The sequence below is a fragment of the Dromiciops gliroides genome, chromosome 2 (assembly GCF_019393635.1).
Source record: "Dromiciops gliroides isolate mDroGli1 chromosome 2, mDroGli1.pri, whole genome shotgun sequence".
Taxonomy (NCBI): domain Eukaryota; kingdom Metazoa; phylum Chordata; class Mammalia; order Microbiotheria; family Microbiotheriidae; genus Dromiciops; species Dromiciops gliroides.
Genome location: NC_057862.1, coordinates 357,226,034 through 357,356,275, shown reverse-complemented (window position 1 = coordinate 357,356,275; position 130,242 = coordinate 357,226,034). Strand labels below are relative to the sequence as shown.

The window sequence follows — 130,242 nt, the reverse complement described above, 5'->3', positions numbered from 1 at the left end:
AAATTGAGGGTTTTGAATTCACTGTCCCTAAGCACTCTTCCAATTCTGATAGTTGTGTGAGTTTCTCTTTCCTTTTCACTGAAAGGGGTCTCTTTGCCAGGTTGGGAGCTCTGTCCCTCCATCTTCCCTTAACATCGACTTCAACCTAGAAGGAAGTTTGGCCAAGTTGAGGTACTAGAGAAACAGGCATGGTCTGAGGTTTCCTTGGGCCCTGGCAAAGAGAGCACCCTACTTCTGTCAGGGTTAGGAAAGGGATATATTGAGGTTACTTCAAAATATGGCCAAGCCACAAAGTGTTGGCCAAAATGGAGAAAATGGCTTTTCTATAGTCTGGGAGGTTTTGCATGACTTCAGTATCTGCGAGCTGATCATTACCCCTCAAAGCTCTGCCCCTGCAGTCTATCAAATGTAACATAACACAAAGTAGGGTTTTCCAGGCCTGAAGTCACTGAGACAGATCCTCACTCTGAAGTCCTGTGTTGGAGGTTTGAGGTGGGGATACCTCAACGAAGTAAATTGCAAACCAAAGGTCTTTATAGAACATAAATGCCTACACTGGACTCATAGGAACTTTGTTTTAGCCTAGGACAGCTCTGGTGAAATGACAAAGTTAAGGATCTCCAAGGAGAAGAGTTTAGGCATTGTAACCTTTGTGGCACACTTCCCCTTCCTTTCCTCATCAGGTACTATCTGATGTCTCTCACCAGGATCATGTCTCCCAATACAGAAACTGCAGGTCCTTGTCTCTGGGTGCATTAATTTCTTGCTAGGAGGCAACTGTGTGGTTTAGTGCAGAATGCTGGGCCTGAAGTCAGGAAGACCTGAATTCAAATCTGGCCTCAGATTTTATCTGTGTGATCTTGGACAAGTAACTTTATCTCTGTTTGCCTCAGTTTCCTCAACTATAAAATGGGGATAATATCAACCCCTACCTTGCAGGGTTGTTGTGAGGATTAAATAAGCCCTTGTCCCCACTGAGTCTTAGGATCTTGTCAATCCTACTAAACGTTTAAGTACGGTGGTTTGGTTTTAGTTGAGAACCAAAAGTTATCAAGAGGGGAGATTCCCATTAAAACACTACACTACCCTGAGAGTTTGAAGCCTTGGTGGTCATGCCCATCCATCTTAGCACTGGGCCTTGTTCATATCATACATCAAGTTTGACCTGGCTTTTCAGAGTCTGTATTCCTTAGTACTATCTGGGCAGGGTTATAAGTTTGCATCAGCTCAGTTCATATAGTATTAGGTTTCATGATGCTTATACCTAAGATCTGCAAGATTCAGAAGTGGAACTATGGGGAAATTTACAAATCAGCATGCAATTAAGAAAGCAAATTCTACCTACATTCATTTAGCTGTATTAAAGTCATATTTTAAATTTAGTAGCAAAGCCTTTAAGCCTAACAACTCAAATGGGGGTTTGGAGTGTGGCCATCGAAAGAACTTAAAAGTACCCTGCTAGGCCATACTGGCTTTAGAATGCTTTTCATTTTAAGAACTGAGGGGGAGGTTGGGCCCAGGCATTTTGCCCTCCGCCCATTCTTTGACTTACTCCCTTGCCCTATCTGGTAAAAACTCCAAAATATGGTTGCTGGGGAAATGAGATCACTCCCTGTTAATTACTTGTCTTCTGTATGATAATTAAAGTCTTGGTCCAAGAAAGACTAAGCATAATGGCTTCTAGGTATGATCAAAACCTGGGAATTAAAACTGATCTTGCCAACGTTATCAGGCATATTGGAAGCCTGCTAGATTTAGAGCTTGGACAGGTAGCATAGAGGAGTGATTTCAGTCAGGAATAGCTAGCTGGGTTCACATATTGTCTCTGGGATACTCCCTTGGCATAATGAATGTGTCACCCTGGACAAAATCATTTGAATTCTTGTAAATAGTAAGAAAAAAAATGTAAAAATCTGCAACCTGGAGTCTTCCCTAATAGGCCAGGGACACTTTTGTTCCACTTAGCCTTGGTGCTGTGTTTGACAGTTTTTTTCAATAGCTCTTTTAAGCAGTTTCTTAATCTAAAGTCAGACCAATTACATACTATTGTAGTATTACAGACACTAATGATCATGTGGGAGCTAAAAACAAAGTAAATTTACTGTGGTCTTTTTTTGGGTAAGTGTTATGGGGTTGGGACATATCGAGGAATTTGAGACTATTAAAATTTAAACTTGCAGTCTAAACTGAAGGACAGACACACCTTGAGAAGTAAGGGAGATAAGCTCATTAGGCATGGCTGCTGCCTATTGCCAGGGGACAGAGATAACTCCAGAAGTCCAGACCACCATCTCTCATTCAAGCCTTTCCCCACCCCCAAAGAGAACTTTCCAGTTAGGTGGTCACCCCATCAGTCCACCCCATCTACCATCTATAAAAGTGTTTACCTTTCTTCTATTTGAGGAGATAGGTATCTCAGAGAATCATGTCTCTGAATAATCTCCCCTCTAAGGAAGTCCTTGATTTCTCTCTTGGTTCCTTTCTCTAGTGCCCAAATAAAAGATTATTTTGTTCTAATTGGATTTGTGTGTAAGAGGATGTAATTCTTTAAAGAGGAATACCTAAGGACCCCCACCACCAATTTCCCTGTGACAGCTTCAGAGGTATTTCAAGTTTTCATGCTCCTAGCATTCAAATATTATGATCCATATGTATATTAATTTGATATCTTTTTTATTGATATGTGCTGGAGTTAGTTTTGCTTCATAATAAGATATCCAACTGAAATTTGTTTTATTACTTTCTGGTGTTTTTTAAAAGCGTGTTTATTCTGTTTAACCTTTTTCCTTCCATTAATATTATTTTGTTTCATTGCCAGGTTTATGAACTTCCATTGCAGTTATCTATTTTTTAAATGTTGTCCTAACTATGTTACTTTTATGGTATTTCTAGAAAAACAGTATTTTCATACCAACTGTGACTTATATCAGAGTCAACCAAAATGAGGTATATCCTTTCTTTATTTTTTCTTTCCCCTCTGAAAGGTATGATTACTGTTATGATTAATTTCTAATGAAAATGTAAAAAGATGCTATTAAAATCTAGATGGCTAATGAGATTAATTTTCATCACTGCTTTATCCACCAATGACAAATGATCTTAAAGGCCATCCCCTCATTGTTCTAAGGCACATTACCACAAAGGAATTGAGATGTTACCTGTTCAAATAATTTCATATTTAGCAAAGACTCCTTAAACAACATTCAGAATTTTTCTATACTTTCTTGTTGAGGATAAATGGATAGTGAGCTTTTATCAAAACTTATTTAAATGAACACTTCACAATGGCTGGGCTATTAAATTGTGCATCCAAAGTTCCTGAATTATTTCTTCGCTGTACCATTTGATAGGGTTGGTGTCTACTGCTATTAACATAATGTAATATTAAAACATTTTAATTGAAATCAAAACTTTAGTTATGCCAGCGATTATGCCTGCACATTGTAGCTAACAGCAAAGGTCTGTTAGTTCTTCATTGAATGCCTTGTGATAATTGAAAATAAAGCACATGTGAGGTACTGTGTTAGACTGTGGGGTTCAAATTTAAATCAGCCTTCTTTTCCTATATTTGAACAACTTAGTTACCACCAAGGTTTCCCTTCTGTCCTACTGCTGGGATTCATTCTAACTGTCTTGTTGCTCAGTCATTTTCTAAGGACTCAATCCTGAATCAGTCTACCTTGCAGTTGGAACCCAGAGACCCAGGTAGAAAGGGCCCTACCAGGTACTCCTTACCAATTCCTCCACTGTGAAGTTGAAGGGAATTGACAGATGGATACATCTATCTCATCTGAAGAGGACTCCAACCCCCAAAGAGATCTCCTAATAATCCCAAAAAAGAAGCAGATGACAGCAGGGGTAGACCACTTTCCCAAGACACTGGACATGGGCTGAATATCCTATGTTCCTTGCCCCAGCCTATTAGCCTACTTATCCTCTGGCTTCTGGAATAAAGTGCCCAACCCAACATGTTCCAGCAAAACATTGACCCCCCTTGGCATTTCTTTTGATCATCTTTTGGTCATCTATAAAACTGCAGAATTCTTTAAGAAGAGGAAGAAATGACAAACACCACTGATTGAGACACTGATTGACCTGGTTTCAGTTCCCAAGCTGATGAATTGCCTGGGGTCCTCCAGACCATGTCATTCTGGCCTCTGATTATTAAAATTTCCTAAACTCTCTCCTTCCCAGATTCCCAAGCTTTCTGTATGGACTTTTGCATGGTATGCAAAACAAATTATCTGGTGAAACTGTGAGATACCTAACCCCTCCCAATGGCAACCTAATCATTATCCTTGGTACTCTATATAAACCGTGTTCCCAGCCCCACTCTTTGGGTACTCCTGCACTTGCTGTGTGGTACCATGAATGGCAACTCCTTTGCCTTGATCAAAGACTTCCATTTTAAGATGTGGAAAATTGAAATACTAATGCATTGTTGGTGGAGTTGTGAACTGATCCAACCATTCTGTAAAGCAATTTGAAACTATGCCCAAAGGGCACATAACTGTGCATACCCTTTGACTCAGTGACCACTATAGGTCTGTCTGTATCCCAAAGATATCATAAAAAAGGGAAAAGGACCCACATGTACAAAAATATTCATAGCAGCTCTTTTTGTGGTGGCAAAGAATTGGAAATCAAGGGGATGCCCATTAGTTGGGGAATGGTTGAACCAGTTGTGGTATATGAATGTAATGGAAGACTATTTATTGTGCTGTAAGAAACAATGAGCAGGTGGATTTCAGAACAACCTGGGAAGACTTACATGAACTGGTGCTGAGTGAAGTGAGCAAAACCAGGAGAACATTGTATACAGTAACAGCAACATTGTGTGATAGATACAGCTCTTCTCACCAATACTTTGTATTGGTGAGATGACCTATAATAATTCCGTCATGATGGAAAATGTTCTCCACATCCAGGAAAAGAACTGTGGAATCTGAATGCAGATTGAAGCATACTAGTCTCACTTGGTTTTTGTTTTTTCTTTCTTGAGGTTTTTCCCTTTGTTCTGATTCTCCTTGCACAACATGACTAATGTGGAAATATGTTTAACATGAATACACATATATAAACTATATCAGATTGGTTGCTGTATTGGGGAGGGGTGAGGAAAGGGAAGAAAGGAGAAAAATTGTAACTCAAAATCTTATGAAAAATATCGAAAACTATCTTTACATGTAACTGGGAAAAAGAAAATACTATTAAGATTGGAAATTTTTTTTAAAAGACCTCCATTTTATTGTACTGTTTTCATTAAAATTTCAGGTTGACACCAAGCACTTGATAAATGTTTATTTGGAAATCAGGGCTTTTGAAAGGTGAAAGCCAACGGGACAAAGAGAGAACACTGGAACTTTTCAAAAGTTTTAAATTTAGGCAGCCAGAGGGATTCAAACAAAGACATCTTTATGTGCACATATTGGACTATAAAAAAAAAAAGATGCTGACACAGCAAAGAAATGTGAAGAAGTGTAAGGTGTTTGAAGTCTAATCACTTGGGCAAAGAGAGAAAAGGAAGGAGTGGCAGGAAGTTGGATTTCTACTTAAGACCCTCTCAGAGACAACAGCTGTGCTTAGTTTCTGTTTGCATTTCAGCTTTGGCAGGAACCTGCTAATTATGGATCAAAGCAGCAAGTCACCTCCTGGAGTAAGAGAAGAGCCCAACACAGATAGGAACTACTGGCAATTAAGCCCCTCAAAAAGCAAATCCCCCCCCCAAATAGCACCAAAAGCAAGAGAAAACTTTGGCTGACAAGAACCCCTTAAATTTTAAAGGGCTTAATGCATATTATCTTATTTGAGCCTCCCAACAACTCTATAAGGGAGATACCAGAGTTATTATCTCCATTTTACAGATGAGGAAATTGAGACTCAGAGAAGTTGTAATTTGTTCATGATCTGGAGTCAAGATTCAAGAACTACCTTGAATCCAAGTCCTGTCTCTAAAATATCAGTTATGGCAAGTATGGAGAGCATGGATACTTTTATAGTAACTTACAGAGAGACTTGCACAAAATGTATAATGATCTCCCAGCTCAAGAAGATTAATTGCTTTCAAGGTTATTAGGAAGAATGAAATGTTCATTGAAAGAATGGAAACCAAAGGAGGAGATGATATCAAGAGGATGTCAGTGAAACCACCCAATGCCAAGAGCTGAAGAGATGTCAAGGGAGATGAGGACTAAGAAAAGGTATTCATGTTTGGTAGTGGATAATGTTCAGTAATTCGTTGATAATCTTGGTGAGAGTAGTTTCAACAGGCTGGTGGGGCTGGAAAACAAATTGCAAAGATCTGAGAAGTGAATAGGAGATGAGGAAGTAGAGGCAACTGTGGAAGAGAATCCAGTAGTTTGAGGGGATGAAAAAATTATGAAATTATAAGTTTAAAAACTGTAGAAGCTTCAGAAGAGAACTACAGATGTATGAAGTGGACAATTTGTTAAGAAAGTTATGTCTGAGAATGAGCTTTGGTTAAGATATAGGAATGATTCAGGGATAGAATATATCTATTGAGGGCTGGGGAAAATAAGTATATTTAACTGGACTTATATGAATCTAATCATGCAGGCTTAAAACTGAAGATGGAAGAGGAAGGTGATAGCTGCTCATATATATCTGCCAAGTCAAATACCACAGAGGTGGGCATATGGAAAGAAAAATATCAGTGGAGGAGATAAATAATTCACAGACAATATACAAGAAACAAGACATCAAAAAAAAAAACAACCCATGACTTCAAGTGTCTATACACAAATACCGAAGTTTAGATGAAAAACTACACTAGATATCTTAATGTAAGGAGGTAGATTCAACCTCTTGCATGTCATTGAGATTTGGTAGGATGTGGGACAGCTAGGTGGTGCAGTGGATAGAGCACTGGCCCTGGAGTCAGGAGTACCTGAATTCAAATCTGGCCTCAGACACTTAACACTTACTAGCTGTGTGACCCTGGGCAAGTCACTTAACCCCCATTCCCTCACTAAAAAACAAAAACAAAAACAAAAACAAAAACAAAAAACAAAAAAAGAGATTTGGTAGGATGTGACTCATGATTGGAACATGGCCATGGAAGGACATAACTGATATAAAATGAACAGATTAGGTAAAATGGGCAGTAGAATTATAATGCATATTAAGAACATACATGTGGGAAAATCAACAACTCATTTCTAGATTGTTTTTAACATTTGCAAAGAACTTTCCTTGCAACAGAAATCACACCACAAAAAATGTGAGGGACTTAAAAATGGGGAAATGACTAGTTTAGACTCATAAACTCAATAGATCAGAATCTGAACTTGGGGCTCTACCAAAAACAAAGCAGATAATATTTTTTTCTTAATGCTAATTTAATTCTTCAAAAGAGAAAGGAAGTGGCAAGGGAAACTGCTATTCTGGACCAGATTCAGACCAAATGAAAACCTTAGGAGAAAGTAACCACTCTGCCTTAAAGTTTATGACAGATAATGATGAGAAGGCTGGATCAACATGTATCCTAGATTTTGGAAGAACAGATTTCAAAGACTTTACAGAGGGCAATAGACAGGATCCCTTGTGCTAAAATTCTGCAGGGAAAGATGTCCCTAGAGGGGTGCAGTGGTCCCAAGAGGAAAATTCTAAAAAACCTGATTTTGATGAGGAAGAAAAGGCAAAGGTGTCTAAAGAGACCAATGTAGATATATGTGAAACTCACTGAACAAAGTAAAATTTAAAAACATTTACAGAGCAAAAGGTAAAAGGACTTTATTCCTCCTGCTCTTCCTTGCACAAGACACCCCATCTTTGATCTCTGGTATTTTCATTGGTGGTCTCCCATGCTTGGAACCCTCTCTCTCCTTGCCTTGGTCTCCTGGCTTCTCTGGCTTCTTTTAAGTCTAGTTAAAATCCTACTTTCTTCAGGAAGCATTTCCTAATCCCCCTTAATGCTGGTGCCTTCCATCTATTGATTATCTACATTTTATCCTGTTTATTTTCACAGTCATTTACATGTTGTCTCTCTAATTAGACCACGAGCTCTTTGAGAGCAGGGACTGTCTTTTATCTCTCTTTATCTCTCCAGCCCTTAGCACAATGCCTGGCACACAGTAGGCACTTAAATGCTTGTTGATGACTTGACCTTTGTAAAAATATATTCCTCTAAAATGAAAAGAAAAAATATTGGGAGAATATTTGCAATAGACACAAGAGACAAAAGTCTGAAATCTGGAGTCTATAATGGTCTGGAGTATTACAATAGCCTAATTGGTCTCCAAGGGCAGCTGGTTGACACAGTGAACAGAGTTGCCAGGCCTTGAGTTAGGAAGACTTATCTTCCCAAGTTCAAATCTGGTCTCTGACACTTAATATATGTGTGACCCTGGGCAAGTCACTTAGCTTTGTTTGCCTTAGTTCCCTTATCTGTAAAATGAGCTGGAGAAGGAAATAGTCAATCATTCCAGTATCTTTGCCAAGAAAACCCCAGTTGGAGTCAGAGTCAGTCAACTGAACAGCAACTGAATAAACTGGGCTCCATGATTCAAGTTTCTCTCCTCTCTAATACATTCCCCACACAGATGCCAAAATGCTATTACTAAAGCATAGTTCTATCTTATTTTCCTACTCAGTAAACTCCAACAGATCCCTCTTGTCATCTAAAATCACATAGTAGCTCCTATGTTCAGCTTTTAAAGACCTTTACAACCTAGTCCCAGTTGATCTTTGCAGGTGCCTTCATGTCCTCTATGGTTTAGCCAAGCTGGCTTTCTAACTGTTCCTAAAATGTGACATTCCTTCTCCGTCTCAGTGGCACAGGCAGTCCCTATGCCTTGGATGTTCTTCCTCCTTATGTCTGCCACTTAAAATTCCTAGTTTCCTTCAAAGTTCAACTCAAATGGATCCCACTTCCTATGCAGTCTTTCCCAGTTCCACTAGGTACTAGTGCCTCCTCCTAAAATAGTATCATATGTATTTTGCATATAGCAAATATATGCACATATTTGCATATACTTTTATGTATTGTTTTCCCAATCTTTGAGGGCAGGCACTGTATCTTTTTTGTTCCTCTATCTCCAGGACTTAACATACTGTCTATCATATAGAAAGGGTTTAATAAAGAGTTAGGTAGGGGGCCAACTGGGTGGCACAGTGGATAAAGCACCGGCCCTGGATTCAGGAGGACCTGAGTTCAAATCCAGCCTTAGATATTTACTAGCTGTGTGACCCTGGGCAAATCACTTAACCCTCATTGCCCTGCAAAAAAACAAACACAGAAGATGGAAACAAGTGCAGGTAACTTCAGATGAATACAAAAGAATGACACAATCTTGTAATGTCAGGATATTGGGACTGTCATGGCTAAAAGCTGCTGATGACTGCCAAAGATTGCAAAACAGTTTTTAAAAGGTCCTTTTGATATCAAAAAGAAGATAAAAGGAGAGATAGGATGGATGCCCCCCAGTGATGATGGTAATATATGATGAGTCAATGGAGAGAAAGTAGAACTACTAAGCTATCTTTTCAAGAAAGGTTTATAATTTGTTGTTGTTGTTGTTCATGTCCCAGATAGTTTCCATAGCCATATCGTCTTCTCTTGCTTTAAACAGTTAAGCAAAACTAATTGATACAGTGTATTTATCAAGAGGAAGGAAGATCTAGCTCTTTCTTTGGATTGAGAAGCTATACCTCTTTTAAAGCAGCCCAAGATTGAATCAACTTTTTTGGTTACCACAACACACTGCTGATACATATTGAGTGCCATCCTATTTCTTTTTCAGAACAACTGCTCTCAATCATGCCTGCCTCATCTTGTGCTTGTGTGGCCATTAAAATTATATGGGATCGCCCTCTTCCCAAGTTTTAGGGAAAATTAGATGGGGTTCTAATATGTATTGCTACTTAGAAATTAGAGGCTACTGCACCAGTTTGGGGGCATTAAGCACTTATTAAAGCATATTAAATAATAGTAAAGAGAGCACAAGACTCAGAAAGTTAAGAAGGAAAGATAGTGAGGAGCCATAGTGGGCTGTGTCTGCCCCCTCCAAGTTTCTAGGCCAAGAGCACATGACTGTGTAAGTTTCCCGCTGCCGGAGGAGAGCCAGCCCTTACACTTTGCTCAAAGCTAATTGGCTAGCATGATTCAAATCTATTGGTTTACTGGATTTGAGGGTGGTTTGGTGCCCTCCAAGGAAAAAAGCCTTCAGGTAGGGGTGGTTTTAATCCATATTCACAGTCCAAGGTCCAACCACATTTCCTTTGAAATTGTCCTGACTCTGGGCTGGCCTTAAGAAAGATCTGACCAGGCTCTCTGAGTCTTATAGAACCCCATTATTTTCTCATGCTTGTAAAGTTAGGTTTTTTTGTATTCAATTATAAGACTTTACATTTATCCCTATTGAATTTCATCTTATTAGGTCCAATTTAATGCTTTAACCTTTCAAGTTTCTTTTGAATTTCAACTCTTGTCATCCACTGTGTTACGATCCCTACCAGCTTTGTGTTATTGGCAAATTTGATGAGTTTGCCATCTATGCCTTTATCCAAGTCATTGGTAAAAATGTTTAACAGCCAAATACAAATCCCTAGGGCATTCCACTGGAGACATCCTTCCATATTACCACCAAACCATTAACATCTACTCTTCCAGTCTAGCCTTCCAATTAGTTCTGAATCCATTTGATTGCATTATTATCTAATCCATGTTTTCATCATCTCCACAAGAATAGTATGAGATAATCTATAAAACTTAACTAAAGTCTAGATAAACAATTTCTGCAGCATTCCCCACAATCTAATAGGTCAGTATAGTATAGTATAGTATAGTATAGTATAGTATAGTATAGTATAGTATAGTATAGTATAGTATAGTATAGTATAGTACAGTATAATATAATATAATATACATAATCTATGTGTCAGGCACTAAGTGCTAAGAATAAAAAGAAAAGACAATCCTGCCCCCAAGCTAAACCAAACTGACCAAACAAACAAACAACCCAACCTTGACTTTCAAGGAGTTCAGTCTAATGAGGGAGATAACATGGAAACAACTAAGTATGAGCAAGATATCTACAGGATAAATTGGGAATAGTCTCAGAGGGAAGGCACTAAGATTAAACAGGACTGGGAAAGACTTCTTGCAGAAGGGAGGACTAGCTGAAACATGAAGTATGCCAGGGAAACTAGGTGGAGATGTCAAGGAGGAGTATTCCAGGCATGGGAGACAGCCAATGAAAATATTTAGACTTGGGAAATAGAGGATAGTGTACTAGAAAGAACATGGAAGCTGTTTCACAGAGTATGTGGAGGGTAGTGAGATGTAAGAAGACTGCGAAGGTAGGAAGGGGCCAGGTTATATAAGTCTTTGAGAGCCAAACAGAATTTTTTATTTCATCCTGGAGGTAATAGGGAACCACTGGAGTTTAATTAATGGAGGTGTGTGAGATAAGGTCAGGCTCAAATTTTAGGAAGATCATTTTGACAGCTGAGTGGATTATGGATTTGGAGAATGGATAGAGATGGAGAGAGTTGAAGCAAGGAAACTATCCAATCAGAAGGCTACTGCAATAGTCCAGGTATGAGGTGATGAGGTCCTGTGCTAATGTGGTGGCAGTGTGAAAGGAGCAAAGAGGACATGTACAAGAGATGTCACAAAGGTAGAAATGACAGAGCAATTGATTGTGTATAAAGAGATATGGGAATGTGTTTGTGAAAGAGAGTTCTTCTGTTACTTAGCTTTGTTTCAATCTTCTGTACATTTCTTTTAAAAAAATCTATTGGTTAGTGAGTTCACTGTGCATCCACATCAGTTTCTTCACACAGATACCATCTTTCCTTCGTATTGAAATTGTTCCTCTTTGTGTCTTCAGGATTTTATTCTTGAACATTTGCCATTTCTCCTAGGCTGCCTTCCCCTGAAGCATTTTACTCTGTATAAGAGCCTATTTCCCCCCTGAACTCTTTGAAATCTGCTTTCCCAAAATCTATAGTACATGTCAGACTGACTAAATTTCCTTTTCTTCTCTATCACAAACTCTAGAATAGAATGGTTACTTCCCCTCAGGTTTTCCACCATTTCTAACCCACAAGCCTCCCTATTATTAAGAATCAGTTTGAGAACAGAATTTCCCCTTTTTAGTTCCTTCACCTTTTGAAAGTAAAATTATGGCAGTGAAATTATCACTAAGGCAAATCTAGACATTTCAGCAGCAATACCACTCTGTCCCCACTTTAGCAGTTCTGTTTCTTTTGAATAAGGTGTACCCATCTATAGCCATTTTCTTGAATGAGTTTTATCCAGTGGTGTGTTGGTAAATATTTAATAATTGAGTGTCTGAAAGAAAAGTATATACAATACAGTTTAAAGTTCAATCTGCATTATTAACACTTCCTTCAGCACTTTCTTAAGTCTGTACAATCAATAAACAATAAATAAAACCCTGATTTGTAGCATTTGTTGAGACCAACACATAAACACTCACATTGGAAATTTAACAATCGATAAGTTGATTTAGACTAGTTCCAGCACATTCCGTTTCATCCCACCAAGTCTCAGTGATACATATGAGGACAAATATTATGTTTCCTTCCTGTATGACCTCTAGCTCCTATTATTGTTTCTAAATTTTGATATTTGTGAATAGATATTTGAAGTCATAGGTTTTTACTACTGGTTTCTTTCTTGGCTCCTGTCTCCTGTAAACTGGGTATCTCAACTATTTTTTTTCTTTCATTGTAACCACCCTCTATAGTATCTAACTTGAGGGGCATACAAAAGAAATTTCTCCCTCCCTTATTCTTTTTAAAGTTCTTTTGATTATATTTGCAAGATATCTGGCAAATATAGTCTAACTAGCCTTTGTTAGGTCTACTCCATCTGTGGCCAGCTATCTATCAACCTCTTATTATAAGCTGTGATTCAAAAATCTAAACTATTTTCAGACATCACCCTCTTAGCCAGATATTGGTGGAATACTAGACAGAAGGGATAACTACTTGGATATGTCCCTAGGGAAAGGGAAGGGAATGGGATCAAGGGCACAGATAGGACTAGCCTTAGTGGATTGTGTAGGCTACCTAGGAATATGGATTTGAAGTTGGAGAATGGTAGAGGGTCCTGGGGGCAAAGGACTCTAGCTTAGAAGGCAGTGAAACATGAAATTGCTAGACCATGTTTTTAAGACTGGTTTATGGGGGCAGCTAGGTGGCACAGTGTATAGAACACTGGCCCTGGAGTCAGGAGTACCTGACTTCAAATCTGGCCTCAGACACTTAACACTTACTTGCTGTGTGACCTTTGGCAAATCACTTAACCCCAATTGCCTCACTAAAAAAAACCAAAAAAACTGGTTTATGGAAGTAAGGGAAGCCAAAGTGAAGGAGATAGACTGAGAGAATAAGATTTGCTCAATTAATGATGCTTATTCTCCCTTACAATTAGTGTTAAATGTAGGCTAAATATAAGAGATTAGAGTAGGGAGAGGTTAGGTAGTTGTGATCAGAAAGTGAAATTTCAAGTTCTGGATCAATCCAGCATTGATTAAGTACTTATTGTGTGTGGGCACTATGCATGTATGTGCTGGGGATAAAAATTCAAAAAGTTTATAACCTGTACTCAGGAGTTTTGCTGCTGCTTTTTGACTGTTGTGAGCTTGACATCTCTGCTTCAAGAATATCATTTTGGCATCTGTGTGGAGAGTGATTTGTAGAGGGGAGAGCATGGATGTCGGGGGATCAATCTGTTGTAGAAGTTCACATGAGAAATGGTAAGGGCCTGGACTAGGGTGGTGGTAGTCTTCAGATGTAATTTTTGTTTGTCCTTTATTCTTGTGTGTGTGTGTGTGTGTTTGGTGGGGGCAATGAGGGTTAAGTGACTTGCCCAGGGTCACACAGCTAGTGTCAAGTGTCTGAGGCTGGATTTGAACTCAGGTCCTCCTGAATCCAAGGTGGGTGTTTTATCCGCTGCGCCACCTAGCTGCCCCCTGTCATTTATTCTTGAAGAGGAGGAAGAGGACCATAACATTGAGAGGTGTTATCATGACTTACAATGAGTTGGATTTAAGTGAGGAAGGACTGTGCGAAGTCACCAGCCTCACTTTCTCCTTCAGAGTCATCTGGGTCCAGTGGCAAGATATACATCAGGATGACTGGAGATGACCCAGGATGTTTGAGGCAATCAGGGTTGAGTGACTTGCCCAGGGTCACACAGATAGTGTCAAGTATCAGAGGCTGGATTTGAACTCACTAGTGCTCTATCCATTGCAACAACTAGCTGCCCCTGGTAATGTAAGTAAAGATCTAAGGTAATCTTAGAAATTGATAATACTTGGCAACTGATTGGAAGAGAGAGAGAGAGAGAGAGAGAGAGAGAGAGAGAGAGAGAGAGAGAGAGAGAGAGAGAGAGAATATGAAGCATTGGGCAGCTAGGTGGCACAGTGGATAGAGCATCAGCCCTTGATTCAAAAGGACCTGAGTTCAAATCTGACCTCAGACACTTGACACTTACTAGTTGTGTGACCCTGGGCAAGTCACTTAACCCCAATTGCCTCACAAAAAAAAAAAGAAAGAAAGAAAAAGAGAATGAAGCATTAAAGATAACTCTGAGGTTGAATCTGAGGAGGTAGTGGAATTTTGTGATATGGCAAAGTCCACAATGTCACCATGTAGGTGTGTAGTTGAAATAGAGTGTAGATCACTGGACATGAAGTTAAAAAGGTAGTGATATTGTCAACAACATGTTTACTGACATCCCTGAGGATGATAGCAGAGTTAAGGTGGGATGGAAGACTAGAACCTCTTCATACTACAGTTATTGAGGAAGTTGGGAGAATGAAGTGGATATTCACAGATGAAAACAATGAATATGGATAGAGAATGCTATAAATGAACTACAAAAGGAGGTCTTTTTGAGAGATAATAATAGAGAATAAGAAAAGGGGAGGAGAGGAGTAGATCTACCTCCTACTTGGCCCTGCAAGTCAGGGATAGTGGAAGTACTCCTCGATTTCACAAAGTAGCTTTCATTGGAGAGGGCTGCATCTCAGGGAATGATCAAGTTTCATTTAAAGTGAAGAAGTGAAATTAATGTTGTTTGGGAAGTTTAGCGGTTATTTTAGGGAGAGTTTTTGTTTTTGTGAATAGAAAAAGGGTTCCAAAGGGCACAGTGGAATGGGTTTAATGAAGAATGAACTGTTTAGAATTGGGAATGGGGAACAGTAGGATTGTTTACAACAGCGATGAGAGTGCAGGAAAAGGTAATATGAGTGTGTCCCACTTACACCTGAGGCAGTAATGACCAGGACTGGAGAACCAGTGAAATCAGAGGTGGATTGATGTTTGCTCTGCCAATAGGGAACTTGAATTCACATAGAATTCCAAGAATTTAGGGCATTGGAATTTTGGCATGTTTTTATGAAGTTATCTTCCCAGGCTTCCTTTGGCTCCTTGACTTGAGTTGGGCTTCTGAAGTATGGAGTAACAAAATGCTTATTTTTCTTTTGAATGTACTAAGCAGATTGAGTAAATAAATGTATTTCAGTGTGTTGGTGATCTCATTAACATAGATGTTCCCTCTAGTAGTGCAGATTGATAGATACCACATACTTGTCTATGTTTTCCCATAGATCTTCCACTGAAGAGCCTACCAAAATATGAGGCTTTCTTCTGAGCCTTTTTTTATATCTTGTGGTTACCAATTGAGCACTTGGCCTGCCCATTATCCCTTTCTCTTGTCATAACCAGCCCACCTACTTCCTCTTCCAGTCATATATTTATTTGTTGATGTCTATTACACTACTTCTTGTGCTGTAGCTAATTTGTACCCATCATGCATTTCTTCATTGCCTTTTGGGTCACCTGCAACTTTGATTCTTCTGGTATTGAAATGTTCAAAGATTCACAAGAACACAGCATCATCAGATGAACATATATTTGTTAAAAAGTTTTTTTTTTTTGAGCCAGGGAACAGATTGGGAACATTTGAAGCATTGTATCATTTTCTAAATTACATCATCTTGCTCTCTTCCTTATTCCACTTTTCTGCTTGGTTTCAATTCCAGGGAACAAGATGCTCTTCCCAGGATAAGCTGATCACTCCAAATCTTCTCACCATGCTGCTAACTCTACTCCTTCCCACCTCCCTCAGCTTCCTCTCTCTTCTGATTGGAAGGCTGGAGAGGGGGAACACTCAACTCCTTCCTAAGTTTTCCTTTATAAAGGGCAGCATTTGGGCTTTCTTGTTCACTTTACATCTATAGTTTTGCTTGGTTCTAACTCCATAGAGCAAGATGTCCCCATGCTGAGTTTCCCTTGATGTCTGTCCCCCGAACCCTTTTTCAGCTTCCTTTGGTGTCATCTTCCTCTATAAAATTGCAAGCTCCTCTAGGACAGAGACTATCTTTTTTTTTTTTTCTTATGTGTCTCACCAGTGCCTAGCACAGTGCCTGACACATAGTAGGTGTTTAATGTCTATTGAATTATTCAACTGAGGGCTCAGTTTACTGTCCATCTTCAGTGCTGGCCCCAGATATGTGTACTACCAATGTGCTAATTCAATGAACTGGCCATCCAACTGCATGTCATGATTTAGATAACATATTTTTTACACATTTAGTTTTCCCCCCGTATGTTAGTATTCTCTCTTTTGAATGATCATGGATCTTAAGAAGGAGACCCTATAATGTTCTGGGACTTAATGCAGTCAGCATAACATCCACAGACAGGAATACTTGGAAGATCTACAGGGAATCTCTCTCTGTGTTGTATATACCTTTTCTTTATATGGTTCTTAAGAGCAAAAATTATTCTAGAATTCTGTTCAACTTAGCTATTATTCCTTTTTGACAGTCACATTAGATAACAGTTAACACTCTCTTGCTCATTAACTGGGCCTGTGCTCCATAACTGGAAGAAGGAAAAGAAATGGATCTTATAAGATGAAACTGTATACAAAAGACTATCTTACTAAATGGGAAATAATAAATAAATGCCACAAAATGGAGACCAAGTGTGATCAATTTTGAGGCGGGACAGATCCTTTCTGACTGGGGAAATCAGAAGTGTCTTCATAGAGGACTTGTTGGATCTGGGCCTTGAAGGACACATGGTTATGAGACCTTACTTCTTTCCAGTTTTCATTGAATGCTGTGGCCATTTAGTAAACATGTATAATAATATCTATCATTCAATCATTATCCAGTGCCATAGTTATGAAGGAAAGTGACTGGTAAGACTTACAATGTAAATAATAGTGATATTTTCTGGGGGCAGCCAGGTGGCACAGTGGATAAAGCACTGGCCCTGGATTCAGGAGGACCTGAGTTCCAATCCAGCCTCAGACACTTGACAATTACTAGTTGCGTAACTCTGGGCAAGTACCTTAACACTCATTCCCCACCAAAAAAAAAAAAGATTGCTTTAAAAATAATAGTCATATTTCAATGTGTATAATATTTTGTAGTTTACAAAGTGCTTTCATATGCATGATCTCATTTCAGTCTCATAATGTGACCTGAACAGGGTTAGAACTGTAAAGCATTAATTGTTATTTGAGGTTTTTATGACCCTATCTTTTGGCTAGAATTAAAAAAAAAACACCTCTGTGCATACAGGCCTGGGGCTCCACAAACCACACGGTGCTCCACCTACTGGTTGTAGCCATTGCCATGGTGCCGGCACCTCGTCATCACCATTATCCAACGCCTACATGGGCCTGGCAAAATCATGATTGGAAGCCTAGTGAGGGCAGTCATGTGACTGTCAGAGTGGCCAGTCAATTGGCTGGGGGCTATGTGAGGTTTGCTGGGAATGGGGAGGAGAATTCACCATTCTAGCTGGAAGCTGGAAGGCCACAGGAGTGCTGCTATATATTCTCAGCTGATTCCTGGGCAGTGGTATTTTTTCAGGTTGTATAATTTCCCTTTTCCCATTTTATTTCCTTTCCCTTGATCCTACTGATCCTGTTTGTGTTTAAGTTCATTCTTGTTAAAATAAATCCTGTTCTGTTTTGAGGGAGGCTGCTGGTCTCCTTCCTTTCCCCAATATTGCGGTGAGCTGCTTAGCTAACACTCCCCAATTAAAAATTGGTCCCCACAGAACTCTTCATCTGTTCAGAGGATCAGAGAGACATGAGATGACTTATTCAACATCCCATCAATGGCATCAAAGCTGGATTAGGACCCAGGATCAGTTTTCTTTCTATTGCACCATAGGAGCTTTTGCTTATACTACTGTTTACTTAGAATTATTCTCAATGTATCAGATTAGAGATAACCTCAATTGTCATTCCTATTAGCAAAACAATTTAATTAAAGTTGGGGTATTTTGAAAAATCATACAAATATGGTAATACTCCAGGGGGATAAATAATTGATGAACTAATGTATAGAGAGGTAGAGAAATGGTTGTATTCCACCCCCCTCCCCCACCCGTGACAAGACTGCAGGCCTATAGCTTATGAATGATACAAGTGTGATCTCCCAGACTATTCCACCATACTCAGGTGAGGCCTTACAGCTCTGGAATCAGTTTTGTGTAAATTATAAAACTGAAGGAACTTCTCATTTTTTATTAGGAGTATCCACAATCCAGGAGTCACACTTTATTAGGAAGGTCAAAGGGGAAGGGGGCTTGTACAGCTCCCAGAGATGCTGGATGTACTTATTTTAAGGGCATAAAAGGAATTTGGTAAAAGACAACACAAGAAAAAAATTGCAATATCTTTATTTTGATTGCATAGTAATTTAATTGTACACTCTTATAAATAGAGATCAAGGTAGTCCACTTGAAATTATCCTCCCAAATGAGTTAATTTCAAGTAGTTTTAATGAACCAAAACATTGCTTTGGCTTTAGGAGAACTAGTGTTAGATAAGACTGAAGTTTGAGAGCTTGAGAAAATTCAGCCATAGGTGAGAGGGAAATTGCCAAAGAATTACCAAAGATATGGGGGTTCTGTAAAGGGGAGAGAAGCCTTATAGATCTAGGTCAAGAAAATAAGAAGGGAAGCAAAGTGACACTTTTCCATTCAAAGTTATGTTGCAAATTACACCTGTAGTGGGATTGGGATCACAAACAGACAAAGCCCCGGTGCACATTCGGGATTTACAGGCTGGGCATTACCACGGCTATAGACAAGCAACATACTAAAAAAATAACTTAGACGCTATACATTTGTAGTTATAAATACTTTGTCTTTTAAAACTAAAGTGTTGGCTAAAAAATTGTTCACAGTTACTCTGAAGAGAGCTGTATACATACATACATACATACATACATATATATATATTGCACAGTAGTAGAAAAATTCATCCTGTATACCATATGTAAACAATGATTTTCCTTCTCCTTTGGCAATTCCAGGACATCTAGAAACAGTATTTGCTATAAGCAAAAAGCACTTGGGTACAAGGCACATTGAGAGCTTTTAAAGCTGCAATTAAACATTGTACTTTAGAACACATTCCTTTTTCCAGTTTATCTTCTCATTCTATTGATAGGCATGTAACCTAAAAACCCTTGACTTTGTAGAACATTGCAATACTCGGGTGACAAAAATCTCGTGTTCTTATTCCACAGTTACAGATTTAGCCAGATTTCTAGGAAAGTCCACCTAGAATGAGAAATCAGAAGATCTCAGTATACAACATATTACAGCAGTCTACATATTAGCATGATGAAGAGTGATGGAAAATATATTGCTAATCTTATCCTACAACCTATAATTCAAAAGCAAATGAAATTCTGGCTAATACCACAGATATTGCTTATATAGAAGACTGTCAGCTGCATGCTCTTTCTATTTGCAGAACATGGTTCATGCTCTAAAGTATAGATACTTAAAATCCATTACTATATAGATTTCTATGCCAAAAGTGTCTTTAAAAAACCAGAGAAGAGCTTTTCCATTCAAGTCGAATATAGTAACTTTAATAAAACCACTGCATCACTTCTCTAAGTAGCCCATTTCCTCTCTGTCTGAAGAGAAAGGCATTAATAAGTGCCCTCATCCTTGCTGCCCTAATTGGGAAATCTAAGAATAGATTAGACTTACATCATATCCTCTGAGAACAGCTAGGTGGAATGAAAGAAGCTGTAAAGGAATAACACTCAAGACTCCTTGGAGACAATCCACTGTATGTGGCAGTTCGATAGTTTTATATGCATACTTTGAACTCTCAGTATCATCCTTTGAACACAATATAATCGGTCGACCCTAGAACAAATATAAATGATACCATGAAAACCTTTTTCTATTAGCAACAGGCCCCCTAAACAGAATGTAGTTCCCTTTTGTGTGTTGTTCTTCCCATTAGAATGTAAGTAAGCTTCTTAAGGGCAGGGACTGTCTTGCTTTCATCTATGTATTCCCAGAGCTTATCAGAGTAGTTAGTACATAGTAAACACTTAATATTCTTTCTTTCACCCTGCCTCCCTCATTCCTCCTTTCCTTCCTTCCTTCCTTCCTTCCTTCCTTCCTTCCTTCCTTCCTTCCTTCCTTCCTTCCTTCCTTCCTCCCTTCTCCCATCTTCCCTTATAACTGCTCTTCTTTCCTTTAGTCCAATCCCCTCATTTTACAAAAAAGGATTCTGTGGCTCAGAGAAAAGATTTATTCAGAAATGACTTGTCACACAGGTAGCAAGCAGGAGAGCTGAGATTTGAACCAGATCCTGACACAAATTCCAGTTCTCTCACTGAAAGTCCATGTATCTTTCCACTAGAGTCACATTTTACTTGCAAAACTCTAACCTTTCTAATGCTTTTAAGTCTATGGAAATTTTGTGGCTTGGCCTCTTTTCTCTGTCCAATCTAATCTCTTTTCTGGTTTCACCCAAATTTCCAAAACCAAGACATGCCCAGGGGGAAATTCCCTTCCCCAGCCATGATTTGTCCTGTATATGCTAAACTGGTGAAATTTGAAATCAGTTACTTTGTTCATGAGTCATCAGCTGACTGTATAACTATTTAGTAGGAAAACCACATCACAGGGCCATATTTTCAGCAAACTAATTCTATTCTATGCCCTGGAAAGATTGTATGCTCACCCCTAGTCAGTCATTCCCCAAATGTATGCTGTCATTTCAAGAGTGTGTAAATGGCTCACTGCAGCCCATTTCGAAACAAATGACCAGAGAGAGCATCAGCAAGGACCATGTTCCCATGCACAGGACAGAACAAAGATAGAGCTTGTTTTTAGTAGAATGTGCAGTTACCTGGCGGGCAGTGACCTGCTGCAGGGCATTCTGACATTTAATGAAGCAAGGATCCTTCATGATGACCATGATAACTGGCATGTGCTTATCGATTAGCGCCAAGGGTCCATGTTTCAGCTCTCCTGCTAAGATGCCTTCTGAGTGCATATATGTGATCTCCTTGATTTTCTAGTATGTGAATATACAAGAGAAATGAAGGTGTTTCAATTAGCCATTTGTTAAATACTTCCTTTGTTGAAGATACTAATAATTTAAAACCACGTATTATTATCTCAGATTAGTCTAATACATGGCTAACTTTAGACAACCCCACCTCATTTCCATAAAGCAAATTTCCTTTTGTAGGATGTGATTGTTTTCATTCCACTTCCAACCTCCTGGTTTTTTAGAATTCACTTCAAAGTATATATAATCTTATTTTTAATTACCAATAAAGTTGGATCACTTGATTAGAATATATTAGAAAAAATTCCTCAAATTCTCCTTTTAAAAATATTTACTAAGGGGCAGCTAGATGGCACAGTGGATAGAGCACCGGCCCTGGAGTCAGGAGTACCTGAGTTCAAATCTGGCCTCAGACACTTAACACTTACTAGCTGTGTGACCCTGGGCAAGTCACTTAACCCCAATTGCCTCACTTTAAAAAAAATTACTAAATCTGGCCTATTGGTTAGATTAAATCATTAAATAGGAAACACATGTAATTAATATAGTAACTTTCTAGAATATACAGATAATTGAAACATTGGTACATAAGGAGCACTTCAGAAAGTTCATTGCTATGGCTATAGTTGAAGAGTTCATAGAAAGAATAAAAGAAAATCAAATGGACAATTTTGATTATATAACATTTAAATTTTTTTTGCAGAAACAAAAGCAATTCAGCAAAGATTAAAAGGGAAACAGATGATGGGAAAAATATTTGCAGCAAAGTCCTCAAATAAAGGCCACATTTCAAATTTACTCAATTTTATTAACATTGATTCAAATTTATAAGCATAAGATTATAATAATATGATTATAATTTATAAGAACTGAATCAAATTTACAAGTATAAGAGGCATTCTTTAATTGATAAATGGTCAAAGGATATCAAAAGGCAGTTTATTTATTTTTTCTATTTTTCTTTTTTTTCTTAGTGAGGCAATTGGGGTTAAGTGACTTGCCCAGGGTCACACAGCCAGTAAGTATTAAGTGTCTGAGGCCGGATTTGAACTCAGGTCCTCCTGACTCCAGGGCCAGTGCTCTATCCACTGTGCCATCTATCTGCCCCAAAAGGCAGTTTTATAAGGAAGAAATCCAAGCTACCAATAGCTGTATGAAGAAATGCTCCAAATCACTAACTAGAGAAATGCAAATTAAAGCAGATCTGTGGTACCATCTCATACTCATCCAGATTGGCAAAGTAAAAAAAAAAAAAAAGGAAAACTACAAATGTTGGAGGAATGGAAAAAAATGGGCACTTTGATGCATTGCCATGGGACTGTGAATTGGCATAACCATTAGGGAAAGCAATATGGAACTGTGCCTCCAGGTCCTAAACTGTATAAACCCTTTGACCCAGTGATACTATTAGTGGTCTATAACACAAAGACATCAACAAAAGAGGAAGAGTATCCATTTACATAAAAATATAATACCTTATATTTTATAGCTTTTTGTGATGGCAAAGAACTGTAAATGAAGAGGGAAAGCTCATCAAGTAGGGAATGGCTGAACAAATTATAGTATGGGAATGTAATAGAATAGCATCATGCTATAAGAAATGATACATGGGGAACAACTAGGTGGTGCAGTGGCTAGATCACCAGCCCTGGAATCAGGAGTACCTGAGTTCAAATCCAGCCTCAGACGCTTGACACTTACTAGCTGTGTGACCCTTGGCAAGTCACTTAACCCCAATTGCCTTACTTAAAAAAAAAAAGAAAGAAATGATACATGGGATGGTTTTTAGAGAAACCTAGTGTAAAGAATTAATTAATTATATGGATTAATGTAGGGAGAAGTGAGCAGAACCCAGTTGGTCAGTCTACTTAATTCTCATAACCTATTCATCCACTCTATCTTAGCTACACACAGAAATGGTCATACCCTTGATCTTGCCATCAGACACAAATATTCTACTTCCATAGGCAAGGAAATGGGAACAAAAATTGTATAATGCCTACTATGGGAAAGGCACTTTACTAAGTGTTTTTTATGGCTACTATCTCATTTCATCCTCACATCAACCCTTTGAGATAGGCACTCCCCATTTTACAGTTGAGGAAACTGAGGCAAACAAATTAAGTGACTTGCATAGGGTACCTAACTAATAAGTGATGTTGGATTTGAAGTCAAATCTTCCTGATTCCAGGTCCAGCACTTTATTCATGTTCATTAACTCAAAAATCCCTTTATTTTATAATCTTTTATCATTATGACCCTTAATCATCATCATAATCTCCAATTTTTCTACCCCTTAGTACTTCACTAAGCTATCACTCCTACACTGTCTACACTGTCCTCACTTTCTAATCTTAATGAATCAATTTGACTTTACACTATCCCCTAGTGTCAAATTCCTTTCCTTCTTGTCTACTTGCCGATTATGCTTTCTTGTTGTTCAGTTGTGTCTGACTCTTTATGATCCCATTTGGGGTTTTCTTGACAAATACTAGAAGTAGTGGGGGCAGTTAGGTGGCACAATGGATAGAGCACCAGCCCTGGAGTCAGGAGGATCTGAGTTCAAATCCAGCCTCAGACACTTGACACTTATTAGCTGTGTGACCCTGGGCAAGTCATTTAACCCCAATTGCCTCACCAAAAAAAGAAAAAAAAAAGTAGTGTACCATTTCCTTCCCCAGCTCATTTTATAGATGAGGAAACTAAGGCAAACAGGGTTAAGTGTCTTGCCCAGAGTCACATAGCTAATAAGTGTCTGAGGCTTTGGGCAGCTAGGTGGCACAGTGGATAGAGCACTGGCCCTGGATTCAGGAGTACCTGAGTTGACACTTGACACTTACCAGCTGTGTGACTCTGGGCAAGTCACTTAACCTCAATTACCTCACCAAAAAAAAAAAAAAAGAAAAAAGAAAAAAGTGTCGGAGGTCAGATTTGAATTTATATATCTCAAGCAGTTAATTACACTGAATAAAAAAGCAAAAATTCTATTCAAATTTAAGTTCTATTCAATTTAATCAACAAACATTTATTAACTCCCAACTATCAAAAAGCATGGTACTATGTTCTGGGTAAAGAAATAAAAAAATTAATATAGTGGAGATTACACTCCACTGGATGGGATATGACACATATATTGAGGAAACTCTAGGCATGAGGAAATGTTCCAAATTGGAAGCTATAACGAAGGTATGTAGAAAAAGGTTTTAAAGGCAATCCTAGGGAAAACTGAGCTATAAATCAAAAAACTTAACCATATGAAATTAGTCAAACAACTGGGTGGAGGTGAATCAGGACTCTAAATGACTTTTTAGAGAAAAAAAGGGGAAATTTTTACAAATTATTGGTATAAGAGCAAGAAACCTCAAGTGATTGGAGGAAGTGTATTGCTAGAAACAAATGAAGAATGTTTTCTTCCTGGCTTCAGAATACATTCAAAAAGATAACTAGGCAAGTATAAGTAAGGAAGTTAGATGAGATGTCTTAGCTGGAAAAGACAGAGCAGCAGGCTAATTATTTGCCTATGCCTATGACCTAAAGAAGACAATCTGAGGCCAAGTTCATTTTAGGTGAATTTGAAGAGGCATCACTTGATTTCATAATGTACCCAGAGGCAATAAAAAATACAATTTATGGGACAGTTGTTGCCTTGTGTGCAAGGCAAATGTGCAAACATAACAAGGAAGATAATGGCTATGTATGTGTCAACATCGGTTGCAAAAGATTTAGAGAAATTCCATAAAGAATTTAATAAGATCTTCTAAACTCAGCCAATAGATCTAGTTTTCTAAGTTCAGTATGAAAGTGAGTACTGGGAAATGTGGTAAAAATTAAGCTGAAAAAATATGGTTTGAGATCCAGAAATGGAGGATGTCAAAAACAGGTTACTCAGAAGGCTCAAATCTGAATGTCATGGATATTTTTTCAAATTCAGAAGGCAATGAAAATTGTGTGTACTATATAATACAGAATTTAATATCTTTATAAAGACATATCTTTATATTTTGTATATCATATTACATAAAATAAATAACTTTATAAGGATAGAAAACAAGTTATTATGGCTATAATTATCTCAGAATCAGCTATAAAATCATTGATGACTTAGAGGTAGGTCACAGTAAATAACAAATTAGAAAGATCAGAAGAAGATAACACTGGATGCTCCAAAATAGCAGTTCCAACAAGACATATTTAAAAATGCAGTTGGCGGGGCAGCTAGGTGGCTCAGTGGATGGAGCGCCGGCTCTGGAGTCAGGAGTACCTGAATTCAAATCCGGCCTCAGACACTTAACACTTACTAGCTGTGTGACCCTGGGCAAGTCACTTAACCCCAATTGCCTCGCTAAAAAAAAATGCAGTTGGCATTGAAAACTGGAAAATGAATAAAAGTAAAAATATGAACAAAAGATAATAATAATAATAATAAATAATAGATAGAATTGTCTATTAGAGGCAGCTGGTGATGTAGTCGATATAGTGCTGAGCCTAGAGTCAGGAATCCCTGAGTTCAAATTTGGCCTCAAATACTTAAGAGCTGTGTGAACCTGGGTAAGTCACTTAACTTCCATCTGCCTGTTTCTTCAATTATAAAATGGGGATCATATTAGCACCTACCTCACAAGGTTGTTGTTAAGATCTAATGAGTTAATATTTGTAAAAAGTATTGTATTAACTGCACTGAACTCTGGAACAGTACTCTCCCCTAAGTGAAATACATAGTAATGCACAAGAAATTAGTTGAAACATTCACACTGAAAAAAACTAAGTGTAAGAATAATGCATATTGTACAATGAAATGCAGATGGATAGACAGTCCATCATTACTGATTTAGCACAGGCATTTGTAGAGAGACAATAAACTGTTCTCAGAACTGAAGAGGAGGTGAAAATCAGGCTGCATCATTTGAATTAGGGCATTTGAGAAACTGTGTCATGCTTTCAATGATCCCAAAACTGCTCAATGATACAAAAAACAATCTCTTTAATAATAATATTCTCCCAGTGATGCTAAGTGGCAAAACATCATGGAATAAACAATCTCAGATGGATTAAAATTACAAACAACCTAAGGGGTGATGGAAAGACACATAATAGGGGTTCCTATACTTTGGCATTTTGCCTAGAGATCTTGAGTGCCTGGTAAGTGGCATAAAATTGAGAACATGCCCAATAGGAAAAAGAAGTGGGTCAGTTATGTATTAGGAATGAGAAATGACAATCTGATCTCCCCAGTGCTGCATCAATTCCCTTGAGATAGATGATATATAATCCAAGGAAGGCTGCCTCCAGGTTGGGCCATTCCTTTACAGAGGATTTTTGGAAAAGTAAGATGAACAATCATATTACTTACTTCCTCTATAACCTTGAGTAAATCATTTAACCTTTTTGCCTCAGTTTCCTCACCTATCAAATGAAGAGGTTGGACTAGAGGACCTCTAGGGTCTCTTCTAGTTCCAAATAAATGATCCTAAAGTAAGAAGGGTTTGCATTCAGCTTTGGAGTATTAACATTAAGAATGCCATCAATAGGGGCAGCTAGGTGGCACAGTGGATAGAGCACTGGCCTGGAGTCAGGAGTACCTGAGTTCAAATCCAGGCTCAGACACTTAACACTTACTAGCTGTGAGACCCTGGGCAAATCACTTAACCCCAATTGCCTCACTAAAAAAAAAAAAAGAATGCCATCCATACATACTCCATACATACTCACCCCCACACCCCCACATGTGTCTATCTGTCTCTCTCTAGATATAGATATAGATATAAGTTTGTATATATTCTACATAGCACAGTGTCTGGTATATATATATATAAGATAGTTGCTTAATAAATGCTTAGTGATTGGTATCTCCAATTTAAATGTTCTTGACTATATGTATATGTCCCATGCTTGCCTGTATCAGGACAATATTACAATCTAGATCTTACAGCCCTGTATCTATTTATCTATAGCCACCTTTATTCATCATTTAATGCTGTGACATATACATTTAGCGGTTGTGTGCATCTAAGGTTATCCTTTGTCTTTCAGCCAAGGCCAATTTAATCAATTTAATCAGGAGTCACGATACCCTGGCTTATGACTTCTAGTTTTGGTTAATTCCTACAGAATGGTGACTTTGGGTTAATAGCAGCAGAATGATCCATCTTATTTCAGTAAATTTCCCTCCACTCTGTGGATAAGAAATTCCCTGATTTTTTCCACACAGTCCCACAACATGTACTGAGAAGTAGTACACAAAATAATCCCAAGTACTCTTTGAACTTGCATTTATCATTTACTAAGCCAGCTAAGTATTTGGAGAATTTTTAACTAATGATATCAGAGATCTCTGGGGTCTCTTCCAGTTCTAATACAATGATCCTAGGGTAAGAAAGATGGCAGGGGGTGGTTTGCTACCTTATACTTTAAATACCAGAAAACCCCAAAGGAGTCATTAGGACAGCCACTCAATAAATATAAAATGGCACAGTGCATCATGCTTAAAGTGTTATATGCATAAAGGAAGAAAAAGACCCAGAAGCAAAAAGACCTACCAAAGCTCCTTCTAGGCAAGTAGCATAGTTATACCCACGACCCATCACCAAAAGGGATCTTTGCTTATAAAGTTCAAGGGCCAAGTCATGTATCTTCTCATCCAAAGACAAAACTTCTTTAATCATCTCTAGAGTAGGAAGACAAAAGGAAACACTATTATTCATATTTCTCTAAACGTTGCTAATGAAAAATTGTGACACATTTGAAATTATAAAGAAATCAATGGTGACCTCAGTCTTTTTAAAAAAAATTTCAACCATAATTTAAGTTCACATCAGAAAAATTTTGTCTATTTAAACTTTGTCATGACAAATCTGAGGTTTATATTAAAGCGATTTCCTTATTGTATTTAGAGGTTTCATGGTCTATAATATAAAAACATAACTTCAAATGAAGTTTCAAGTGTAGTTTTCACCTAGAATAAGCCCATTTCCTCCTGCCTTATAATGGACAGAAAAGAAAACCCTCATCCTCTGTCCATGTCTTACTTCATCCCTATTCTATATTTGGGCACAAATCTACTGGAGTGGTCTGAATGTGAGCCATGTTCTAGCTGTACATGGCCAAAGATAGGGCTGAGAGGTAAATCAGAGAGCATGCTCATTTCTGATCTGATGGGGGGCACACAAGAAAACCTTCCCACAAGTTGCCTACTTTTAAAAATCTGATTTTCAAAGTTGTTCCCCAAACATGACTAGAAATGTTTTCATGTTTTAAATACAACTAACTCACCAGGTAAACATCTTAGTCCATTGATGATTTCTTGTCTCCTGCTTTGCAATGAAATTCGATCTTCAGACATCATCAGGCCAAACATTACTAAGGAGATGAACTGACTGGTATAAGCCTGTAGATAATAGTAATACCACCTCACATTTTTATAATGATCTATAGTTAAATGCCTTCACACATAATATCCTAATTTTGTCCTCAAATTGTACATATATAACCTATATCAGATTGCTTTCCATCTTGGGGAGGGAGGAGGGAAGGAGAAAAATTTGGAACAAAAAATCTTATGAAAACATGTTGAAAACTATCTTTACATGTAACTGGAAAATAATAAAATAATTTTATGATTTAAGAAAAAGATAAAAAAAAGAAAATTCTAAATGGGGTCATGAAGAATCAGACATAACTGAAACAATTGAAAAAATTTTAAAAAACAAATAAACCGGGGCAGCTAGGTGGCGCAGTGGATAGAGTACTGGCCTTGGAGTCGGGAGTACCTGAGTTCAAATCCAGCCTCAGACACTTAACACTTACTAGCTGTGTGACCCTGGGCAAGTCACTTAACCCCAATTGCCTCACTAAAAAAAAACAAACAAACAAACAAACAAAAAAACCAAATAAACCTCCCCTATAAGGTAAACAGATAAGATATGATATCCACTTTACAGATGAGGAAAAATTTTCCTAGACAGGAGAACCAACTTCCTTGAAGTCAAATGGCAGAACTAGAATTAGAATCTAGACTTTCCAATCTCCTAGTTCTGTTCTTTTTACTCCTATACCATGGTCTCCAAAAAAAGTAATATTCAAGTAATATCCAATTCTCAAGGTATAAAATTTAAGTATGGTCAATGGTGACATTTGTTAACACAAATCAGATAGCTCATCCATTGAATATTTAGGATGCCTTCCTGTCCCAGGATTTTATTAATCAGAAAATAATACCAAAGAAAGCCACATGAGCTGGAATGAACAGAAATTACCTTTGTGCTTGCCACACCAATTTCAGGCCCTGCATTGATATGTACGCCACAGTCAGTTTCCCTGGATATGGAACTCCCCACTGTGTTTGTAACACCAACTGTTAGAGCTCGCCGATCCTTACAATAACGCAGGGCCATGATTGTATCGGCAGTTTCGCCTACAAAATAAGGACATTTCACATTTACATTTCACATGCATTAAACTTAAAAATTGTTATTCTATGTGGCTCATGCATGAAGCTTACTTTGAACCAATGCCATGTATATGTAGTCAGATTATTTCCAAGTTAGATCCAAAGTGTAAAAAGCAAGAATTCCTTAGAATAAAGTTCTAGGACAAACTACAGTTAGTCCCATATATTAAAGGAGTGCCTTTCTGTGGGTTTTCTTGATATCAGAGCTAAAATGGACCTTGGCAATGTACAATCTCTTCATTTTATGACAAGGAAAATTAGGCATATTCTAGGAACTAGGAAAAATTTAGTATCTTGTATAAAGTTACATAGAGGCAGACCCTAGATTGTAACCCAGTGCTGACTCCCAGTCCATTGCTCTTTCCACCATGCCACACTGTTTCTTCCACTTCTCCTCAGGAGAGGTGACTATTATGTGCTATGAGAAGAATGTCTCATGTCCACTTACCCGATCTCTAAACTGTGGAGACTCTGCAGGTCTCTGGGTTAACTATGCATTACTAGGTATTTGCTTAGTCATAAAGCAGTGATCCCATGGTCCTGATGCTTAAAAAGCTGCACATGCCCTTTTGAAGCATATGTTCTATATTGTGCAATATAGACTCAGATAGTGGTTGAAAGAAGAAAAAGAAAGTTTTCCATTCTAAAGCTCTTCATGTGTTATGTATGTGTGTGCACACATATACACAGGTATGTGTTTTCATGTGATTCAGAGCCCCAAATGGAAAACTAAAGGGACTAAAGCCAACATTTGGGACCTGTTTGCTTATTAAATTTTCATGTTTAAATCAGAAAACCTATTATGAACAAATGAAGACATTGACAACACTCACCTGACTGGCTTATAAAAAAGCAAACGTCATCCCTGAATACAGGTGTATTTCTGTCCAGAAAGTCACTAGCAAGTTCAACCATCACAGGTAACTCTGTCAGTTCTTCCAGCACTTGCCGTGTCTAAAAGTAGGAATAAAGTGTTGAACTCAAGAGTTGAAACCAAGTGAGGGAAGAGCAGTTCTACTTTTAATGCAAAATCTGATTTAAAAAATGGCATTGCTATGTCTATGCTGCTCTGATTTCACTTATATTTCCTTAATGTGACAGCCAAGAAAGGGACTGATTTAATTTTGCAATTATGAGCCAAGGGAATATATGGAAGGAAATGTACTTCGCATTGTGTAGCAAGGATGCCATGTCAAATTCTGAAGGAAACTCAGAGAATAATTATTCTTTTTTTGTTTTGTTTTGTTTTGGTTTGGTTTTTTTGCAGGGCAATGAGGGTTAAGTGACTTGCCCAGGGTCACACAGCTAGTAAGTGTCAAGTGTCTGAGGCCGGATTTGAACTCAGGTACTCCTGAATCCAGGGCCAGTGCTTTACCACTGCGCCATCTAGCTGCCCCCGAGAATAATTATTCTTGAATAATTTCTTATTCTACTTCTTGTCAGGATTACTTACAGCAACTGCAGCATGATAACTAGTTCCGCAGCCAATGATGATCAGTCGTCGGCATCTTCTTATTTCTTTTAAGTGATCTTTCAAGCCACCTAACAAAACTACAGAACACAAAAATCAGTGCCAATTCTCTTACATAAATGAGTATTCCAGTATTGAAGGTTGAGGTTACAACTTTCATTAGGAATTATCTGGATTACCTGTGTTTGTCTCAAAGTTCACTCGGCCCCTCATGGTATTGAAAACAGATTCTGGCTGCTCAAAGATTTCCTTCTGCATAAAGGCACTGAAGTTACCTAGGTAAACAAAGAAGGTTTGTGTTAAACTAGTTAATTTTTCCTTTTTTATTCTATCAGAAAAGATATTTTTACTCTGGTATTAATGACAAAGTACCCTAGTTGGGACAAAACGAACCAAGAAAAAAAATTCTAAGAAATCCACACTATTTAAGTACATAGTGAACATGCCCAAGAAAATGAAACAATTTCCTTATTAATAAGTGCTGAACCTAGAGCAGGTCTTCTGGTTTAAAACCCCAGGGAGATCCAGGCCTTTGCCTCTCCATTATTTGGGACCTGGAAACCTTTAGGAGTCCAGAGCTCCATTGTTCTGTTCATTGAATCACACAAAAACACTAGCATGTCTTGGACTCTGCAGTGTATCAACTATAGTTCAATCATATGCCACATCAATCTGACTCCTGTTGTGCTGGGTCCTCTATCTGGTCATCCAGTTTTGCCACCTTAGCTGCAAGTTGTATGCTAAATGTTTCAGTGGATAGATGTCTGGGCCTGAAGTCAGGAACTCATGAATTAAAAACTGGCCTCAGATGCTTACAAGGTGTGTTTCCTTGAGCAAGTCACTTTAACTTCTGTTGGCCTCAGTTTCCTAAACTGAAAAATGAGGATGGTCATAGTACCCACCTCCCATAATTGATGTGAGGATCAACTGAAATAATATTTGTAAAATGCTTAGCTGGCACATAGTAGGTGCTTTATAAATGTGAACTATTATTATGTTGATACTACTGCATCTTTCTCTAACCCTTCCTTCTTCTCAGTTTCATTCTTAAGTAGTTTATCCACTGCCTAGACTGTACCACTGGGCCCTTTGGAACTCTCACTCTGTTCACAAAACTCTCTTAGATCCTCAAATTCTTCAACCAAAATTCCCTTGACTCCTTATTTTAACAGAAAACTGGTTCTTCTCTGAAGATACTACTTCCCTTAAATTTCTCTCTACTAGTTAGTTATTCTCCCAGCACTCCAACCTCATGAAAATATCACACGATTAAGATGATAAATATGTATCCAGAAGTCTTGAGGCAGAGAAAGTACATTACAGTTACTATCTCAAAAAGAGGGATGAAGATCTTAACCAGGTTTAGGCTTGCAAAGATAATGTAAAATCAAGGGGAATGGCTAGGATTTAGAGCTGGAAAGTACCTTAGAGATGAAATAGTTCATTTTAGATGAGGAAACTAAGGTCCAGAAAGAGGTTTAGTGACTTTCCCAAGGCCATTTATGTAGTAAGTAGCTGCACTTTGAGCCTCGGTCTTCGATTTTAGATTCAGTGAATTTTTTTTCACTGAACCTTGTTACTTACATGGACGGAGTTTGCCTGAGAAACTTATGCTACCACCAAGTTCCAAAAGGGCTGTTCTAGGGCATATTTTTAACTTGAGCATTGGGAGTCACTTAGAGGGGAAGACCTAATACCATCCCTTCTGGCCCCTCTTCTCTAATAATCCTAATATAGCCCTTATTTAAGAAGGGCTAAGCTAAAAACACACTAAGTCATGAATCAGGCTACATATGTGGGACTTAAAATGATATACATGCCTTTCATAATTTGCTGTAATTCCATCTGTAAAGTTTGGATAGCTCGAGATGGATCATCACTAGCCGAACGTTTCACTCGATGAATAGAAAGCTTGCCATCAGCAACTGCTGCAATGTCATCATCTTCAAGGAAAATTACTCTGTTGGTGTGTTCAATAATAGCACTGAAGGAAGAAAAACAGGCTTCAGAATTTAGAACTATCTCTAATACTTCCCAAGTGCTGTTTCATTCAAGAACTCACTGGGAAAAAAGTGCTCCATCAGCATGGTTTTTCTCTTTTTCTCTTTTTATTTTATTTATTTATTTTTTTGGTGAGGCAGTTGGGGTTAAGTGACTTGTCCAGGGTCACACAGCTGGTAAGTGTCAAGTGTCTGAGGCCAGATTTGAACTCAGGTCCTCCTGACTCCAGGGCCAGTGCTCTATCCACTGTGCCACCTAGCTGCCCCATTGGCATGGTTTTTAAGGAAAATATAGAAATGGCAAAGAAATCTCTAATATAGGGAGTAGGAGACAGGCTATAAGATAAACTACAGGCTTTCATACAGAGTGTTCTGGGTACATCCAAGCACAGCCTAATGTGCCAGAAACCCTTTTATTCAGTGGGGCTGCTTGGGGCCTGGAATTTGTCAGGGACTGGGATTGTTTTTCCAGTCTCTGAGGTTCCCTGATCGTTATAGTCACAATTACTCCTGCTTCCTTGCTTCATTTCCTACTTGCTTCCTCTCTGTCACTTCTATGAGGTTCTGAAGCAGGAGGAAGCAGGAGGTGAGTCTAGAGACTTGGTCACCCCACAGTCAGGGGCCTCTCCATGAACTTCTTCTAGGCTCTTGCTATGGTGTTGTTGATAGTACTTCTGCATGGCAGAGCCCATTTTCTATTAGGATCAAGTGAGCTTTTTTTTTTTTCAGAGTTCTGGAGAAAGGACCATGTAAATCCAAACAATGAGCACATATAATAAAATGATGGGATCTTCCTTAGTAGGTGTCTGAGAGTACAGCTAGAATTAGAAGATGTATAATACAGCAAGGAACATTTATTAGGCATTGTGGGAGATGTAATGCTTAGACAAGACATGATCCTCGACCGCATAGACCTTATCACAGGGGGTTAAAACACAAAACACAGGGGGCAGCTAGGTGGTGCAGTGGATAAAGCACTGACCCTGGAGTCAGGAGTACCTGAGTTCAAATCCGGGCTCAGACACTTAACACTTACTAGCTGTGTGACCCTGGGCAAGTCACTTAACCCCAATTGCCTCACTAAAAAAAAAAAAAAGCGCAAAAACCCCACAAAACACAGGACATGGGGATATGGCAGGTTTTAGTTTTTTGTGTGAATTAATCACAGTGTCAGGAAAACTTGAAATTAAGGGAAAAAAAAGTTTCCCGCTACCTTGCATCAGAGGCAAAGAAAAACTCTACAGCTTTATCCCCCACAGCATGAAGACAAGTTGAGCTGTCAAGTCTCTTCATCCTTGTTTTACATAGATTCTTCACATTCTCAATATTGCCTGTAGAGAAAAGAATTTCATTGATCTAAAGATTCAGTAAATTAAAATGTCAACATTAAATAATAGGCACTAAGTGTGGGGTCAATTTAATCTTTCAAATTCAACTATTTCAAGCGGTTGACAGAGAGAAACATGGATTTCATAGGTTATCAGCTGCATCTGTCAAATTCTGAATTTACTCACAAATCTCAAAATTTACAACAGAAATATTTAAACTGCTACAGAATAAGATTCAGAAAATCTGCCAAGTCACCTGATGATAGTAGGAAGTTTTAGACACCTACACACAATCCATTCTTCTCTCCCTCCCTCTCCCTTTACATCCTCACCACATATTAATGCTCCCATATTTTCCAAAGAGCTGGCATGCATTGAGTATATCTGCTGAGTTTTGAGCTTTAACAACAGTTTTAACTTTCACATGCTTTATAAATAACTTACATGTCCTATATAATATTGGGATCTGTTCAGTAGAAAGTTTATATTTACTACGAACTCCAATGAGCAGTGGGCTCCCTCTCCTGTTAATGTAAGAATGAATAACATTACACTTAAAATATTTTGCATATAGGTATATTAAGACAACTACCTTTCATTAAAAACAAGTTTTGAATTGGGGGGGTGGCAAACTAGAGTTTTAAGAGCAGGATATGCCCAAATTAACAGTGCTTGAAACAACACCCTCTTCTCTTCATTACCCAATTCAGATTCTATGAAAATGCCAAGTTTCGTATATGGGGACATGGAGTCCAATGTCCTAAAGCCAATGGATTTTTCCTTGACCTTATTTAGATTTTTTAGGCCCAATGAGGTAACTCAAAGAGCTTTAAAAATTTGTGATTTCAATAATAGTACATAATTTTAATGAAGACAGATGGCAATTGTTACTAATTCATTTCATGAGGAAAATAGTCAGATTCACTTTTAGATTTCTCTACAAGTTCAAGAAATGATAGTATGTTTTTTTTTTAAACAAGCTTATCCACCTCCCCCAACCTGGGCCCTCCACTTATGCCAATATATAAGAAGTATTCTCCCTCTTCTTTCAGAACTTGTAAGGAAAGGATTCTTCAACTTAATATGTTTATTGTTGGCAATGCTTAGCGGCAACATTTAATTAGAGAAGTGTTTGTTCCCAAGCAATACCTTTTTAATTTTTGGTGTCCTTCTACAAAAATCTAACTCACACTCATATTTATTAGTTTGGGCTTTTAAACCAATTCTATGTTTCAGAATATATACCAACAAAGAATATTTCATTTTGCAACTCAGTGAATTCAGGATTCAAAAGAGCCACATAACGTTTAGCCAGAATCTTTCTATCAGAGTAAAATCTCAGTCGTCACAAGCAAATGTATAAGGTTTTTTAAAAAATTGCCTTTATAGAAGAGAGAAAATTTTGGAAAGCCTATCAAGAAGCCTGTCTCTAGTAATATGAACTCCAAGGCAACATTTGTGTAAGATATTTGTTTAGAAGGTTTCTAAGCAACTTGGATGAATAAACTATTCACTGCTTTGATGCCACATGAATCTAGCCCACATACATTCCTTTTGATCTGTTAAAAAGAACCAACAAAGCTCTAACAAGACTTTGGTAATAGTAAATCCAACTGCCTTTCACATATCTCAAGCTGGATGTCTAGCAGACATCTTAAAAATAAACATTCCGGGGCAACTAGATGGCGCAGTGGTTAAAGCACCAGCCCTAGATTCAGGAGTACCTGAGTTCAAATCTGGCCTCAGACACTTGACACTTACTAGCTGTGTGACCCTGGGCAAGTCACTTAACCCCTATTGCCTGCAAAAAAACCCAAAACAAACAAACACCAAAAAATAAACATTCCAAAACAGAACTCATTCTCTTTCCCCATAAATTCTTTTCTACCTTCCCTATTACTGTAGTGGGCAACACCATCCTTCCAGCACCTTAGTTATTCTCAGTTCCTCACCATCTCTTTCTCCCTATATCTAATCTGTGGCTAGGGCTTCTCAGTTTCACCTCTGAACCATCTTTTATACAACCCCTTCTCTCCTCTGACACTACCACCACTCTAGTAGAGGCCCTCATCACCTCACCTCTGGACTATTGCAATAGACAGCTGGTGGGACCACCTTCTTCAGGTTTCTCTAAACTCCAAACCATCCTTGATTTCAACCGCCAAAGTGATCTTTCCTAAAGTGCGCGTCTCACCATGTCACTCTCCTATTCAATTAACTCCACTGACTCCCTATATCGTCTCTAGGATCAAATACAAAATTCTCCATTTGGCATTCAAAGTACTTCATCACCCAGTCTTACTTTACCAGTCTTCTTATACCTTACTCCCCACCACCTACTCTTCGATCCAGTAACACTGGCCACTTGGCGGCTACACAAACTAGACACTTCATTTCTTGGCTCTGGGCATTTTGTCTGTCTGTTCCCCATGCTTAGAATGCTCTTCCTCCTCAATGCCACCTACTGACTTCCCTGGCTTCCTTTATGTATCTCATTTTTTACAGGAAGCCTTTCCCAATCTCTCATAATTCTAGTGCCTTCCCTGCTAATTATTTCTTATTTATCCATTATATATCTTGCTTTGTATACATTTGTTTGCATGTTGTCTCCCCCATTAGATTGTAAATTCCTTGAGGGCAAGAACTGTTTTTTCCTTTTTTTTATATTTTCATAGCATAGTGTAGTACCTGGCTATACTATGGGGAGGGGGGTCACTCCATAAATAGATTATATAATGGGAGTCCATGACATGTAGGGGTTACACAAAAATAAAACATAACACAATAAATTCCTGAAGGAATTTTTAATCCAATAGGTGGGATGTAACTAATAGAGTACAAACAATCAGATTTTTTTTGGTGGAGGTCCACAAAAAAGACACACTTTTAAATTGAATCTGCATTATTTTTGTTTATTTTTTTTTTTTGGCGGGGCAATGAGGGTTAAGTGACTTGCCCAGGGTCACACAGCTAGTAAGTGTCAAGTGTCTGAGGTCCTGATTTGAACTCAGGTCCTCCTGAATCCAGGGCCAGTGCTTTATCCACTGCACCACCTAGCTGGCCCCCTCGAATCTGCATTATTAACATTTCCTTCACCACTTTCAGAAAACCTGGATTCTGGTTCTGCGGCTCCACCACTTCTAGCCAGGCAACACAAAGAAGCTTCTTTATGCTTATTTGCTCATCCATAGATTGGGATAGAAGGATCATACCTGTAAACATGCTTTGAAAACTTCAACATGTTATAAAACTTGAAGTAATGGTGTTACTAAAGAGACACTATGGTGCAGTGGAGAGAGCCAATCTCAGACACATATTGTATATATGACTCTGGGAAGGTCACACCTAGCCTCTCAGTGCTCCCTCTCCCGGCCCCCCCCCCTCCCCCAAAGAGAAAGTTGCAGAACAGCTTCAAATCTGCATTGCTAGTGGAGTTTTTCTCACTGGAATTTCTTTACATCAACGAACTCACAGGTCCAGACCAAAAAAAAAATATTATGAGTCAGGGAGGAAGTAACATTGTCCCTGGGCCAAGAAGGTTGCAACGCCAGCCTGAACAATACCTACTCTCTAGGTGATTAGCACATAGAGATGGATAAGTACCTTTCTTCCTTCATTAACATAGGCTTAACCCTCAAAAGTCACAGAGGAAAAGAGAAAGGATTCTCACACCAATTTTCCCTAACCACAACGTTCAAGTCACAATAAAGATTAAGAGAAGAGTGATTCCCTCTATTCATCTATTCTGCCTGAAGATCAAAGAAATGTGACTCTTTAAGATGTACAACAGCTGAGTACTTTTTAAACATTAAAACAATGAAACCCAAACAAATCTCAACCATCACATCAACCCTATTATTATCATTTGATTTTCCCTTCCCAATTCCCTGTTGCTGGAGAAAGAAGAAAGCCAAATTTTTAATTTATTTTCAAGTTGATCATTTAAAATTTAAACATACATTTTCAAGTAATTAATAAAAACACTTTTACACAAGATTGTTTATGTTTTATTGTTGTTCTTATTTAGGCATTTTGGTACTGTCCAACTCTTTGTGACCTCATTTGGGGTTTTCTTGGCAATGATACTGGAGTGGTTTGCCATTTCCTTCTCTAGCTCTTTTTACAGATGAGGAAACAGAGGCAAAGAGGGTTTTAAGTGACTTGGCCAGGGTCACACAGCTAGTAAGTGTCTGAGCTTGTTTATGTGTTAGTTCTCAAACATCTTTTTCCTCTCAAAAAATAAAATGGCTACACTGGATCTGCTGTTTAAAACTTAACATACAATTTTGAAATGGTCCAAATTTTTATTGCTGTTTTTAAGAATATAAAATAGAAACTTTTTTTGTTGTTGTTTTTTTGCGGGGCAATGAGGATTAAGTGCTTTATCCACTGTACCACCTAGCAGCCCCACCAGGTTAGTTTTTAAAATGTATTTCTAGGGGGGCAGCTAGGTGGAACAGTGGATAAAGCACCAGCCCTGGATTCAGGAGGACCTCAGTTCAAATCCGGCCTCAGACACTTGACACTTACTAGCTGTGTGACCCTGGGCAAGTCACTTAATCCTCATTGCCTCACCAAAAACAAAACAAAACAAAACAAAAAACTAACCTGGTAGTGACAGCTTCTCCTGGGTAATGGATGCTCTTGAAAACCAATGCAAATGCTCCTTCCTGGAATCATACATAACAGAACTTTAGGAAAATGCATATATAGCTAAAAAATATCACATGGCATCATTGGCATCTGCCTGAAATAGAATTTGTAACTAGTCCCTTGTTCACTTATGTGCATACATCAATACTTTGTAGAAATCATTCAATCTTTTCAATAGAGATGGATAAAAATCTGACAAAATACACTGATAAAGAATACCATGATAATCAATGGGTAATTCTGAACCACTTAATGAAAGACATATTAACAGTACCTACCAGTCTTATTGATATGGGTAGTTAATAGATATTTGCTGACAACAATATCTTGAGTATATTAAAGGAGAGTAAAACACTTCAATTCTTACCTCTAAGTTTCACATATACACATATATGTCAGAGATTTCTATATATGATTTAAAAGTTGCCTACTTAGGTTTCCTAGCTTTTATAATTCTATCCTATACCTCTTTTCTATGACCATACAGCAAGCTAGGAATTGAAGTCCTCCCATAGGTCCTTAAGTCTAAACTATCGCTTCCAGAAGTATAGGAAAATGAGAGTTCTGGGATAGCCTGTTTCTAATTAAAGCTTCCCTTACTGTGTTGGCTTTATCAAACAGCTAGAAATTGGTAAAAGGCTAAGATCAAAAATTATTACCACTTTGGATGTGACAAGTTGGGGGGGGGCGGGGAAACAAAACCAAGCCAAAACCCTTTCTGGAAACAGTAGACAACATCACTACTATAGAAATTACTTCATCCCACAGACCATGAAAATAGTTAAGCCCTCTTTGTTTAGAGATCTTTACAGAAGGAACTAGGCCAGAAGACTCTGGAAGATACCAGGGTCAGCCTTATCTTTGACTAAAAGTCAATTCTAGTCATTGAGATTCATGTGTCTTTTTTAATGGGTATGTGCTGGCATCTGCCAATAATGAATCACAATCTGTCTAGGGTTTTCAAAAATTTTCCTTTCCCTCTCGGCTTTACCATTATATTACCTTAGATGAGGATTTTCTCTCTGGGTTTCAGTTTGCTTATCAATAAAATAAAGAATGGCTTTTGCCTTTTCGTTTTGCATCTGAAGAAGGGAGAGATGAGAAAAACAAGGCCTCTGCTTTCTAGATACCTTGGCCTTGACTACTACAGGTTCTATAATCAATTATGTGTCTTGTGCATAAAAAGTGTCCCAAATAGAATAAGTGCTCAATAATGATTAGTGATTATGCTGGCATTCTTATTCTCTGTTTCACTCCTTATCTTCATTTTAAGGGATTGCTTTTTTGTTGTTCACTATACAAAAAAAAAAAAAACAACCTTCATGTATGTTATTTTTTAAAGATTTTGTTGAAATTTAAAATTTATAAGACACAAATGATATATCATCAACTGTATTACTTCAGTACTCCAAAAGGTAGGTATACCTCTTCTTCTGAAACAAGAAGAAAAGGAAATATTTAAGCAACATTAGTTATTAGCAGAGATGTGGATTTCGATGGAACACTCATTAAAATCTTACTGTGTGGTCATTATATTTTGAGCTTTTTATTTGTATTTCTAAGAAGGAAGATTACTTCCAATTTAGAGATTAAGTGATTGTGTAAATGAAGAAGCAATATCAAACTGGAGAAGAATTTCTTTCCAGGTAGCAGTATTCCAAAAAAATGACCTCTTGCATCAGATAAAAGATTGGACACTAAAGTTTGATGTCAGGATTAAGATAAGATTTTCCATAACTGTTATTTCTAATAGAACAAAAGAAGTTAAGACTGATCGATATTTGATGCATTATCATGTCTGTAATTCTTTTATTGATCACATTTTTATTGATAATGGATTTAATCATTTTATCAGTGTGGAGTCAGCTCCTACATATAACCAAAGGTGTATTTAACAAAGGAGTAAAAAGTCTCTAGAGGTTCATTTTTTCCAAAGTAATTTCTTTTGTCAGAATATTAATTTGAAAATATCAAAGTCTGTTAAACTTCATCCAGGAGAAGCAATGCCATCAATCCCAGTGAAGGTCTCTGTATCTTCTCAGTACTTGCTCACCTTGTTCTCTCAGGAATTCCCTTGCTACTCACCTACACAAGCAATCATCTATAATAAAGAAGCTATTTTGAGACAGTTCCTGTAGGTAGATGAGCCCATATCTGCACGACGGATTTAGGGTACAAAAGTACACCCTGACTTACCAACTGCTGGATGACTCTTTCTACCAAGGTTGAGAATCTGATATCTTCACTTTCTCTGTTGTCATATACATATTTAATCAGTTTTGCAATGGTTTCTGTATCAGTTTCAGACTCAAACTCATAGCCTTTGGTTTCCTGAAATATTGAATTGTATATTCAATATAATATCAACAAACTATTATGATACATTCTATAATCCAATTACTCTAAAAGATTTGCCAGGACTTCCTCCTCCCCACATCTCTATTTTAGTTAGGGGCCTATTATAGCAGTCTAAGAAGAGGTAAGAGCTCAAAACTATGGTTTTTGAAACAGTAGTAGAGTGGAAAATGGGTATAAGACATACTGTAGGAGTAAAATACAGGCCATGGAAACCAATTGGCTGTGAGAGATGAGGGAAAGGGAAAAATCAAAAGTTATGTTCAGATCACAGGCCTAGATAACTGGGATGGTTGTTATACCATCAAAAGAAATAGAGAAGTTAAGTCAAAGGACAGGTTTCTTGGGGGCACATGATAACTACAGTTTTAGAAATGTGACATTCAGGCAGAATCAAGGATATATGGTTGGAATACTGGAGAGGTTGGGAATGGAGGTAAGAGTATGGGTCATTTGCAGAGGGGTGATTCTTACAAACAATTCCTATTTTATGGTGTTATCTGTGGTTCAACTCCATATTTTGTTTACTTGTATTTGTTGAGAATGTAATCAAGTTCAGAATGAAATAAACAAACAAAAAAAGACCCTCCAGATTTGGACAACATTACTCTAAGCTGGTGGCTGATACTGAGCTTAGAATAGTAGGGTAACTGCTTTGTTTTACTAAATGGGCCTCTACTGACTAGTCCTTCATCTTTCCAAAGTTCCTAACTTTCTTCAAAAGAAACATTTTATAAACTGAGAGAATCTAACTTATTAAATCCCTTTCTATCTCTAAATCTATGATGTCAAAGAACATTTGGTACACTAAGGTTTAATTTCCAAGTCAGTGATTAGCCATGACATACCAGGAATTTCCTTAAATCCTTATAATTTGTGATGATTCCATTATGTATGACCACAAATTCTGAAAGAAAAAGACATAAAAATGCAATTATGAACATACTACAGTAACATAATAATTATAATAATTCTCAGAACATTTCCCCCCTCAGATAGAAGTTGTCAATCAACTCATTTAAAATAAATGAAGAAGGGGTAGCTAGGTGGCACAGTGGATAGAGCACTGGCCCTGGATTCAGGAGGACCTGAGTTCAGATCTGGCCTCAGACACTTGACACTTACTAGCTGTGTGACCCTGGGCAAGTCACTTAACCCCAGTTGCCTTCCCCCCCCCCAATAAAATGAAATAAATGAAGAAGAAACATTACATTCTAAAAGGAAATTTCATGTGTTCTAATAAAACTAAAATCTAATTAATGAAAGTATAAATTAAGCTTTCAATTACATTTGTTAAAAATATATTATCTTTCAAATTTTAAAAACTACCTGGTACTGGAGAAATAATAGAAAAATAGTCACTGGAACAGTACAGAGAATTTAGAACATAATATGTATGAGGATGTGAGTATTTGAGAATGCAGGACTGAAAAAACATTAAATAAAGCAATTTTTATTTAATAAAAACTTGGGGGGGAATTGGATCATAGCATGACACAAATGAATTTAGAATCACATCTTAAATTGGAAGAAAAATAATAATCAAGGAGGGAAGGAAATTTATTTTCTATTAAACAAAAAGAAAAATTGGAAACAAAATTGATTTTTATTTAATTATGCCCCAAAAGGGATTTTTTCATGTCTAAAAATGGTATTTCCAAAAGAAAAAGAAAGATTGAAGAAAACTTTGCTTGGTAAATATAACTTATAAAAATTTAACATCTAGAATCTATATAAAACTGGCATTCTCAGTGTAGCAAGCACCATAAATTTTTATAAATGTTTTTATATAGAAACACTGAATCAGTTGAGTTTGCATAGATGGTACACATTCTTAACAACTACGGTGACACAGGTTCATAGGGTTGGAAGGGGCTTTTCTTTTTTTTTTTGGCAAGGCCATGTGGGTTAAATCACTTGCCCAGGGGTCACACAGCTAGTAAATGTCAAGTGTCTGAGGCTGAATTTGAAGTCAGATCCTCCTGAATCCAGGGCCAGTACTTTATCCACTGCGCCACCTAGCTGCTCCTGGAAGGGACTTTAAAGGCTCAACCCTTATGCTATAGTTGAGGAAACTGAGGCCCAGGGAATTTAAGTGACTTGCTCAAGCTCAGAAAGTTAGTACTCATTAGAGGAAAGATTTGAACATAGATCTTCTCCAGTCAGCACTCTTTCCACTGTTCCATTACAAATGAGCAGCTACTATCCGGGCAATTTCTGCGATGACATATATAGTATAAGCCAATTATTACCTTTGCATTCACTTTAACGCAAAGGCCCAGCCATGTAATCCTATTCAGAGAGATTTCGCTAGGTTCTAAATCTTCCAGAAAATGGGCTCCTGACCAAATTCTCAATGCTTCACTGCCCCCTGGTGTTACATTTTTTCTCTAATGAGATGCATTATCTTGGATAGAAGGCAATGACAATTCATACACACACACACACACACACACACACACACACACACACACACACACACACACACACACACAGAGCCATGTTATTACCAGTAATCCTTTTTCCAAAGTGTGAGAAATTCAGTAGCATATTGTTTGAATTTATGTTGTGATACTCTCCACTAAAGAGGGGGATCAGACAGTTTTATAAATCTGTATGTCCATTAAATTATGTGATGTGGCCACATGCCCTGGATGGGGCTATATTTCTTTGCTATAGGTCATTCTCTCCAGGAGCAAATGATATAAACCAGTTCTTTTGTGATCCATGAAAGCCTATATAAACTTAATTGGGTTCTTTGTTGTGTAGAAATGCATATTTTGCAATGTACAAACATAAATGCTTTTATATGTAGGAGTATGTGTGTGTGTGTTTGTATTTAAGAGAGAGACAAAGACAGGGGGATGGGGAGAGAGATGCTAGAGTAGGAAAAATGCCATAAAAACCAAAGCTAACCCAAAGTGGAATGAATGGGTTGCCTCCTCAAGTAGTGGGGTCTTCCTCACTGCAAAGCTCCAAGCAAAGATTAGATGATCCCTGGTTGGGTGTGTTGTAGAGGCAATCCATGTCTAGCTATGTCTAGCTAGATGGGCTCTGAGGTCTCTTCCAACTCAGAGAGTCTATAAACTGATACTAGGTATGAACTTATAAGTTTTATCTTAGTGGTTCAGGGGCACACTGACCCCTAACAGGTTCCTCCTTCTATTAACTAATTTCGAAAATGGTAAGATCCCCCAATACTCCTGTATCTGTTTATAATAAATCATTCAGATTTGTTGACATCACTAATTTCCAACCTATTACTTCACTAAACTAAGCCTTAAGTTTGATAATATGGAAAAAACCCCCCCACAATTCTTGGTTTCAAAGTTTTCAATTTAACCAGGGGAAAAGATTTTTTTCATATAATGCTTCCCATACTTTAATACATAAAATTTAACACATATTTATTCACTAGTTTTTGACACGGTTAAGTATCTTCATGACATTGTTTTCCAGTTGGAATTTTACATAACTCCTCATCAAAAATCAACATCATAATGAGTGAAAAGTGTCCAGAATAATATACAGAGAAAGAAAGTTTATGAAACCACTTAATTTTCTAATTTTATCAACATTTCTAGATCATAAAACAGTTTAGAAAAAACTTTTCCACTTTTTTACTACAATTACATACCATTGGTTTTGTCTGATCTCTGAGGGTGACTATTCACAGCATTGGGGACGCCATGAGTTGCCCAGCGAGTGTGAGCAATGCCAAAGTGTGTTTCAAATTCTACCTTCAAGTCCATTCCATCTTGTTCTATAGTAAAGAATAATAATTATATTATGAATCTCTTATATTACATATCAGTGAACATGGTACAAAATATGGTCATGTGCATGATCTCATTTGTTGCTCCCAATAACCTTGTCAAAGAGGCAGGCCAAGTATGATCCCTCTTTTACATATGGGGGAATAGAGCCTCAGGAAGGTTATATGACTTGTGTAGTTCATAGGATCATAGAGCTATAGTGAGAAAGAACCCCAGAGTCCAACTAGTCCAGCCATTTCATTTTACAGATGAGGAAAATGAGTTCCAAAGAGGATGAATGCTTTACTTGAGGTCTCATGGGTAGTAAGGTCCCGTGGCTAATAAGCAGTTAGAACTAACACTAAAACTCAGATCTTTTGACTTTTTTTTGCCCAGAATTTTTTCCATTCATATTTTTTGTTTGTTTGTTTGCTTTTTGCAGGACAATGAGGGTTAAGTGACTTGCCCAGGGTCACACAGCTAGTAAGTGTCAAGTGTCTGAGGCTGGCTTTGAACTCAGGTCCTCCTGAATCCAGGGCCAGTGCTTTATCCACTGCGCCACCTAGCTGCTCCCATATATATATATATTTTTTTGCAGGGCAATGGGGGTTAAGTGACTTGCCCAGGGTCACACAGCTAGTAAGTGTCAAGTGTCTGAGGTCGGATTTGAACTCAGGTACTCCTGAATCCAGAGCTGGTGCTTTATCCACTGCACCACCTAGCCGCCCCTCCCATATTTTTTTTAAGTTTTCAAATTACAATAAGATTAGAAGATGCTATTTAATTTTATTTAGTCCTAGAAAATGCCTTTCAGAGAGATTTTTTAAGCATCTATTTTTGTGGATAATAGAACTATTCTTTATTTCTTTAGCTATGCCATTTTCAGATAAGAGTAAATGTCTCTTGGGCTAAGAATAAACCGAACAAGATATTTCAAATATCATTTACCACAGTAATTCAGATTTTTTCACTTACTATAAAGTTCCTCATCCAGGGCCTTGACTTTTCCTCTTTTCTTAACTAGCTTGATATGCCTTTCTTTGTCTTCATTATTATTTCCATCAATTGCCACACCTGTAATTTAAGATAGATTTTTTTTCATATTAGTTGGATTTTTGTTTAGGTTTCATTACCACAAAGTTTTGTAGAACACATGTATATACACAGACACATACATATTTGTCCTTTTGGTGTTTATGTTCTATGAAGACAGCCTGACATGGAAAGAACTTACATTAAAAAGACTATTTACTGTTTTACATAATTGTACATGTATAACTTCTATCTGCTTACTGCTTCAGGGAAGGGGTAATCAGAGGGAGAGAGGGAGGGAGAGAATTTGGAAATCAAAACTTTAAATAAAAATGTTTATTTTTTTGAAAAAGGGTATTTACCTGCAACAATCAACATCAGAATAAGTGAAAAGTGTACAGAATAAAGACATTTGTGAATTCAATTTTCTTAGAAACAAAATTATTAACTCACAAGATAATGTAAAATGAAGAATATACAATGGCTAAATAATGTTTTCTAGCACTGGATCTAAATTTATTATATTCAAATAGTAGTACTTAGCAAAGGCATTAAAATTCTTTAACAGTAATACCAATATATTGATTTTTAATTGTAAAAAATTACTTTTAATCTTATATGCTATTTGCTTATCTCCCAGATTTTAGCTAAATAGAAGGACCTTGATTTCTAGTTCAATTCTATTTATTAACTTTGGGTAAAAAAAAAAAGTACACACACACACATATAGCTATATAATATATATAGCCATACATACACATATATGCATGCACGCATGCATGTGTGTATGTGTATGTGTATATATTGCACAGGGGGTACTCTTCAATCTTCCTTTCACCTCTCCTCAAGGTTTGACACTTTCCTGTGCCCCAGGCCTCTAAGAATTATACTTTCTACCTCAGTGCTTTCCATTCCCCAAGCTTCCCAGAACCCAATCCTATTTGATTTCTCACAAGGCTTGGATGAAATTGGAGTCACCAACTCTATTCCTTCTGATGAGATGGAGGACCATGGACCTTACCATTTGCCCTTTCACTATCCTCTACAGACCTCTAACACTGTCATCAGACCAACTAATATAGTCTAAGTACTTCTGGGATTAGGCATCTATCACACAGTATACTTAGGACTTCTGAATTTTTCCATTCACCCTGTAGCTGAACTTTCTTCTATGTGTTGTCTGAGTGTGAACTCTTTGAGAGGAATGATTACCTTGTTTTGTCTATGTTTGTCTTCAGGGCTCAGCACAGTACTTGGCACACAGTGCTTAATAATGTCTTGATTCATTCATATACATTACACAGGTACTTTGTTTAACAGACAGTTTTACAAAATGTTATACAAATGTTATAGGAGAACGTTTGGTACCTATTATTCTTGCTATGCTATTTGAGAAAATGCCCTTGCTAAGAGCTAATTGAGTCTATTGGCTGATTATTAATAGAAAGCACTCCAATGGGGACATGTCAGCTTTAGTAGTAGGTCTAGCCAGTCATCCATAGGGTTACAGCTAGGAGTGGAAATAGTAGCCACCACCTGGACATCCAATTTTTGAGTTTGACTACAAGGTGAGGGAATTGTTGTATCCAAACATAAGGGGCTTTATCCAAATATTTTAGTCCCCTATGACCAGTTGATATCAACTGGAAAGATTCTCCATCTGGGATGCTCTTTCATGGATGATCTAATTTTAAAAAGATCCAGTAGAGAAAATTATAAATTTTTTTCTTCTTTTGTTTTAGACTAGATAGTCTGTTTTTTGGTATGTTTCCTTTGTAAATCAGAACACTTTGAGATAATTTCTACATAATTGGATATTTATATACTAAAATCTGTTATATTACTATACCCATTATGAGAATGGAAACCAATATAAACAGTATGAATTTTTGTGTCCCTAAAATACTGGTGTCCAGCAATTTGCCTGGAGCCCAATGTGAGAGCTCACATATGGTTTTTTTCTTCCTTTTTGTGACATAAATCAGGGAGTTTGTTTGGGATTCTTATGGGCTATGGAGCCATAAAATAAAGTTTGCCTGAAGGCCTAGTAAACTCAAAGATGTGTGGAGTTCTCCAAAAGGGATTAATCTCAAGTACTTAATCCGTTTTGAAAAGCCCCACAAATCTTTGGGGCTTTTCTGAAAGTTTTTTCATTTTCTATTTATCTTTTATACCCTGGTGAAGACTGAGTTTGGGCTTCTGGTTGGATACTTGGACAAATTTCAGGTGTTCTATGTGTAAGCGACCAAGAATTCTCATGCCCCCTGGGATTAAACCCAGTTTGTACATGTCTATTCAGAGCAGAGGGGTCCTTTAGTGGGAATAGGGAAAGGGCAAGTGCCTCCTAAATCCAGTGCCAGCTTATTGTAGTATTTAATACTTGATTGAGTCCAGAGCAGAGAGGTTCCTCAGCTGGAAAAGGAGAGGTCAAATGTCCCAGACCTCACTTGGTTCTATGTTGTTACAAAAGTACCGTGACATTAAGGTTTGGTGACCAGGCAACTGACATCTCACAGAAAACTTTTGGTGATCAGCTAAGTGAATCTGTCATGCCCCCTTGTTACTAGCCATAAGAAAGGAAACAATACAGCTAGAGGCATTTGTAAAAGGGGACCTTGCAAATGTACCCGGGGCCAGCAAGGCAGGGAGGGGCTTTTCTCTCTCCCCATCCTCACCCTTATTAGATACTGGACCAATAGAAGATAAGTGGGGAGGAAAAACACGTATTCCAGATAGACATGGATAGAGAGAGATGGTCATCTGAGAGAGGAAGCTGCTTCAATGACTGTGATCCTGATGTTAAGAGTCTGACTCGGGAGAAAAGCAGACCCTGGAAACTCAGCATGAGGATTCTGTACAAAGATGGAAAGGACTTCCAAGATTTGAAGTAACAGGAGTTGTTAGTTGCCTTGCTACACATGTATCCTACATGTATGATTCACTCCCAGTATACTCCAAGTTTGAGCCCATTCTTCCCACATATGTATTTGTGGGAGAGGTGCCCAGATTTGTGAGGGCAGGGGATTGTTTTAGAATTAAGATTATTTCTATGCCATCTTAAAATAAATGTCTTTACTAAGAGCTAATTGAGATTACTGGCTGATTATTAATGGGAAGCATATTGTTGGGGGTTTGTGAGCTACAGTGTACAGCCTCACAGAATTACCAATTGACCCCAATTACCTCTCTCTGAGGCCTTAATCCAGAGCAAGTTGGGGGAGCATGACAGAAGTGTTATTTGATATACATATATACATATGTATGTGTTTATCTATAACTATGTCATCTATATCTATATACCCATAAATATGGGCTACTTCCCCTCCCTCTCAAAATTCTTTAAAAACTCATATCTCCCACTAAAAGTTTTTATCACCCCATCCATATTTATCTGTCACTCCATTTGTCCTAATACTTACATATAATTATTTTTTTTTAATTTTATTTATTTAATTTTTATTTATGGCATAAAACAAGCACTTCCATAACATACTATAACAAAAGAGAATGATTACATATGAAACTGCAAATCTATTATATACAGTATTACTTAAGGATAACTCTTATGAGGATGCTTCAAGGTTTGCAAAGTACTTTCCTCACAACAACCCTGTAAGAGTGGATATGCCAGTATCATCCCTCTTTTATAGATAAGAAAACTAAGGTTCATATAGTTTAAGTGACTTGACCAAGTTTACACAGCTAATAAGTGCCAAAAGTTAGAACTCCTACCATTTGCTATATGGAGTTAAGTTTATCTGTATGTTCTTTGATTTGTTCATTTTATACCATACAACAAAGCTTTCTTGAATGTCTAGAATGCACTGTTAAAAGAAGATCCTATTTCTTTCTTTTTGTTGTTGTTGTTGGTTTTTTTGGTGAGGCAATTGGGGTTAAGTAACTTGCCCAGGGTCACACAGCTAGTAAGTGTCAAGTGTCTGAGGCTGGCTTTGAACTCAAGTCCTCCTGACTCCAGGGCCGGTGCTCTAATCCACCGCGCCACCTAGCTACCCCAAGAAGATCCTATTTCAAGAACTAACTGGATTATGAATAGTTAGACAAAGTCCCTACCCTCAAAGAACTTTTAATTTAGTTGTAATGGAAACAGAAGATAAGATAAATATGTTTCTCTTCTTTTCTCCTTTGGACTAATAAGTAATTACTTGAGGGAGAAGACCATGCCTACAGTTATTCACAGCACTAGGTAAGGAACTCTGTACCTAGGAGATATTGATAAATGTTTTTTACTGACTGGATTTTCAAGTTAAAACAAAACTTCTTTAGGATCTTTAAGGAAAAAAAAAGAAATTGCTTATTCTTTTGGGAAAATATTTGGTTTTAGATGTAGGTCATTAAGCAATTAAAGTTGAGCTACATACCACACAAAAACACATCCTTTCTTAAGACATTTATGCTTCACTGAAGCAAGGACATGACAACAGGCTGTTAATGGCTAGACCAGGGCAGCAGGGTGTAGGGGAAAGAGCCCAGATAAATGGAGTTCCAATTCTGCCTTCTCCTGTTTATTATGATGTGTCTATCACTTTATCTCTGTAGTCCTTATTTTATGTATAAAATTGGGGAGTTGCACTTGATGAGTTCTAAGCTCTCTTACAGCTTAAGATCCTATTAAATCAATGGCCAGGTGCTGGGAGGGCTTTCTAAGCTGGACAGGTTTCCAGTAGGAGCTTGGTGTCCTACATAGACCAGACTAACTTAGTGGGAAAGGGTCTCATCGCCACTAGGGGGCGAATTTTTTGGCCTTATAACTTCCCGGAGAGAGGCTACATTGTGGACAGAGAGTAGCCTGAGTCAAGAAGGCCTACACTCAAACATGGAAAAACTATTTAACCTCTTAGTGGTCCAGACAATTCCCTAAGACTATATTTATTGCAGAGAAGCTGCTTAAAACACAGAACTGATCATATCACTTCCCTCTAGAATACCTTCCCAGCTGCCTCAAACCAATGAAATCATAGGTCTAATAAGAAAACAAACACACTTTATTGAAACAATTCTGTCTCAATTACTTTGCACAGGGTGACTGCCTTCACACCTTGCCCATCCTCCCCACCTGGAATGCATCCCTTTCTCACTTTCATGTCTGAGCAGCAGTTTCTTTCAAAGCTTCACACAAGTACTGTGTTCTACATGAGTCTTTTGTTGAACCCCCTAGCTGCTAGTGCTTCTTCCTATCATCCAAGAAAACAAACAAACCAAAAAACCAAATAAACAAAAAAAACCCTCAACAGCTTTTATTTATGTGTTTTGTATATACTTATATATGGATGTATCTACTTGTTAGAATGTAAGGTACTTGAGGGAAAGATTTCACTTTTGTCTCTGGATATCCATCACCTAGCTCAGTCACTGGCAGGCACATAGTAGGCACTTATTAAAAACTTATTAAGGGGGCACAGCTAGGTGGTGCAGTGGATAAAGCACTGGCCTTGGATTCAGGAGGACCTGAGTTCGAATTTGACCTCAGGCACTTTACACTTACTAGCTGTATGACCTTAGGCAAGTCACTTAACCCTCATTGCCCTGCCAAAAACAAAACAAAACAAAACAAACAAAACTTATTAAGGCAACTAGGTGGCACAGGGGATAGAGTGCCAGACCTATAGTCAAGAAGACCCGAATTCAAATCTGGCCTCAGACACTTACTAGCTGTGTGATTCTGGGCCAGTCATTTAACTCTGTTTGCCTCTGTTTCCTCATATGTAAAATGAGCTGGAGAAGAAAATAACAAACTACTCCAATACCTTTGTCAAGAAGATTCCAAATGGGGTCACAAAGAATCAGACATAACTGAACAACAAAGACATATTGATTGAAGGGTTTTTGGGGGGTTTTTTGTTCTTTTAAAAACAGTATCAGTGGAAGGAATGCCTTTATCATATCTGCTCAAAAGTATTGAAGGTGAAGGAGTTTCCAGAGAGGCAGCACAGGGTGGTAAAATATAAACAGTACTGAATCTGAGTCTCAAGAGATTTGGGTTCAAATCCCAGCTTTGACACTGTGACCATAGACAAATCTCTCACCTTCCCTGAGTCTCAATTCCCTCATCTATAAACTGGGGATAATAATATTTGTAGTACTTATCTCACTGGAATGGATAATCCATGTAAAGTATTTTGCAAACCTTAAAGTTCTATAAAGATGTGAGGTATTATTATTCTATGCTTCAACTGTAATTTAGCACTTGATTAGATTAACTTTAAGGTTAAAATCAGTATCACAATATTCCAACAGAAGACTTCAGTTAAAAAACATATTGAAAAATGCCTAGACTCTGAGGAGCGGTAACAAGAAAATGGATGTTTAGAAAAAGGAATCAACATATGAAAATATATTAAAGCTAAGTTTAGCAGAAAAATAGTCATACCTGCAGAATCATATCCTCTGTATTCTAGTCTCTGAAGACCCTTTATTAAAGTTTCAAAAATCTCCTTTCTTGTTCGGGGTACTCTGTAGTTCATATAGGCAAAGATTCCTATTAAAAGGCAAAAAGAGAAATAGGAAAAAGACAAAGGTAAATAAATATTTATAGGCTACTTGAAATGCATTAGATAATAATGTAGTAAATCTGAAGTCAAGATGCAAGACTTCAGAATATCTGAATGCTGTACTCCATAAAAGGCATAGCTGTGAGACTGAAATGGATGAAAAGAATCATTTCACTAGAAGCAACTTTTTCTCTTTTGTAAAACTAGAGGACTGGAAAAGCTGATCTCTAAGATCCTTCCAACTCTAAGGCCTAGCCTCCTATCAACTCTTTTTTTTTCTTTTCTTTTCTTTTCTTCCTATGAACTCTCAATTAAAATGTATCTGACTTAACAGAGAAAAGCACTTGGTATAATTTGTTCCAAAATTATCTGAATCTGGAATGTATAACATTATTTTGAAAAAGCTCCTTCCTAATTACATTTTGCTTCATTAATCCTCAAATAATTTTTTTCTTTCCTAAATACACAGAGGAGCAACTCTGTGGGCTATTGATAAAATTTTGAAAAAACATAGGTAAAGGATCCATGATTTATTCAGACATTTTGGTGTGGGAACTCCTTCCAACAACTAAGGCAAAGGCCCCTGTGGCAAGCTATTTATGATTTAATAGATAAAGCCAAGGGAGCTTCCTGAGTTAAGTGACTTTATTAGGGTCACATACATAGTAATTAAAGGTAGCATTTGAACCCAGATCTTCCTGACTTCAAAGCTAGCACCCTATCAGCTATACTACATTGTGTCTTGGAATTAAAAATGGCTATATTTGGGATTAAACATGTTTTGCACATAATCTACACTTAGATAATAATTGAATGTCGACTATATTTTTTTTTGAATTTTTTTTTTTTAGTGAGGCAATTGGGGTTAAGTGACTTGCCCAGGGTCACACAGCTAGTAAGTGTTAAGTATCTGAGGCTGGATTTGAACTCAGGTACTCCTGACTCCAAGGCCAGTGCTCTATCCACTGCACCACCTAGCTGCCCCGACTATATTTTATATAATCCATTTTATACATAATCCCATTCATTAAAAATGTATCTGAATTTGATTACACTTGAAAGAATTAAGACTCTTATGCCACCCTCAATTCACTTTTAAATAAATATATGAATTGCTGAATCTCCCAAATTCTCAACTAATTGAAATTGATTCTCCTGTATGTTGAAGGATAGGTAAATTCAGGTACTAGACTATAAGCCACTTGAGGGCAAGAGGCTGTTTTATTGACCTTTATATTCCTCCCAGTGCCTAGCACAAAGCCTTGCACAGGATTCAATCAGTCTATTGACAGCAAATGAATGAGGCCATAATCAAATTCCAGTAGATCTAGAATAATTAGCATCCAATCTTTTTATAGCTATGGGGAGAGAGAAGCTATGTTGTTGACTATGACACTTAGGAATGCTTTTTATAGTATCACAAATGGCTTACATTCTTATCCAGTTTCTTGGCAATAAGATCTAATATTGCATGCAATTCAATAAATAGAACTTATATTAATTAACAGCTATCCTACATGACTAGAGGCAAACAACCATAAATGAGCAGCAGCCATACAACCATTTAAAAATAGAAATGCTGTACCCTCCACCCCAAGGCAGCCACACTCCTCTTTGCAGTTTATGTTCTTTCACTCATTTCTATGCCAAATGTTACAATATATTTAAAGAGATGTCAGGCACGTATGTTTAGTGTGGCGTCTTTGTGACTACAGAGTTGCAGAAAACAGCCTTTTGGAGGCTTGCCTTGACAATGTTACCAGTCTGCTATAATTGTTAAAGAAGCCTTGTTTCTAAGGAGCTCAAGCTTTGCTTCTGCACATGAAATGCAGAGGCTCGACTGAAATACATGAAAATGAGAGCTTCAGCCTGAGCAGCAAAGAAGCTCACCCCCTCCCCCCAGGAATAAATATAACTTAATTTTTAATAGTACTTTACTTTTTCCAATTACATATAAAGTCAATTTTGAACATTCATTTTAAATAAAATTGAGTTCCACATTTCTTCCCTTCCTCCCTACCTTCCTGACTCCCTGAGACAGTAAGCAATTTGATATGTCATATATGTGCAATCATGTAAAACCTAATAAATATAACTTTCAACATTAAACACGTATGGTACTTTCTTCTATTAAATAATGTAGTCTTTTTTTTTTTTTGGTGAGGCAATTGGGGTTAAGTGACTTGCCCAGGGTCACACAGCTAGCAAGTGTCAAGTGTCTGAGGCTGGATTTGAACTCAGGTCCTCCTGAATCCAGGGCTGGTGCTCTATCCACTTTGCCACCTAGCTGCCCCTAAATAATGTATTCTTTACCAATGTAATACTACCTCACATTTATGCTATATTATTTTATATAACACTTCCTTCACAATAATCTTGCATTAGGAAGTACATGTTATTATCCTCATTTTATAAGTGAAAAAACTGACATTCATAGAGGTTATGTGACAGATCCAAGGTCACATGAAGAGTAAATATCAAAACTAGTAATTCAACTCAACTCCTTCTGATTTTAAGATCTCCAATGTTCTTCTTTCTTTAAACATGTTTTATTGGTGCTTTAAGAAATATCACTATCATTACTCAATAACAACCTCTTGCTTTCTGCAAGAAACACTTTGACACTTGCTGGCTGTGTGACCCTGGGCAAGTCACTTAACTCTCATTGCCCCACCCCACCCCCCAATGTAATATTATCTATGTTTTGTTTTATTTTTTACTAATTTTGTTAAATATTTCCCAATTACATTATCTGGTTCAGGTTATATGTGGGAGAGTTTGACACCTCTGATTACCTCTCTGGGTCCAAGTTTCCTCAACTGTAAAGTGAAAGGGTTGGACTAGATGACCTCTAAGGTGCTTTCCAGCTCTAGCTCTATGAGCTGATGATCCTACGAAAATGAAGACAGCGGGAGGAAACTGTCTGTGTTAAGATGCTAAGCTTGGGGGCAGCTAGGTGGTGCAGTAGATAGAGCACTAGCCCTGGACTCAGGAGGACCTGAGTTCAAATCCAGCCTCAGACCTTTGACACTTACTAGCTATGTGACCCTGGGCAAGTCACTTAACCCCAATTGCCTCACTTAAAAAAAATGCCAAGCTTGTCACCAGAGTTTGGGGGAAAGCATGCAGTTGAGACACCCAGCAATATGCAGGAGACATACCCCAAGAAGGGAAGCAGATGAATGATAAAATCCAACAAAGGCTCCAGTATGTGGGGAATATGTAGGGAGAGTACTGGAATCAGAGTCAGAAAGACCTTGGTTTGGATACTGCCTCAGACATAGCCTACCTCTGAAGCTTTGTGAGCAAAGGACCCTTCTGAACCCTTCGGAAATCCATTTTCTTTATCTGTAAAATGAAGGACTTGAACCTGACACTCTCTAAGGCTCCTTCTAGCTCTGCAACTATAATCCCATGATCCACTGCCCCAGATGTCTATTTACAAATGGCACAAGGTATGGCCAACAAGCAAAATAACAGATGTTTTAATTCATGAGAAATTGACCTCATAGCTATCACTGAGTTGAGATACATGACTGGAATGTAACCCCCCATAATTCTGTCCTGGGCCCTCTTCTCTTTCCTCTCTATACTACTTCACCTGGTGATCTCACCAGCTTACTATCTCCATGCTGATGATTCTTAAATCTAGCTCTAACCTCTCTGCTGATTGCAACCCCCATGTGACTTTCAGGCATCTTAAACTGAACATATCCCAAACTCAACTCATTATCTCTCCCTCTAAAATTTCTTTCCTCCCCCTTCTTATTTCCCTATTACTATCTAGGGCAACACCATTCTCCTAGTCCCTCAGAATTACACAATGTAGGTGTCATCCTTGACTCCTCACTATCTCTTACCCTCATTTCCAATCTATTGCCACCATCTGTCAATTTCATCTTTGCACCGTCTCTTAGATACACCTTTTTTCTCCTCTGACACCGACCACCACTCTGGTCCAAGTCCTCATCACCTTATGCCTAGACTAGTAGAACAGCCTGTTTCTGGGTCTGTCTGCCTTAAGTCTCTCCCCACTCCAATGCATCTTCCATTCAGCCACCAAAGTGATTTTCCTAAAGTGCAGGTCTGACCACATCACTCTTCTATTCAATAAATTCCAATGACTCCAGGATAAAATACAAAATCCACACTTTGGCATTCAAAGCACTTCACACCCTATCTCCTGCCTATGTCTCCAGTCTTCTTATGCCTTATTCCTCATTGTATATTCTTTGATTCAGTGACACTGGCCTCCTGACTATTCCACAAACAAGACATTCCATCTCTTGGCTCTGGGCATTTTCTCTGGCTGTCATATATGTATATATATATATATATATATATATATATATATACATATATATATATACACATATATACATATATATATATGTTTGCATGTTGTCTCCCCTATTAAATTGCAAACTCCCTGATAGCAGGGACTGTCTTTTGGCCTTTTTTTGTATTCCCAGTGCCCAGTACAGTGCCTGGCACATAGTAGGTGCTTAATAAATGTTTAATGACTAACTTATAAGAAGCAGAACAGGTAAAAGGGGGAATTGGATATCATCATATACTAAGAAAATATACTCATGAAGAAATCCAGGAATCAGAGGAGGGAAGCATGGTAGTAAACATTTAGGACTAATGGATGCAGATTCAGGACAGAGATTGTCATCAGCATATGCTACAGACCACCTAGACAGAAAGAGGAATGGGGGAAGCTAGGTGGCACAATGGCTAAAGCACCCACCCTTGATTCAGGAGGACCTGAGTTCAAATCCGACCTCAGATACTTGACAATTACTATCTGTGTGACCCTGGGCAAGTCACTTAACCCTCATTGCCCTGCAAAAAAAAACAACAACAAAAAACAAAACAAAACAAAAAACCCAGATGCTTGTTGAATAAAAAGAACTGCAGAGTTCAGAAGGCAGACATATAGGATATATATCATTATATTCCATATATTAAATGATTATATTTGTGTGAACACATACATACATACATATACATACATATATACATAAAATCCTATTAACTGAAATTTCTACAGGGGATGTCAGCCCAAGAAGAATAGGAAACTCTCAAAAATGAAATTCTGAAGACATAAGGAAGAACAATTTCACTGAGAAGGGAAAAGGGTGGTTGTCTAAAAAAGATATACAGAAGATGGTAGCAAGGATATGGTGAACAGAGGATGAATAAAAAAGCATGGCATGATCCTATTTTTTTTCAGAAGTCAGGAATGTTAAGTCTCAAAATGAGCTAAGATTCATTTCATAAAGAGAAAGCTAAGGATAACAAAAGGGTGGAGTTTGTTTTTAGCTATGCTGGGGAATAGAAGAGAATCAAAGAAGAGAAAGGACTAATGCTTAGAAAAGATGGTATGGGGGGCAGCTAGGTGGCTCAGTGGATAAAGCACTGGCCTTGGATTCAGGAGGACCTGAGTTCAAATCCAGCTTCAGACACTTGACACTTACTGGCTGTGTGACCCTGGGCAAGTCACTTAACCCTCATTGCCCCACCAAAAAAAAAAAAAAGAAAAGAAAAGATGGTATGATAAAACAATAACAGAGATAAAGCTTAATTCTTATTTTCCTTTTGGTTTATCTGCTAAGGATTTTAATCTTTGAACTGGAAAGGCTTAGCTCACTGCTAATACACTAGTCAAAATTACATCTAGAGTTTAAATAAAAATCAACCCCCCAAAAAACACATTTAAAATTATAGCTAGCAATGACTGAGGAATAAGAAATTATGAATATTGAGAATTCAGGGAAACATAGGAGATTCCTTTGAAATGATGCAGGGTGAAGAAAAAAAACAATGCACGCAATAACTCCAACAATGAAACAAAATCAGCTTAGAGAGGCAACAAAACTGTAGATAAATACAATGGTCAATGTTGAACCACTTTGTCAAGTTAAAGGACAAATCCCTTTTTTTTGTTAGCAATTGATAGATTTTTTTTTCAGGGAATGTACTTTGAAAGAATATATATTTGTAGGGAAGTATCTTGTATCAAAATGAAATTTATTAATAAATTTTTATAAAAATAAAAAAATTATGGCAAAAATACTTCCCTGATATCTTAAAGATATAATTTAGATTGCTTGAATTGCAGTGTTTAGAGTTAAGCCAAAATATTCATCTTAGAATGAGCACAGGACCTGAAACAAAGAAAGTCCTATTCACTATGATTAATAGAAATGTTTCTGAAATCTCACCTGCAAGCCTATACTTGCTCCTTTTGAGGTGGCTCCAATTCCAGTTAGGGTACTCATGGTCAACCAGACCACACCTACTATGGACTCAAGTCCTCTAACCTTCATGGTTACCTCAGGGTGCTGTGGGTCCAGACTTCATGGGACTATTTAATTCAGAGCAGTCTACAAGGGTGTAAGAACTGGTAGGTTACCTCCATCCTTCATAGAGCCTGCTCAACCTATTATGCTAGATTCTGAAGATACAGAGACAAAAAATATCTTATATAACATGTACACATAAAACTGTGTACAGGGCATAGCTTTAAGCTATTATAGCTTAAATAGCAAAAGCTTAAAGCTATACTAAGACTTTTGAGATACCCTGTATACATACAAAGTAAATAAAAGTTAATTGAGGTAGGAAGAAGGGAGATCAGGAGAAAACTTGTGTAAGTAGTGATACTTGAGCTGAACCTTCAAGGAATGTAGAGATTCTCACTAAGGAGTACAGAGGAATGCATTCCAGACATAGGGGACAGCCCATGCAAAGGCATAGAGACAGGAGATGGGAGATGGAATTCTGGGTGTGAGAAATAGCAAGTTGAGTTTGGCTACACAGTCTAGTGCGAGAAGAGGAATAAGCCATAAAAAGCCTGGAAAGGCAGGCTGGAGCCTGGTGGGGAAGGGTTTTAAAAGACAGATTGAGGAGTTTGCACTTGATCATAGAGGCACTGGGGAGTTACTGGAAATAAATAAGTAGGGAAATGACATAGTTCAGATCTGTGCTTCAGGAATATCACTTTGGCAACTGCATGGAGGATGAATTGGAGAAGAGGGTGACTTGAGGCAGGATACCAATTAGGAGGCTATTCCCATATTCTAGGAGAATTAATGAGAATCTGAACTATGAGATTTGTCAGATGTATAAAGAAAGAGAAGGATGTATGAGAAATCATGGAGAAAGAATGAGCAAATCTGACAATTTATTGGATAGGCAGAATGAGGAAGAGTAAGAAGTTAAAGGATGACTCTGAGGATGTGGACCTTAGTTATTGGAAAGATGGTTGTGCCCTCACCAGAAACAGGGAAATTCAGACACAGATGGGTTTGGGGAGAAAAGATAATGAGCTCTGTTTCAGACATTTGATGTTCAGGATGTTCCGGATGTTCAGTTCTAAATGGTTATTAATTAGGCAGTTGGTGATGGGGGGACTTAAGCTTAGAAAAGAAGCCAGGACCAAATATATAGATCTTGGGGTCATCTGCATACAAATGATCATCTAACCCTTGGGATAAAGGCACTGAGAGAGAATAGACAGAAGGGCCTAGGATAGAACCTTGGGGATATACCCACAGGTAAGGGATGGGATATAGAGGATGACCTGGCAAAAGGGAATGAGATGGAGTGGTCAGATAGGTAGGAAGATGACTAACAGAGCACTGTCACAACAACCTAGAAAGGAGAGAGTGTTTTGGTGGTCTTCAATGAGTTCAAGAAGGATGAGGAATGGGGCAGCTAGGTGGCACAGTGGATAGAGCACCAGCCCCGTATTCAGGAGGACCTGAGTTCAAATTCGACCTTAGACACTTGACACTCACTACCTGTGTGACCCTGGGCACGTCACTTAACCCCCGTTGCCCTGCAAAAAAAGAAAAAAGGTAAAAAAAAGTACTATAAAAAAGGAGTATTAGACATCTGGAAATGAACTAGCAGGTAGGGACTGTTTGAAGATTAGAGAGGTAGGGGGGATGATTGTGAAGGCAATCTGTTGGAGCTAGAGATGAGATAATAGTTGTAAGTAGAGGGGTTGACCTTTGCGAGAAGGGGTATCTCTTTATCAGAGACTGAATAAAGGACAAGAGGATGAGACTTGGTGTCAAGGAGTTTTAATATTACTTCAAAACAACAATATGCACTACGTAAAGAAAAAGAATAACAAAAAAGAGGAAAGGAAAGAAATCCATATGGGAATATTACCTTATACAATAGGGAAGAGAATAACTAAAAATGTATAACAAAAAAAGATCCATTACATATAATAATATACATACAATAAATGTTATGGGACCAAAAAAAAGCAAAGAGAAGACCAGAGAAGGAAATATGACAACACAAGCCCTCCAGAAACAAAACTGAATATATTACAAAAATCTCCAGTGATTAATAATTTGAATAAGAGATATAAAGGAAGATCTGGTATCTATAAAGATGGAATTAAAATCAACAAGAAAAAAAAAGAAACATGGGACTCAAACAATTTGGAATGTTTGGCAGAAAATCTTAATAAAATCCTCTGAGGAATAGAATGATCCAGATGGATGACAAAATTGCCTAGGCAGTAGAACAAATTAAACAACGGCACAATTGGAAAAAATTTTGAGAGCTCAACAAAGGCAATGAAGCTAAAAGACACAGCTCAGTAAAACAATCTAAAAATTATTGTTCTTCCAGAAAAATATTAAGTAACAAAGTACATCAATATCATAATTCAATATCATACAAGAACCTTCCTTGGAAATATTGAAAACAAAGGGTTAAGTACAAATTAAGAAATATATATATAGGATGCCAAGAAGTAGAAAGAACCCTAAATTTTACTCATTCAAAAATGTAAGGAATAAACTCGAGTTTCAAAAACAAAGAGAAGCTCTTAGAAAAGTCAGGAAGAAATTAATCCAATATCACACACACACACACACACACACACACACACACAGACAGAGAAATCATGGACCATTCCTCAACTACAATTAGAATCAAAAGTAGTATATAGAATGAAATATATTGAAAGGCAACATTTATGGGTAAAAGCTACAGATTAGTAAAAAAAAAAAAGAAGAAGAAAAAAGAGTGTCATTGTAGAATTTTTTAAAAAACACACAGAGAAAGCAAGGAAAGAAGCTTCAAAAGCTACATGTTGAATTTGTTATATATTTATAGAGAAAAGAAGGCTATACACAATCTAGAACCATGGTTTCCTGTACAATCCTCTTTTTATTCTGTTCAACTATGTATATGGAAATGTTCATTTTATTTTATATTTGATAAATTCTGAATTTAAAAAAAAAGCTTTTCAAAAAAAGAAAGAAAAGTAAGGGAAGTTGGCCGTTAGTCCAATATTACCTTGTATAGCAAAACAGGGTATTGTCAAGATACACACACACACATATTTTTGTAATACCACTGAGGGATTTTGAACTTTCCTGTAAAAGAAGGCAGCACTGGATCAAAACTTTTGCCAAGCAAACCAGCCATCAATCATGGTAAATCAATGTTTACATTCTCTAAGAAGTAAAAAAGATTATTGTCTTTTTGATGTTCCATCATTCAAATGGCATACTCAAGAAAAAATATCTAGGTATTTTGTGAAAAACTTCAGAGATTAAGAATAGTAGAAAATAGATAATTCTGAGAAAAGGAGATCACTATTGTACTTTGAATGTGGTAGCTATATATGAAATACAAACTAATGAAGAGGTTAGGCTATGGAGTAGAGAAAGAGTAATTCCTAAATTATATCTCTCTCTAGAAATGTGGGAAAGACAGAGAAGGTAAACACGTGTACATTTTATTTGGACACCTCAGTCACTTCCAAATAAATTATACTCCCTCTCACAGTGTCTTCCATTAAAAAAAAAAAATGTGTGTATGCACATATACCCGTGTATATCTTCATCTCTATATATAATTGCCTAAAATAGTGCCTGAAAATGAATAACTTTCCATTTTGGTAATTTGCCACTTGTTAAAAGAAAGGATGTAAGTTTTAACTTGAGCAATTTGGGACTGAAATTGTCCAGTGTCTGATTTGCATTTTTGTTGTCTTCATTTGCATATTCTAATCATTGTATGTTTTGTTCTTTTGATCTTTCTTTAAGAGAGGGAAGATCTGAAAGCATATCAGTAAAAGTAGAATTCAGAAATCTATTTTGTGTAGCTGGGAGGGGGTTCAAAGGTGGGTATGTATTTACTGGTGTATAGGATCTAGGACTGGATTAAGAATAGTAAACTATTTAAAAAATAATTAACATAACACAATATGGTAGGAGGAAAATCTAACTTAACAAATATAAACCTGAATGTAAACAAAGTGAATTAATTAAAACCTGTGGGAAAATCTTTTCCCTAAACTTTATCATCTTCATCAAACTTTATCATCTCTAATAAGAGTCTGAGACATATAATCTATTGAATTTATGGAAAAGGTATAAATTGGAGAGCCACTTGTCCATGTTGTGAAGATATTTCCTTAAAACTAGATGATATAATACATAGATCCAGTTAACTAGACATGTGACACAATACAATGAAAGTGAATTAGTCAGAGCACCACTCTTCCTATTTATATTATAAAACTTCCACTCTTCCCCCTTCATCCCAAATACTTTATTTACATGACACACGACCATCTGAAATACAGACCAAGAGAAAGCACCAGTGGCGATCTGTGTATTAAGTATTAGTAAACCTTATTTTCTTTCTTTTTTTTAGATTAAAAAATTTAAATAGGAGTTCTAATACTTTCTTCCTACATAGTAGTAAAAAGTCTTGTGCACTACCTAGGGTGTGTAAACCCCACATTAAAGACCAATGCTTTAGGAGCTTATGAGTTTGAGGTTATATATATTGAATATCTGATTGTGAGAAATGAAAAAACAAACAAACCTATGAGCTTCTTTGAGACCTATGAAGCTTATTAACACAAGATCATCTTTGTTCAGGACACTGGGCATATTCCATTTTCCTGCCTAACATCCATATCCTGCCATTTTATATCATGGTTGTAGGAGCTATTTATTCCAGTTAGGGTCTCTACCATTATTCATTATCCAGCATTTTCCTACCTGTAGCACTGGAGTCAGGAAGCCAACCATACTTCCCAAAGTGAGATCTTATCCTTTCCTTTAAAATGCAGAACTTTCAGTTACCTCAGCAAGCGTTGCTGGTAAGAAGGCAACTGTGACCAAGGCATGATGCACCAAGTAGGTGTGACAGAGAACTTGGTAATAATAGATGTGCCGACACCAAGGGCTAACTCTAAAGGAATGTCATTGACTTCCTTTTGTTTTCCTGTTCCAGTCTGAAGATCATCACCACGCTTATTGCCCCTGTGAAAAACTGGATATACCCTTTCTTTAGTGCCTCTTCTTTCTCCTTGCTCCATGAGGTTTTACTTTACTTTGGAGAGACCGACAAAGGAACAGGATACCTGTATTAAATAAGGTGCTATACTCCACCAGCCAAGCAGAATTGCAGTAGCTCAATAGAAATGTGAGACGAGCAAATTTAGAGACATCTCTACTCCAAAGGTTCATGTGGACTATTTGTGCCTGACCTGTGGTAAAACCTTCCAAGCTCATACTGGTCTGATCATGCACAGCTGGACACACTGTACTTTGATTCCAACATAACAATGTTATTTTGGTCCTCTTCAAGAATGAAGGACAACAACCAGAACTGGACTAGTTAGTCGGATTCTTGGGTGAACCCCCCGTGTTACCTAAAAGCTGACACAGGTTCATAATTCAGCCTGTTTTCTATATTTGCTGAGAGGAATCAATTCTATACTCTTCCTACTACATATTTTTTTTCTAATATTGCTCCCCAAAAAAGGCTTATAAAAATGTTAAGATTTGGGGCTGGGAAATCATACAATCCTATCAACTTCTGTATGTAATCAGTCATTTGGTCTCTTATTTTAGCCTGTTACCTTGCCTTTTCTATGAGCTATAAGATTAGTAAGTTAATTTTAATGCAGAACATTCTTCCTTATCCAAGACATACAAAAACAAAGTCACAAGGGTGATTCCAGATGTTTAAAGTTTTCTTAAACAAATTCATAGTTTATTTAATTATTTAGCAAATATTTAGTGAATGCATATCATTTACATAAGAGTTCCTCTAGATGGTTGTTTTCAAATTTATTAAGAAAAACTGAAAAAACCAAACCACAGCTAATGTGTATGAGTATGTGTGTATACACACACACACACACACACACACACACACATACACACATATGCATACATGTACTATATGTGTATTAGGACCATATTGAAACATATGTTTAGAGATGGAAGGGGCCTTAGAAGACATCTGGTGCAATCCTTTTATTCTAAAAATGAAGAAATTCAGAAAGGTTAAGTACAGGACAGAGATGGTAGAACCGAGATTTGAACCCAGTTCCTCTGGTTCCAAAGCAAACACTATTTACCCCATAGATAACAGATCATCTTCAGAATCTTCCAGATGGTCCCAACCTCCATGTAAAGTCCATAAAGACAAAATGTGAATTGGTAGAAAAAGTTTAATATTTGCATCGGAGAAGTATCCTTATACTGCTTATAAGAGTCACAAAAGTTCAAATAAATATATTCATTAACTGTATGTAGTACCAACAAATTCTTTCTATTTTCAGCTCAACCACCAACAGAATTCTGCAAACTATTTGATTATAAAGGTTTCCTTCTGGCTCTAAAATTTGGTGAGGGACCAGGTCTAAATGAGAGTATCTAAGACTTCTCTATTATCAGTTGAAAAATACTGTTTTCAAGAAAGGTGTCTTGAAGACTAGGAAGCCATAAGCAGCAAAAGTTTTTATAAATATAAGCAGAGAGGGGCAGCTAGGTGGTGCATTGGATAGAGCACTGGCCCTGGAGTCAGGAGTACCTGAGTTCAAATCCAGCCTCAGACACTTAACACTTAATAGCTGTGTGACCCTGGGCAAGTCACTTAACCCCAATTGCCTCACTAAAAAAAAAAATAAGCAGAGAAACAGAATAATCTCTTTTGGATGAAAAGAGAATCTCCAAATTCCCAGGGGCACTGGGAAATCTATGAGCTCGATTTTCTCAGTAGCCAAAGATGGATAAATGTTTAGTTAAATCAAGAAGCCAAGAAGCAATATGGAAAAGGTTGTATCTAATTCAAATGATCTCCATTATTCTTTAAGGGCAGTCAGATGGCGCAGTAGATAAATTACAGGGCCTGGAGTCAGGATGACTCATCTTCCTGAGTTCAAATCTGTCCTCATACACTTACTAGTTCTGTGACCCTGCACAAGTCACTTACCCTGCTTGCCTCAGTTTCCTCATCTGTAAAATGAGCTGGAGAAATGGCAAATCATTCCAGTATCTTTCCCAAGAAAACCCTAAAATGGTGTCAGAGAATCAGAAATGACTGAACAACCAACCATCTTTAAGATCTCTTTCCAGCTTTAATATGATACTGAGGGTTTCAGGAGGTTACTTCAAGCTAATTGTACCAAGTGGGACAAAGAACATTGTCTCTCAAGTTAGAGGGACCTGGGTTCAAACCCTATAGTAAAAAAAAAAAACAACATATGATATCCATTCTGTTAAACTTTCTAAGACTAAGAATTTACTGAAGATCAAGTTACTCAATTCCTTATGGATTCATGTCTTTGATAGGCTTGGAAAAGACAAGGGACATTAAACAAGAAGCAGATATATAGTTCCGAGTCATGAATAGTAATTCTGACAATCCAGGTAAGTGATACAAAATACCCTTCAAATCAAATTTTATGACAAATTGATTTGGTGGGGCAGATAGCATGACAGAAAGCCCCCATAAGGGAAGGTACTGAAACACCTTGGTTCATGCTGGGGAGTGCCAGGGAAGGGATATTAGGCACAAGGGCACAAGGGTGGGTGAGGAAGGGGCTCAGTTGGGATGTGGTATCATCAAGTAGCTTTCTATTTCAACTAGTTTTTCTTTTCTTTTTAAAAATCTTTTGGGGCAGCTAGGTGACACAGTGGATAAAGTACTGGCCCTGGAGTCAGGAGGACCTGAGTTCAAATCCAGCCTCGGACACTTAACACTTCCTAGCTGTGGGACCCTGGGCAAGTCACTTAACCCCAATTACCTCACCAAAAAAAAATCTTTTAAAATTAATTTTATATTTATTTTTACATTTTTAAAAACATTCATTTAAATTTTTTTTGAGTTCAAATTCTCTGTCTCTACAGTCCCTCCCACACCTATCAAGAAGGTAAGTTATATGATATCTATTATTCATGTGAAATCATGCAAAACATATTTCCATATTAGCCATGTTGCAAAAATAAAAAAGCAAGAAAAATAAAGTGAAAAAATGATGCTTCAATCTGTGCTCAGACTTCATCCATTCTCTCTCTGGAGGTGGATAGCATTTTTCATCATGTATCCTTTAGAATTGCCTTGAATCATTGTATTGATCAGAGTGGCTAGATCTTTCACAGTTAATCATTGGTAAGTATTATTGCTTCTGGGTACAGTGTTCTGGTTCTCCTCACTTCATTTTGCATCATTAACTAGTTATTCTTACTAACTAGGTACTAAGCTTACTTATTTCTATACTACTGAAAAAGTGCCACTGCCCTCCAAACTTCTGTGTCCTGGGACAAAACCCTGATCTCCTAGGATCATCCTAGGGAGTACTAAATTGTTAGAAAAAACCTCATATTTGCGGCTACTGACATGAACAGTTTGGTTTTGTGAAACAAAACTACAGATTTGAAGGCTGCTTAGTAAATATATTTATATCAGAGTTATTGCTGTTGATGTTCAGTCCTGTCCAACTCTTCATTACCCCATTTGGAGTTTTCTGGACAGAGAAGCTGGAGGGGTTTGCCATTTCCTTCTCCAGATCATTTTACAGATGAGGAAACTGAGGCAAACAGGGTTGAGTGACTTGCACAGGGTCACACAGCTATTAAGTATCTGAGGTCAAATTTGAACTCAGGTCTTCCTGACTCTAGGCCTGTGGATAGTGCACTATCCACTGTGTCATCTATACCTGAGAAAAGAAGATGTATATAGCTACTACCATCTGGTCTGTCCACCCTTTTCCCTAGTTGATTCATAAAGAAGCATAATATGTAAGTTTTTCTCTAAGCTCCATTTTTTTCAACATTTCTACTGACTGTCTCATTTCTTCTAGAGGTTTGTAGTAGCAGATCAGAGATCTATCATTCCCATTTGTTTAATGTTATCAGAAAAATCAAGGCATATCTATCAGATCTGCAGGTAGCATAAAGCTGGGAATGAAAACCAATATGCTAAGCAATAGAATCAATATTTTAAAAGATCCAAACAAGTCACAGTGATGAACTGAATGTACTAAGATGAAATTCGGCAGGGATAAATGTAAAATCCCTCCCTCAGGTTCAACAAACTAGCTGTACAAGTACAGAGACAAGGGAGACCTGACTTAGGAGATTTGGCTGACCATAAATTTGGTACTCAATGAGTCACTCTGATGTGACTGCCAAAAAAAGCTAAAATGATGTTAGTTTGTGTTAACAGAAATATGGTATTCAGAACAAGGATATAATAGTCCTGCTGTAGTCTATACTGGTCAGATCAGACCTGGAAGATTTGTTTAGGTCTAGGTGCTACATTTTAAAGGGGACACTGGAAAAGCAAAAGTTTATTCAGAAGAGTCTTAAAATAATTTTACATAAGGAATTGTTGAAGAAACTAGGAATGCCTAACCCAGAGAAAAGAAACTTAAATATTTAAAGTAACTTAATAATAAATAAAGAGAAACTTAATAACTATCTTGAAATATTGAAGGAATAGGATTTGGAAGAAGGATTAGACATTTTATTTTTATTTTATTTTATTTGTTGTGGGGCAATGAGGGTTAAGTGACTTGCCCAGGGTCACACAGCTAGTAAGTGTCAAGTGTCTGAAGGTGGATTGGAACTCAGTTCCTCCTGAATCCAAGACCAGTGCTTTATCCACTGTTCCACCTAGCTGCCCCAGGATTAGACATTTTACATAGCTCTAGAGGGCAAAACAGAGACAAATGGGTGAAAGCTATAGGAAAACACATCTAGCACAATATAAGGAAAAATATTTTAACAACCAGAGCGGTCCAAAATTGCTATGGGCTGCTTTGTAAGGTAATGAGTTGTTTGTAACTAGAAGTGTTGGAATAGGCCTGAAATCTCTACCAGTCAAGACTGAATAACCTAGTCCATCATTCAGTTAATATGGGTCTGTTGCAGAAGGAATACTTACATAAGTGGAAAGTTATTCTGGAATATTGCACAGATTTGGTGATACTGTTCCTTATTAGGTAAAATTCTAATACCTTTGTTTAGTATTCAAGGCTCTCTACACAAACTAGGACCAACCTAGCCTTCCAGTCTTAGCTCATATTACTCTCCTTCACACGGGGGCAACTAGGTGGGGGTGGGGCAGCTAGGTGGCACAGTGGATAAAGCACCGGCCCTAGATTCGGGAGGACCTGAGTTCAAATCTGGCCTCAGACACTTGACACTTACTAGCCGTGTGACCCTGGGCAAGTCACATAACCCTCATTGCCCAGCAAAAACAAAAAAACCAACCCCCCCCCCACACACACACACAAAATACTCTCCTTCACACACTAACTAAATTAGAATATTCTCTTTCCCTAATATATCCTTCACTTTTCTGCCTCCAAGTCTTCACTCAAGCTATGTTCTAACTCTGACATGCCTTCTATCCCTCTCTTTACCTTCTGAAATCCTAACAATACTTTAAATATGACTCAAGTACTAGCTTATTACATACACAAAGTCTCCTTTGATTCTTCTCCATCCCACTGTTGCTAACAATATTCCCTTTTTGACCTCATACAGTACTTTGCTATGTAGCTCTCAAAAGCATGACACTGTGTTATATGTTAGCAGTGTATGTATCTTTTCTCCCTATTAGATTTCAGACTCCATGAGAGCAGGAATCACATCTTATTAAACTTAGTATTTCTTGCAGCACCTTAGCATAGTGTTCTGCATACAATAAATGCTTGAAAATTGTATGTTGAATTCAGGGGTATGCTAGATCCAATTCTAATTGGCTTGCTGAGAGCCAGTTGTTAAATTTTCAGTATGAGCATTCATATCTCAGAAATCAGCAATCACTACAAATCAAATGCTTTGCTGATTATTTAGGTTTAAAAAATTGTTAATGATACACATTAAACTTTAAAATTTGTGTAGGGGGCAGCTAGGTAGTGCAGTGGATAAAGCACTGGCCCTGGATTCAGGAGGACCTGAATTCAAATCTGACCTCAGACACTTGACACTAGTTGTATGATCCTGGGCAAGTCACTTAACCCTCATTGCCCCACCAAACAAACAAACAAAAAGTGTGCGTATGCTTCTCCACCCCCAACCTGGTTGCTCCACATTTATCAAGACACCATTGTTGAACTGAATTCTAAAAACCACAAAATGTCAGACCTACAAGGGACCATTATGTCAGATTCTTGTATGATGAAGAAACTGAATCCCTGAAGATTAAAATAACTTGTCCTAGGAAAAATAGCAAGATAGAGACTATAGAATCCAAATTTTCTAACTCCTAATCTCATGTTCTTTCTACTGGGTTACAATCCTCTAAAAAAATCTGAGACTCTACAATCCTGATTATACAAAGATCTGGGTTTATACTAAACAAAAGCATACACTCTATCCTCTTTAGTTTTTTTGTGATGCTACATTCTCTTGGTCCTCTCCCTACTTGTCTGACTATTCTTCCTCAGACTCTTGCTGAATCTCCATGTATGTGTAGATTGGTGTGCCCCAAGCTCTATCCCTTCTCTTTTCTCGCTATATCTTCTCCCTTGGCTACTTTATCTGCTCCCAAGGGTTTGGTGATTACATATATGCAGATGATATATATGCAGCCCTCATTTTTCTTCTGAGATCCTTCTGGATCACTAACTGCCTATTAGATAACTGAACCTGGATGACCCAGACTTCTCAAATAGGTTAAAAAACCCCTGACAAACTTTTCTTTGCTTTTCATTTTTTTTTTGGCGGGGCAATGAGAGTTAAGTGACTTGCCCAGGGTCACACAGCTAGTAAGTGTCTGAGGCCAGATTTGAACTGAGGTCCTCCTGAATTCAGGGCTGGTGCTCTATCCACTGTGCCACCTAGCTGCCCCCTGCTTTTCATTTTGAAAGATTGTAATTATTCAACCTCTATTCTGGAAGAAAATTTAAACTTCTTTGCTTGACATCCTAGGACCTCATTTGGCTTTCTAACCTATTCATTTTAAACCCAACTCAAATGCCATATATATCCTCCATGCAGCCTTCCCTGAACTCCCACTCAGACATCACAATGCTTTTAAGGCTTTTTTCTAATATCTTAAAGGCACTTGTCACATAGTATTACATAGTATAGTTCTCTATTTCTGTGTGGCCCTGGGGTCAGAAAGACTTAAGTTCAAATCCTGCCCCAGATGCTTCCTAGCTGGGTGATCTTGGGCAAGTCACTTAATGTGTCTACTTCAATTTCCTCATCTGTAAAGGGAGGATAATAATGGTATCTCCTTCCCAGATGTAAATGGTCACTTTGTCTCCCACTGCCTTGCAGGGCACTTACATGCATTGGGTATTTTTAAAAAATGGTAAATGAATCAATGAACTACCATGGACAAGGCTCTATGGAGGCTACCAACAGGATGAGACCTTTATTTTCTCTCCTCTTACCAAAGCTAATAATGTTCTTTCTTTCTCTGCATCTCTTCTACCCATATCATGTATTATACTTATTTGTATAAATGATATATACTACCTTCTTAGTCCTCCCTAGACTATAAGTCTATAAGTATAGATTATAAGCCAATGATAACAGGCATGGTATATTATCTAATTTTTGAATCTCCTTGGTCCTTAGTATATAGTAAGTCAATCAACAAACATTTATTAAGTGTCTACTGTGTGCAAGACACTGTAGTGCATGCAAAAACATTTACTGAAATATCATGGTTTCTGCCATCAAGAAACTTGCAATCTCCTTAAGGAGATAGGAAATATTCACATTAAAAGATGATTAGTATAGTAAGGAAATATATCAGTGGCATAGACAGAAAGAGCTCTCTCTGTTCATTCATGAAAAGGACTAGGATGAGGTAAAGTAAACAAGTTTTTCCCAAAAGTAACAGCCCTTTAGCTTGTCCTTAGAAACGGAGTGTGATTTAGACATACAGAGAATAGGGATGGTGTTCTCGATGAGGAAAATTGCATTGATGGGGCAGCTAGGTGGCGCAGTGGATAGAGCACTGGCCCTGGAGTCAGGAGGACCTGAGTTCAAATCCGAATTCAGACACTTACTAGCTGTGTGACCCTGGGCAAGTCACTTAACCCTCATTGTCCCACCAAAAAAAGAAAAAAGAAAGGTGTTCAATGTATCACAAGGGTAGGGAGACACCTCCTAAATCCTTCCTTTCTTCCTCTCCACAAGTGTAAATACTCACCAAGTAGCTTTTTTACTTCTAGGAAAACACAACAAAAGAAAAGGCTTTTCTCTCCAGGAGATCTGTTTATTTTGTAAATGACAAAAAGAGGTACTTCCAGAAACTTTTGTGGAGAAGGCCTAGGATTTTAAAGTCCTTGCTTGGCTTAGAAAGAAATGCTGCTTCTCAAAGGCCCTTAAAGTAAAACATAAAGAGTGTTGGTCCCAAGATCTGGATTTTAATGCCCTTAAACTAGCTGTATTACCTTATGAAAGTCTCCAAAACTCTCTGGGTCTCATTTTTTTCCCTTTGTACATTCTGCCCTCAGGAGCTGGACAAACATGATTTTTAAGGGCTCTACTAGTCCCAACAGTCTATTAGTCTGAAAGCCAAAGCCATCAGTAATTTTATTCATCCCAAACCAGTTTAACATGAATAGTAGGGAATGTGTAGCCATTCTACATAAAGTCTCTTTTTCTCCTTCACTATGTCCAATTCCTGTAAATACAGCAATGCCTACACAAGTTACAAAGGCTCAGTGAGAGACCTTTCATAATTCAAAAAGTTTGACCTGGTATTCAGACACATTTCATTGGTTTTGAGTAACTTTATACCACTTTAGGGGGAAAAAAAAGACACACAGTGACCTTTTGTCCCAGCAGGAGTTATCCTGTTCCTATTCTCCAGAGGGTCTTACTGGCTGCAGATACACCAGGAGGAAGTCTAAAGGGATTACAGATGTTTGCATGTTCAAAGCTTGGCCAGTAGGACTTCTTTCCCTGTCCTTTAGTCTTCATGATACCACACTATTAATTCTGAGGTGCCTTAACTTCTGTACCTTCACCTGAAGGGAATCACTGTCCTCCTTGACTCACACAAGATCTCTATTAAGGAAACAGTTTCCCCCCCTCCCCCATCACATTTCCTGTTTGGCAATATGTTAATAACGCGCTCTCTTTAGCAATAAGTTAATAACAAGAAAAGCTACTAAACCAAAAGGTTATTTCGAGCCTGGATTACAAGAACTGAGCTTCTAAACATTCATCCCAACCCAGCTTCTCCCCTTAAATAAAATGCAATCAGGGACTCCCATTACTTGCTTGAAGGCAAGGGAAGTAAAGGGAGAAGAAAGAGGACGAGGAAAGTGACAGCACAAGGGGGCTGCTCAGTAACACCTCTGGGGTTGGGGGTAGGGAAGAGGTGAGACAAGAGTGAATTCAGAATTCTTTGGTTTCCCAGGCTAGGGGGATGGGCAGGTCAATTCACTGTTCCCACTCTAAAGGATAAGAGGTGAGCCTTAACAGGCTCTGGAATATGTGCAGCGGGAGAAAGGAAAACCATTGCTGGATCCCAACAGCTTTGGGTTTTGGGCTGTGGAAGGTAGGAAGGCTTCTCCCCATTTGTGAGAGACTTGGTGAGAATTTCTGTTGGAAAACCTCCGAGACAGGCCTGGGTTGGGGGCGGGACACGATTCTAGGGGTATCTCCTTTATTAGTGACAGGACTTGAGAGGTGAAGGAAGTATTATTGAAGTATTAATGGGGGGCAGAGCTGAGCAGGGCAAGACTAGACAGATTTATACGTTCGTCAGGAGTGGACATATAGGGGTTCAAACATGGAAAGTGCCAAATCCCTTTGCAGGGAGAGTTGAACAGTCTCCTTTGTTGGTGGGTTTGGCATAGTCCTTTACTGGGTGGGTAGGTGGGGGGGGGGGGCCGGATGGCTTTTGCTGGGTAGGTAGACATACACCTCAAACGGGAGTTCATACATTGCTGAGAGGGGTGAATTTCCTCCTCTGCTGGGGGCTCTCAGAGCCGTATTTTGGGGCTCTCTATTACCCCTCTCTACTGAGGGGAGGTCTTCTCTGTTGGGTGGGGTGGACATACTCCTCTGCGGAGGACATGGGCAGACTTCAGTGTTTGGAGGAGGACAGATCCCTCTGTCTCGGGCTAAGATACACCTCAATTGTGGGGCTCGGGGCTCCCTTCCTTCCCAAGGCCAGAAGAGGTCAGAGCACCGCCCGCCGGCAGATCCCCGTGCTCGGGGACTTAGCAGGAGGACCCCAAGGCTCTGAAGCCAGCGGCTTGATCCTGCCCGGGGCCGGGGCTAGGGCGGGGGCCGGCTGGGTCCGGGCCGAGCTGGGCTACTGGACAGTAGGGGCGGAGGCAGCGGCAGCAGTAGCGGTAGCGGCGGCAGCAGCCGCGGCTTTATCCGCTTCGGCTTCACTCACCGCACATCTTGTCGGCTCCGGCTTTGGCTCGGCTCGGCTCGCGTCGTGTCTCTTGCGGGCGGCTGTGCGGGCGGCGCGTCCACTGTCAGCTCTGCTCAGCTCGGCTCTGCTCAGTTTGGCTCCGCTCTCCTCCGCTGTGTTCAGCTCCGCTCTCCTCCGCTCTCCTCTGCTCAGCTCAGCTTAGCTCAGCTCCGGCGCCTCTCCCTCCTTGCGCTCGTTCGACTCCCTCACAACGTCCCGCGCCCGCCCCGGAGCACGCCTCTTAAGTGCAGCGGGGCCAGCCAGTGGAGTTGGGGAGGGGGGGGGGTGGGGGGGGGTGGACTGGGGAGTGAAGGCTCTGAGCAGCGGCTGCACCTCCTTTTCCGGCTCCTCATTGGCTGCAGGTTGTCTTGGGAACGGTGGAAGGGTGGGAGGGAAGATCCCCAGGGGAAGAAGGGGGGTTTGGCGGGGGGGGGGGGGCGACGAAGGATAGAAGAATAAGAAGGGTAAGAGTCAGCGACTGAAAATCAGGGTGAGAAAATAGGAAGAAAAGAGAGAGGAAATAGAGGGAGATGGACATGAGAGGAGGAGAGAGGAGAAAAGGGAAGGAGAGAGAAGAGGAGGGGAGATGGAGGAAAATTAAAGAGAGGGGGGAAAAGAAAAGGAGGAGAAGGGAGAGGGAGCGGGAACTCTGAGCCCGGTGGGTGGCGTCTGCACTGGCGGCGCTGCACCGTATAGTGGACAGCAGATGGCCTGATGGCTGTGTGGGGGTGGTGGGGGTGGGGGCGGCGGGCGGTGTCAGGAAGTGGGACCCAGGAAGGCATTTATGAAATGTCTGAGAATTAGACGCAAGCCATATCTGAGGAGGGAGGCTGGCAGCAGCCCCCAGGGCACCTTCGGAAAGCTAGTCCACCGAAGGGGAGTCCTAAACTGGCTTGGGAAGGGATCCCCAATTACCTGCTGGACAAGTAGAAGCAACGGGGCGGGACGGGGACGGGGACAGGACACCTTGACCACCCGCAGTACCTTTCTTCAGCCCGCCCCGTCGTTATGGGAGAGAGTTTCCTATCCCTCCCGGAGTCTTTTTTTTTTTTAATGATTTGGTCATAAACACACCTATTTAGTATATTTCTCTGGGGTTTCAAAAGTAGCAGCACTATATACATGTCCAGTCTTAGAGGAAAAAAAAGAAATTCCCCACCCTGGGAAAACATTTCTTGGCTTCTAGCTGCAGCAGGCCACAGGGCGTTATCTATCACACCCCTCCCAGCCGCCCCCCCCCCCCCCCCCCCCCCCGCACATGACTCAGTGTGAAGGCCAGCAATGAAGCAAGGAACTTCCTTCAGTCCTTCCCTCCACCGCCTGTACTCCAGACCAGGCAGGGCCAAAGAAAGGGAGATTTGTTTACTACGGCTATCTTTCTCTAACTCTACCTCCCCCCACCCCCTTCCAGTTGTCCCCTTCATATACAGAGCATCAGGTCTACCAGGGCCTTTAGAAGTCATTTAGTCTTATCTATTCAATTTACAGATGAGGAAACAAGTCCACAAAGGGGAAGGGACAAGGTCACAGGCTGAATTAATGAAAGAACCCAGGGCTTAGGACTCCCAATGCACAATTTTCCATCGTATGTATACCACATTCATTCTATATTCATCCCTTTGTTCTTTCAATAGACCTGAATGGAACACCTTTGTTCGGGATAAATCTAGGAAGGCTTTCTGGTGCCTGGGGTTCTGCTCACCATCTCCTTAGGGTGCTGTCCTGGCAGTGGTTCTGAAATGCTATGTGAGGCACAAGTGCTAAGAGAATATTTGATACAGTAGATCAATCAATGCCTTCAACTATCATCTCTACCGATTTAATTATATTCAATAAACTTTTATTAAACACTAAGAGAAAGGAACAATTTCAGCCCTAAAGTCATTTACATTCCACTGGGGGATATTCAACAAGGAAATAAGTACAAAGTTATTTCAGGATGGAGGGGAGAGCACTATAGAGAGGAGCAGGATTAGGAAAGACTTTGTAGGAAGTGACACTCAGGCTGAGCTTTGAAGAAAGCTAGAAAGTGTAAGAGGCAGAGATAAGGAGGGAATTAATTTCAGGCATGGGGCACAGCCAGGGGAAAGACATGAAGAAGGGAGATGATGGCATGTCATGTTTTGGAAACAGCTAGTAGTCCAGTTTTGCTGGAACAGAAAATTCATGAGTGACAGTGATATGAAATAAGTCTGAAAATTTAGGTGGGAGCCAGATTATGGAGGGCTTTATATACAAGCCTGAGGAATTTATGGTTTTCCCTAGGTAATGTGGAGCTATTGAAGATATTATACCCTAAGTCCTAACCCTTCTCTTGAACTCCAGACTTATTTTTCCAACCCTTTGCTGGAAAGGGGGTTATCTAACTGGTGAGCAGATCCCAAGCTGAACTCATCATTTTCCCCTTCCCCCTAAAACCATCTTTCCACCTAGATTTCCTAATCTTTGTTAAAAAGAAGAGACTCTCTGGGAAGAAGAGAAAGTGATATATTTAGAAATGAGATGTAATCATTAAAGATATGAGTAATAAAAAAAAACTTGTGGTTTTTTGGTTTTGTTTTGTTTTTTGTTTCTTTTTTGAGAGAGGTTCCCAAGAACTTTGGGTTAAATTTGTGGCATATGCATAGGGGACAGTTGGTACTTCATAAATAAGGGACCTTCTTTCTTTGGGGCAATGAAGCTCAAGTCTTCCAGGCTAAGGTCTCTTGTGACCTCAAAAACCCCCAGCTCCTGAATGCTGAAAGCTACAGGTGCCACCAATCTCTGCTGAGCCTCAAGTAACAGTGACATCCTGAGAAGCATAATTTTCTAGCTATGGTATGTGCAGAATCATCAGGGTTGAACTTCTAATTTTTATTACAGCTGACAAAATTCCACCTTTCCTCTCCAAGGGCTGGTCTCTACCATGGTATTCAAATAAGCCTTGGTGGTGAGTCTGGCCTGGGAGGCTGTAACTGGAACTGCTTGCTCCTTTACCCTTATCTGCCTGGGAAGGAGCACTCAAAGGAGGCTATATATCTGAAAAGAAGACATGGGATTTACAGAATGGGACTTCCCAGAGCCATCTTTGTCAGCAGACAGCTTGTGTGCAATGGTGCTTATCTATGGACATGTTCACTGGAGGTCAAGTCATATCAACAAGCATTTATTAAACATTTGCTATGTGCCAGTCACAAGCAAAAAAGAGACAGTCCCTGCCCACAAAGAGCTTACAGTCTAATGGGGGAAGACGATGCATAAAAGGGGGTTGAAAAACTAGCATGAGGGGAGGTACCTGTGGCAAAATCTACCTTGTGGCAAAGTTTTGATAATGAGGGATGGTTTCTCTTAGTCCTTCCTCAAAAGGGAGATTCCAGGAAAAACTCATCAATAGGAAGAGGCCAAAAGATTGGAGGGAGAAGGCACCTGAACTGTGGTAGTCCTAGATTTACAGCTGGAGGAGGCATTAAGAAGCCATCTACCTCAACCCTATTATTTTACAGATGAGGAAACTGAGGCACAGAGAAATGAAGCGACATGCCCAAGGACACAGAGATATTAAATGGCAAAGGTAGAATATGAACTCAGATTTTCTAATTTCAAACCTAACACTGATGCCACTGCACTTTTATTTGTCTTTTTGCTGTCTCTTCTGGGTACTTTCTCTCCAAGGGTACAAAGGGGGTCACCACAGAAGCCTGAGCCCTGGGCAGCCTCATAAGCTGTCAGTTTACATGGGTGACTTTTCTTTGGAAGACAGGAAAGGGTCTGAGGAGCATAGAAGTTGGTGATTTCAGGAGAAGGTGGGAGGCACAACAGCTCAATGTTTGGAGTGCTCAGTTTTTAGGTAATATTTTTCTAGTTCTTAATTCTAGCCACTGGACTCGAAAACAAAGCAAATCCAATTCCCACAGACAAAAGAATGCCAGCCACCGCCTCCTCTTACCCCACTGGTAGAAGAATCACAAAGAAAGAAAGGGGAAATCCTGTTTCAATTATGTGATCATCTAGTGCCAGAAAATTGTTATTAAGAATAATTTCTCTCAGGGCCTAATGTAAGCCAGATACTTCTCAATGGGAGATCCAGAACCTTTTCCAGAAATGGATCTGAAGTAGTTTTCCCAGCCACCTGGGGGTTTTCATGAACATGAACTCTATATGAGCCAGCAGTAAGATACAGCTGCTAAAAAGGCTCATGGACTATTAGATGCTCACACTAACTATGTACAAAAGAGGGAGGTGAATCTTTCTGGGCCTCTGCCTTAACTAGACCAAAGCTGGGAATATTGTGTCCGGTTTCAGATGCCATATTTTAAGAAGGACACTTAAAACTAGAAAACCAGGCAATGTTTATCTTAGAGAAGAGAAGACTAAGGGAGCTATGAACCCTGTCTTCCAATGATTGAAGGGCTCTCAAGTGGAAGAGGGATTAGATTTTGTTGGCTTGGTCCTGGAAGATAGAGCTAGGAGCAATGTGGGGGAGGGGGGAGGAATAAGGGAGATACATTTTTAGCTCAACATAAGAAAGAGCTTTCAAACAATTAGAAAGGCCCCAAAATGGAATGGACCATCAGGGGGAGATTAGAAACCCCTCCCCACCTCTCCACTGGAAGTGTTCAAGCAGCTGCTGGATGACTACCTGTCAAGGCTGCAATAGAAGGAATTCTCATCCTGAGAGGGAGTTTGGTCCAAATGACTTCTAATGTTTCCTCCTCAATCTGAGATTTTATGATTTTAAAAACAAAATAGGTAGCAGGGTTCAGAAACTGCTGGGATGGGGATTGCAGGAGGCAGGAAATAGTGGAGCAAAGAGAGAAGAGGGGCAGAGGCAATTCCTCCCCTTACCTCAACATTTTCAAATCCTTTTTATGTGTTGTCTTCCCCCAGGATATTGCAAATTTCTTCAGGACTGCCTTTCTTTTTGCTTGTATTTCTATCACCACTGCTTGGCACAGTATCTTGGCACATACTAAATTCTTGTTGACATGTTAGCTAGACCCCTAAGGTGTACATAAAGATCCAGTCCAATCTCTGATTCTTCCTCTGTGACCTCAGGAAAGTCACTTACTCTCTCTGGGACTCAGTTTCCTCATATGTAAAATGAGTGTTGGACTCAATGGCTCTAGAGCTATGATCCTTTGATGGAGTATTTATCACAGCCCAATGATGCAATAATCATTTTTTTTAAAGTTCCATTCTGTACAAGACACTGTGTTAAGCTCTAAAAAGAGTTCCTGCTGCAGTCTGTTGATCTCACACCTTTTTCTAGTTACTAACATAGGCATTCATTTCCTTATCTGTTAGTTCTCTGACCTGGGCCCTTCTTTCCAAGGTACTGCATGGAGAAATTGATCATGGAACATATAACATAATAAAACTGGAAAGCAGGGTTAAGTAGAGAGGAGCCAAGAAAGGAAAAAGCCCAGGAGGGATATAATGGACTCCAGAGGAAGAGTCATGGTAGATCAGGTCATGACAAATTAAAACCAGAGGTCAGTGACCCACCTCTGACATGCCTCTAGGCATTTCAAGAGCTGTTGCAAATTTTTCAGGACAAAATCCATTTTAATTCTCTTCAATAGTGTTTGATTGATTAAATACAGAATGTGAGTTGATGTCCAGAAACAAGAAGCACCTATTAAAAAGTTCAATGATTAGGGCCATGTTTGTTCTTTTTGCAACTATGACCTTGTTTTTTAAACTATATTTCTTGGTGCCTGCCAATGAGAAATGATGTGTTCGAAGTTCTGGAATTCCCCTTCCCACCCCCACCACCCATGGATCACTATATTACAAAGCAAAGCATGGTAAAGTACAAAGTTATGTAGAGATATTCAGGGGATCAAAGGATCTCATGAGGGATAGTTTCATGGAAGACTAAGGACATTTTCTGTATCTTCAGAGATAGGTAGGATTTCAACAGGCTGATATGGGAGGGGGTAGAGAGAAGGGGAATGGCATTCCGGACAGAAGGAGACTTTCCAGATCCTGAAGTCAGATGTGATCTTTCCCACTCTGGCCACCCATCCCTAGCCCAAGCCTATGGCCCTTTTCACACTCTGCCATGCCCTATAATTATTCATATGCATGTCTTTTTCCACCTGGGAGCTCTTTGAAGGCAAGGGACTGGGGCAACTAGGTGGCGCAGTGGATAGAGCACAGGCCCTGGAGTCAGGAGTACCTGAGTTCAAATCCAGCCTCAGACACTTAACACTAGCTGTGTGACACTGGGCAAGTCACTTAACCCCAACTGCCTCACTAAAAAAAAAAGAAAAGAAAAGAAAAGAAAAAGAAGGCAAGGGACTGTGCCTCACTCTGTCATCCATGTCTCCTCCACAAGTGTCATGTAGTATCACTTAAATGAATGAATAAGCCAAATGGTAGCTTCTAAGATGCTTGGCAAATAACCTGGAAGTAGGTACACTTTGGCTCATGTCTATATATATTTAATTGAAATCTCATTTTTGTTACAGTCTCTGATTACACCCAAGACACACCAAGGTGATTCACAGAAAGCTTTAGCGTAAAAGCTAAGATGTGTGCATCTATCTCCTTCTTTAGTGTTAATGCTCTTTATCTTACCTATTTCTATTACACATCCAATTTCTTTCTTCCTACCTTTCTTCTTTCCTTCCTTCCTTCCTTCCTTCCTTCCTTCCTTCCTTCCTTCCTTCCTTCCTTCCTTCCTTCCTTCCTTCCTTCCTTCCTTCCTTCCTTCCTTCCTTTCTTTCTTTCTTTCTTTCTTTCTTTCTTTCTTTCTTTCTTTCTTTCTTTCTTTCTTTCTTGGTGAGGCAATTGGGGTTAAGTGACTTGCCCAGGGTCACACAGCTAGTAAGTGTCAAGTGTCTGAGACTGGATTTGAACTCGGGTCCTCCTGAATCCAGGGATGTTGCTCTATTCACTGTGCCACCTAGCTGCCCCTACACATCCAATTTCAAAGACAAAGTCATGCCAACCAGTTCCATTGCTGAACCCCAAACTATTTGGAATCAAAAGATGAAATACTTGCCCAGTTCTTCTGCTGTATTCTCCTTGATGGTATATTCAGCTAGCTATACTCTTTCTATCCTCTGAAGTCTAATGGCCTTTGCTTTATTGTATTGATCTTAGAGCATTAATCATATTCTGCCTAGTTTCATAGTTACTTGTCTATATGCCCAATGGAATTATCTTCCTCTTCCTTTCCTGTTATATGAACTCTACTCATTCTTCACGGGGAGCTAGGTGGCATAGTGGATAAAATGGGGGGTCTGAAGTCAGGAAGACTTCTCTTCCTGAGTTCAAATCTGGCCTCAGATACTGAGGAGCTGTGTGATCCCGGGTAAGTCATATAACCCTGTTTGCTTCAGTTCCTCATCTATGTAAAATGACTGGAGAAGGAAATGGTAAACCATTCCAGTAACTTTGCCAAGAAAACCCCAAATGGGGTCATGAAGAGGTGAGCATGACTGTAATGACTGAACATCAACAAGGATTCATTCTTCATGGCTGATCTGTGAACATTTGAGCATGTGCCTCTTATATGGGGGGGGCAGGAAGGGATCTAGGTTCAATCTAGTTGAAGTGATCATGGAAAGTAAGGGCCATATAACAGAGATATGATGCTAGAGTGTTACATGAAGTGCAAAAATGTATCCACCATCTGTTATCCCTTTATGAAATATGAATGTTTCCTTAATAGAATTAGAGGAACTGTTTGCTGTAGGTTGGCCAAAGATTGGCTATGCCTCTGGTGGACTTTTAAAAAAGCTTGCTATCCCCAAGAGCATTGAGTCAGCCTAGGCAGGCAGCAGAATTGTGGAATGTGACCCTTGAGCTTCTACCAGAGGGCGACAAGGAGATAGGATGGGGTTTCTCTCTCCTGCACCCCCATTAGCCATAGTGTCTTGCAGTGGAACTCCCTTACCACTCGGGCTCACTAAATTTGCCCTAATGCATCACCAGAGTGTGGAGCCTTCCCTGACTCTTAAGAGACTCTGCCAGGGGATCACAAGTTCTAGTATGTCCTCCCAAGTTACAAAGGCTTCAGACTTGGGTCTGATTACGAACTGCATACATGAATGCTGTCTAGGGACAGCCCAAGTTTGGAGAGGTTTGTTGCCATATTGGCTGCAGGGTCCTTACATTTTCAGCCATAGCAAATCTAAAAGAAACATCCACTAAGGCCACAGAGTCCATGCAATCTGCATCAGTAGAGAGAGGACACATTCTCTGGCAGCATAGCATGGATCCTTGAAGCATCAATGTGTGCATGCCTTATCCCTTACTTGAGTATGAGCTCCTGTAGGGCAGGATTGGTATCTTATTTGCCCCTGTCTCTCTCACACTGTCTGAATGGCATGAGAATGTCAAAGATTATGAAATGCAAATAGCAATTTCAACTAGAGATCTCTATCCAAAATTCTGTCTTGTTCAGCTGACATCTCTTCTTTCTTGAAATTCTTTCCCTTGGCTTTTGTGACACTTGGCTCTTTTGCTTCTCCTCCTATCTCTCTGATACCACTCCTGAACAATCTCTTTCTTTTTCTACCCTAACTGTGCTCAACTCCCACTATTCCCCTATCTTCACAAAGCCTATTCCCTTTTAACTCAGAGATTCCATTATTCCACTGAGTATTTCTTATGCATGAGACCTTGTGTCTGTGGGGACCAATTTTTAATTGGGGAGTGCTAGCTAAGCGGCTTGTCGCAATATTGGGGCAAGGAAGGAGACCGGCAGCCTCTCTCAAAACAGAACAAGATTCTTTTTTTTTTAATAGTGAGGCAACTGGGATTAAGTGACTTGCCCAGGGTCACACAGCTAGTAAGTGTTTAGTGTCTGAGGCCGGATTTGAGCTCAGGTGCTTCTGAATCCAGGGCCGGTGCTCTATCCACTGCACCACCTAGCTGCCCCAACAAGATTTATTTTAACAAGAACGAACTTAAAAAAAAATACAAACAGGATCAGTAGGATCAAGGGAAAAGAAATAAAATGGGGAAAGGGAAATTATAATACCTGAAAAAATACTACCGCCCAGGAATCAGCTGAAAATACGCAGCAGAACGCTTGTCACTTTCCAGCTTCCACCTAGAATGCCCAATTCTCCTCCCCAAAACCTAGAAACACCCCAAACAGTCCCAGCCAATGGGATGGCCTCTCTGACAGTCACATGACTTCCCTCACTAGGCTTCCAATCATTATAATTTTGCCAGGCCCATGTAGGCGTCGGCGAATGGTGATGAGGTGCTAGAGCCCTGGCACCAGTGGGTGGAGCACCGTGCGGTTTGCGGAGCCCCAGGCCAGTGTGCACCAAGGCATAAAAACCTCAAATAACAATTAATTCTTTACATGTCTAACACTAGCTTATAGAGACCAATAAGATACAGAATCTACTTCATAGATCCTACAGTCTCCTTATTGTCTCTTGATCTTGCCATCAAGAATTTGTTCATCTTTCATATGTTAGAATCTTCCTCCCCTCTCTTCTCTGGCAAGATAATCTTACATATAAAGGTTGAACTTAGATTCCTCTACTTCTAACAATCCTCTTCTCTCATAAGAGAAGACTTAGATGGACCTTCTGCTAGTCCTTTTAGTATCTGGAGGGAATCAATGTACTACTAAGGTTTTCTATTGTTTTTCACTCCAATATGTGATCAGCCCACCCCCTTTTCTAGTCACATGTGTCCCTGATATCTTTAACATGTAATAATGATTTTGCCTACTTACACCACCACATAGTTTTCCATTGTTGTAATTTGGGGGGGGGGCAATGAGGATTAAGTGACTTGCCCAGGGTCACACAGATAGTATCAAGTGTCCAAGGCTGGATATGAACTCAGGTCTTCCTGAATCCAGGACCAGTGTTTTATCCACTGCACTACCTAGCTGCCCCCTGTTGTTGTAATTTTGACCCTTCTAAGATTATGATATTCTGTGATTTGTAACTATAGAGTATCACCAGAAAAACACTGGTGTTCAAGAAATGGGTTTTGGCAGTAGCAAACAATTTGGGATTATTGAAAACAATACACAGTTTCTTAAGTGTGATCTGCCCTGATCTTCCTGTTTAATTCTGGTCTTGGCTCATTGGCTATTTGTGTGTGTGTTGCTTTGTTGTTGCCCATGTAGATTATATATGTCTACATAGGTCTATCTAGAATTGGCTTGAAGAAAGGCAAGATCAAACATCTCTAGCATCTCCTTCCACCCCACCCCACCCCACCCTTCACCAAGGGGCACTCTGATTCCTTCCAGAAAGGGGAAAAGGTCATAGAAGCCAGAAGCTGGCCATTCTCTTCTCCTCAGAGAGAGGGGGTACCAGTATAGAATTATATCTATCTATTCCCTTAAATATCTTTAGTCTAAGGGTAATTTTAGGTTCAACTAATAATCTGTTCACTATTTATTAATGGGAAAGGAGGGCCCAAGCTTTATATTCAAGATTTGATCCTCTTCCCACTAGATGCTAGTTCCACAATAAGATACATAGCAAATATATCATGACAAAAAAGGAAAATAATAAATGTTGGAAAAGCTATGGAAAAATTGGAATACTAATGTATTGTTGGTGGAGCTGTGAACTGATCCAACCATTCTGGAGAGCAATTTGGAACTATGCCGAAAGGGCTATAAAGCTGTGCATACCCTTGGACCCAGCAATACCACTATTAGGTCTTTTTCCCAAAGAGATCATAAAAAGGGGAAAAGGACCCACATATACAAAAATATTTATAGCTGCTCTTTTTTTGGTGGCAAGGAATTGGAAATTGAGGGGATGCCCATCAATTGAGTATATGAATGTAATAGAATACTATTGTGCTGTAAGAAAGGATGAGCAGGTGGATTTCAGAGAAAGCTGGAAGGACTTACGTGAACTGATGCTGAGTGAGATGAGCAGAACCAGGAGAACACTGTACACAGTATCAACAACATTGTGTGTTGATCACCTGTGAGAGACTTGACTCTTCTCAGCAATATAGTGGTCCAAGATAGTTCCAAAGGACTCATGATGGAAAATGCTCTCCAAATCCAGAGAAAGGAACTGTGGAATCTGGATGCAGATTGAATCATGCTGTTTCTATTTTCTTTGTTGTTGTTTTTGGTTTTTGAGGTTTTTCCTTTTTGCTCTGATTCTTATTTCACAGCATGACTGATGCAGAAATGTGTTTAATGTGATTGTACATATATAACCTATATCGGATTGCTTGCTGTCTTGGGGAGAGGGGAGGGAGAGAACGGAGGGAGAAAAATTTGAAACTAAAAATCTTATAAAAACAAATGTTGAAAATTATCTCTACACGTAACTGGAAAATAATAAAATACTTTTATGAAAAAAGGATGCATAGCAAATAGAAAACAAACCCATTTATTCAGGTAGATAGCAAATAGAAATCAGCGAAAGTGTATGTAGGAGAATATATACTAAACAATACAGAATGAAGGAACTCTCCTATTGGGAGTGAGATGGTTTAGCTCAACCAAAAAAGAGAGTCCTGTATCTCACCCAAGAGGAAATACCCTAATGTCTCTAGTGTAATAAGCTGGGAATGTGGACATGATGGGGACTGTCAGCTCCTCTCATGTCAACAGCTTTTCAGAGTTTTTCTTTTCAGTAACTTGAAGGAAGGTTTGGATTTTGTATATTCCCTCTTAAAGATGGAAGCCAGAGGAGCCCAAAAGAATAGTAGATCTCTTTAGCTCCCACCAATTCCACTGATCCCTCACATAGGCATGGGGCATTCAGTAATCAGTCCCCTCTAATGAATAAAGAGTCCCATAAAATTGTCCCTTTGAGCCAAGGATTACACATATATGTATTTATTTATTTCTATATGCCTATGTATATATACGCGCTCTGAATCAGTGAGGATCTCTCTATCACATCATGCATTTCATGAAGCAGGCTCACTAGGGCTCCACGTGGTTTGTTTGTTTGGTTTTTTATGGGGCAATGGGGGTAAAGTGACTTGCCCAGAGTCACACAGCTAGTAAGGGTCAAGTGTCTGAGGTTGTATTTGAACTCAGGTCTTCCTGAATCCAGGGCTGGTGCTTTATCCACTGCGCCACCTAGCTGCCCCTGCTCCACATGGTTTGATACCAAGTAGAACATATTTGTGTATGGGAGAAAGGGGAGGGAGAGAAGGGGAGTAGAAGGTCAGGGGGTGAAAGATAAAGAGAAGGAATCAGATACATAGCAAATAAAAAACAAACCCATTTATTCAATAGATAACAAAGAGAAACCAGAGAAAATATACATAGGGGAATCAGATTGAGGGAGGAGGACCAAAAGGAGATTGAAAGAGGGAAAGAGGAGATATGGGCTAAGCCAATGGATTGATTGTCCATTCATTACTTGTCATAGTGTGAGAAAAAATGCATTTTAGATTCATTTTCCATGTCCACTGTGCATGGTTACACCCATTCTCATGACTGTGGATTTTACCAAGGAGGCTTTGTAGTATTCTAGAACTTGATGTTGTTAGTACAATATAATTTGTGATTAGGAGCATGTGAAGAGTCTAGCCATTAAAAGGGAATTCTGTTTGAACTCTTCATAGTGCATCTGCCACAACACTGAAGAATACTTTAGGTGAACATATGTATTCCTGTTTGATAATCTGTCTTGAGGCCAAAATCTATTGCTCACTGAACCATATTATTCTGTAGTTGAATCCCTCTTGTCTTAGTTGAGGCAGGTAAGTGACACAGTGGATAAAGCACTGGGCCTGGATCAGGAAGACCCAAGTTCAAATTTGACCTTGGACACTTATTAGCTGTGTGACCCTGGGCAAGTCATTTAACCTGTCTGCTTCAGTTTTCTCAACTATAAAATGGGGATAATTATAGCACCTTCCCCACAGGGCTATTGTGAAGATCAAATAAGATAATGTTGGTAAAGCACTTAACGTAATGCCTGGCACAGAGTAGGCACTTAAAATGCTTATTCCATCCATCCTCATCAAAACTTGCATAATTTTAACAAATGTGGCAGAGTTACCTTATTTGAGGACAGCCCATAGGGCTTCATTTTATTCTACCCAGTGAAATGTTTCTTGAAAACCAATGAGCAATGGATGTCACAGTCTGTGTGACTACAATTTTGTAGAAAAGGATCTCCAAAGGCTGCTTGTTCCCTCTATGTATTTCCATTCAGGATATCCTCCAGAGGATCTCCTTGGCATTCTGATGCCTTATACATTTAGTGGATGGTTTTTGTTTGTTTGGCTTTTTTACAAGGCAATTGGGGTTTAGTGACTTGCCCAGGGTCACACAGCTAGCTAGTAAGTGTTAAGTGTCTGAGGTCGGATTTGAACTCAGGTCCCCCTGAATCCAGGGCTGGTGCTCTATCCACTGCGCCACCTAGCTGCCCCTAGCGGATGGTTTTTTAAACCTAATTGTTGCACATGACTTGGGTTTGCATCCTTTCCCCATCCTGGCTATGCCTCCACTGGTCAGCATCCTTCCAGATGGGGTCTGGCTAGGGTAGAGAGAAGCAGAACCATCACTTCCCTCATTCCTAACTCTGTTAATGCAGCCTGAGATGCACCAGCTTTTTGGCTGCTGTCTCCCTCCACCCCCTCCCCTTGACTGAAAATATCAGAAAGATTTTCATTTTCAGTAAATGTATTCTCTTTGGGGGAAAAATTACACTCCCTGAAGTCTTGGCTGAATGGTATTGAATATCCAAACCAAATGAATATTAAAATTCACAGCTCTCAGCCAGCAGTTTCATGCTCACAATGTGTGTTTGTGTGTCTCTATCCACTTGTATAGGCTTCTCCCATGGAATCAATGAGGCGAATGATAAGCCAAGAGTATCCTCTGGTCCCAACTGTCATTACTTATTTATAATCATGAGGCGCCTGAGGAGAGAGAGGCCCTGGATCTGCATGAAGGAAAGGTTGGCCTCATTCTTCCTGGAGGAGAAAAGCTGGATAATTGCATCTAAAGTCATCCTCTGCTTTTGAAAACCATTGCTTTCCCATTCTCCTCACACAGAAGATCTTTGTAATCCTACAGGGTTTGAGAAAATTCAGAGAAACATTCAATTTTGTTTTGCAAATGGAAACCATGACAGCAATTTAGAATGAATTTTCCTGGACTGTCTTATCCTGGGCAAACCTCACTAAGGTGTCCGAGGAGATGTTTTGACAAATAGCACAATGTCTTATTTTCAGTTTAGGTCTTGGTGGACAGGCTTACATCCCACACTGTCTCACTGGTTTAGGAAAAGACTATCTTCCTCTGTAGCCAGACTCTGTTTCCACTGACCCTTCCTTCCTTCTTCATTCATTTGGCAGACATTTAGTGGCACCTATTTTATGTCCAATTCTGAGCTAGGTGCTCAGAGAGAAATAAAAGCCCCCACAGTTTTGAGAGTTTAAAGGTGATCTAATCTAATCCAGGGGTTCCCGGATTTGGCCAAGAAAAAACAAAAAGGAAAGAAACCAGGCAACGAAGGAGGTAGAATAATGACTGGTTCAAGATCACACAATAAGTTAGTGGTGGAGTTGTAAATAGAATCCTTGTCCGTGACCTCCTAGTTTTGTTTGTCTGCTGCTTTATGCTGTGATAAATGTAGATCCTAGTTCCTGAACTCATGGAAGTCACAGACTAGTTTAGAGGCCAGAACAAATATATAGATAACACCTACACAGAAGGTACTTAATGCCCTAAGAAATATAGCAACAAACCGCTGGGGGGGGGGGGTGTTTCTGAGAAAGGTGAGGCTTGTTCTACTTGGAAGTCAGGAATTGATGAAGTCTTCCCAGAGGAGCTGGCAGCTAAAGAGGATCTTAAAAGATAATGGGGGGGGGGGGCAGCTAGATGGCACAGTGGATAGAGCACCGGTCCTGGATTCAGGAATACCTGAGTTCGAATCCGTCCTCAGACATTTAACACTAGCTGTGTGACCCTGGGCAAGTCACTTAAACACAATTGCCTCACCAAAAAAAAAAAAAAAAGATAATGGGGGCAGGGCAGCTAGGTGGAGCAGTGGATAGAGCACCGGCCCTGGAGTCAGGAGTACCTGAGTTCAAATCTGACCTCAAACACTTGACACTTACTAGCTGTGTGACCCTGGGCAAGTCACTCAATCCCCATTGTCCCCCCCCCACACACAAAAGATAATGGGGGGCGGGCAGCTAGGTGGTACAGTGAATAGAGCAACGTCATCCCTGGATGCAAGAGGACCCGAGTTCAAATCCACCCTCAGACACTTGACACTTACTAGCTGTGTGACCCTGGGCAAATCACTTAACCTTCATTTCCCCCCCCCCCCCCCCCCGCTAAAAAAAAAGATAATAGGCAGAGCTAAGGAAGAAGGCATTCTGGGCCATCAAGGAGGGGGTGAGCAAAGACACTGAGTCAGGAAAATAGAGATTATATTTGGGGGACTGACTGGATGACTGGAGTCCAGGTAGGTGAGAGCATGAGGTCTGTGAAGAGGAATACTGTGGGACAGATGAAGAAGGAGCACTGTGCACTTGGAATCAGCAAGCCTGACTTGGAGTCCTGATTTTGCCACTTAGCCTGGGATCTTTGGCAGGTCTGTTAATTTCTGTAAGCCTCACCTTCCTTGCTGATAAATTGAGCAGAACGCTTATAACTGATCACCTCCCTGGACTGTTATAATAACCATGCTTTGTAATGTGCTACAAAAATATGAGCTCTTATTGCTGGAAGATGAGGCAAAGCAGCAGGAAGGAGGGGTGCCACCCTCAGAAGTCAAGAAAACCCCATCCCTCAGACTTACTGTGTAATTCTGGGCAAGTCATTTATCCTCTCAGTACCCTAAGTATACTAAGATTATCAGTCACAGAGGTGGCATTGATATGGTTCTGTATTGATAGAAGAAGCTTTTCAATGGGTGCTTCCAATATCAATGGAATTCTCGGTATGCTGGGGGGAGGCTGTGTGTGTGTAGAGGGCAATTCTGAAAGAGTAGGTTGATCAGACTGAGTGAGGGCTTTGAATGTCAGCTTAAAGGGTTTGTATCTTAATATATAATGAAGAGTCATCAGAAGTGGGGTTTTTTTTGGGGGGGGGGGTTGGTGGTGGTGGTTGTGTGTTTTTTCTCCTAGCAAAGGGATGATGTGTAATACACAAAGAATAGTTTGGCAGTGGGCTGAAGGATGGATCAGAGGGGGAGAGAGTGAAGGCTGGCTGAGTGGTTAGGAATAGTCTCCTGAAAAGTGATGAGGACCTGGACTTGGGTGGTAGCTGTGGGTAAGGAAAGGAAGGGGTTAGTGGGGGACACATTTTGGAGGCAAACTTGTCAGGACTTAGTGACTAATTAGATACATCTCAGTGCCTAGCATAGAGGTTGCACATTTCCCCAGCCTAAGCCAGCTGACTGGGTCTGGCCAGTATTCAGGGATATGAGTCCAGTGTTAATCAGAGTCACTTGGAAGTGCCTCCAAATCTCTGAGCTGGTCTAATAGAATATTGGGGCTGGAAGGAACTTTAGGAATTATCCGGTCTAAACCTCTACCCCTTTTACAAACAAGAAAACAAAGTAAGATGGTGACTGGTCCAAGGTCACTTAGGGAGTTGATGACAGAGAACTCAAACCCCTGACTCTCAGTTCAATGCTCTTGAACATGACCTAGGGATTCAAGCATTTTTTTCCCCTTCACTTGCTAATGAGAAAAACATTTTCACTTCAGCATTTCTCCAGCCAAGCAACCTAGAAGCGAGTTACTCAGTTTCCTATACTAATTCCAATGCTCTGCCTGTCTCTTTACTTCCAGACCTTTTCTCTCATCCCTGCCTTCTCTTGCCTTTGTGATTCAGAACCATAGAATTTTAAACTTGGAAGGGTTCTCAGCAGCCACCTAGTCCAAGCCAAGACTTGAAAGGAACCCCCACTCGAACATATTAGGCAATGTGGTACTGAACCTTGATTAGAAAACCTCTAAGGAGGGGAAATGCAGCTAGGTTGTGATTGGCATGAATAACAAGTCACACAAAGTAGTTGCATTATTCAAATTCTCACTGCATATTTCCATTGGGCTGGAACCTGTTATTGTATTCTACATAGCTATAACTTCTAATAGTGCTAATTTAAATACATCTGCCCAGTCAAGGGATTCATTACTGGCACTAATAGCAACCTAGCTATATGAATGCAGATGGGGAATCTTACCAGATTGAAGTTCAAATGAAGATGGATTTTAGCAGTCTTGGAACCCTGGGGATAGTCTTGATGAAATGAAGAAATTGGGTTGTTTGGGAAGGGAGCACAGGAAGGAGGGGAGACAAAGCTCTCAGATCCAGGGGAAAAGAGTGCCGCTACCATGTTTGCTTCTGATTATGGCCAATAAGGTACTTCTGATCAGGCTTAATAACCCAGGGTCCCAGAGAAGAACCTTCCTAAAGAAAAGGGACATGTCTAAGATGTGATCGAAATCATTTAATCAATCAACAAGCATTTATTAAGTGCTTACTGTACGCCAGGTGCTGTAAATACCCTGCTAATTTATCCACTTCAATGAGCATTTAACATTTTTTCATTTTCAGTTCCAAATTCTCTTCCTCTCTCCATCCCCTCCCCCACCCATTGAGAAGGCAAGCAAATACATCTATAAAGTCACGCAACACACATTTCCATATTAGCCACAAACAAGAATTTATTGTACATTTAATATTCACCTGTAAAAAAGCAATGTGGTAAGGGCAGCTAGGTGGCACAGCGGATAGAGCACCGGCCCTGGATTCAGGAGGACCTGAGTTCAAATCCGGCCTCAGACCCTTGACACTTACTAGCTGTGTGACCCTGGGCAAGTCATTTAACTCCAATTGCCTCACCAAAAAAAAAAAAAAAAAAGCAATGTGGTATAGTGGGTTAAAGGGCTGGCCTTCAAGTCAGGAATACCTGGGTTCAAATCTTTCCTCTGAAACATTGGAGCTTAACCTAAACTTAGCCTCTCAGTGTCCCAAACAGCTAAGATTACAAACTACAGATGCCCTGGCAATCTGCCTCAGTGGCAGGAATTTGCATACCACTAGTTCTTCATCCAGGAGCAGCTAGGTGGTATAATGGATAGAACTTGGGACTTGGTGTCAGGAAAATCTGAGATCAAATCCAGTCTAAGACCCTTTTTTTTTTTTTTTTTTTGGTGAGGCAATTGGGGTTAAGTGACTTGCCCAGGGTCACACAGCTAATAAGTGTCAAGTGTCTGAGCCCAGATTTCAACTCAGGTCCTCCTAAATCCAGGGCCGGTGCGCTATCCACTGCACCACATAGCTGCCCCCAAATTATGATTTTTTTTTTTTTGGTGAGGCAATTGGGGTTAAGTGACTTGACCAGGGTCACACAGCCAGTAAGTGTTAAGTGTCTGAGGCTGGATTTGAACTCAGGTCCTCCTGACTCCAGGGCTGGTGCTCTATCCATTGTGCCACCTAGCTGCCCCAGTCTAAGACACTTAATAGCTGTGTGACTTTGGGCAAATCACTTAATCCCTATTTGCTTCAGTTCCTTCTTGGTAAAATGGGGACACACTGGATAAGGAAATGACAAACCATTCTAAAAGCTTTGTCATCTCATAGATGAAAGCCCAGGGGGTCATGTAGAGCAGAACCCAACTGAAAGGCTGAACAACAAACCTAAAGAAAGAAATGTTCCAGACACTGTATAAGGCACTTAGGACCCACAGATAAAAATAAAACAGCTCCTGTCTTCAAAGCTCTTCCATTGGAATGGAGCGGACAACATGCATATATGTAAGCATATTCACAGTATGTACAAAATGAATACAAGTTAGTTTGGGGAGGGAATGAACCACCAGCTCAGGGTGGGACAGGGTTGAGAAAGACTTCATTTAGAAAGAAGGTTGCTCTTGAGCTGAGTTTTAAAGGAAACCAAGCATTCCAAAGGGTGGAGGTGAGAAAGAAGGCATGGGAGACAGCCAGTGCTATCCACAAAGAGAGCATACAAGACTTTGTCTAATGTTTGTCTGAAACCTCAGTGTGTGTGTGTGTGTGTGTGTGTGTGTACACACATAGATATGCGTGTATACATATATACACATACCTACACACACATATACATATGCATATATAGAGATGTATGCACATATATACATACACACACATATAGCTTTCCTCTGATTTATAAGTTCAATAGTCCTTTCAAAAAAGGAAATGAGGCTAATCTGGCATGTTTGTCCTGAATAAAGATACCATGTAATCACAGTTTCCATTTCTAAATGCTCATAAATTATTCCTATAATAATACATTCTAGAATTTTGCTATTATTGGTCTATAATTGTTATCCTTTGTACTCTTCCTTTTTTCAGAAAATACAGATAGCTTTTGCCTTTCTTTATAGTCTGCTGTATCTCTTTTCTTCACAATATTACAAAGTTCAGAATAGCCGCTCAAGAAATCACATTTGCCAGTTCTTTCAGTACCCTAAGATGTGGTCTGTCAGGGCCTGGTGATGTTAACTTACTGAGGGCAACCAGGTACTTTTACCTCCACCTCCATACTTTTCTATGGTTACCATTTCTTCATCTTTCCCAGTTCAAAGAAGGCTCTCCTTGGCCAAGAAGACAGAAGCAATAGAACCTCACTCTGTGTGTGTATGTAGATACACATGTATACACACATACATGTATGTGCTTATATATGTGTGGGCAAACATATACCCATATCTATGCACACGTGTGTGCACACATACACATGTGTATGCGCACATGTGTGTATATGCACACATTCCCTTTACTTATCAATCTAATAGCCTTTCTAAAAGTTTCAAAGATGTAAAAAGTTGAGTAGTTCTATCTAGGGGCAGCCAGGTGGCGCAGTGGATAGAGTTGCCTGGCTTAGAGTCAGGAAGACTCCTCTTGCTGAGTTCAAATATGGCCTCAGACACTTACTGTGACCCTGTCCAAGTCATTTAACTCTTTTTGCCTCAGTTTCCTCATTTGTAAAATGAGCTGGAGAAGAAAATGGCAAACCACTCCAGTATTTTTTGCAAGAAAACACCAAATTGGGGGAGGGGGGGGCGGAGCCAAGATGGCAGAGGAAAGACATTAAATGCATAGAGCTCCTGATACAATCACCCCAAAAATAGCAATAAAAGAACCCTTAGAGCAGAAAAACACAAAAAATATAGGCTGAGAGTTTCCTCCAGCTATAGATAGATTTCAGGGAGTCATGCTGGGCCATGAATAAAGCCTAACCCCACAATCAGGCCGACACACCAGACACCCGCATGAGGAATTTGCCCTAGTGCCTCTGAATTGGCTGCGGCACAGGCATCTTCTGGAACCGAGCGCATGGTCGGGTTGAATGGCTAGCCCGGGGGGGTAAGTGCAGGGGTACCAGTGGACTAGGAGGAAGGATTTGACTGTCCCACCCCATCGAGGAATGAGGAAGAAATCCTGAGGGACAGGAGGCCCAGGTGGGGGAGGGGAGCAGGGGAGCAGGAGAGCAGGCTCATCATAAGCTAAGAACCACACAACAGAAAGTTTTGCTGGTTGGTTGCTTAGTAAGTAGGCTTAAGGTTATCTATGGACCAGAGAACAGGCCAGGTGAGATTAAAACCTGCCCCCCCCCCAAACCAAAACACCTGGTACCCTCTGAAATAGAGCTGAGAAGCACCCCTACCTCCACCCCTCCCCCACCCCCCCCCCAGTGGAGAGTTTAAAAGAGAGGCCAGGCAGGCTGAGAAGAAGCCCAATCATCCCCTGGGCCATGCTGTAACTCAGTGTGTCCTGGAAGCAGTGCCACGCTTTAAGAAAGAGTTAAAAGCCAAGAAATTGTAAGCCAGGATGAGTAGGCAGAGAAAGCAGAAGACCATAGAAAACTTCTTTGGAGGTAAGGTAGACCACAATACAACCTCAGAAGAAGAAGATAATAACAGGGTCAAAGCTCCAACATCCAAAGCTTCCAAGAAAAATATGAACTGTTCTCAGGCCATGGAAGCTCTCAAAACGGGACTTTGAAGAGAAAATAGGAGAAATAGAAAGAAGATGTAGGGAAAGGGAGGAAAGAATGGAAAGTGAAATGAGAGCAATGCAGGAGAGTCATGAGAAAAAGGTCAACAGTTTGAAAAGCCAAATGGAAAAGGAGATTAAAAAATTGTCTGATGAAAATAACTGCTTAAGAATTAGGATGGAACAAATGGAAGCTAGTGACCTTATGAGAAACCAAGACACAGTAAAGTAAATCCAATTGAATGAAAAAATAGAGGGCAATGTGAAATATCTCCTTGGGAAAACAGCTGACCTGGAAAATAAATCTAGGAGAGATAATTTGAAAATCATTGGATTACCTGAAAACCATGACTGAAACAAAAGCTTAGACACCATCCTCCAAGAGATTGTGAGGGAAAATTGCCCTGATATTCTAGAAGCAGAAACTAAAATAGAAATTGAAAGAATCCACTGATCAACTCCTGAAAGAGATCCCAAAGGGAAAACTTCCAGGAATATTATAGCCAAATTTCAGAGCTCCCAGGTCAAGGAGAAAATAATGCAAGCAGCTAGAAAAAAGGAATTCAAATACTGTGGAGCCCCAATAAGGATAAAACAAGATCTAGCAGCTTCTACATTAAAGGACTGAAGGGCATGGAATATTATATTCCAGAGGGCAAAGGAACTGGGACTACAGCCAAAAATCATGTACCTAGCAAAACTGAGTATAATCTTCCAGAGGAAAAAATGGGATTTCAATGAGAAAGAGGTCTTTCAGGCATTTGTGATGAAAAGACCTGAACTGAATAGAAAATTTGACTTTCAAATACAAGACCCTGGTGAAGCATAAAAAAGTAAACAGGAAAAAGACTTCATGAGGGATATTAAAAGATCAAACTGCTTACATTCCTACATGGGAAGATAATTCTTTGAACTTATAAGAACTATCTCAGTAAGGAATTCACAGAAGACATAGGTCTGAACTGAATATGAAGGGATGATATCTGTAAAGCATTTATGTTTTGTTCTTTGTGGGGCAGAGAGGGTGGGGTGTCTTATGTCTGGGGACAGATTTGGACTTGGGGCCTCCTGGGTCCAGGGCTGGTGCTTTGTCCACTGTGCCACCTAACTAACTCATGATGACATCATTAAAATATGGATGAGGTGTAGGAGGAATAGGCTGGGGGAGGGAGAAGGGGAGAGGTGGTCTGGGGAATGGTAGTTCACATGAAGGAAACAAGGAAAAAGTTTATGGAGGGGAAGAGAAGAGGGGGAAGGAGTTGGGGAGTGAGTGAACCTTAATATCATCAGAATTGACTCAAAGAAGGACTGACATACATACTCAAGTAGGTATAGTAATATATTTTTGCCCTGAGGGAGGGGAGGGAGATAAGGGGAGGGGGGAAGAAGGAAAGGAGGGAAGGGCAGATTAGGGGGAGAGAGCAGTAAAAAGTAAAACACTTTCAAGGAAGATGAAGATGTTCTGTATTACTGTACAACTATGACATATTGAATTGCTTGATCTCATAGGGAGGATTGAGGAGGGAGGGAGGAAGAAAAACTTAGAACACAGAATTAGCTCAGGGACCTTGATCTCATCAGAGTGGACTCATGGAGGGAATAGCATCTACCCAATTAGGAGGAGCAATCTATTTAACCCTACAGGAAAGTAGGAGGGGAGGAGGATAAGGAAGGAAGGCTGAAAAAAGGGAGTGCAGAGCGGGGGAGAGGATAGTCAGAAGTAAAACACCTTTGAGGAGGAATAGGTAAAAAGAAGATAGAGTAAATGTCATGGGAAGAGAGTGGGATGGAGGGAAATAGTTATGATGATTGATTATAATGGAAAAACATATGGTACCTACTTTGCTGGGCTTTTATGAAGAAAATTCTCTGTCAAGCTTAAGGTATTATATACAGGTTATGATGAATAGGATACTATCAGAAAAACCTGGAAAGACCTACATGAACTGAAGCAGAGTGAAATGTACTGTATACAAAATAACAGCAATAGTGGAGAATCTGCTGGGAAGCATGTGGTTATTTTCAGCAAGGCAATGATCCAGTATAACCCTGAAGAACTTATGAAGATTGCAGCCCATCTGCAGAGAAAGAACTGATAGTATCTGAAAACAGATGGAAACACATTAAAAATTTTTTTTTCTTTTCCTTTTTGACAATCTCTTAATCTGAACTTTTGGGTTTTTTTTTTTTTACTGTTTTCTCTCACAACTAGCTACTCATGTATAACTTAATTTGAATTGCTCAAGTTCTTGTGGGTGGGGGGTGGGAATGGAAGAAGGAAGAGAAGTTGGAACACAAAGTTTTAAAAAATTGATGTTAAAATTTGTTTTTACATAAATTTTGGAAAATAAAATTCCATTCAAAGCAAAAAAATAAAATAAAATAAAATAAAATACCTTAAAAAAAAGAAAAAAGAAAACACCAAATGGGGTCACAAAGAGTTGGACACGACTGAGATGACTGAACAACAAATGGTTCTACTTTCTCATCATATATCATTGTCAGCCTCCCATTCACTCCAAGCAGTAGCACTAGCCTTTCTTTGACCTTTGTTTTGCCCCAAACATAGCTTTAAAAGTCTTTCGTGTTGTTCTTATCATTCATTACCAGTCTCAGCTGGTTATGTGTGCTAGTGTACCAAGTGACCATTTTATTTTCTTATATTCATCTTCACTGAATGACTCTTGCTTCCATCTTTTATAAAGATATCTGAAAAATGTGAGTTAATCATTGAACTCTTGGAGCCATGTGAGTCTCTTTAGATAGCTCTCCCTTTTCCCCTTAGGGGAATTATTTCCATTTGTGTTTTCAGAATTTCTAGAGAGCCTCTCATTACTCTTGGTTTGGCTTACTCTGTGTAACTTTAGGTCTTCAGATCCTGAACCCTTGGAAATCTGCTTGACCTAAAACTTTGGTACATATCAGGCTGGGCTCAGTTTTCTTTTCCTTCTTTATCATGAATTTTAAGACTGAGTGTACACTTATCCCTAAGGTTGCTGTCATTCTTACTTCCATGATCATTCTTCTTTTTGGTCAGAATCAGGCCTAGAATATTAAATCCCCTGACCACTACTTCCATCTATTACAGAATGAAATTATCATTAAGACAGAAATTTATCTGCTACCCTGGTTTTTCTAGAAGACATCTAGCTGCTGTCCAAATAGTTTATTTACATCCCTTATCACCATGACATTGGGCTTCTCTGTCAGGTTTGTGGTCTGTTTCCTAAACTCCTAAATTTAGTTCCTCCTCCTGTCCAGGTGTATACTTTTATAAGTACATTTGTTCTATTTCTCCTTTCATTGATGTGTACCCAAATAATTTACACAATGATTTCCTCACTGAGTATATTTTCTTACTACACAATGTTATTTCCAACAGCTAGGGAATAACTAAACAAATTTTAGTAAATGAATGTAGTGGATTATTACTGTGCCATAAAAAGAGGCACAGGATGACTTACATGAACTGATGCAAAGTGAGGTAAGCAGAACCAGGAAAAAATTAATATAATTACTACAACAACAAAATGTAACATATGCACTTTCCTTTTCTCCCAAAGGCCAAGCTTGCAACATCTTTTCCTCAGTGTATTAAGGTACCCTAAAGTGTTCGTGGAATGTCTTTTCTCTATTGCCATTTAACCTACACAAGTTGTGTTCCCTCCCATATTAGGGATCTGTGATTGGCACCTTGGTTCCTTTTAATCATTTAGCACTGGGGGCAGGTAGGTGGTGAAGTGGATAAAGCACCGGCCTTGGATTCAGGAGGACCTGAGTTCAAATCTGGCCTTTGACACCAGGTAGCTTTTACAAAGGGATATTTACTTCAAAGATATAATAAGACCAGACATACAGATATTTTCCTCAATACATCTTGGACACACTTTACCCTACACTAACTTGGTCTCTGGGGAAGTAGTCTCTACATTTAGCTCAGTTCCTACATAGCATTGGTCCCATCAAGTTCATGTCAAGATGTGTCAAGACTACTGTGTTTTTAAAAATTATTTGTGGCTACTGTATTTTCTAAAATTATTAGTATTTACATACTAATGGCTATTGTACCTGTTTTGGCAGTAAGCATTTATTATTAATTAATATCATATATGCCAATAAAGAATTGACTACATGGCAGTTAGCACAGGTAGGAGAAAAGCCCCAGACCCATTTTGTCTCTCAGAGAGGTAGCATACGGTCTCAGGGCCTAAGAGGAAGAGTGACAAATCGACTGCATTCTGAGCCAAGATAGAGACTCTACATGGTCAAAGATTTTTATCCTCTTTTGACAGAGGCAGTCATTTTACATTGATCAAAGCTAATTGGTTTGCATCATTCATTTCCATTGGTTGACATGACTTGAGGGTGGTTCAAATTAAAATGAGCTCCAAAGCTACATATGAGGAAGTGTGCAAAAAAAAAGGGGGGGGCAGAGGGCAAAGTCTGAGTGTGATATAATCCCATCTGTTCTTCAATGAGCTGGACAAAAGTAAAGAATTGGACTTTCTGGAGTGCAGGGGAGAAAGGATTAAAACTGGATTTCTGGGTCCCCAAGAAATTAATTATTAATAATTATTTTCTCACACTACCATATGAGTCCTTCCACTGGATTAGAGCCCAGAAAGACATTTCTAAAGCTCCTTGCTACTTGGGGCATTAATGTTGGATTGATTGCAACACCAGGCCTAGAATCTAACTCCTGGAGTCCTTTGGCTTGCTCTTTCACCCAAGATCAGAGGAGCCCCACTCCTTGCATGCACCTACAACAGAAATTAGTGAAATGACCATGGAATGGGATGGTGGTGATGGTGATGGTGTTGGCCGTGGTGGTGGAAAGAAGGCCCTGAGGCCATTCCCCTTACCTTTGGTTTTTCATTAGATGCCATGAGAGAAAAGTTACTGAGCACCCTCAGATGCAAATAGGACAGAGGCTATAGCTGAAGCTGACAGGACTTTTTGAAGACACTGGCAGTTCTGACTCCATAGCCAATCAAAAATGGCTCCTCCCAGCCACATGGTTATCCAGAAAGAACAGTTATAGAATGCCTACTGTTGTGGGTCCTTAAGAATTCCTCTTTAAAGAATTATACTCTCTTGCACACAAATCCAATTAGAATAAAATAATATTTTATTTAGGCTCTAGGGAAAGGAAACCAAGAGAGAAGTCCTTGGACTTCTTCTCATGGGGAGAAGGCATGGCACAGAGGCGTGGCTCTCTGAAATACCTATCTCTTCAAGTAGGAGACAGGCAAATACCTTTATAGAGGACCAATGGTGGTCGGATGGGGTGAACATCTGATTGTGGAAAGTTCCCTTATTGGGGGAGGACCATCCACCACTGGTGGTGGCTAGGGGAAGTTAGGTGAGGGGTGGTCCTGATCTCTCAAGCTATCTCTGTCACAAAGGCAGCAGCCACACATAATCTTATCTCCCCAGGGGTGGGGAGAGACTAGAATGAAGGGTGGTGGTCCTGTAGCTAACTCAGTCTAGATTGGGTGCCACTCATCTCTTTAGGTGTGTCTGTCCTTTGGCTTACTTAGTCTCTCAAGGAGAAGGCTCCTTGATTTCCCCCAGAAAACTTCTGAGGTTCCCCAGGTCCATAACACCTACACATAATCCAAAGTCTCTCCAAGGCATTTCTTTTACAAATTATCCTAGTTCTCCCAGAAGCAGCTCCCTAACATCCTTTACATGAGCAATTACATCAGCCCAACAAGCTGACAGGGTCTGTACATGTGCCAGACTCCCATTACAAATGTAAATGGAAAGAATGACAAAAGTCAAAATGGAAAACTATGTAATTATAATAACCAATCCAGACCTAGGAGAAGCAATAAGAGAATATATTTCCCTGCCTTCCTTGTGGAGGTGGGGGAATATGTTGACAGATTTGATTGATATGCTGGTTAGTTTTGCTGTACTGGTTTTTTTTTTTCTCTTTATTTTGATTTTTTTTTTTGGTTGTTGTTATGAGATATGGCTTTGGCTAGTGGGAAAGGGAAGATTGTATTGGGAAATAAAAGTAATATAAAAACAAAGGCTAGTAAAGATTTTAACAACAAATAAATATGCAGGTCTGCTCCAGAGCAACAGTGCCCAAATATAGATGGGCACCACTTCCTTCTCAAATCAGTGGTCACAATTTATCTCCCAGCATCCAACTGTACAAACCACTGAAGGAATTATGAACCCAATAAAGGTGAAGCCAGGGAGCTCAAGAGACATGATTTGTGGACCTTTATATATTCAGGGTGAGTTCTACGATGCTCTGATTCTACCTTGCTCTTGCCTTGTTGGTTGACCCAGGCACAAGAATTCTTAGTTACAATTCTGCCTTTTGTGTGATATGGACCAGGCTTCCCCTTGATTGGCCCTAACATCTGCTCTATGTACCTTTAAGAATATTTTCCCTTCCCCAGTCCTGTGTTCTAACAATTTGTGCCAGAAAACATTCCCTTTTTACATATAAATCTGCTTAGCAAGCTCAACTTACTATCATGATTCGTATCTACATTGTAGGAAATTTCCTACAAGATTTTGCTCTAAGGTCTCCAGGCCCTTTCATTGAAAAGCTAGAACTTTGCAAGTGAACTGGCTCAGGAGGGAAGCCTTCTAGGGTGAAACAACCATTATCATTTAAAAAATTTTTATTTTGGGGCGGCTAGGTGGCACAGTGTATAAAGCATCGGCCCTGGATTCAGGCGTACCTGAGTTCAAATCCGGCCTCAGACACTTGATACTTACTAGCTGTGTGACCCTGGGCCCCCCACAAAAAAAATTTAAAAATTTAATTTTATTTTCAATTCATAGAACAAAACTGTGTTATTTCCGTAACACAGTACCAAAAAAAGATGGTTGTGCATGAAACTGCAAAACTTCATATTAAAAAAAAATCATTATTAAAAGAATCTCTGTTTTTAGCTTCAAGTAAGCTATCAGGAAGGCAAAGTCTTCTTTCCTTCTGGCCATTCCATTCCCAACATCCAAGGCCAGGAGACAGGGAAATTATTAGACTAGCTTCAAAAACTTTACTATTAGTGATCTACCCAAAGCACTTACCTCTGCAAAGCGGAAGAAACCCAAGGGTGAGGTAGGAGTGGGAGAAGGTTGTCCACAGTATGGAATACCTGAAGGGGGAGGTAAGAAGGCTAAGGATTTGGGGAACTGGTGAACAAACATTCTTTGAGATGAGATTGGCAGTGCATCATTGGCCAGGGTCCAAAGCATCTATCTCTTCTCCTATACCATGTACCAGGCTCTACCCACAATGGTGTGGTGCTCCTTTCAGGGCTACTAGCACTGTGTCTGCTATGTGCCACATCTTTTTACTATATCCTAGGATATTGGTGCCAAGTGCCATGCCTTCCCCTACTGCTAGGGAAGATAAGGCAACTTGGGGAATTGAGAGTAGTGGATTGTACTGTGAGGTGTGGGACTATAGGTTGATCCATGGGTCCCTTGGAATTGTCTTGGATCATTGTATTGATCAGAGTAGCTAAATCTTTCACAGTTCATTATCATTACAACAATGCTTTTCACAATGATCTTCTGGTTCTTCTCACTTCGCTTTGTGTTTATTCATATAGGTCTTGCCATGTTTTTTCTGAAACCACCCCCCTCATCACTTCTTATAGAACAGTAGTACTTCATCACAATCATATGCCACAATCCGTTCAGCCATTTCCCAATTGATGGGCATCCCCATAATTTAGAAATTTTTGTCCCATAAAAAGAGTTTATATATATATATATATATATATTTTGCAGGGCAATGGGGGTTAAGTGACTTGCCCAGAGTCACACAGCTAGTAATTGTCAAGTGTCTGAGGCTGGATTTGAACTCAGGTACTCCTGAATTCAGGGCTGGTGCTTTATCCACTGTGCCACCTAGCTGTTCCCTATAAATACTTTTATACATACATGTTCTTTTTCTTTTTATTTGATCCCTTTGGGGTATAGACCTAGTAGTGATATTGCTGGATCAAACAGTATGTAAAGTTTTATAGCCTTTTGAACATAATTCCAAATTGTTCTCCAGAAAATTTAGACCTCTTCACAATTCTACCAACCATTCATTAGTATATCTTTTTTCTCTCCTTTCCTATAGCACCTGTCATTTCTGTTAGGTGTAAGGTGGTATCTCAGAGTTGTTCTAATTTGCATTTCTCTAATCGATAGTAATTTAGAGCATTTTTTCATATGACTATAGTTAGCTTTGATTTCTTTTTCTGAAAACTGCCTGTTCATATCCTGGGATCATTTATCAATTGGAGAATGATGTGTATTCTTATAAATTTGATTCAGTTCTCTATATATTTGAGAGATTAGGCCTTTATTGGAGAAATTTGCTATAATTTTTTTATATTGCTTCATTGTTTATGGTTTACCTTTTAGCAAAATGTAATTTCCTTGATCATCTCTTTTAATTAGGTCTCTTTTTGCTTTTGCTTTGTCTGAGTCAGGATTGCTACTCCTGCCTTTTTTTTTTTAACTTCAGCTGAAGCACAACAGACTCTGCTTCAGCCTTTTATTTTAATTCGTTTCTGTTTCAAGTGAGTCTCTTGTAAACAACATATTGTTGGATTCTGGTTTCTAATCCATTCTGCTATCTGTTTTCATTTTATGTCCATTTCATCCCATTCACTTTCACAGTTATGATTATTAACAGTGTATTTCCCTCCATCCTATTTTCTTCTGTTTATCCTTCTCTCTCTCTTATCTTATCCCTCCTCTAAAATCTGTTTTGCTTCTGACCACCACCTCCCTTAATCTGCCTTCCTTTTAACATCCCCCGATATCTCTTATCCTCTCCTCATCCTATTTTGTAATCTAGATTTTTATAGCCAACTGAATGTGTGTGTGTATACATGCCCATATATACATATATATATGTTCACACTTATATTTCCTCTCCGCCCCCCCCCCCTTTCTTTGCAGGGCAATGAGGGTTAAGTGACTTGCCCAGGGTCACACAGCTAGTAAGTATCAAGTGTCTGAGACCAGATTTGAACTCAGGCCCTCCTGAATCCAGAGCTAGTGCCTTATCCACTGTGCCACCTAGCTGCCCCTATTCTTTCCCCTTTGAACCAATTTCAATGAGACAGAGGTTCAAGCATTGTCAGATTACCCTCATCCCTCACCCCCTATTTTCCCCTCCATTATAAAAATTCTTCTTTACATGCCTCTTTTATGTAGGTAAATTTTCCCATTCTACTTCTCTCTTTCCCTGGGGATGGTGAGGCCCTGTCCCAAGTTTCAGGGTTTTTTATACTGTTGTCTTCAGAGCTAGTTCTGGAGGTTTGCAAGTTGTCAGTACTTCCAAGGTGGTATGATCTGGGGAGAGGTGTGCTCCCTGTTTTCCTGGTCTGCTCTCTGATCTTTACCAAGGAAGGACCCCTGTTCCCCTGTAGTTACAAGTACTAGCAGCCATCTCAGTACTAGAGCTGTGACCAGGTTTCCTTTCTCCTGCAGCCACAAGTGCTCCTTGTGACCCTGGAATGCAACCAGGGCCCCCTTTCCTTGTGACCTATGAGAAGTGCTCCTCTGCACCCTGGAACTGAAACCCAGAACTGCTTCTAGGCAATAGAGTTGCTAATCAGTGCCTGTTCCACCCAGTGCCACCAAAAAGATCTCCTATAATCTCTAGGGTTTTTTTGTTTTGTTTTGGCAGGGCAATGAGGGTTAAGTGACTTGCCCGAGGTCACACAGCTAGTATCAAGTGTCTTGAGGTGGGATTTGAACTCAGGTCCTCCTGAATCCAGAGCCAGTGCTTTCCACTGCGCCACCTAGCTGCCCCTCCTATAACCTCTTTCTGACAAGTTGTCTGACTTCCCTTACCATCTCTGGGCTAAGAGCTCCCGAAGCTGCTCCTACTGCTGGCACTATTGCAGCTGCTTCTAAGACCCACCACTAGTACTGCTTCTGCTCTGCAGGCTAGTTCCCACCCCATGCCACGGAACTCTCCTGCTGACCTCCTAAGTTGTCTTAGGCTGGAGAAATATCTCATTCTGGGCTTTTGCTGGCTCTCCCAGTCCAAAATTTGATTTGAGGAATTATTTTTAAATTGTTTGGAAAGTAACATTGGGAGAGTTTAAGCTGGGATGGTGCCCACTCTGCCAAGTCCCCCCTTCTTCTACATGCTACTCCTTTCCCTCTGAGATTATCTCCATTGATCTATCTATATCTCATTTGTACAGAATTGTTAACATGCTTTCTTCCCTATCAGACTATGAACTCCATGAAAGCAGGGATGGTATTTTTGCCTATTTTTGTACCCCTGGTGTTTAGTGCAGTCTATGGCACATGGTAATAGGTGTTTACTAAATGCTTGTTGACTTGAATTTACTTAACTTAGTCTGAAGTCTTGCCAAAGCTTTCTTTCCATTGGCCTTACCCTCCACTGTTTCTCCCTCATTTACAGGACAATACAGCATATAATCATCCTTCTTTGTAAGATTCTATCAGTTTTATTGTCTAATCTGAATTTGGCAGTTAGATTTCTTTTGAAAAACTTTTATGATTATTTTAGAAATTTTTAATTTCTAAAAAATCTTTCTCTTTTTGGTAAGACAGATTTTTGCTGACTAGGAAATCTTATGGTTTCTTTGGGATTCTATGGCAATTAATATATATTGGTTCAATTTCTGTATAATTTTAAAATAATCCTTGTTGATGTCATTTCTATTGCTCATTTATGTTAATTGACTGTTACTTCTCTGGCTCCTTTGCTGGATCTTGCTCTTTGCCATGCTCACTAATCATGAAAATCCTCCAACATGCTATTCAAAGTTTTTCTCTTTTTTCTACATGCTCTCACATTTGGTGATTTCATCAGTTCCCATTTCTCAATGACCATCTTTGTGAAGATGACTCCCCTATATGTATATCCACCCCTAGTTTTTCCCCTGAGCTACAGTCCCACATCACCAATTGCCTATTGCAGATCTTGAATTGGATGTCCCACAGATATCTCAAACTCATAATTTTTCACCAAAAAAGCCCCTCCCTTTTTCCATTATCCTATTACTGTCTAAGGGACCACTGTCTTTCCAGTTATCCAGACTCACTACCTAAGTGTCACCCTCAACTCTTCACTTGCATTCACTCCATATCTGTTGGCAAATATTTTTATTTTTACCTCATGATAGCTCTTATAAATCTTCCTTTTTCTCCACTCACACAGCCATTGCCCTAGTTCAGGTCCTCATCACCTCCACCTAGACTATTGCAATAGTTTTCTAATTTGTCTCTCTGCCTCATATTTCTCCCCAGTCCACTGTATCTTCCACTCAGCTGCCAAAGTGATTTTCTTAAAGCAAAGATCTGTCCATGTTAACACCCTACTCACTCAATAAATTCTAGTAACAACCTTTTATCTCCAGGATCAAATATAAAATTTGTTTTTGGTATTTAAAGCTTTTCACAACCTGTCTCCATTCTACCTTCCCACTGTTTTTACACTTACATGAACCAAGGCCAACACACTGTTTCTTCCTCAGGACATCCTCCTATTTCCATGCATTTTTGCACTGGCTGTCCTCCATGCCTATTATGTTCTCCCACCTTACCTCTGCCTCTAAGAATCCTTGGCTTCCTCCAAGACTCAGCTAAGCAAAATGCCGCTTTCTACAGGAAGCCTTTTTAAGTCTCTCTAGCTGCTAGACCTTCTCCTTTAAGGTTACTCCCATTTATTCTATATGTATCTTTTATTTATTTATGTACTTATTTATATATTGTCTCCTTCATTAAAATGTAAGTTTCTTGAGGACAGGTACCATCTTTGCATTTCTTTATAGCTCCTAAGCTTAGCCCAGTGCCTAGCAGATAGTAAGCCTTAATAAGTTTGTTGACTGGCTAAATTATTTGTTTAAATAGTTCAGGACCAAATTGTTTCAATTGCTCACCATATTTTTTCCTCATTATTATTTTGTTCTTTCCTTTTACTAATTCTGATCTTAGTTCTGACAAGTTGATGATATTAATGTACACAGTCAGCTGATTCAAGGATAATGCTTACATCAATAGAAAGTCTTTTCCTTTCTCTAAAAATAAAATTTAGATAATCTAGACTGTTATTTGGTGCTTGTCCAGCATTTATCAATTATTTTCTCAAATAAAATGTCCATAACCTAAAAGCAGACAAATCAAGATAAGGGAAGACAAGACAAAGGGAAAGCAGAGGAGGGAAAGGGAGAGGAGAGGGGAAAGAATAAAGGAAAAGAGAAAAGGAGAGTAGAGTAGAGATAGATAGGAGGAAGGGAAGAAGATGGGGAAGAGTAAGAGAGAGGGAAGAAGAAGAGAGGAGAGGAAGATAAGGTAAAATCTACAAATGTAATAACATAGAAATGGGATAACTCAAATTTGTTACCCAAGGATTTCTACTTTTCATGAGGACATAGATAAAATAGAGAAGGAACAAATAACGATATAGTCCATAAATGGGTGAGCAGAATTCAGGATAGTCTTGAAGAGTATAGAAATAAGGAGGACAAAATAATTAAAAACTTAGAATATAGGATCAGGGGCAGCTAGGTGGCACAGTGGATAAAGAACCAGCCCTGGATTCAGGAGGACCTGAGTTCATATTTGGCTTCAGGCACTTGACACTTACTAGCTGTATGATCCTGGGCAAATCACTTAACCCTCATTACCCTGCAAAAAAAAAAAAATAGAAGATGGGATCACAAAAAATGCTTCCTAACCTAAAATTTAGGGGGAAAGGAAAGATACAATTTCTTTTGTTTGTTTGTTTGTTTGTGGGGCAACGGGGGTTAAGTGACTTGGGAAAGATACAATTTCAAACCACATGCTTACCAAGGCAGGAAAAGGGAAAAGGTCCAAAGGGGCAGGTGGGAAAGGATGGTAGAAGATAGATAGATAGACAGATAGACAGATTAATAATTTAAGTAAATTAAAATTATTTGGGATGAGACACATTTATAGGAGTAGCAGGGGTGGGATAGGGTGAAGAGAACAAGCCTGTGGGAATAGACTGATATAAAAATAGTTTAAACAAAATTAATTGCAGGGATGTACAAGAAGAAGGCTAGGGGCAGCTAGATGGCACAGTGGATAAAGCACCAGCCCTGGAGTCAGGAGTACCTGAGTTCAAATCTGGCCTCAGACACTTAACACTTACTAGCTGTGTGACTCTGGGCAAGTCACTTAACCCCAATTGCCTCACTAAAAAAAAAAAAAGAAGGCTACACAAATCAATTCAAAATAAATATTGAGGAAAAAGCAAATATAACAATCATAATCTTAAATGCAAATGGATTAAATACTCCCATAAAGTAAAAAAGAATAGCAAAATGGATAAGAAAACAAAGAGGATGTATGGTGTGATGGAGAGGACATTAGAACTGGATTTATGAAAACCTTGATTCAAATACTACCTCATACACTTACCAACTATATGTTCCTGGGCAAGTCACTTAACCTCTCTCTGTCTCAGTTTCCTTATCATTTAACCCTCACACAAACTGATGATACCAGGATAATTGACAGGAAAGACTTCCTATCCTGAGAGAAAGTGGGGATGGAAAATCCAACCCTAGAGTGGGGAGATGACAGAGATGATTGGGGGGCCAGTTTGCTCTGGTTGCCAAAGCAGTCATTTCCACTATGGTCTCAAGTATTGTACTCTCTCCCACTGCCTCCATGCCTAAGTGACTTTAACCATGGCATAGGGGTGGAAGGTGACTGGAAGGTTAGTCATTACCAACTTCTTGAGAGTGAATTAAATAAATGAAAGGAATTCACTGGAATTACTATTGTCATTGCTCTTATTACTGCCATTCTCATCATCAGGGACCAAACCATATGAGACCACATGGAGCCAGTGCAGAACAAACTGTAATTGTCCTCTTTTAGGGAAAACTACCGATAGTAAAACTTCCTGCTTTTCTTTTGCCCAGGAAGAGTGGATGTGTTTTCCAAAGCTAACTTCTATTCTTCAAAATGTATATTTTTTTCATCATTTTCCCCCTAGTCTCTAAAAAAACTCATATTAAGATAAATGGTGACTAACCTCAAATTGTTATTGATCAGAGAAAGACAGAGAGAGACAGAGGAAGAGAGAGACAGGCAGAGAAAGACTCTATATATCACAGGGTTGGTTGTCTGGGCTCAAATGAACCAAAGATATTTTTATTGAAAACACATTAAACTCTTTGAAAGCAGAGATAAAAATAAACTCAGACATTTACCTGAGCAAAGAATGAACTAATGTTGGTATTAGAGGGAAAGCTGCTTCGTGAATAAGGAACAGGCGTTTCCTTCAAAGTTGCCTTAGAGGCCTCAGGTCAGTCTCCTTTTTTATAGTTTCACTTACTGAGGTGCATCCAAGTAAATCTTCTCTCTCCACTTGGAGTGGAAATGAAGGTGGCAGTTAAGAGAGTCATGTTGGAAGGGAGGAATTGGGAAAGGATGGTACCACCACAAAAGGACTATCCGAAAGGAATTAGTTTTCCTTTCAGCCAAACACCTTCAAACCCTCAACCACTGCTTCACATGAAATTGAAAAGCCTTTAATACAATTAAAATAAATATAACTAATAGGGAGAGAATTTGGAACTAAAAATTTTAAAAACAACCAATATTGAAAATTGTTTTTACATGTAATTGTGGAAAAAATTTAAAATAATAAATAATTAAAAGTGGAAAAAAATAAATTGTTGTTATAAGGTGTCAACCTGAATTAATGAGAAGGCAGCCAATATAGCAAAATTCATGATCTTTAGTCAGGGGAAGAAGTTACAACTGGGGTTCCACACAGTAGCATGTGCTGGGGAGTCTGGGCCAGCTAGGTGGCACAGTGAATAGGGAACTGGCCCTGGGGTTGGGAGGATCTGAGTTAAAATCTGACCTCAGATGTTGGAGGGGATTTCGGAAAACTGGGATGCTAATCCACTGTTGGTGGAGTTGTGAACTGATCCAACCATTCTGGAGAGCAATTTGGAACTATGCTCAAATGGCTAAAAAACTGTGCATACCCTTTGATCCAGCAATACCACTGCTGTGTTTATATCCCAAAGACATCCCCCCCAAAAAGAAAAAGAACTATTTGTACCAAAGAATTGGAAATCAAAGAAATGCCCATCAATTAGGGAATGGCTAAACTAGCTGTGGTATATGATTGTAATGGAATATTATTGTGCTATAAGAAATAACTGTAATGGGGGAAATGGGGTACGGGGTTTGGGTTAGGGGTTGGGGTTCTTAGGAATTCCTCTTTAAAGAATTATACCCTCTTGTACACAAAAGTAGTTAGAATAAGGTGGTAGTTTATTTAGGGGCAAGGGAAGGGAAGGTGGGGGAAGGGAAACCATGATAGAAATCCTTGGACTTTTCATGGAGAGATAGGCACAAAGCACATGGCTCAGAGGTACCAATCTCCTTGAGCAGGAGAATGGCAGGTACTTTTATAGAGGACTGATGGGGGTGGACCATCTGCCTGTGGAAAGTTCCTTTAGTGAGGGAGGACCATCCCCCACTGGCAGTGACTGGAGGAATTGGGTGAGGGGTGGCTATGGATCACTCTTCAGGACACAAAGGCCGCAGCCACACCCAAATTTATCTCCCAGGGGGTAAGGGAGACCAAAATGAAGGGTGGAGATCAAAGCTAGCTCAGTCTGATTTAGTTCCACTTATCTCTCTAGGCCCATCTGTCCTCTGGTTTAGTCTCTCAAGGACAAGATTCCTTGGTGTGCCCCAGAGAAATTCTGGGGTGCTCTGCACCCCATGACATACCAATCAGGATGATTTCAGAAAGACTTGGAAAGACCTATATGAACTGATATATAGTGAAGTGAGCAGAACCAAGAGAAGTTGTGCACAGTGACAGCAATTTGATTGTTTGATGAAGGACTGTGAATGACTTAACTATTCTCAGCAATGCAAGCCCAAAGGCCTAATGATGAAGCATAGTATTCACCTCCAAAGGAAGAACTGATATTAATTGAATACAGATTGAAACATGCTATTTTTCACCTTCGTTCTTTTTTTTTTTAATTTGAGTTTTCCTTTACAAAATGACTAATGTGGTAATGTTTTACATAATTGCACATGTATAACCTATATCTGATTGCTTGCTGCCTCAGGAAGAGGGGAGGTGAGGGAGGGAGGGAAGGATTGAATTTGAATCTCAAAACTTTAAATAAAAATGTTTATTATTTTAAAGAATCTATCAAAGCTAACAGTAAATAATGGAGAACAAGAAAATAAATATATAATCCCTGCCATCTGACCTAAAAAAAAACTGACCTCAGACTCTAACTGGCTGTATGACCCCAGGCAAGTCACTTAACCTCAATTGCCTTAAACATCTGGGGCCATCTCCAGTTGTCCCGATATATATCTGGCTACTGGATCCAGTTACCTTGTGAGGAGAGAGTGAGGGTGGTGACTTTGCACAGCCTTCCCTCACTTAAATCCAATTCTCTTCAAGTCATTGCATCACTCAGATGTCATGGTGCTCTTCAAGAATGAAGGACAAACAACAACAGCTGGGGAGCCTGAAAAGGGGGCTGAAAGCTGGATTCTTTTTTTTTTTTTTTAAGCGAGGCAATTGGGGTTAAGTGACTTGCCCAGGGTCACACAGCTAGTAAGTGTTAAGTGTCTGAGGCCGGATTTGAACTCAGGTACTCCTGACTCCAGGGCCGGTGCTCTATCCACTGCGCCATCTAGCTGCCCCCTGGAAGCTGGATTCTTATAAAGTATTTGGGCAGAGCAGAATGAGAAGAATGTTGTGCACAGTGACAGCAATATTATTTGATGAAGAACTGTGAATGACAACTATTCTCATCAATACAGTGACCCAAGACAATCCCAAAGGACTAATGATGAAACATAGTATCCACCTCCTAAGAAAGAACTGATATTGATTGAACACAAACTCGAGCATGCTATTTTTACTTTGTTTCCTTCATTTATTTCTTTTAATTGAATTTTCTTATGCAAAGGGACTAATATGATAATGTTTTACATAATTGCACATATGTAAACTATATCTGATACCTTACCATGTCAGGAAGCAGGGAGGGGATGCAGAAAAGGAGGGATAGGATTTGGAACTCAAAACATTAAATAAAAATGTTGATTTTTAAAAAATCTACAACCAAATAAAAATTGGGAATTTTTTAAAAATTAAAAAAATTAAAATAAAACAAAAAAATTGAGGGGGAAAACACCTATACAATTGATACATTGAAAATGTCTGAAAACATGTGCAATGTATAATGCCTGTGGACCTCCCATCTACATGAAGGGTAGGTTGGGGATATCTTCTCTCATATTTCTTCATGTGACCCACTTGATCTCTTCTTTTGAGCAATATTTGTCTTGTTTTTTAATAATTTTTGCAACATTCAGTTTTGACATTTTTTTGTGATTGTTCTTTCTATTTACATTGTTGTAGTTATATATGTTATTTTTACCACACACATAATTTCTTATAGTACTGTAATTTTCCATTACATTTATGTACCACATTTTTTTTAGCCTTTCCACAGTTGATGTGATAGCTATCACAAAAAGTGCTGCTAAAATATTTTGACCTTGAGGTATAAACTCAGTAACGGAGTTTCTGATTCAAAGGGTATAGACATTTTAGTCACTTTATTTACATAATTCCAAATTGCTTTCCAAAATGGTTGTAACATTTCACAGCTCCACCAACAATGTATTAGTGTGCCTATTTTTCTACAACCCTTCCAACATTGATTGCTGTCATTCCCACCCCCACCCCCCTTCCCACTTTTGCCAATTTACCAATTTGGAGTAGAACCTTAGGGTTGCTTTGGTTTACATATCCCTTTTTATTAGTGACTTGGAACATTTTTTATTTGTGAATACCTTCCTATTTTTCTTTGGGGAACAGTTTGTTCCTATCTTTTAACCATTTATCTATTGGGTAATGGCTATTATTTTTACATATGTATGTATGTATGTGTTATGGGCCCAGGGTACCCCAGAAGTTCTCTGGGGCATATCAAAGAACCTTCTCCTTGAGAAACTAATCCAAAGGACAGACACACCTAAAAAGATAAGTGGAACCAGATTGGACCGAGCTAGCTTCTGGACCTCCACCCTTCATTCTAGTCTCCTTCAACCCTTGGGAGATAAATTTGGGTGTGGCTGCTTCCTTTGTGTCCTGAGGAGATGACTTCAGAGATCTGCAGCCACCCCTCATCCAATTCCTCCAGCCACCACCAATGGGGGATGGTCCTCCCTCACTAAAGGAATTTTCCACAGTCAGATGGTCATCCCCATCAGTCCTCTATAAAAGTACCTGCCAGTCTCCTGCTCGAGGAGATTGGTATCTCAGAGCCATGCTCTGTGCCATGCCTTTTCCCCATGAGAAGTCCAAGGACTTTCCCTTCCCTTCCCTTCCCTTCCCTTCCCTTCCCTTCCCTTCCCTTCCCTTCCCTTCCCTTCCCTTCCCTTCCCTTCCCTTCCCTTCCCTTCCCTTCCCTTCCCTTCCCTTCCCTTCCCTTCCCTTCCCTTCCCTTCCCTTCCCTTCCCTTCCCTTCCCTTCCCTTCCCTTCCCTTCCCTTCCCTTCCCTTCCCTTCCCTTCCCTTCCCTTCCCTTCCCTTCCCTTCCCTTCCCTTCCCTTCCCTTCCCTTCCCTTCCCTTCCCTTCCCTTCCCTTCCCTTCCCTTCCCTTCCCTTCCCTTCCCTTCCCTTCCCTTCCCTTCCCTTCCCTTCCCTTCCCTTCCCTTCCCTTCCCTTCCCTTCCCTTCCCTTCCCTTCCCTTCCCTTCCCTTCCCTTCCCTTCCCTTCCCTTCCCTTCCCTTCCCTTCCCTTCCCTTCCCTTCCCTTCCCTTCCCTTCCCTTCCCTTCCCTTCCCTTCCCTTCCCTTCCCTTCCCTTCCCTTCCCTTCCCTTCCCTTCCCTTCCCTTCCCTTCCCTTCCCTTCCCTTCCCTTCCCTTCCCTTCCCTTCCCTTCCCTTCCCTTCCCTTCCCTTCCCTTCCCTTCCCTTCCCTTCCCTTCCCTTCCCTTCCCTTCCCTTCCCTTCCCTTCCCTTCCCTTCCCTTCCCTTCCCTTCCCTTCCCTTCCCTTCCCTTCCCTTCCCTTCCCTTCCCTTCCCTTCCCTTCCCTTCCCTTCCCTTCCCTTCCCTTCCCTTCCCTTCCCTTCCCTTCCCTTCCCTTCCCTTCCCTTCCCTTCCCTTCCCTTCCCTTCCCTTCCCTTCCCTTCCCTTCCCTTCCCTTCCCTTCCCTTCCCTTCCCTTCCCTTCCCTTCCCTTCCCTTCCCTTCCCTTCCCTTCCCTTCCCTTCCCTTCCCTTCCCTTCCCTTCCCTTCCCTTCCCTTCCCTTCCCTTCCCTTCCCTTCCCTTCCCTTCCCTTCCCTTCCCTTCCCTTCCCTTCCCTTCCCTTCCCCTTCCTCTAAATAAACTACCATCTTATTTTAACTGCTTTTGTGTGCAGGAGGGTGTAATTCTTTAAAGAGGAATTCCTAAGGACCCCAAACCCCTACCCCTTACCCCATTTTTCTCATGACATATGTATATAAACACACATATTATATAAATTGCTTATAAATCGTGGATACCAAACCCTTATCAGAGAAATTTGATACAATTTCCCCCCCATTCAATCATTATTTATGCTGCTTTAGTTCCTTTAATTTTTTAAAGGTGACCCCATTCCCACTGGCTCTCCCCCCCTCACTCCTGATCCCCTCTTCTCATTTGATATTCCCCTTTCATATCCTCCCCTTTGGCTAGTCCTATTCCTTAGTTTTAAATGTTTATTTTTGTACCCTTTTGTTAAAAAAAAATTCATTCTATTCATTATCTATCTTCTCTTTATGTTTACTCTAGACCTTCATTCTCTGATTCATGACCCTTATAATTATATCTGGCCACTTGCTTTTCTCTATATTCACACAATCAAAGCTTCTAAGGTATCCTTTCTAGGCACTACCCTCTAAGTGCTTTATGCCACTTCCTTGAAGTCTTGCCTCATATATTCTCCTTTTCCATTGTGCCTCATTTCCAGAACAATGGCAATTATTGCAGGTGTCAGAGAGGACACTGCACCATGCTAGTGTTATAGAGGAATGTAGGGACCAATTTTTGTTTTTGTTTTTGTTTTTTTGTCTTTTTGCAGGGCAATTGGGGTTAAGTGACTTGCCCAGGGTCACATAGCTAGTAAGTGTCAAGTGTCTGAGGCCGGATTTGAACTCAGGTACTCCTGAATCCAGGGCCGGTGCTTTATCTACTGCGCCACCTAGCCACCCCAGGACCAATTTTTAATTGGGGAGTATTAGCTATGCGGCTCGCCACAATATTGGGGCAAGGAAGGAGACCAACAGCCTTCCTCAAAAACAGAACAGGATTTATTAATAAGAACGAACTTAAAAAAACACAAGCAAGATCAGTAGAATTAAGGGAAAGGAAATAAAATGGGGGAAGGAAAATGATACAACCTGAATAAACACCACAGCCCAGGAATCAGCTGAGAAGACATACAGCTGTGTCCTGTCAACTTCCAGCTTCAAGCTAGAATGGCAATCTCCTCCCTTCTTCTTCCCAGGAGACCCCAGGCTGACCACACACAGCCCCAAGCCAATTGGCTGGCAGCCCCAACTGACAGTCACATGACTGCCCTCACTGGGCTTCCAGTCATTATAATTTTGCCAGGCCCATGTAGGCATTGTTGTTGTCCTGTTGCATGCTGATGACATGAGGTGCCAGCACCATGATGATGGCTACAACCAGTGGGTGGAGCACTGTGCTATTTGCTGAGGCACTGCGCTTGACCCCCAGGCCAGTGTGCGTGCCAGGGGTTTTCAAAATTCTAGCCGAAAGATGGGGTCATAAAAACCTCAAATAACAATTAATTCTTTGAAGGAAATAGGTGGGAGTTTGGTGTAGAAGTTCTTAGGGATTCCTTTTTAAAGAATTATACTGGGGCAGCTAGGTGGCATAGTGGATAGAGCACTGGCCCTGGAATCAGGAGGACCTGAGTTCAAATCTGGCCTCAGACACTTAACACTTACTAGCTGTGTGACCCTGGACAAGTCACTTAACCCCAATTGCCTCACTAAAAACAAAAGAAAAAGAATTATACCCTCTTTTTTTTTTTTTTTTTTTTTTTTTTTTTTTTTTAGTGAGGCAATTGGGGTTAAGTGACTTGCCCAGGGTCACACAGCTAGTAAGTGTGTGTTAAGTGTCTGAGGCCGGATTTGAACTCAGGTACTCCTGACTCCAGGGCCGGTGCTCTATCCACTGCACCACCTAGCTGCCCCAGAATTATACCCTCTTGCACACAAATACAGTTAGAATAAAATAATATTTTATTTGGGCACCAGAGTAAGAAAACCAAGAGAGAAGTCCTTGGACTTCTCATGGGGAGAAGGCATGGCACAGAGGCATGGCTCTCTGAGATACCTATCTCCTAGAGCAGGAGACAGGCAAATACTTTTATAGAGGACCAATGGTGGTGCAATGGGGATGATCATCTGACTGTGGAAGGTTTTCTTATTGGGGGAGGACCATCCCCCACTGGTGGTGGCTGAGGGAAGTTGGGTGAGGGGTGGCTCTGATCTCTCAAGCCATCTCTGACCCCTCATGCCACAAAGGCAGCAGCCACACATAATCTTATCTCCCTAAGGGGTAGGGGAGACTGGAATGAAGGGTGGTGGTCATGGAGCTAACTCAGTCTAGATTGGGTACCACTTATCTTTGTAGGTGTGTCTGTCCTTTGGTTTAGTTTCTCAAGGAGAAGGTTCTTTGTTTTCCCCCAGAAAACTTCTGAGGTACCCCAGGCCCATAACATTCCCCACTTCTCTGTATGTAAGGAAATAGAGGCAAAGATTCTTCAAGCTGAGCTGGGTCGAAGAAATCACAGGCAGGAGGTGGGGGCAAGGGGGGAAGAGGGGAAGGCCTGGTCCAGAGAATGTGAGGAGATGTGAGGTCCAGAGGGTGGGAGAAGATGTAGTTGCCATGTAGTTGCCTTGAGCCTAGATGGAACAGACTTTAACAATAGTTTAAAAGAGGCCAGGGCAAAAAATCAAAAAGGACTTAAGATGATAAGAGTGCATGTCAAATAAGTTATACTTAACGTATTTCTGATTCAGTTTTTAAATGCATAACTAATAGAAGACAGATGACAAAACCAAATTTTTATACTAGAATTTCTATAGCTGCATCTCACTATAGTAACTCATTTGCAGCACCAACCTGAAATCCAGTCTTGTGTTCAAGCTGATCAAATTACATGATTGTAGGAATTTACCATAGAAGAAAAGGGACTAAGCTCTCTGGGAGCTTCATGTGCACTCCAGGAAGAACTTCTGCAGACAGTCAGGTACATTGAGCCAGATTCAGTCAGCTAGGTGGGATGTTCAGTCCACCTTTTGCTATTTACTGGCTCAGGAGTAAGTCCTATAATGTCTAACTGGTAAGTTCCAATAATCAGAGAAACTCAGATTTCCCATTTTAACCAAAAAAAATCCTCTTTTTTTAATTTGTAAAAGAAATTGCTTTTCCATCATAGTTAATAAAATTGTTCACCAATTTATACATTATAAGAAAACTTAGAAACATAATACTTTAAAACAATACTGGGGGGGCAGCTAGGTGGCGCAGTGGATAAAGCACTGGCCCTGGATTCAGGAGGACCTGAGTTCAAACCCAGCCTCGGACACTTGGCACTTACTAGCTGTGTGACCTTGGGCAAGTCACTTGGCCCTCATTGCCCCACAAAAAAAAAAAAAAGAAAAAAAACAATATTAGGAATTTTAAAAACTTGAAACAAAACCAATCAATTACCAATTCAGTGCATGTGCTTTACTCCATACACAAAACTTTCCACCCATACTTTAGAAACTTATCAGATAAATTTTGACTTATCAGTCCAGTTAAAGAGTAGCCATTTTTTTTTTTTTTTGTAGCCAGCAGATCTTTAGCATTGCTGACAGGATGTGGCCACCAGAGTTAAGTAATTAGATCAAAGCTTAATTCTGTGCAGTTCAATGGTGAGAGACTTAAAAATTTTTTTCTTTGCAACATTTACACATTACAAATAATTCCTGATTTTAAACTATTCTACTAGGAAAGATTTTAAGAGTAGCAGTATCAATAACTGTGAGATCGCTACAGGTTATTTCTTCTTGTCTATGCAGTGAACTAAAAGCCCATAGACTAGGAATTTCTCACTGAGCTGTAGTACTATGCTCACTTTTTCTTGACATCCCACCCCAATAAGAGGCAAGGTGAAGACGGTAATCATTGCTGCTTTTAATCTTCTCTGTCCCCCTGCCCCACCTCCTTTACCTTATTGTTCACTTCCTAACTCCCTCCCTTCTTTTTTTTTTTTTTGTGGGGCAATGGGGGTTAAGTGACTTGCCCAGGGTCACACAGCTAGTAAGTGTCAAGTGTCTGAGGCCAGATTTGAACTCAGGTCCTCCTGAATCCAGGGCTGGTGCTCTATCCACTGTGCCACCTAGCCGCCCCCTCCCTCCCTTCTGATTGTGATTTCCCTGGAAGCTAGATCTCAAAGAGTCTCAGCCTCCTCCCACACTGGGCAATTCATGGTTCATCAGCCTAGGCCTCTGCCCCACTGAACTCTTCAGTGGTCAGAACTGTCCCCATTTAGATATTCTGCTTTTTCCCTCAGACTTGGTGGAGTGCTACAAGGCCCCTCAAATCCATGGCCTGTTCTAGTGACCTGATCCATTCCCTCTGTTCTTTAGTTCTCTAGGCTAGCACAGGCAATTCAGAGCCTCTTTCCCCCAGCACTGCCCGCTCAGGACTTTGCAGCACTGGTACTTCCCAGGTGCAGCTCCTGGTAAGCATTAGCTCTGGACGGCTGTGGCTAAGCTGGCCAGAGCCTAGAGCAAGTGCCAAGGTCTCCATGGCATTGGAAAGAGGGAGGAAAGACTGGTGTCTGGGGGTGGGTTTTGATGTAAGTCTGTGTCATGTCCTTGGGTTTGCTAGTGCAGCCTCATTGCCAGTAGTGTGGGAGATAGAAAAAGTGTGCTGAGTGAGCTCAGGGTCAGTGAGCATCAGTTTCTGGGTATTTTTTTAAACCTTCTTTTGGAATTTTAGTGTCCTCTACTATGAACACTGCTGAAGTTATTTTATCTTTGGTTCACAATTTCTATTTTAGAGAAGTTTGAGAGGTTGTAGTGATTGGTGAAAATTTCTAGCCTAAAATCTTATTAATCACATGACCCAGAATTAGAAATGAATGCAATTTTTAAAAAAGGCATCAATAGAACAAAAAAATTAAAATGAAACCTGGGAAAAGCAATGAGCTTATAAAGAGTATAAAATTGTTTAGTAGTAAATATGCAAAACTGAATTACTTTATGAGGAAATTGTATCCTGTTTTATAATAAAAACAATTTAAAAAGTAATCACATGAATTCACACCAGAGTTGTCTTCTTCCTTACCATGTTATAAAATGATCCAAATTTGATAGATGAATACATATAAAACCCTTTAAAATATAAAAACAAGAGTAAATAACTTTAGGCCAACCTCTAAAATTTTTGACCAAGATAGCTGGCTAAACCAGAGGCAGACTGCAGAACTCCCACTTATCTCCTGTGATAAAAGTCTGAAGTTTTCACCAGACTGAATGATAATCAAGACATTCAATGAGAAATGATAGCAAGTAACTTCTTTCATTCCAGTACTACTCAAGAGGCCAGCCAGAAGCCTATGGACAACAGGAAAGGAGGCAGCAAACAAAGCCAGACCAGGGCAGAGGAGCCGCCTAGTGAAACCAAGATGAGCCAGGGACACAATGTAGTCTGCAAGGTTCTGTGTTCAGAGTCAGTAAGAGAAGAGGGGTTTCCCCAGGAAATCCCAGGGTGGTCAGAAAGCCCTGGGGTAGGAATGCTCAGATAGTGACACATCAGATCCATGGTCAGAGAATCCCGACAACTATGTCCTGAGATTTCAGAGAGACCCTTGAAGATCAAGCATTCTAAACCCCCAAAATCCAGGGGAGTTGAACCCTGGAAGGTGGAGGTGAGTATAGGAAACCAGGTAATAGAGAGTGGGACCTCCAAAACATCCTACCCAAAAGTAGGAGGACAGAGCTTGGCTATGGCACAAAGCCCCAGTTCAGGAACTAAGTTTAAAACAAGAAAGATAATGAAATCTCACTTGTCAAATTGATCTTGGTAAAGTACAAATCTGACCATGTCCCCCACACTCCTTCAATAAACTCTAGTAGCTTCCTATCACCTCCAGGATCAAATATATAATCCTTTGTTTGGCATTCAAAGTCCCTAATAACTAGTCCCTTTTCTGTCTTTTTAGCCTTCTTACACATTAATCCCTTCCACCTATCTACTGTCAACCTTTAATAAAGAGGACTATTAGAGTAGCAAAAACTAGGGTCAAGACAAGGGAATTGCAATTTGGGGCACTATACAATACCAAAGTATTGGAGTGCCCGAGAGAGACAAGAGGGGTCAGGGTTTAAACATTTTAACAGGGAGGTAGTCTCATGGAAGGTACAGCCTAGTAAGCTGTTACATAAGTTGTAAGATTGTTCTGAACCCTGCTGTGTGATGCCAATCCTGTTATCCAATCCAACCTAAACTTTCAAATAATTAAGTGGATTTATGATTTCACCAGTGTGGACAGCCACTCCTTCCTACTTGTCCATTCTATTTCTATCATCTCCCATAAGTTTGCCACATGAAGTCTACCCAACATTCTAGAGTCCTTCATTATATTGGCATATTATGGTTAATAATAGAATACATGAGCTAGGGGGCAGCTAGGTTGTGCAGTGGAAAAAGCACTGGCCCTAGATTCAGGAGGACCTGAGTTCAAATACAGCCGCAGACACTTGACACTTACTAGCTGTGTGACCCTGGGCAAGTCACTTAACCCTCATTGCCTCACAAAACAAAACCAAAACCAAAAAAAAAAAAAAAAGAATACATGAGCTAGCTATCAGTTCTGCCTTACTCCAGCTATATAATCAATCAATCCATCTTTTTTTTCCCTGGCTATACAGATCCTTGTTGATGGCCTTTCCTTTGCTTCTCCTTAATTTATTTCCTTGTTTATAATGTGTTGTATCCTACTCATGTCTTCTAGAAACTTCTCCTTTGTCCTTTGAGTGATCCTCAACTTCAATCCTTTGGAGATTGGATAGCTTTGTTTTGTAGGCTTGCTTGCAGTCTCAAGCCTGGACATTTCCTTTTACCAGCTCTCTTAGACTTTGTTGTCCATGACTTGCGTCTATATAAGAACATCAGAGGAATGTTGATATTTAAAAGATGGGCTTTTGTTTTAGGGAGAAATTTGAAGTCATTAAATGAATTTCTGCAATGTTTAATTGGAAAAAAAGTGATTCAGCCAGCTCTTCCCATCCTATGCAATTCTGGACCCAAATTACTGCCAATTTGCAGTGTTTGCCCAAGACACACACACACACACACACACACACACACACACACACACACACACACATTTGCACCCATGCACACATAGAGATAAATGAATTCTACAGGTTGTCCGTCCAACCTAATCTCATGTTCTGAACAATAGGCGTTCTTTGTCCACTTTTTTTTTAACCTGAGTGAACAGTTAGGCCAATTTTTTTTTGAGTGATTATGGATCTCATTGAAGAGGATTTGCAGTATTCTAAGGTTTGATGGGATTACCACAATGCTATCTACAAAGAGGATAACCTAGAAGATCTCACCATTTATAGAGAATCTCTGACGAACTGGGGGCTGGATCTTCTCCATCACAGTGGTAAATACATAGGGTAATGCATCTCTCTAGTTTTTCTTTTGTCTCACCTGATATTGATTATCACAGCAGTGCCAAGCAAAGTTTTCTCTGTTAAATCTTTCATGGATTTAATACATGTAAGAGAGTCACCATGTTGGAGGATAAGCTTTAAGGTAGTATTTTCTCCAGAGTTCAGTGTTTTTTCAGTTGAGGCTTACTCTTTGTTTGTTTGTTTGTTTTTTGATAAGGCAACTGGGGTTAAGTGACTTGCCCAGGGTCACACAGCTAGTAAGTGTTAAGTGTCTGAGGTCGGATTTGAACTCAGGTCCTCTGGACTCCAGGGCCTGTGCTTTATCCACTGCGCCACCCAGCTACCCCTGAGGCTTACTCTTAATGACTCCATTAGGGGTTTTCTTGACAAACATGCTGGAGTGGTTTGCAATTTTCTATTCTAGATGAGGAATTAAGGCCAAAAGAGTTAAGTGACTTGCCGAGGGTCACATAGTTAGTAAGTATCTGAGACCAGATTTGAACTCAAGAAGATGAGTTGTGCTGACTCCAGGCCTGATGCTCTATCCACTTTGCCACTTACCTGTCTCTACCAAATCAAAGTCTTTTTTATAGTTAGCAAAGAATAAACGCAGTTGGATCTTCTATTGTCTACCATTTGTGATGGTACAGATGCGGTCTACTATGGAAAGCTGCTTATAAAAGCCCCCCTGTTTCTTTCTGTACCCTCATTAAGGATATTGTTGATGCCTATGTAGATTATCCTTATGAAATCTTTTTTTTTTTTTTTGCTCATGAAATCTTTATACAGGGTGTCCCAAAAGCCTTAGTGCAGTGTCAAACCATGGATGTCCTCTTTTTTTTCTTCTTTTTTTGTGGGGCAATGAGGGTTAAGGGAGTTGCCCAGGGTCACACAGCTAGTAAGTGTCAAGTGTCTGAGACCAGATTTGAACTCAGGTCCTCCTGAATCCAGGGCTGGTGCTTTATCCACTGTGCTACCTTGCTGCCCCATGGATGTCCTCTTAAGCTAATCTCCTGCATTATGCTCCTGATTCAGACTGATCACTTCCACCATTTGTCCCAGTACTGGTCTTTTATTTTATTTTATTTTTAAATAAATTTTTTTGGTGGGGCAATGAGGGTTAAGTGACTTGCCCAGGGTCACACAGCTAGTAAGTGTCAAGTATCTGAGGTCAAATTTGAATTCAGGTCTTCCTGAATCCAGGATCGGTGCCCCCTAGCTGCCCCTACCAGCACTGGTCTTAATTATCACAAGTAGAAGTTTTTATCAGTTCCCCTTCCTACAGTCTATTCTTAGTTCTTCTGCCACTGGTCCCAATCATAGCAGGTACAGTGCACAGGAGCTGAGAACCTAGGAATCTGACTCTCAGAGTCCAATGTTATGCTTTCATCTGGTAAGAAGGGAGCTCCCAGTTAACTACAGTTGCTCTTCCTTCACCTTGAGCATGAACGACTAACAGGAAGTCTTTCTAATATAGGAACTCAGGGTCCAATTCCCAGAGTTAATTGTCACTCTACCATATATCAGACAGACAGGCCTCAGTCCACCCACAGCAGCTTTTTATTCCTGAGGGACTGATAGAAAGTTACTTTCAAAAGCAAAAGAAGAGGAAGTTGAACACTAGAAATTTGTGCACCCATGTCCAAGTGTGACCAACTATGAGTGTATCATCAATTTGTTTTCCTCTATGATTACCCTGGGGTCTTCTAGGCTTCTGACAGAGATGAGTTACATTGCAGATACTTGCTACAGTCAAATATTCATACCTTGAGCTTTGTTTTTCTGCTTAAGTCCCTGCTTCTCAGGACTCAGCTTTCAGCATCTCCTTTCCACCTAGAGAAATAAGGTCCATATCTACAGTTTTCATTGGACTTGCTGCCATTCTGAATATATTCTGTATAAGGCCATATCAGAAAAGGCTAAATCATGGGCTTAGTCTAGGAATGGATTAATTTGGCACCCTTTGTCTTATTTGAGACAAAGGACTGGATTTTATATATATATATATATATATATATTGCTTCTCTTCCTTAGAGTTCACTTCCTATTAGTAAATAACAGTAAAATCTGTTGATTTATGTTCCCACTGACTGCCCAGAACAAAGGAGAGAAGGAAACAACCTTGCATCATTAGCCTTGGGAGCATTCCACATGACAGATGGATGACTATTATGGGGTCTTCATGGGAGCCCTGAGCTCAGGATAGGGGCTTCTTGGAGACTGATTCATCATCCCTGCAACTAGATCTGATCTAGTGGATATCCTCAGACCCTTTGACAGAAACTGCTAGGAAAACTAGAAAACAGTATGGCAGAAACTAGTTATAGACCAACATCTCACACTGTATACTAAAATAAGGTCAAAATGGGTACATGATTTACACATAAAGGATGATACCATAAGCAAATTAAGAGAGTATGGAGGGGTAGCTAGGTGGCACAGTGGATAAGGCATTGGCCCTGGATTCAGAAGGACCTGAATTCAAATATGGCCTCTGACACTTACTAGTTGTGTGACCCTGGGCAAGTCACTTAACCTTCATCGCCGCCCCCCCCCCCAAAAAGGAGAGAGTATGGAATCATTTATCTGTCAGATTTATGGGAAGAGGAAGAATTTAAGACCATAAAAGATATAGAGAGCAAAACAAAATGTAAAACAGATCATTTTGGTTATATAAAAATAAAAAGCTTTTACACAAACAAAATGAATGTAACCAAGATTACCAAGGGAAGCAGAAAACTGGGAAAGAATTTTTCAAACAAATATCTCTGATAAAGGCCTCATTTCTCAAATATATAGAGAACTAAGTCAAATTTATGAAAATACAAGTCATTCCTCAATTGATAAATGGTCAAAGGATATGGACCAGCAGTTTTCAGACAAAGAAATCAAAGCTATAATCATATGAAAAAATGCTCTAGATCACTATTGATCAGAAAAATGCAAATTAAAACAACTCTGAGGTATTACCTCACACCTATTAAAATGGCAAATATAACAAAAATGGAAAATATTGGAAGTTGGAGGGGATGTGGGAAAGCTGGGATGCTAATCCACTGTTGGTGGAGTTGGAAAAAGATCCAACCATTCTGGAGAGCAATTTGGAACTATGCCCAAAGGACTATAGAACTGTGCATACCCTTTGATCCAGCAATACCACTGCTGGGTTTATATCCCAAAGACATCCCCCAAAAGACATATTTGTACAAAAATATTTATAGCAGCTCTTTTTGTGGTGATAAGAATTGGAAATCAAAGGAATACCCATCAATTGGGGAATGGCTAAACAAAGTGTAGTATGTGATGGTGATGGAATATTATTGTGCTATAAGAAATGACAAGCAGGATGACTTCAGAAAGGCCTGGAAAGACATGTATGAACTGATATATAGTGAAGAGAGCAGAACCAAGAGAACATTGTGCAATATTGTTTGATGAAGAACTTTTAATTACTTGACTATTCTCTTTGTGGGTTTTTTGTTTGTTTGTTTGTTTGTTTTTAATGAGGCAATTGGGATTAAGTGACTTGCCTAGGGTCACACAGCTAGTAAGTGTTAAGTGTCTGAGGCCGGATTTGAACTCAGGTACTCCAGACTCCAGGGCTGGTGCTCTATCCACTGCGCCACCTAGCCGCCCCGTGGGTTTGTTTTTTGAGGGGCAATGAGGGTCAGTTGACTTGCCCAGGGTCACACAGCTAGTGTCAAGTGTCTGAGGCTGGATTTGAACTCAGGTCTTCCTGAATCCAGGGCTGATGCTTTATCCACTGTACCATCTAGATGCCCCTAACTTGAATATTCTCAACAATACTACAATGATCCAAGATAATCCCAAAGGACTATTGATGAAACATACTATCCACCTCAAAAGAAAGAACTGATATTGATGGAACAGACTGAAGCATGCTATTTTTCACTTTCTTTCATTTCGTTTTCTTTTAATCAAGATTTCTTGTACAAAATGACTAATATGGTAATGTTTTGCCTAATTGTATATGTATAACCCGTGTGAGAAAATAATGGGTTTTGGGACTCCCAGAGGATCCCCCCTCCTTGACGGGCCTAACTCCAAAGCCTTGCCTGACTTTTTTAAGGCTGGCCCAGAGTCAGTCAAATTGGATCTTGGACTGTGAATAGAGACAAAAGAGGTTAAAGCCTTTCCCCCCAGAGGGTCTGTCCTCTGGACTCTGACCTCGGCACATACTGCTCACGGACCACCCTCAAGTCCAGTAAATCAATAAACTTGAATGATGCTAGCCAATTAACTTGAAGCAGTGTGTAAGGGCCGCCTCCCCTCCGGACTGCAGGGAGCTTACTCTCCTGGGATGCTGAAGGAAGCAGCCACGACCCCCCCCTCCCCTCTCCCTTCTATCCTAGGTAGGGCTTCTGAACTTTCAGAGCCACGTGCTCTCTCTTTACTAATATTTAATATGCTTTAATAAATGCTTAATGCTGAAAACTGGTGCTATAGCCTCTAATTTCTAAGTCACAATATATTAGAAACCCCAGGTAAATTCCCTAAAACTTGGGACAGAGATAGCCACCCCCATCTAATTTCAAATGACACATCCATATCTAATTGCTTGTCGCCTCAGGGAGGGGAGAGGGGAGAGGGGAGGGAGGGAAGGAGGGATAAAAATTGGAACCCAAAAATATAAATAAAAATGTTCATTAAGAAAGAAAGAGAGGCAGCTAGGTGGAGCAGTGGATAGAGCACCGGCCCTGGAGTCAGGAGGACCTGAGTTCAAATCTGGCCTCAGACACTTAACACTTACTAGCTGTGTGACCCTGGGCAAGTCACTTAACCCCAATTGCCTCACTAAAAAAAAAGAAAAAAAGAAAAAAAGAAAGGAAGGAAGGAAGGAAGGAAGGAAGGAAGAAAGAAAGAAAGAAAGAAAGAAAGAAAGAAAGAAAGAAAGAAAGAAAGAAAGAAAGAAAGAAAGAAAGAAAGAAAGAAAGGAAGAAAGAAAGAAAGAAAGAAAGAAAGAATTAGGACTGCTACTGCAGGGTCAACCAGAATAGGCCACATATCTGATGATTTCTACTTGATCCTGAGGATCCTTCAATAAATACCTCTAGGCTTAGAACCCTCAGGCTTTTCAGTATAGTCATTTCTGTCATCTTGCAATTGAAACTCAATCTTTGATTGGCCATCCCATCAGACTAATATATAGTGCTGCCATTTCTCCATTGCTCTTCTCATACGATGATAGATTTAGAGCTAGAAGAAACTTCAGAGGCAACCCAGTCTTCTCATTTTATAGGTGAGGAAAGTGAGGCCCAGAGAGATTTAATTACTTGCCCAGGAGCAGCTAGATGATGCAGTGGATAGAGTATTGTCCCTGGAGTCAGGAGGACCTGAGTTCAAATCCAGCCTTAGACAATTACTAGCTGAAGTCACTTAACCCCAATTGCCTCCTCCCCCCCCCTCCCAATTACTTTTTCAATGTCCTGCAGTTAGCAGAGGTAGGATTTGAACCCTATCCACTGACTCAAAGTCCATTGTTATTCTGCTCCTCCAAGATTCTCTCAGGACTGCATCCCAGGTCCTTCTAGAAATGGCACTGGTTAAACCGGTTCAATCTTGTTCCTCTAGGCAAGCCTTAATATCATGAAGCAGGTGGTCCCATTGAGCACTGTCAAATAGCAGCCATCAGAAGCTAGGCCTAGAGTACCATCCTGCAACCAGAGTGGACCATGGCTAGGATGGAGGACCTAATGCTTCAGGAAGAGCAGCGACGCTGCATGAATTGAACGCCTGGCTGTGTGTACTCAGCTAAATCATATCTTCATGGATGCAGAGCTGGAAGGGACTTAAGGGGTCATCTAGTTCAACCTCCTTACTTTACAAACAATGAAACTGAGGCTTAGAGAGGTTAAGTAACTTGTTCAAGGTCATGCACACTCATGTAAACTCATATTCTATAATATAACACAGGACTCTTTCCCCTGCTTTTCTTCATATTTTCATGGAAGGAGCAAGCAGCTTGTTAAGGGCTAAAATTCTAGCTAAACTGTCTAAAATATCTAATGAGTGGTCGCCAATAAATTATAAGCTTTAGCAAGAGTTAGACTTTTAAGCATTTATTAAGGAGAATACGAATTTGGTAAAGAGAGAGAAAGGCCTACATTCATCTATCTATTAAAGGGAGAGCACGTTTCTAGCTCCACTCTCCACCAGAGTCCAAAGGAAAGAGCGTGAGACCGAGCGCCAGTCTCTTCCTTCCTCCTCCCACTAGCCAGCGTCACTTCCTGATGCCAAAGACTCCTGGTCTTGCCCTCAAAGACCTTCGCTTCATGGGCAGATCTCTTCTACAGTAAGTCTCCAGCAGGTGGCGTCATTCCAATCGTTACAAGCTCAAGGAAAGTTTCCAAGAAATACCCTGTCAGGGCTACAAAACTTCTTGGGTTCATTGTCTAACCAAACGCATTCTTTTGCCTCTGTCCCTAAGAGCTTTGCTCTGAGCATGTGTGTGTAACCTCTTTGATATGATACTGGGCAGAGCCAGCCCTCCCTGGGCCATATTTTACCTGACAAGTGCCCACTTGCATTAACGAACTGTGAAGACTTCCTGGAGCAGGAGCCAGCTGAAGTGCTGAACCTCCTGACTCCAGCAGGGTAGAGAGACACTCTTGTGGAGTGAATCTATGCCATGACTATCAGGGCTTCCACTAGACTCATGGTATGATATCAGTAACCTCTGCCCTCAATGCATTGGACAAGTTAACTAAACTGGATCCAACAGGGAAGGGAAAAGGAGATGGTTTTTTTTCAGATATTTCAGGGATGGTTGGAGTAAAGCATTTGTCAAAATCACTTATGCTCATTTAAATAATTGATTGTGCTGTAGATAGGACTTTGGACTTTAAGTCAAGAAGACCTACATTTGAATCCTGCCTTGGACAATTACTAGGTAAGTCACTTAGCCTCTCTCAGTTTCCTCATCTAAATGCCAACTATTATTATTACGTGCAGCTGGGTGGCACAGTAGATAGAGTGCCAGGCCTGGAGTCAGGAAGACTCCTCTTCCTCAGTTCAAATCTGGCCTTGGACACTTACTAGATGTGTGACCCTGGGCCAGCCACTTAACTCAGTTTGTCTCAGTTTCCTCATCTATAAAATGAGCTGGAGAAGGAAATGGCAAACCACCCCAGTATCTATGCCAAGAAAACCCCAAATGGCGTCACAAAAACTTGAACACTACTGAAAAACAACTCAATAACAACAACAACAACAAAAATTATTATTATAGGTAGAATTGGAAGATATAGGCTAGATGATCGTAGGGTGAAGTAGATTCATAACAATGATGATATGAAAAGAGTCAATACGAATAATAGTTTACATCCATATGGCTCTTTAAAGTTTGCAAAACATTTAATATATATTTATTGGTCAATGTAGGCTTAGAGAAGGGGTTCTTAACCTGAGGTCTCCAGACTTTGAGAAAGTTGCTCAAGATCTCATTGCCCCAGGCAACTCTTTAAGACTGTAAATTGCAGTGCTAATGTCAGTTTGCTTTGATAGCTGGAATTTCTCATTAAGTGCTCCCTACACCAATAAAATCATGTTTCTAGTAAAAAATAAATAACAAGCTAGTGTTCATTAACAAGAGACTTACTAAAATAGTGAGATACTCAGTCCCCTTAAATCAAGAAAGAAGAAACAAGATACAGACAGAAGAAACAGGGATGTCATGCATCCATGGCCATATGGTGGCCAATGAGAGCCAGAAGCCCACCATAGTTCTTTCCTTGTTTCCCACCAGGGAACTGAGAGAACCTTTTGCATGCTTACTTATTTCTGGCTCAGCAGTCAATTAAAAGGTCTTTTTTAATCACAACAGTAAAACAATGGGAAACAGAGAATACCTAGGTGAGCCTGCCCAGAGTTGAAGAGGGACTGGGACCCTCCATCATATGTTTCTGGAAGCAGGCTTATCAAACCTACTTGTGGATTTGCTTCAAATGTAGATACTCTGCATACTCTAAGGACTG

At 39.7% G+C, this 130,242-nt stretch overlaps 1 protein-coding gene across 1 annotated transcript; it reads right to left on the bottom strand.

The window, feature by feature from the left end:
- Nucleotides 1–18,726: 18,726 nt before the first annotated feature.
- Nucleotides 18,727–74,855, bottom strand: GFPT2 (glutamine-fructose-6-phosphate transaminase 2). The gene is made up of 19 exons (XM_043985559.1): nt 74,580–74,855; nt 52,784–52,891; nt 46,339–46,437; nt 45,246–45,371; nt 42,457–42,515; nt 41,450–41,584; nt 39,209–39,270; nt 35,045–35,124; nt 34,486–34,603; nt 33,093–33,256; nt 31,452–31,547; nt 31,255–31,352; nt 30,635–30,755; nt 29,608–29,765; nt 28,625–28,739; nt 27,892–28,019; nt 21,191–21,358; nt 20,032–20,193; nt 18,727–19,590 (listed from the first exon to the last, which is right to left on the bottom strand). The coding sequence occupies exons 1-19, from the start codon at nt 74,584–74,586 to the stop codon at nt 19,546–19,548; spliced, it is 2,049 nt and encodes a 682-aa protein (XP_043841494.1). The 5' UTR covers nt 74,587–74,855; the 3' UTR covers nt 18,727–19,545.
- Nucleotides 74,856–130,242: the final 55,387 nt, after the last annotated feature.

Bases quoted from the DNA above. Each gene is read 5' to 3' on its own strand.
- GFPT2 (XM_043985559.1), bottom strand. The intron at 35,125-39,208 runs GTTAGTTTTTTG...TTACATTAACAG, and splicing joins GGAGAAGCTGTCACTACCAG to GAGAGGGAGCCCACTGCTCA. The intron at 34,604-35,044 runs GTAAGTTATTTA...TTTTCTCTACAG, and splicing joins CCCAATATTATATAGGACAT to GCAATATTGAGAATGTGAAG.